General features: G+C 41.8%; 2 protein-coding genes and 1 long non-coding RNA gene across 3 annotated transcripts; 1 reads left to right on the plus strand and 2 right to left on the minus strand.

Moving 5' to 3' along the window:
• Positions 1–34,234: 34,234 nt before the first annotated feature.
• Positions 34,235–113,028, minus strand: LOC124124931. The gene is made up of 6 exons (XM_048387941.1): positions 112,902–113,028; positions 74,062–74,118; positions 52,656–52,791; positions 50,223–50,312; positions 38,395–41,545; positions 34,235–38,190 (listed from the first exon to the last, which is right to left on the minus strand). Exons 3-6 carry the CDS (start codon positions 52,783–52,785, stop codon positions 35,187–35,189), a joined length of 6,375 nt encoding a protein of 2,124 aa, XP_048243898.1. The 5' UTR covers positions 52,786–52,791; positions 74,062–74,118; positions 112,902–113,028; the 3' UTR covers positions 34,235–35,186.
• On the plus strand, positions 105,972–109,718 carry LOC125376146. Its single transcript, XR_007219071.1, has 4 exons — positions 105,972–106,586; positions 107,057–107,115; positions 108,246–108,317; positions 109,073–109,718. It is a non-coding gene; the product is annotated as an uncharacterized LOC125376146 (long non-coding RNA).
• Positions 113,029–122,790: 9,762 nt separating the features above from the next.
• LOC125376144 lies at positions 122,791–128,779 on the minus strand. The gene is made up of 2 exons (XM_048387950.1): positions 128,013–128,779; positions 122,791–127,954 (listed from the first exon to the last, which is right to left on the minus strand). The coding sequence occupies exons 1-2, from the start codon at positions 128,470–128,472 to the stop codon at positions 127,128–127,130; spliced, it is 1,287 nt and encodes a 428-aa protein (XP_048243907.1). The 5' UTR covers positions 128,473–128,779; the 3' UTR covers positions 122,791–127,127.
• Between the last annotated feature and the right edge of the window lie 9,744 nt (positions 128,780–138,523).

A 138,523-nucleotide genomic window follows, 5' to 3' on the forward strand; every position in this document is an offset into this window, starting at 1 on the left:
CGTTGCGCCACCAGTGGTTATTACGAGTTATGTCCCTTTTAAGCTACTCCTATGGATCGATCAGATTCTCGTATCACTTGCATTTGTTTCAAACAAAACGGCTGCGCCCAGTCAAGACGATCTGATCGATAATCAAGATCTATATTGTGATAAAACGGGTCTTACATCGCGAAGTGCATCAAACCAAGTGTGCTCCTTGATTAGAAACATGAAAAGACTTGGAAATTATCTGTTGACAATGTGTTGGCGGTGCACATGCTTTGCAAATCCTGCAATCGACCGATTGTTATTCTGAAGTTGAATGGCATCACAAAACACATGCTATCTTTAATTGACACAATACTTATAAGAGAATGTGGCGTGCAAAGCAACAGGTGAAGCAAGTCATAAGTGGTCATACACTGAAGTGACTAGGGAGAATTCCCCTTCCAGTTGCAGGCTGATTCGTCATCTGAATTTTGAAGCTAATCATGTCAGGTTCAACCTCTCACAGGACTCCTACAGCTTTTCAGTTGCAAGTTCAAGATTCAAACTTTTCAATTCCTCTGATTGCTCTCCTTTTGAAATTGTGGCTATGACCGAGTAAATGTTGCTGATACATTTTGTTAAATGGAAGCCACCTTACTGGCATGGTTCACCCACATTCTTTACAAGATGTCTCCCGCATCTGTAGGCCCAGACTTTAAACAATCGTCCACATAAAAGCTCTTTCTTATCACTACTATTGCCTTCTCTGAAAAGTCATTTTTATAATGATTTGGCCCTTTCGAGCAGCCTGGTGATGATATTGAGCCATACAAATGTGCCACCATTCCATAAGATGTTGGATCTTGATATACATCGACTTCCGGCCACAGGTAGTATCTGAAGAAATCAGTGTCAACTTTCACTACTCCCACCTGGTGGAACATGGCTTCATTATCTGCCATCATGGCTGTATGTTCCTGTCTGAATCACAGAAGGACACCTGTGAGATTATTTGTTAAATCTGGTCTCTGCAGCAGCTGACTGTTTTGGGATATACCTTCATATGCTGCCGAGCAGCCAAACACAACCCGCAATGTATCAAGTTCCGAGGGTGGTACACACCATGGTGTGGCAAGTACCACACAAGGCCGATAGTACCCATCACCTCATCTGCAGGTATGCTCTCAGCATTGCCCTAGTCAACAAGTTTAGACATGGAATCTTCATATTCTTCCAATAACTTAGGATTTCTCTTCAGTTTCACTTTCAGTTATTCTAGTTTCTTTAGGACTTGGGTACGGTTGTCTGGTAGCTTCACCTCTGCTTTCTTGAATGGCAATTTTATGCTGAAATGACCATTCTCTAATGTAATGGAACTGTTTTGCATGAATATGTTACCCTCCCCTGAATTCTCTTTCCTGTCGTCAATAGATCTTTCTGGGAAATGAAGATGGATTGATTGTTTCACAAGTCTTTCCAGCTCGTTCAGTTCATCTACAGCTACTACTTCAGTTCTGTTCAAAAAGGTTCGTCTGCCCAACTCCACTTGACCAGTCTTCAACACTATCCATCCCAGCCTGGTTGGTGTCGCATGTGGTCTTCCACTTGACCAGTCTTCAACACTATCCATCTGAGCCTGGTTGGTGTTGCATGTGGACTTCCACTTGACCAGTCTTCCACACTATCCATCCGAGCCTGGTTGGTGTCGCATGTGGTCTTCCACTTGACCAGTCTTCCACACTATCCATCCAAGCCTGGTTGGTGTTGCATGTGGTCTTCCACTTGACCAGTCTTCCAAAATATCCATCCGAGCCTGGTTGATGTCGCATGTGGTCTTCCACTTGACCAGTCTTCCACACTATCCATCCAAGCCTGGTTGGTGTTGCATGTGGACTTCCACTTGACCAGTCTTCCACACTATCCATCCGAGCCTGGTTGATGTCGCATGTGGTCTTCCACTTGACCAGTCTTCCACACTATCCATCCGAGCCTGGTTGGTGTTGCATGTGGACTTCCACTTGACCAGTCTTCCACACTATCCATCCGAGCCTGGTTGATGTTGCATGTGGTCTTCCACTTGACCAGTCTTCCACACTATCCATCCAAGTCTGGTTCGTGTCGCATGTTGACTTCCACTTGACCAGTCTTCCTAACTATCCATCCGAGCGTGGTTGGTGTCGCATGTGGACTTCCACTTGGCCAGTCCTCAAATCAATCGTCATGCATGCATGTCCCCAATCAACAGGTCAATATCTACGAACGTCATGAAGATGGGGACAATGACCCATGTCTGCATGCATTGGGATATTACACCGCGAGACAGTCATCTTGTCCTTTGTGTAGACTCTGGATGGTTCAATTACATTCTGTGCATCAAATCACACACTTCTTTTCACACTGATTTTAAGGTGAGGTGAGTTGAAATGGGGATTAACGTCGCGTTCAAGATTATTGCACCTACATAGCGATGTGCATGCACGTGTGTGTGCGGCTGCTTGTTCTAGTCCAGACAAATGCCGATTTTATAGTGCTAGCCAACTGAGATACCATGCCACAGTTTAAAATGAATATCCCAATCAGACACAGTATACTGGCTCCAAGCTGACCAGTCCTTTTTGGATCCCTTAATGCCGACCGCCAGACAGAAGAGCAACAAGTACCATCTTTTAGCATCTTTTGGTATGACGAGGCCAGTGACTGAACCCCTGACCTTCAACTCTCCGGGTAGACACTCTACCACTAGACCACTGTCAGAATCTTAAAACTTTTTGTAATATTTGAATTTGTTAAATATACTTCATACAGAAAAACATGCAATTAATTTACACTTCTTATAATAACATAAAAAGTCAAGCAGTATCAGACGAGAAGATCTCTAAAAGCATTCTAAAAGGGCAAGGATCCGTCTACTGCAAAGGTCATAGTTGGGGTCATCAGGCGTCACAGGGTCATGTAAGGGACTATCCAAGAGACAGGGACTTTTAAGTCGTCCGTCAATAGAAAGTAACCCTTCTTTGAAGTACTGTGGGACTTGGACCTTGCCTCAACAGCTGAAGTAATTGGCAAAAACGTTTGTCTGCCATTCGTGGACAATTTGGCCCTGCTAGAACTTTTACTATTCATTTCCTACATCAAAATGTCCATGAAACTTAGCCTGAGGCACCCTATCAACTGCTTCTCCCAAAGTTGCTGGAACCATTTCCTTTTTGAGTTTGCTTTCCATGAACAGTATTCCAGATACAGCATGGCTTAGTGTAGGAGGAAATCCCACAGTGAGGCAGGTCTCAGACATTTACCACTGACGCCAACAAGCACGGGTCCCATGTGCTCCCAAATAAATGCAGATAATTTGACGAAACATGATGGCATGCTAGAGTGCGGTGGAATCTAAGATATGGTTTCCAATTTTGAACCTACTTTTGATTTTTATTGCCCATGAGAGCGTCTTCACTTTCATGACACTATTTTCATGACAATGATGTAACCTATTATGACTATATTGAAAAATATCAGATCAGAATTCTGTGATCAAAATTCAGTTCAGTGGGATCAGTTGGCAAAGTTTCAATTCATAGGTATTGTCGTTTCTGGGATGTAAAAAATACAGTAATACTTGAAAGATTGGAATGTAAAAGTCAAAGGTCATAAGTGGGTCAAAAATATAACTCCAAAAGATGCATACTTGCTGCATATCAAATTTCATAATGATACAAGCAGAAATGATGAAATAACACCAAGGACATTTTTTCAAGATGGCCACCGTGGGGGCCATGTTTCATAAAATCAGATTGAAATCATATGAGCATATTTTAGAGATAACATAGCTAGGATCATTCATACAAGTTTCCCATTTTATTCTTGGACAATTTGTTTGATACATTTCCAAGCCCTCTCCCAAATAACAATTGGTTGGTCCTGTAGCATGTTTGAATCATGCTAAATTATCCTCTCTTAATTCTTATAATAATAGTTCTCTACATCAATTTATCAGCATGTGCATGCCGGGTGGCATCTCACCTTGTGACAGACATCCTCTAGCTCCTCGTTCCCCGACGGAGACGGAGACATTGGTAGCATTGGTCAAGTCCACTTGATTCACTGGACCACCTGCAACAGAGTAAACCTCTGTTCTCATTAACGTCAGATAAATACAAGCAACAAACCCTTCCACAATCAGGAGAAATCTCTTTCATTGAAATTTTTAGAAAGGTAGGGCTGGGACGAGTCCAAATTTACTACCTGGTACCCTACCCGCCATTACGCGACCCTACCCGGGTACCGGCTACAGGTCTCAAAAGATGGGTACACAATGTCCGATTGGAACTAGTTTGACCGTAGCACTGGTAAAATGTATTTAGATACTCGTATAAAACAATCTGGTCATGCATACAATGAAGTTGACTGAAGTTTTATTTTTATTCAAACCTATAAATGTCAGAATGGTGCTTAGTCACATAGTGACTTGTAGTGTAACCATAGTGTTCTAGATATTTTTTGTCATTAAACAATATATCATGTGACTAACCACGGGTCCAGGTAGTCCTGTGGGTACCCGGGTCATACTCAGTACCCACCCGTGTACCCAAAATACCCATCCCTGCCCTATAGAAAGGGCATACTTATGATGTGTTTCTTTTTATGTTTTACATATATCATTCCACATGTCATGCATATGACTTCCTGTAATTTGTGGGATATCAGACAAATTATGTGTTAACAAGATCAAAGTTTATACCTGGTTTGGCTTCAAACAAAAGTACTAAACAGATTCTCCAATTTTAACTTAATTTTGTTTGTTAGATCAACTTCTGATATCGATCTTACTCCTTCTTTTCTAGCTGTATGCATGACTTTACAGGTTTGAAATGCTCACTGTAGTTGTGCTGTATTGCAGTTGTGGCAGTAGGTTGTCTCCTTTGTCTCTTTTGTTCAATCCTCCCCAGTAAATCAGCTGCTTCCTCTGTCATGCGTCCCGCCATCTGATGGCCGCGCGAGTCCGGATTTCTTTCTATTTCTCACTGTTCTGAAAGAAAACCATAGTTACTACCATCGATAATATGACTTGGGACATTAATCAAGCAATACCAAATTCCCTAAAGGTATGAACTTTGCACTTTAAAGCACAGTAAAACGTTATCAATTGTTATCATTTCCATGACGACCTTGGCCTTTGACAGACTTGACAACCAATCCTGACTGTTGACGAACTTTGATAGATATATTGTCAGAACAGGACCCCATTCTAAAGCCACCCTGACACTTGCACGATTTTTGTCCCTGCAATGCCGCGCAATGCGTCGTGGCAAGGCGTGCCATTTCAGTGGTACGCAGCGGAGCGTGAAGCCGCGTTTGCGCCCTTTTCGCGCACTGTACACGCATAAGTTACGCAATGTATACGCAATGCACGGCCAAAAATGGGCCGCATTGGCACGCATTGACACGCAATGACACGACTTGTTTACGTATAGGTTAAGTATTGTTCACGCATTGTTCACGTCTACCGTACTGCAATGTCCCGCAGTGTCACATACGACACGCATAGTTCCCGCTGTTTTCCCGCATCTCCACGCATTGCCCCGACGACTTCGCGCATGCGTGAAGTCGTCGTGGCAAATTTTGGTCACGCTTTGTCCCCCTTGGCGCCACGCTTCAAATCTCGCTATTGGCGTATGTATATAAACTCCAAATAAAATGGACGCTTCATTCCTCGACTCGCTGTGGACGATACAACATGCTGAATACCAGAGACACTGCTATTGCAGAACAGAAAAGGTGTCTATATCTGGAAGCTGCAGAACTATTACTTCTTGAAGAGCAGGAGAAAAGGCAGCAAGAGCAAGAGGAAGAGCATGAGAAAGAAGAAGAGACAATCCTAACTAGAACAAGGAAAGCAAGGACAGTGTGGGTTAGGGAATGGTTGGCGAGACGACATGAGTTCGGACATTATGATCAGCTATTGACGGGACTCCATAATGAACATCCCAGAGGCTACAGGAATTACCTGAGAATGACACCTGACCTGTTCCAAGAGATGGTGGAGAAGTTAACCCCTCACCTTAAGAAAGAGACCACATTCATGAGAGAACCGCTTGAAGTTGGACTCAAGCTGGCTGCCACCCTCCACTTCCTAGTCACTGGAAATTCCTTTCCATGTCCACAGTACAGCTTCAGAGTTGAAGCAAGTACAATCTGCAAGTTCTTACCAGAGGTGTGCAAAGCCATCATTGAAGTCTACAAGGACGAAGTGCTCAGCTGCCCCAAAACTGAAGAAGAGTGGAAGGAGGTTGCTGAAATGTTCAGCTCCAGATGGAACTACCACAATGTCTGGGGGCCCTGGACGACAAGCACGTTGCTATGAAGAAGCCACCCAAAGCAGGCTCCCTCTGTTATAATTACAAGGGCCTCCACAGCATTGTACTCATAGCTGTTGCAGATGCTTGGTATAAGTTCTTGTATGTTGATGATGGGGCAGAGGGTGGTGCCCCATTGAGCCAGTCCTTCTGTCTCTTGTCATACAACTGTGGGTAGTCTTTTACATATTCTGCTAATTTCATGGTACCCTCATATGTAATACTCATGAATTTCTTCCTTGGACACTCTGATTCTCTTCTTCTGTTTTACTGCGGGCTCTTCTTCACTTGACAGTTCTATTTAAGTCTCTGTAAAAACTTCAAGTTGTGTCGGTGGAACAACTTCCACACCTGAGCAGGGGGAAGGAGGAGAAAGATCCCCCTCCCTGTCTGCAATCTCCGTCTCTGTCTCTGGCCTGTCCTCTTCCTGTCTTTTTTGCACTGGTCTTCCCCTTCTTCTCCTTGTAAGGCATGCTGTCCGTTTGGTGGCAAATTGCAGAATGACCAGGACCCGCTTACATACGCACTGACGCGAGCGCCGTCGCCGCTCATTGGTCGGGAACTACGCGCGAACAATGCGTAAACACTTCGTGAGCAGTTCGTGCATTGCGCGAATGGTTCGTGACGTGCGCGACCTATGCGTGAGCTGGGCGTTCCATGATTACGTGAACAACTCGCGACAACACCCTAACGACCGCACGATCACTCCGCGACACACTCGAATGCGTGAACGCGACGCGAACAGGCGCGCCCACAACGTGGACAGTTCGTGACCCATGCGTGGCATGGCGTGTCAGAGCGTGTAGTGGATTCCCATGGCACGCATTGACACGCACCGTCGGCAGTGTTCGCGCCGAGTTCGTACAGTGTTCACGCATGGTTCACTCAAATGGCACGCACATGGCACGAAAATTGATGCGTGCCAAATTTTTGAACATTTTGAAATTCTCTCTACGACATGGCACGCATCCCCGCACCCTTCACACTCTTCTCACGCTCGTTCCCGAAGACTTTAATCATTGGCACGCCGAAGTGCGAGCCATTGCGGGAACAAAAATCGTGCAACTGTCAGGGTGGCAAGAAGATGTATCTAGAATTTTAATGATAACTGCATTTATACTTTTTGAGAAAGTGCAACCACATTTGTTTCAGTGAGATTTCCCATGCTCTTGACCTCTGATTCCCAAGGTCAACGTGGGATAAGTCAATTATAGGCAATCCTCCAATGCTAATACTCTTTACAAGTGAAAGAATAATACAAAGTTAGAACACAGTTGTAATACAGATCCATGATGAGGCTAGAACTTGGTTGTAACACACATCTAGCCTGGTTGAAAATACAGGTTATTGATCTAAATCAGGAAGTGGTTTATCTTTTCTGGCTTTATAGTTTATACTTAAAAATTACGGTAGGCCTAGCATTACGAACGTCCTGCTCCCGTGTTTTCCAACCAGTCTGTTAAACGTGAAATGTCACGGACGTGCCTGTAGCAGCAGTTACAGCATCCCCCTCAGCGGTTTTTGTTTTACATCCGTGTTCGAACTAGTCTCAGACACTTCTAACCAAGTCATGGCACTGTTTTACACCCATCGTGATCTACCCTTGTCATGACACCGTGTTACAAGCACCACTTACATATAAAACGCTCACATTTCGTCAGTTGAACATGCTGAAGGGGCTGTATGAGGCTCGTCTCATTGACTTGCATCAGGAAGTTAGGTGTAGGAAAGAGAGTCAAGAATCAGTCAGTCAGTCAAGAGGCAGTCAGTCTGTCAGTCAAGAGGCAGTCAGTCAGTCAAGAGGCAGTCATGAGGTAGTAACTCAGTCAGTCAGTCAAGTGGCAGTCAGTCAGTCAGTCAGTCAATCAAGAGTCAGTCAGTTAAGAGTCAGTCAGTAAAGAGTCACTCAGTAAGTCAAGATGCAGTCAGCCAAGAGGCAGTCAGTCAGTCAGTCAAGAGGCAGCCAAGAGGCAGTCAGGCAGGCAGGCGGGCAGGCAGGCAATAGGCAGGCAGGCAGGCAGGCAAGAGGCAGTCAGATATACTACTATTATATAGATGTAAACACATTTGATGATACGTCTGAGAGTTTCACGTTGATTTTGACAACACGGGCCAAGTCGGACATAATACAGACCAAACACTTCTCGGTGAGACTATGTTGAGAATATAAAGTTAAAGGGGCTTCAATTTGAGCAACATGGTTTAGTTAAATACTGCGATCCGAGACATAATAAAGAGGCATATAGGTAGACATAATACCAGCCTATCAAACACATTTGATGAAACATCTGTGAGTTTCAAGTTGATTTTGTCAGCCTGGCCAATGTCAGACCCAACACAGACGAAACACTTCTGATAGAGACTATGTTGAGATTGTAGAGTTAAAACGACTTCCTTTTGAGCACCGTGTTTTGTTTAAGTACCGCGATCTGAGACACCATAAAGGGGTATATAGGTAGATATAATACTAGTCTATTGATGTAAACACGTGTGATGATACATCTATGAGTTTCAAGTTAATTTTGACAGCCTGGCCAAAGTCGGACGGAAGACAGCCCAAACACATCTGATAGAGACATGTTGTACTGGGAAAAAGGCTTCACTTTGGGCGCCGTGATTACTTTAACTACTGCGATCTTAGACACTATCAAGGGGTATATAGGTAGATATAATACTTGTCTTAAGATGTACACACATATGATACATCTATGAGGTTAAAGTTGATTTTGACAGCCCGAGCCAAGTCGGACCCAACACTGACAAAACACTTCTGATAAAACTAGGTTGAGAATGTAGAGTTAAAAAGACTTCACTTTGAGCACCGTGATTTCTTTAAAAATCGCGATCTGAGACACTATAACGTGGTATTTAGGTAGACAGAATACTAGTCCATAGATGTAAAGTACTTTTAGTAATTTTAAAGGTGCTTTAACAGTTATTTTACTTTCCACACGTGTCGTGTCAGCTACTCGACATTCGCGAATCTCCACTCCCAGAAGACATCCTGTGTTATTTTATCAAGATTGAGTAATGTTCACTAGGGAAGCCATACACGTTAATTAATGAAAGAAAAGTAGTCGAAACACTGTCATTTCCTGCCCCAGGCATCACACCCTAACATGCTAAGGTCGGTGAGAAACCTTCTCATCAAAGAAAACACTCAGTCAAGACACTGGCTTTTCTACGAGGACTCTCGGTATGTAGTCATAATTATTACTTTATTATATTGTTAAATATACATTTTGATTCAAACGCGATTAATTGAGCAAAATTATACGTTTATGGACATTTGAGATCTGCACGTTTCGTTTTACTATTCTCCAATCCATTTTTAGTATTACCCGTCGGCCCGGCCCGACATTTAGACTATCCCACTTATCGACCCCCGCAGTCATATTTACATTTGGATTGATACACACAGTCGATACTGTCGTGTTTTGCTTATCCATTGCTTAGTTACGACAACAACAAAATAAAATTGATCCGCAGACTCTCAATAGACTGTCTCGGTCTACTTCATGCCAGCCGATGTGTAGCAGAACGTTGTACATGCTGGTGGCAGAGCTCCGAATGTTATATACACACAGATACGTTAATCAGATAAAGGTTATTACGGTCGAAATGCATGACATTGTGTAAATTCTCCCACTCTTCTTAGATCCTAGATACGATAGATATACTAGTATATTGATGTAGTACGATAATTTGCGTACTGTTCATTAAATACGTTTAGTACATACAATGTAGAATACATCTTCTATTTCCCATCAATAAAAAAACGCGTGTCTTCCAACAGTAACATACACAGGCATAACTTGATAAAAGAATACATGTCATTACGATTTAGATACTTTTCATATCATAAATGAACTGTTGTCATAATAAACAACGTAACCATGGTAACATCATACATATATTTCATGCTGTGTCGGCAATGGCTACTCTGCTAAGGCAGTATATGTGTAAGTTTTGATGATGTGAGTGAGTGAGTGAGTATGGTTTTACGCCGCTTTTAGCAATATTCCAGCAATATCACGGCGGGGGACACCAGAAATGGGCTTCACACATTGTACCCATGTCGGGAATCGAACCCGGGTCTTCGGCGTGACGAGCTAACGCTTTAACCACTAGGCTACCCGACCGCCCCTTTTGTTGATGTGTCTGAATATTACCTTTCAGTTCCTGGTCAAACGACGGATGCTTCTCCCGAGTCTGCTGGAGGCTGACGCGGTCCGGGTAACAGTGAGCTTTGCTTCCTGGAACCGGAGAGCTGATTACGCATGTATATTGATTTTCCTACCTGCTCGACGACTACCACATTTAGCCGTTGTTTGTTTGTTCGATTGTTTGTTTTTTGTTTAACGCCGCACTCAGCAGTATTCCAGCTACACATTATAGCTGTTGAAATATGTTTCTCGCGTACATTTGTTTCTACTCGTGAGCTTGTTTTAATAATAATGGGTATCTAAATGTACTAGTGTAACAGCTGGATAAAAACAGCGGGGGAAACATGACTTGCTGTAGTGTGTGAATCTGTTTATTTTTACGTGACGTGGAAGAGTATTATCCCGTCTATAAAACAAAGCTACTCCGTTGTCTCTGTGCGACGACACACAGGGCGTGGTACCTGGAGACCACTCTTGTGTTCAAGCTCCCAAGTTCACCTCTCAAATGCTAAGTTGTACGAAACCAGAAGGTACAATTTCATTGAAGCAGACGATCAAATCAGCCAATCAAAATGCTCGATATTATAACAAAGATACCAACTAACATGAAATGCACGTGCTATGCATATTCATTAACCTGGCCGAGACAAGGAACAGGCAAAGTGAATACCACGAATAATACTGTTGCCCACAAAACTGTTTAACACGAACAAGAAATGTTTTTGTATAACTTTTTGTCTTTTATAATATAACATAATACAACGTCCACATATATTGCTGAATCTTTTTTTGTGGAGGTTCACACTTAATATTAGTAGAAAGTAGTAAACAGGATGACGTCACTCATCACAGCTGTGTTATCTATCAGTGCGTCACTGCGATCAAGTGAATAGACAAAATATGAATCGATTCGATGCTACAACTAGTAACAACAAGGTGAATGGTATCTGCAGCCATTCGTGTAATATAGAGGAAACATGCATCCCCTATCTATACATCAAATAGGAAACTGTGTGGTTTACTCTGTTCACCAAGCAGTGAATGGTACCCCGGTCGGATGACTTGTATCCTTCTAACACCTCACATGGCGTTGGATGGTTGTGTATGTACCCCCCAGGGAGCTGGGAATTCACATTGACTGATCCATTCACCGGGATGAAAATGGTTTCTAACCCCATGAGCATTCGCTTGATAAAAGGAATCTGCCGCATAATAAATGGATTTACTGTTATTTTTAAAGTTTCCTCCTTATTTCATAAAGTACTTTGTTTGGTTACAGAATACACAGTTATATATACAAAATGAAATCGAAGGCCAGCCAGTCCTGTTTGCATGTACTAGCGTACATGTACAACCGGACCACACACACACGCACGCACGCACGCACGCACGCACGCACGCACGCACGCAAACACATACCCAAACAAATACTGTTCATATAATGTACACACGGAAAAAAGTAACTGTGCTTAAAATACAGTAAAAAGGTATATTTATTTGAAACTAAGAAATGCATCTTTCAATACATATTCATGAAGACAGTCATCTTCTCGACTTTAAGGTCGAGCTTCACAATCTGGCGCACAATTTGGATGTTAAAGTGTTTGTTGGGAGCATGATATTTACACACGTGTTTTGTAATATGAACAGCGCACACTGATTATTTAGCTGTACGGTGCTCATAAAACACTTTTGTTCAACCGTAAATAACGCTTACGCAATGTCACAGCATCCTGAATATCAACGTCCACGCGTCACCGTGACACAGCATGGTGTAAACAGCATCGGAGTTTAGGAAACCAGGATTGGAAACATTTCAGTGACGCTTGCGTTACTCAACGTCGTCCGTATTTGAAGCAGCATGTGATTGCTGTATTTCCATAGTCGGCTTTTACTCCAGACCTCTCCTCGATAGAACATGTCTCGGATGAGATAGAACGATGCCAACAACAGGACCAGAAACAGACTGTAACTCAGTTGGTCCAATGTTTGGTTGACATTTGGAACAGCATCCCCCAGCCATTTTATCAATCATCTGGTGTCTTCAATGCGCCACCATTACCTCGCCTGTGGTCGCGTACACGGTGAACATACTTACAAGGTAGAAGTAGAAGAAGGGGAAGAAGAAGAAGAAGAAGAAGAAGAAGAAGATTTTATTATAGGGTCACCTGCTGTATATATAAAATGACAAGGCAAGAATGTAAAATCTCAGCTGCCGGTCAAAATGGCATACGAGACACTAAAAGACTCATAAAAGCAATATTATATATGTATGTATGCACACCACATTTAATAATAGTTATGAAAATAACATTAAAATTATCCCCCGTACAAGCATCCTATATACACACAACCGCATCCATTTCCACATCCAGCCCTCCACTCACAGCAGCTTACTCAAACCCCTCAACACACCCGATCATTCAAACACGTCCAAACGCTCATTGACAACCGCTCAATCACATCGGAACCCTCACCCACACCTTTACACAATACCGTCACCCACACCCTATTCCTCAAACATACCCTCATCTGTACCCATTCCCGCACCCGTACCATTCTCCCTTATGTGCATTATCAACCGCGCCCTTACCCACGCCATCACTCGCAACCACATCCGTTCCCACTTCCACAAAGAGAAGCATCAACCAGGTACAAAGACACAAACAATTGTAACATTCCACTGTCACATATACACACTTCCAACTAAATACACCTTCACAGGAAGCGCGTGTGGTATTGGGAAAAAGAAAAAGAATGTATATAAAAAGAGCTCTTTATTGCTTTGAAGTAAGTATTTGTGTTTTGGGCGGTGGGGTAGCCTAGTGGTTAAAGCATTCGCTCGTCACGCCGAAGACCCGGGTTCGTTTCACGACATGGGTACAATGTGTGAAGCCCATTTCTGGTGTCCCCCGCCGTGATTTTGCTGGAATATTGCTAAAAGCGGCGTAAAACCATACTCACTCACTCACTCACTGGTATTATATTGTCCCAATAGATGGAATAGTTAGGCATACACAATGGGTTTATTTTACCACGTGGGGATTCCATGTAAAAACCTGGTCCCTTACAACGTATGCTGGTCGTGAGAGGCGTCTGAATGGATTGGTTGGTCATGCTCATTGACGGAAATACACGAACATGGATGGTATTAACATAAATACAACTTCAGCCTATAGCTTACACAATAATTCGTTGCAAATGTATCACAGGTGCGTCTGTAGGAACAGCAAAGATATGTAAGACAGTTAATCTATGTGAAGGTAATATATTTTAACAGTAAAAAAAGGACGCAAGGGACGCAACTCTGCACAGCGAATCGCGGCGCCTTAGACGACTGGGCCACCCGTGTCCCCAAGAGAGAGATGAAAAACAGCATATACATTTATATACAGCAGATATAATGTTGGGCACATTAGGTTCATCATCTGGTAATTTGGCATGGCAATCATTCCACCTTAGCAAATGAAGCGAAATTCAGAGCCATTGATTCTTACTCGACTTTCAATATTGATTACAATGACAATGGGGCCACATGAAACTCTTCAGCTAGCGTGACGTTCAATAATCAATATCAATTTACATTGGCCGTATATACAAAGATCATTATTCTACAATACTGAACCTATCCCGTTTCATTGAAATGTATCATTCATGCTTGTACCACCATATGGTTCTGCGTAATGTGCGTGAGACAAGAAATGAACATATCAGACTTGAATTTGCTAAATATTTTTTGTCTGAATTTATTTAAGCGGCACGGTGCCCGAGTCGTCTACCTGCATTTGTTCGCACGAAGGTATGGAATCCTGGAAAGAAACATTGTCGCGTTGTCGCATTGTCGACCTTACAAAAGAACAAGCAAAAAGTGTCAAAATTAACCAAAGCGCGACAAGGTTTTTTAAAACAATTATTTTACCAAAGAGCGAAAATACGACAACACGACAATGTCCCTTTCAGGATTCCGTACGAAAGTGATCTTTTCTGTTTTATGTGTCTACAGGCAGGGAATCGCGGTGCACTTTGAAGTTTCTTGTTGTTATACTTGTGTTGGTGTGATTGACGGACGGTGTGAACAACACCGATTCCCGAACTTCGTTCATCGTAAGATGTGTTTTAAATGCATTACTTTGATATCATGGTTACTTAGTTCTTTTCTATATTGGATGGTGAAGACCCGGGTTCGATTTCCAGGTACAATGTGTAAAGCCCCTTTCTTGTGTTCCCCCACGTTGTATTGCTGAAATATTTCTTAAAGCGAAATAAGCCACTCACTCACTCACTCACTCTTGTCTTCAATTTATTACGTATACATCATGGTAATATGGACATTATATACAGCAAGTCTTGCTTAACAATGGTTTAAAGATCTACACGGAAGCGTCGATGTAACAAAGAAGTTGTTATCCATAACTTGTGTCTACTTTGTCATCCGTTAACGTAGAGATGCCTATCAAACAATGTATGTATCATTTGCTGAAGTTATGTGCATCACATTCGTGATGGGAAACGCACAACTACTAGACTACAAACCTCTTCCCACGTCGCGAAGTGGCAGATATTTGTGTGTTGGTGGTATATAGAACCGTCAAGAGAAAGAAAGGAGAGGTAGTTTTTTGGAGATGCACTTACAAAAATTGCAAAGGAACCGTCAGTATATCTTCATTGTAACGTTGGTTTGTTTGTTGTTTTTCGCCACACTCAGCAATATTCCAGCTATATGACGGCGGTATGTAAATAATCGAGTCTGGACCAGACAATCCAGTGATTTATATCATGAGCATCGATCCATGCAATTGGGATTGATGACATGCTTCAACCAAGTCAGCGAGCCTGACCACCCGATCCCGTTAGTCGCCTCTTACGAAAAGCATAGTCGCCTTTTTCGGCAAGCATGGGTTGCTGAAGACCTATTCTACCCCGGATCTTCACACGTCACACGTACCAGAGGAACTAGATATGGAGAATGATGAAATGGCACAACAGTTTGAACCCGAGTCTGTATTAGATGAACTAGAACTACCATTTGACTGGGAAACACAGGATAAGGCGAGATTGAATAATTAGGGCCATAAAATACTTGAAATATGTAAAATCTTAAATTTGTTCATCTGTATCGGTCGATTATGCAAAGACAAAATGGTTGGCAAAGTAACTTGTAAAAAAAGGGTAGTAGATAATGTTCTTCCATCGCTGAAAGTACAAGTCTTTCAGTGGGCGTGAAGATAAACATGTTTATCACGACCATATTTGGTCGCCCTCAAAACTACACTGAATATCAAAAATAAGTTCATTTTTTATGTAATTAGAAGTGTTAAGAATATGTATTCAATGTTACTTTGTAGCAAGGAAACGAGATCTGAAGTTCGAAATTGTCAACTAAATTGACATTCGAATCATTATGCTCTCACGCCAAATAATATTCGTCACAAAGGTTTGTCCGTGAGTATGTTATTTTACATTATGCCTGTGTCTGCTTGTTTCCTGGAAACACTAGCCTATAAAAAGACAGGCATGCTGTTTGAAGGTCAGTCCGTGTCACACTGTCCACGTGAAATCAGCAAACAGTCTTTGAAACAGGTATAGTAATTGAGGCGACAGTTGGAGTTCTGCAAAAGAGTAGGCATACCTGTATGAGAGATTTGGACTGCAATGTGTGCTGTTCACGGTGTTAAACTGCTTCTAAATAACATCGACTGATTAATGCTGATTACATTAATTTAGAAATCAATTTTACCATTATACTGTATCAATCGATTTAACCTAGTCATTGTGGCTGTAGATGGGTGGAAATCGCTTAGTCAAAGCATGTATAAGCTAGAAAAATACTTTCTGCGACAAAAGTGTAGATGGACATCTTAATAATTTAAAAAAAATAGAAAGTGACAATATACCCAGGTCTAGCACCTTTCCGTTCCTGTTTTCCAAACCCTCCACGCCCTATATAAATATCACCAACCTACTTTTCGAGACTACAAAGGCCGCCTTCTATGAATATCACCAACAGACTTTTGGAGACCATTTTTCAACGATTTAAAAAAAATAATTTAGACAAGCTAGAAAGATACTTTCTGCGACAAAAGTGTAGATGGACATCTTAATAATTCTAAAAAAAATAGAAAGTGACAATATACCCCGGTATAGCACCTTTACGTTCCTGTTTTCCATTGTTAATTCATTCGAATTCATTGTTAAACAGCTTTCAAAAATGGTCTCCCAACGTCTGTTGCATGTGGGCGGCCATGTTGGTCTCGAAAAGTAGGTTGGTGATATTCATATGGGCCGTCGAGGGTTTGAAAAACGGGAAGGTGTTAAACCGTGGTGTATTGTCCTTTGCTGTCCATTTTAGAACTATTAAGATGTCCATCTACACTTTTGTCACCGAAAGTACCCTTCTGTCTCGTCTATTTTCATTGTTAAACAGCTTTAAAAATGATCTCCAAACTATTGCATGGAGGTGGCCATGTTGGTCTCGAAACGTAGGTTGGTGATATTTATATAGGGCGTAGGCGCTTTGGAAAACAGGTGTTAAATCGTGGTATATTGTCACTTTCTATCTTTTTAAGAACTATTAAGATATCCACCTACATTTTTGTCGCCGAAAGTACCCTTCTGTCTCGTCTATATTCATTGTTAAAAAGCTTTGATGTCGTTGTGAGTTATATACAGACTCAAAGGTGAACAGATTTATGACTAATATCTACTATTAATTAATTAAAACTGATTAAACCTGTTGTTCCTTAACAGTCCAGGGAATGCATGATCTTTGACACAAGTCCAAGGCACATAGGATGGCAGCTATAGTAGATCCATGATTGAAAGTATGTTTGGAACTAGAATTCTCATGCAGTCTAGAGTGTCTGAATGCAAGGTTAACGACATTTAAAGCACGGAGCCGTGAGCCTCGTAGCTGGAGGATTGTTGGAGGGTGTGGTCGGCGTGTTATTGCTAATGACCACCACGATCACGAAACCGGTTGTTGGGAATTTGTTTCATCATATTTCCACCATTGGAATATTACTCTATGACATAATTTATTCTTTGATGGTGTATTTATTCAGCCTTATAAGATGGAAAATTGGCTCCTTTCTATAATGTATATATAAATAACAATTTAGTAAAATACATATTTTATGTATTTTATTATAGCAGCATATAGTAACCAATACGTCTATGTCATGGGCGAATGGGGGCACGGGTGGCCAAGTCGGTTAAGGCGCCGCGATTCGCAGTGCAGAGTTGTTAAATAAGAAAGAAATAACAAACACGTCCTAAATATGCAACTTGACATAAAATTGCGAAACAATATACATACTTCTCTCAGCCTCTAAATATAGTGTGTGTGCGTGTGTGTGTGTGTGTGTGTGTGTGTGTGTGTGTGTGTGTGTGTGTGTGTGTGTGTGTGTGTGTGTGTGAATTCCTCACCCAAATAATTGGGAACAATGGAGAATTTCTAGACACTCCCAAATCGAAGACAAAATTCAGGGAACTCGTAGACAAAAGACATATAGTAGGGAAATATTACATATAGATTGATTTATTACATATTGATATTGAATTATCATGTGACAATTGTATTTCAAATGGTAAGTTTTAAATGACAATAAATACTATTGCTACCATCTTGTCCTTCTCTGCTTTGATATGTGTACCTATTTACAAAGGATACTGCTTACGCTTTCAATACAAAAGTACAGTAATCCCCTACTCACCACTTACCGGGTTATTAATTTATTTACAAAGCGGCCTCACCATATCTTATATTTAACAATTTTAAAATTAAAAAACACATGCAAACGAAACACCCAGAAACATACACGAGGCCGGTATGCCGATAAGTAACAAGCATGAAATACTCACATCCCCCGCCAATATGACATGTCGGGTGTGTGCAATGCATTAGCTCCTGTGAACTATGTTCACTGGGCCTTTTTGTAAAGAAATATACTACGGTTTTCAAGATCTAAATCAAAGTCATTGCCATGGAAACTCAAAAAATATTGTTTTTAAAAATCCAAAACTATCAAAAGGCACCATTTCACCAATAGACATATCTATGTGCCAAGTATGACGAAGAAATATGGTATGGTTTTCAAGATCTGCTCCGGATACGAGGACTACTGCCATTTTCAATCTAAATCAAAGTCGTTGCCATGGAAACACGAAAAATATATTTTTTTTACATCCCAAACTATCAAAAGGCACCGGTTCACCACTAGATCTATCTACGTGCCAAGTTTGGTGAAGAAATATGTTACGGTTTTCAAGATCTGCTCCGGAAACGAGGACTAATGCCATTTTCAGTCTAAATCAAAGTCGTTGCCATGGAAACTCAAAAAATAACTTTTTTAAAAATCCCAAACTATCAAAAGGCACCAGTTCATCACTAGATCTATCTATGTGCCAAGTTTGGTGAAGAAATATGTTACGGTTTTCAAGATCTGCTCCGGAAACAAGGACTACTGCCATTTTCAGTCGAAATCAAAGTCGTTGCCATGGAAACTCGAAAAATAACTTTTTTTAAAATCCCAAACTATCAAAAGGCACCAGTTCACCACTAGACCTATCTATGTGCCAAGTATGACGAAGAAATATGGAACGGTTTTCAAGATCTGCTCCGGAAACGAGGACTACTGCCATTTTCAGTCTAACCAAAGTCGTTGCCATGGAAACTCAAAAAATAACTTTTTTAAAAATCCCAAACTATCAAAAGGCACCAGTTCACCACTAGATCTATCTATGTGCCAAGTTTGGTGAAGAAATATGTTACGGTTTTCAAGATCTGCTCCGGAAACGAAATGTGACGGACGGACGGACGGACGGCACCCATTCCTATATCCCCCTTCCACTTCGTGGCGGGGGATAATAATAATAATATTGCTCAGATTACTTATCATCATTCAATTACAATACCTAAACAATGTGTCTTCGAATTCACTCCCGGTTTGTGTTCGAGGTGGCGGTGTCTACGAACTCACCGCATCCATGTATTATAACATTTCTTGTTGGCCAGGCGAAAGAGCGATAACAGCGCACATGTATTAGCCGAACGCACGTATAATAACAGTCAAACTGAGTTGTACGCGCCATACGAAGAGCTATACCACTCGATAAAAGCGGTACGCTTTCGAGGTCTAGAAAAGTGTGTAAAATATCGACGACCTCTCTATACTATCGCTGCCACCAGTCAGAACTCCCCACTGTGATAGGTGGCCCCAATTGCAACCGTGCTTGAACTCGCAACCGAATGACCGTTATGTTTACAAACAAGTGACGACTGTCGTGACGGAAATTCTGCAGCGCCCCCTGGGCCTCTGTTTCTTACCGGTGTTTGCCATACACTTACCGCCGATAAGTTACTTTCTTTGTTTGTCAAATTTGAATTTCTATTTCATTAAAACTATCGTCTTTAATTGAAATAGTAAGAATGTAAGAGAGAAGTTGGTTGATTTTCCGTTAGTCTGCAATCTCGAACCAATCTGATTATCAAAACAATAAAGTAAATTCATCTGGAAAACATGGTCAGTCGTAAACCTTTTCAAAACGAAATATGATGACATTCCCAAAGACATAAACAAAAGTATAAACGTTACTACATTTGGGGTTAGAAGGCAAATTTCAAGATTCTTGCAATGGCCTTTTACTTATTGTGAGTTCATTGGATTATGAACCTTCATAGAGTGAGGGCCAAGTTTTATTAACGACGTCATTAATGCAATGTTTGACCCTCACTCCTTAAATGTTCACACTCCATTTGAATAAGTATTCAGCAACCCATGCTTACCGTAAAGGGCGGTCATGCTTGTCGTAAGAGGCGACTAACGGGATCGGGTGGTCAGGCTCGCTGGCTTGGTTGATGTATGTCATCGTATCCCAATTGCGTGGATCGATGCTCATGATGTCAACCACTGGATTGTCTGGTCCAGACTTGATTATTTACATATCGCCGTCATATGACTGGAGTATTGCTGAGTGCGGCGTTAAACAACAAACAAACAAATATAAGGCCCCTCCGGGCAGGACCCTTAATCCCCATCGCTATCCATAAATGTCAATTTACATCTCCTGACGTTGCCGGATCTAACGTATGTTCATGACGCGGGTCACTGACGTTGCACCACTTAACTAAACACCTCTATCTACAAAACCATGGACATGGTCAATCAGAGAGAGGGCCCAGGTCAGCGATCGAAGCGGACGGATTGAACGTCTAGTCTCTCCAACGATTATGTCGAGGACGCAGAATCGCGGTCCGGCTTCCTGCTGTGTTTTAGTGACAGAACGGGTCTCCGCTCCTGCTGTTTTAGTGACAGAACAGGTCTCCGCTCCTGCTGTGTTTTAGTGACAGAACGGGTCTCCGCTCCTGCTGTTTTAGTGACAGAACAGGTCTCCGCACCGTGAACATATTGACCACACGGTCCCGGTGTGCGTTATGTCACGTGATTGCCATTACTTGTATCTTTTCGACCGATATTCCCAAACCAACAATAAACTTGTCTGCTGTCGTCTGAACTTCATTCCCGAGTTTTTGTTTTCCGTCATCCCCCTGAGCTACCATCCGAGGGCAAAACGTACGTCCTTGGACAAATAACTACTAGAGCAATGAAAACTATGCACGAGTCTTGATAATCTATAATCTTGACCATCTTTAACTATTCTGATTCAGGGTAATCAGAATCTCATTAAAATCAGATCTGAGCTCTTGCTACCGCTAAGATGTGTTTACCGGTAGCCAGAACTGAGATTTGATGACATTGAGGTAATAGTATCTTATAATCCAAGTATGGTTCCCAGGTTTTAATTCTATATTAGATACAATTACGGCAGTCGTATGCAAAGATTGCTTTTGGGAACTATAGCTGCTAAACCGTATCAATCACTGGTTCATTATTTACAGGCACCAATGAAGCGGGACTACTGCCGAGTGCTGTGTTAATTTGGGACTCCGTCTTCTGTTGTCATTTCCAGTCTAGATCTAGACGTCATTAGTCATCAATCAGTGTCTGCATCATCAGTAAAAACTGCTACATTGACACACACAATACATTCTGAACTAGCAGACAACGTGGTGTTTGAAGGTCTTGAATCACATTTGCCGGACCCGATCCAACGCCCCCTATTAACAACGAAAACAATGTCAAATTTACCAAACGGTTCATTTGAAAATCTATTTGGTCCAAAGTAATAGGTATCAGTGAGTTGCGCTGCTTGTTACTATTCCGCATGGGGAAAAAGGTCCGGCGGACTCATGAGATCGTCCTCAGGACGGACAGTAAGACCACGTGAGGTGGGGGTGAGGTGAAATGGGGTTTAACGGCGTCCAAGGTTATTGCACTTACATAGCGACGTGGCAAACCATGGACTGAACACATGAGCAACGATCCTGGCAACCATGGACTCAACACGTGAGCAACGATCCTGGCAAACCATTGAACGAACACATGAGAAACGATCCTGGCAACCTATGGACTGAACACGTGAGCAACGATCCTGGCAAACCACGGACTGAACACATGAGCAAAGATCCTGGCAAACCATTCACTGAATAATGAGCAACGATCCTGGCAAACCATGGACTGAACACATGAGCAACGATCCTGGCAAACCATGGACTTGACACATGAGCAACGATCCTGTTAAACCACTGACTGAATACATGAGCAACGATCCTGGCAAACCATGGACTGAATACATGAGCAACGATCCTGCCAACATATGGCCTGAATGCATGAGCAACGACACTTGCAAGGTATGGACTGAACATATGAGCAACGAACCTGGCAAACCATGGACTGAATACATGAGCAAACGATCCTTTGCAAACCATGGACTGAATACATGAGCAACGATCCTGGCAAACCATCGACTGAACACATGAGCAACGATCCTGGCAAACCATTCACTGAACACGTGAGCAACGATCCTGGCAAACCATTGACTGAACACATGAGCAACGATCCTGACAAACCATGGACTGAACACATGAGCAACGATCCTGGCAACCATGGACTCAACACATGAGAAACGATCCTGGCAACCTATGGACTGAACACGTGAGCAATGATCCTGGCAAACCATCGACTGAACACATGAGCAACGATCCTGGCAAACCATGGGCTGAATACATGAGCAACGATCCTGGCAAACCATGGACTGAACACATGAGCAACGATCCTGGCAACCTATGGACTGAACACGTGAGCAACGATCCTGGCAAACCATCGACTGAACACATGAGCAACAATCCTGGCAACCCATTGACTGAATAATGAGCAACGATCCTGGCAACCTATTGACTGAATACATGAGCAACGATCCTGGCAAATCATGGACTGAACACATGAGCAACGATCCTGGCAAACCATGGACTCAATACTTGAGCAACAGTCCTGGCAACCATGGACTGAACACATGAGCAACGATCCTGGCAAACCATGGACTGAACACATGAGCAACGATCCTGACAAACCATGGACTGAACACATGAGCAACGATCCTGGCAACCATGGACTCAACACATGAGCACTGAACCTGGCAAACCATGGACTGAACACGTGAACAACGATCCTGGCAAACCATTGAATGAACACATGAGAAACGATACTGGCAACCTATGGACTGAACACGTGAGCAATGATCCTGGCAAACCATCGACTGAGCACATAAGCAACGATCCTGGCAAACCGTTGACTGAACACATGAGCAACGATCCTGGCAAACCATGGACTGAACACGTGAGCAACGATCCTGGCAAACCATGGACTGAACACATGAGCAACAATCCTTGCAAACCATGGACTGAACACGTGAGCAACGGTCCTGGCAAACCATGGACTGAATACATGAGCAACGATCCTGGAAAACCATGGACTAAACACATGAGCAATGAACCTGGCAAACCATGGACTGAATACTTGAGCAACGATCCTGGCAACCATGGACTGAACACATAAGGAACGATCCTTTGCAAACCATGAACTGAATACATGAGCAACGATCCTGGCAACCATGGACTGAACACATGAGCAACGAACCTGGCAAACCATGGACTGAACACATGAGCAACGATCCTGGCAAACCATTGAATGAACACATGAGAAACGATACTGGCAACCTATTGACTGAACACGTGAGCAATGATCCTGTCAAACCATTGACTGAGCACATAAGCAACGATCCTGGCAAACCGTTGACTCAACACATGAGCAACGATCCTGGCAAACCATGGACTGAACACGTGAGCAACGATCCTGGCAAACCATGGACTGAACACATGAGCAACCATCCTTGCAAACCGTGGACTGAACACATGAAGAACGGTCCTGGCAACATATGGACTGAACACATGATCAACGATCCTGGCAAACCATGGACTGAACACATGAGCAACGATCCTGGCGAACCATTGACTGAACACATGAGAAACAATCCTGGCAACATATGGACTGAACACATGAGAAACAATCCTGGCAAACCATGGACTGAACACATGAGCAACGATCCTTGCAAACCATGGACTGAACACATGAGCAACGATCCTGGCAAACCATGGACTGAACACATGAGCAATGAACCTGGCAAACCATGGACTGAACACGTGAACAACGATCCTGGCAAACCATTGAATGAACACATGAGAAACGATCCTGGCAACCTATGGACTGAACACGTGAGCAACGATCCTGGCAAACCATCGACTGAACACATGAGCAACAATCCTGGCAAATCATGGACTGAATAATGAGCAACGATCCTGGAAAACGATGGACTGAATACATGAGCAACGATCCTGGCAAACCATGGACTGAATACATGAGCAACGATCCTGGCAAACCATGGACTGAACACATGAGCAACGATCCTGGCAAACCATGGACTGAATACATGAGCAACGATCCTGGCAAACCATGGACTGAACACATGAGCAACGATCCTGGCAAACCATGGACTGAATACATGAGCAACGATCCTGGCAACCTATTGACTGAATACACGAGCAACATTCCTTGCAAGGTATGGACTGAACACATGAGCAACGAACCTGGCAAACCATGGAATGAATACTTGAGCAACAGTCCTGGCAACCATGGACTGAACACATGAGCAACGATCCTTTGCAAACCATTGACTGAACACATGAGCAACGATCCTTTGCAAACCATCGACTGAACACATGAGCAACAAACCTGGCAAACCATGGACTGAATACATGAGCAACGAACCTGGCAAACCATTGAATGAACACATGAGCAACGAACCTGGCAAACCATGGACTGAACACATGAGCAACGAACCTGTCAAACCATGGACTGAACACATGAGCAATGATCCTGGCAAACCATTGAATGAACACATTAGAAACGATACTGGCAACCTATGGACTGAACACATGAGCAATGATCCTGGCAAACCATCGACTGAGCACATAAGCAACGATCCTGGCAAACCGTTGACTGAACACATGAGCAACGATCCTGGCAAACCATGGACTGAACACGTGAGCAACGATCCTGGCAAACCATGGACTGAACACATGAGCAACAATCCTTGCAAACCATGGACTGAACACGTGAGCAACGGTCCTGGCAAACCATCGACAGAACACATGAGCAACGATCCTGGCAAACCATGAACTGAATAATGAGCAACGATCCTGACAAACCATCGACTGAACACATGAGCAACGATCCTGGCAAACCATTGACTGAACACATGAGAAACAATCCTGGCAACATATGGACTGAACACATGAGAAACAATCCTGGCAAACCATGGACTGAACACATGAGCAACGATCCTTGCAAACCATGGACTGAACACATGAGCAACGATCCTGGCAAACCATGGACTGAACACATGAGCAATGAACCTGGCAAACCATGGACTGAACACGTGAACAACGATCCTGGCAAACCATTGAATGAACACATGAGAAACGATCCTGGCAACCTATGGACTGAACACGTGAGCAACGATCCTGGCAAACCATCGACTGAACACATGAGCAACAATCCTGGCAAATCATGGACTGAATAATGAGCAACGATCCTGGAAAACGATGGACTGAATACATGAGCAACGATCCTGGCAAACCATGGACTGAATACATGAGCAACGATCCTGGCAAACCATGGACTGAACACATGAGCAACGATCCTGGCAAACCATGGACTGAATACATGAGCAACGATCCTGGCAAACCATGGACTGAACACATGAGCAACGATCCTGGCAAACCATGGACTGAATACATGAGCAACGATCCTGGCAACCTATTGACTGAATACACGAGCAACATTCCTTGCAAGGTATGGACTGAACACATGAGCAACGAACCTGGCAAACCATGGAATGAATACTTGAGCAACAGTCCTGGCAACCATGGACTGAACACATGAGCAACGATCCTTTGCAAACCATTGACTGAACACATGAGCAACGATCCTTTGCAAACCATCGACTGAACACATGAGCAACAAACCTGGCAAACCATGGACTGAATACATGAGCAACGAACCTGGCAAACCATTGAATGAACACATGAGCAACGAACCTGGCAAACCATGGACTGAACACATGAGCAACGAACCTGTCAAACCATGGACTGAACACATGAGCAATGATCCTGGCAAACCATTGAATGAACACATTAGAAACGATACTGGCAACCTATGGACTGAACACATGAGCAATGATCCTGGCAAACCATCGACTGAGCACATAAGCAACGATCCTGGCAAACCGTTGACTGAACACATGAGCAACGATCCTGGCAAACCATGGACTGAACACGTGAGCAACGATCCTGGCAAACCATGGACTGAACACATGAGCAACAATCCTTGCAAACCATGGACTGAACACGTGAGCAACGGTCCTGGCAAACCATCGACAGAACACATGAGCAACGATCCTGGCAAACCATGAACTGAATAATGAGCAACGATCCTGACAAACCATCGACTGAACACATGAGCAACGATCCTGGCAAACCATGGACTGAACACATGAGCAACGATCCTGGCAAACCATGGACTGAACACATGAGCAACGATCCTGGCAAACCATGGACTGAACACATGAGCAACGATCCTGGCAAACCATGGCCTTGAACACGTGAGCAACGATCCTGGCAAACCATGGACTGAACACATGAGCAACGATCTTGACAAACCATGGACTGAACACATGAGCAACGATCCTGGCAACCATGGACTCAACACATGAGCAATGAACCTGGCAAACCATGGACTGAACACGTGAACAACGATCCTGGCAAACCATTGAATGAACACATGAGAAACGATCCTGGCAACCTAAGGACTGAACACGTGAACAACGATCCTGGCAAACCATCGACTGAACACATGAGCAACGATCCTGGCAAACCATGGACTGAATACATGAGCAACGATCCTGGCAAACCATGGACTGAACACATGAGCAACGATCCTTGCAACCTATGGACTGAACACGTGAGCAACGATCCTGGCAAACCATCGACTAAAACACATGAGCAACGATCCTGGCAAACCATTGACTGAATAATGAGCAACGATCCTGGCAAACGATGGACTGAATACATGAGCAACGATCCTGGCAAATCATGGACTGAACACATGAGCAACGATCCTGGCAAAACATGGACTGAACACATGAGCAACGATCCTGGCAAACCATGGACTGAATACATGAGCAACGATCCTGGCAACCTATTGACTGAACACATGAGCAACAATCCTTGCAAGGTATGGACTGAACACATGGGCAACGAACCTGGCAAACCATGGACTGAATACTTGAGCAACAGTCCTGGCAAACCATGGACTGAACACATGAGCAACGATCCTTTGCAAACCATCGACTGAACACATGAGCAACAAACCTGGCAAACCATGGACTGAACACATGAGCAACGAACCTGGCAAACCATGGACTGAACAAATGAGCAACGAACCTGGCAAACCATGGACTGAACACATGAGCAACGAATCTGGCAAACCATGGACTGAACACATGAGCAACGATCCTGGCAAACCATTGAATGAACACATGAGAAACGATACTGGCAACCTATGGACTGAACACATGAGCAATGATCCTTGCAAACCATCGACTGAGCACATAAGCAACGATCCTGGCAAACCGTTGACTGAACACATGAGCAACGATCCTGGCAAACCATGGACTGAACACATGAGCAACGATCCTGGCAAACCATGGACTGAACACATGAGCAACGATCCTGGCAAACCATGGACTGAACACGTGAGCAACGATCCTGGCAAACCATGGACTGAACACATGAGCAACAATCCTTGCAAACCATGGACTGAACACGTGAGCAACGGTCCTGGCAAACCATCGACAGAACACATGAGCAACGATCCTGGCAAACCATGAACTGAATAATGAGCAACGATCCTGACAAACCATCGACTGAACACATGAGCAACGATCCTGGCAAACCATGGACTGAACACATGAGCAACGATCCTGGCAAACCATGGACTGAACACATGAGCAACGATCCTGGCAAACCATGGACTGAACACATGAGCAACGATCCTGGCAAACCATGGCCTTGAACACGTGAGCAACGATCCTGGCAAACCATGGACTGAACACATGAGCAACGATCTTGACAAACCATGGACTGAACACATGAGCAACGATCCTGGCAACCATGGACTCAACACATGAGCAATGAACCTGGCAAACCATGGACTGAACACGTGAACAACGATCCTGGCAAACCATTGAATGAACACATGAGAAACGATCCTGGCAACCTAAGGACTGAACACGTGAACAACGATCCTGGCAAACCATCGACTGAACACATGAGCAACGATCCTGGCAAACCATGGACTGAATACATGAGCAACGATCCTGGCAAACCATGGACTGAACACATGAGCAACGATCCTTGCAACCTATGGACTGAACACGTGAGCAACGATCCTGGCAAACCATCGACTAAAACACATGAGCAACGATCCTGGCAAACCATTGACTGAATAATGAGCAACGATCCTGGCAAACGATGGACTGAATACATGAGCAACGATCCTGGCAAATCATGGACTGAACACATGAGCAACGATCCTGGCAAAACATGGACTGAACACATGAGCAACGATCCTGGCAAACCATGGACTGAATACATGAGCAACGATCCTGGCAACCTATTGACTGAACACATGAGCAACAATCCTTGCAAGGTATGGACTGAACACATGGGCAACGAACCTGGCAAACCATGGACTGAATACTTGAGCAACAGTCCTGGCAAACCATGGACTGAACACATGAGCAACGATCCTTTGCAAACCATCGACTGAACACATGAGCAACAAACCTGGCAAACCATGGACTGAACACATGAGCAACGAACCTGGCAAACCATGGACTGAACAAATGAGCAACGAACCTGGCAAACCATGGACTGAACACATGAGCAACGAATCTGGCAAACCATGGACTGAACACATGAGCAACGATCCTGGCAAACCATTGAATGAACACATGAGAAACGATACTGGCAACCTATGGACTGAACACATGAGCAATGATCCTTGCAAACCATCGACTGAGCACATAAGCAACGATCCTGGCAAACCGTTGACTGAACACATGAGCAACGATCCTGGCAAACCATGGACTGAACACATGAGCAACGATCCTGGCAAACCATGGACTGAACACATGAGCAACGATCCTGGCAAACCATTAACTGAATAATGAGCAACGATCCTGGCAAACCATGGACTGAACACATGAGCAACGATCCTGGCAAACCATTGACTGAACACATGAGCAACGATCCTGGCAAACCATGGACTGAACACATGAGCAACGATCCTGGCAAAACATGGACTGAATACATGAGCAACGATCCTGGCAACCTATTGATTGAATACATGAGCAACAATCCTTGCAAGGTATGGACTGAACACATGAGCAACGAACCTGGCAAACCATGGACTGAATACTTGAGCAAAGATCCTGGAAACCATGGACTGAATACATGAGCAACTATCCTTTGCAAACCATGGACTGAATACATGAGCAACGATCCTGGAGAACCATGGACTAAACACATGAGCAATGAACCTGGCAAACCATGGACTGAATACATGAGCAACGATCCTAGCAACCATGGACTGAACACATGAGCAACGATCCTGACAAACCATTGACTGAATACATGAGCAACGATCCTGGCAACCATGGACTGAACACATGAGCAACGATCCTTTGCAAACCATGGACTGAACACATGAGCAACGATACTGGCAAACCATGGACTGAATACATGAGCAACGATCCTGGCAAACCATGGACTGAACACATGAGCAACGATCCTGGCAAACCACGGACTGAACACATGAGCAACGATCCTGGCAAACCATGGACTGAACACATGAGCAACTCTATTTGTACACAATCAGAGTCTGAATGCACACAATCAGACAAGTGTTAGATTTATACTGAGGTCATCTTTTCCGGGTCTCCTTGCATGGTGACAATTTTTAAACACTTCACTCAACAATATTTCAGCTTTTTCACGGCATCTGTAAATGATTAAAGTCTGGACCAGACAATCCAGTGCTTCACATGGCAATGATCCACACAGTTGGGTTACGATGACATGCAATCAACCAAGTCACCTAGTCTGACCACTCGAGCCATTTAGTCACCCCTGAGGACAAGCACTGGTTACTGGTGAACTTTAGTCTTACCCGACTTCCTCACTAGTCTTCATATTTGGTAATGGTATAGAAGAACGTCCTATCAAAAGTTGGTCAAATTATTAAAATATCCTTATGTAATCGGCCTCTAGCAAAATCCCTGCCTGTACTGCATGAAGAAACATGTGTTAACTGTGCATAGTGACGAAAGACCTGTTACATGTATACAGATCAGAGAGAGTGCATGGGTGAAACTACAGGTGCCTTGTGTCAATATTCCAATCACATCTTTGCGCTAATAATACGACAATGGGTTTCACATATTGTCCAACAGACATCAAGCAACGTCTGACACTATGTTCTAAACACATTCAGCTTGAAATATTCTTGTATCCTTTAAATATTCAAGAAATACATTATTAATGCAAATAATGAAATGACTCAAAAGGCATTCAGATCAACAATTTATTTTACAGAAAATACTTGAAAATGACGAATAATCAAATCTGTGACACACAAGCCACACAACAATAAGGTGTGTGTGCGGGGGGTTGGGATGTGGGGGGTGCCATCAAACAAGGCACCGCATCTGACCACAAAATAATCCATTTCAAAATCTTAGTATTTAAATTCAGTTGAAGGCACAGGTAGCCAGTCGTCTAAGGCGCCGCAACTTGCTGTGAAGAATTGTGTCACAGATGATAGTGAGTTCCCCCAATTATGTTTCTAGTTTTGTCAGCACCATACCAGTGCTCGTGGGTTTCACCAAAGTGGTTAACGTCTGAGACCTGCATCACTTTCCTCCCACATTTTGCTGACACGCCTTGATATAACTGTTCAAGGCAGCGTTGAATGTAACTCACTCATTCACTCAAATTAAGTGAAATACATTCACTTAAGTGACATCTTTCCAACAAAACGGCATACATATATAATCCTGCTAAGAACTGACAATTATAAATGAGGGAATGCTGTTGAGCGCCGCAGTCATTATCAGTCCAGGCAAAATAAGGTTTCACTTGGAACAAATTGCAACAGAATTTATTTTACCACAATTCATTTCTACAAGGTCCCGAAAACAACATACTGAAAGTCCTAAGCAACCCAAGTCTGGAAAATATGTCTAATTTGCATAATCCAATATGGCCACCAATTATCAATTTATCTTCCATATTTCAGGTTTGGTTTGAATTCAAGAAACGCCAAATAAGGATCTTTGGTTTTAAACAGAAGGTTAAATTGATAAACCTAAATCACTTTAAGTTGTCCTTCCACACTAAGTTGACTGTGATTTAACTAAGGACTGTTCAGGACTCAATCACTCACTCATTGTCTGGTACAGCAACTTGGAGTATTTTTGACTGGCGTTAAAAAACATTCACTCAGACCAACAAAACAAACATTATCATCATCATATATATATATATAATAAAATTATAAAGTCCACGTTAGTCCATCATCTTCTTTATATCAGTTTCATACATAGTACTTTCGCTGTCTCATGACAGCTCTTCAGTGTGGACAGCGAAACTACTATGTAAAGATACTGATATAAAGAAGATGATGGACTAACGTGGACTTTATTATTTTATTATATATTACATGTACACCGAGTGAACATTTACCTCATTTTTGTATATATTTATAACATTTCAACTTTGACACTGTACAATCCTACATGCACCATAACAACATTATACAATGCTACATACGCCACTACATCACTATACAATGCTACACACACCACTACAACTCTATACAATGATAATTACGCCACAAAACACTATACAATGCTATATACGCCACTACAACACCATACAATGCTACACACGCCAATACACCACTATACAACACTATTTACACAACAACACTATACAATGCTATATACACCACTATAACTCTATACAATGCTATATACACCACTACAACACTATCCAATGCTATATACACCACTACAACACTAAGAAATGCTATATACGCCACTACAACACGTTACAATGCTATATACACCACTACAACACCATACAATGCTTTATACGCCACTACAACACTATACGATGCTATATACGCCACTACAACACAACGCTATATACGCCACTACAGCACTATACAATGGTATATACACCACTACAACACTATTCAATGCTATATACACCACTACAACACTACACAATGCTATATAAACCACTACAACACTATACAATGCTATTTACATGGCATTATTCATATCAATGCAATGTCAGGTTTAATGCATAAAATGCCTCACACAAACACACAATATTACATCATTCATATCAAATAAAAATAGACATATGTTTGGTCATCAATACTACTTCACCAATAGTTATACAAGGTAACATATACCATACACCTGAATCCACACTACAAGTATGTCTAAACCATGTGAGGATATATTCACTATCATAGTATATTCATTATCATAGATCATGACAGACAAAGTAGAAAAACTCCAACATGTGGCATGTTGTCTACATTACACGAGAAATACTACATCATATGGTAATCCAGATGCACCACCCTATCTAAATATATACAGCTGATTAATAACAGGTACATCAATCTAGATGGTGCTATGGTATATACAATATATGTCGTTATCACTATTTAACATTACAGCTAAAATGGATAGAATTGTCATTAAACCGCCCTCATGTTATCAGAATTGAGCGGGCCACTGTAACTTTATAATGCCTTCATTTTTCTTGACGACGGGCCATTATCACGCCCGTTGTTAGGTGACGTCATAGGATATGGATAGGTGACGTAACGCTCAATAGTGACATCTTCTGGTTTGTTCTATGACGTTTCCATATTTGTAAAAGTGGGTCAGTGACATTCGTATTGATTGCAGGAAATGTTTCAAAACCGATATTGTTGTTTCTTTTTATTTGATAACAAATCCTATCCAATTTAGCTATAATAACGGTAATGCTATTTTTGAGGGCATTATCATTTGCAGAAGTCCGAGGTCTTCCATTAACTGCCTGACGAAGGAGGGCATTTGAAAAGATCGAGGGCAATTTAATGCCCTGAAAAATAGCGTTACCCTTAATGTAATCCATAAACACATGCTTATGATATAGTTGGAATGCAATATATACCACTACAACACCAAACTGCTGTATACACCATTACAACTCCTTACTGCTGTATACACCACTACAACATCATACTGCTGTATACACCACTACAACATCATACTGCTGTATACACCACTACAACATCATACTGCTGTATACACCACTACAACACCTTACTGCTGTATACACAACTACAACATCATACTGCTGTATACACCACTACAACATCATACTGCTGTATACACCACTACAACACCTTACTGCTGTATACACCACTACAACATCATACTGCTGCATACACCACTACAACATCATACCGCTGTATACACCACTACAACACCTTACTGCTGTATACACCACTTCAGCACCTTACTGCTGTATACACCACTCCATCACCTTACTGCTGTATACACCACTACAACACCTTACTGCTGTATACAACACTACAACACCTTACTTCTGTATACACAACTACAACACTATACTGCTGTATACACCACTACAACACCTTACTGCTGTATACACCACTACAACATCATACAGCTGTATACACCACTACAACACCTTACTGCTGTATACACCACTCCAACATCATACTGCTGTATACACCACTACAACACCTTACTGCTGTATACACAACTACAACACCATACTGCTGTATACACCACTACAACACCTTACTGCTGTATACACCACTACAACACCATACTGCTGTATACACCACTTCAGCACCTTACTGCTGTATACACCACTTCAGCACTTTACTGCTATATACACCACTACAATATTAGTGTACTTATATTATGCTTCAACCAACATGTGAGTGTGTGTTTGTTGTTCTACGCCGCACTCAGCAGGATTCCAGCTATATGACAGCGGTCTGTAAATAATCGAGTCTGGATCATACAATCCAGTGATATACATCATGACCATCAATCCACGCAATTGGGATCGATGACATTCATCAACCAAGTCAGCGAGCCTGACCACCCAACCGGTTAGACGCCTCATACGACAAGCAAAGCCGCCTTTTAAAGCAAGCATGGGTTGCTGAAGATCTTCACAGGTCTCAAACAACATGACCGTCTTTGAAAACTCAAATATGTAAGATTTGGCTTTAAATAATCAAAAGGCAATACACACGTGCAGAATGATCTCCAAAGGGTATAAAAGCCAATTCGATCAGAATTTACACAAAGCAACACTTATGCCAAGATTATCGCCTGAGCAGAGAGAAAGGGCCATTGGTATGATACAGATGGGGGCTACCCAAAGAGATGTAGCAACAACCTTAGCCTGCACACACATCTCAATCACCAGATTGATGGCTCGTTTCAACCAAAGAGACAGTGCCAGGGAAAGACCTAGATGCAGCAGATCACCCTTGATCAGCCCGAACGACAACGCTACCTTGGGGTTTTGCATCCCAGGAAAGATTTTTGGTGGTGACGTCATCAGCTGCAACAATCGTTGATCGTCCAGTCAGCAGGAGGACAGTGACTCTGATTGTGCATGGTATTCAGGCGTTTATATCATTCCATTGAGTAGCCCCAAGACGCCAACCTCGACATCAGAGACTGAGATTTGCACACGTAATTTGTTAGTGGCAGAACAGCAACTGGCAAAGACTGTTCTGTGATAAAAGAGTCGCTGCCAACGATGATAGGATTATCAGAGTACACCACCGATGAGGGAAATGGCAGGCATGTTTGTTGTGATCTGGAGGTCGATCGACATGGTGTGGCAAGGAATCTGTGGTGATGCTAGTGTGAATTCTCAACGCTAAATCAACCAGGAACATCGTCCCGTTGTCCTGCCTTTTCCTCCACTCACATGAAAAGACCTTGCTCAGACACTGGTTGAGGAAGGGTGCCAGATGCAAGAAGCCCTCATCAGTTTGGTGTCGAGTTACATAAATACACGCAACAATGTACTAGTCTGTGTTGTCGTCTTCGGTGTCGTGTCTGCACCCTCAGACACAAGGAGATGATAAACATCATAGTGTCCTCGTTCCAATGCCATCATAACTGGTGTTTGTTTTAAATATCCTCCCCGATTGTTGATGTCGCATGTTTTCATTGACAAGACATGTTTCACTATAGACATGTTTCCTCGCTCACATGCCAACATCAGACAGTCTCTGTTGTTTTTATCAGTAATGGCCAGCTCTGCACCCTCAGATACAAGGAGATGATAAACATCATAGTGTCCGCCATCCAATGCCGTCATAACTGGTGTTTGTTTCAACTCTCCTCCCCGCCTGTTGATGTCGCATGTTTTCATTGACAAGACATGTTTCACTATAGATATGTTTCCTCCCACACATGCCAACATCAGACAGTCTCTGTAGTCGTCATCAGTAATGGTCAGATTTGCACCCTCAGACACAAGGAGATGATAAACATCATAATGTCCTTCTTCCAATGCCATCATAACTGGTGTTTGTTTCAACTCTCCTCCCCGCCTGTTGATGTCCCATGTTTTCATTAACAAGACATCTTTCACTATAGATATGTTTCCTCCCTTACATGCCAACATCAGACAGTCTCTGTCGTATACATCAGTAAGTGTCAGATCTGCACCCTCAGATACAAGGAGATGATAAACATCATAGTGTCCTCCTTCCAATGCCACCATAACTGGTGTTTGTTTAAGAAATCCTGTCCGCCTGTTGATGTCCCATGTTTTCATAGACAAGACATGTTTCACTATAGATATGTTTCCGCCCCCACATGCCAACATCAGACAGTCTCTGTTGTTATCATCAGTAAGGGTCAGATCTGCACCCTCAGACACAAGGAGATGATAAACATCATAGAGTCTTCTTCCCAATGCCATCATAACTGGTGTTTCTTTCAACACTCCTCCCCGCCTGTTGATGTCCCATGTTTTCATTGACAAGACATGTTTCACTATAGATATGTTTCCTCCCTTACATGCCAACATCAGGCAGTTTGTGTTGCTATCATCAGTAAGTGCCAGATCTGCACCCTTAGACACAAGGAGATGATAAACATCATAATGTCCTCCTTCCAATGCCGTCATAACTGGTGTTTGTTTCAACACTCCTCCCCGCCTGTTGATGTCCCATGTTTTCAAAGACAAGACATGTTTCACCATAGATATGTTTCCTCCCTCACATGCCAACATCAGACAGTCTCTGTTGTGAACATCAGTAAGTGTCAGATCTGCACCCTCAGATACAAGGAGATGATAAACATCATAGTGTCCTCCTTCCATTGCCATCATAATTGGTGTTTGTTTCAACTCTCCTCCCCGCCTGTTGATGTCCCATGTTTTCATTGACAAGACATGTTTCACTATAGACATGTTTTTTCCCTTACATGCCAACATCAGACCGTCTCTGTTGTAATCATCAGTAAGTGTCAGATCTGCACCATCAGATACAAGGAGATGATATACATCATAGTGTCCTCCTTCCAATGCCATCATAACTGGTGTTTGTTTCAAATATCTTGTCCGCCTGTTGATGTCACATGTTTTCATTGACAAGACATGTTTCACTATTGGTATGTTTCCTCCCTCACATGCAAACATCAGACAGTCCCTGTTGTAGTCATCAGTAAGTGTCAGCTCTGCACCCTCAGACACAAGGAGATGATAAACATCATAGTGTCCTCTTTCCAATGCCACCATAACTGGTGTTTGTTTCAAATATCTTGTTCGCCTGTTGATGTCGCATGTTTTCCTTGCCAAGACATGTTTCACTATAGACATGTTTCCTCCCTCACATGCCAACATCAGACAGTCTCTGTTGTTTTTATCAGTAATGGCCAGCTCTGCACCCTCAGATACAAGGAGATGATAAACATCATAGTGTCCTCCTTCTATTGCCATCATCACTGGTGTTTGTTTCAACTCTCCTCCCCGCCTGTTGATGTCGCATGTTTTCATTGACAAGACATGTTTCACTATAGATATGTTTCCTCCCTCACATGCCAACATCAGACAGTCTCTGTAGTCGTCATCAATAATGGTCAGATCTGCACCCTCAGACACAAGGAGATGATAAACATCATAGTGTCCTTCTTCCAATGCCGTCATAACTGGTGTTTGTTTCAACTCTCCTCCCCGCCTGTTGATGTCCCATGTTTTCATTAACAAGACATGTTTCACTTTAATTATGTTTCCTCCCTCACATGCCAACATCAGACAGTCTCTGTCGTATACATCAGTAAGTGTCAGATCTGCACCCTCAGACACAAGGAAATGACAAACATCATAGTGTCCTCCTTCCAATGCCACCATAACTGGTGTTTGTTTAAGAAATCTTGTCCGCCTGTTGATGTCCCATGTTTTCATTGACAAGAGATGTTTCACTATAGATATGTTTCCTCCCTCACATGCCAACATCAGACAGTCTCTGTTGTAATCATCAGTAAGTGTCAGATCTGCACCCTCAGACACAAGGAGAAAAAAAAAATCATAGTGTCCTCCTTCCATTGCCATCATAACTGGTGTTTGTTTCAAATATCCTCCCCGATTGTTGATGTCGCATGTTTTCATTGACAAGACATGTTTCACTATAGATATGTTTCCTCCCACACATGCCAACATCAGACAGTCTCTGTTGTTTTTATCAGTAATGGCCAGCTCTGCACCCTCAGATACAAGGAAATGATAAACATCATAATGTCCTTCTTCCATTGCCATCATAACTGGTGTTTGTTTCAACTCTCCTCCCCGCCTGTTGATGTTGCATGTTTTCATTGACAAGACATGTTTCACTATAGATATGTTTCCTCCCACACATGCCAACATCAGACAGTCTCTGTTGTCGTCATCAGTAAGTGTCAGATTTGCACCCTCAGACACAAGGAGATGATAAACATCATAGTGTCCTTCTTCCAATGCCGTCATAACTGGTGTTTGTTTCAACTCTCCTCCCCGCCTGTTGATGTCCCATGTTTTTATTGACAAGAAATGTTTCACTATAGAAATGTTTCCTCCCTCACATGCCAACATCAGACAGTCTCTGTCGTATACATCAGTAAGGGTCAGATCTGCTCCCTCAGACACAAGGAAATGACAAACATCATAGTGTCCTCCTTCCGATGCCACCATAACTGGTGTTTGTTTAAGAAATCTTGTCCGCCTGTTGATGTCCCATGTTTTCATAGACAAGATATGTTTCACTATAGATATGTTTCCGCCCCCACATGCCAACATCAGACAGTCTCTGTTGTAATCATCAGTAAGTGTCAGATCTGCACCCTCAGATACAAGGAGATGATAAACATCATAATGTCCTCGTTCCAATGCCATCATAACTGGTGTTTGTTTAAACACTCCTCCCCGCCTGTTGATGTCCCATGTTTTCATTGACAAGACATGTTTCACTATAGAAATGTTTCCTCCCTTACATGCCAACATCAGACAGTCTGTGTTGCCATCATCAGTAAGGGTCAGATCTGCACCCTCAAACACAAGGAGATGATAAACATCATTATGTCCTCCTTCCAATGCTATCATAACTGGTGTTTGTTTAAACACTCCTCCCCGCCTGTTGATGTCCCATGTTTTCATTGACAAGACATGTTTCACCATAGATATGTTTCCTCCCTTACATGCCAACATCAGACAGTCTGCGTTGCCATCATCAGTAAGTGTCAGATCTGCACCCTCAGACACAAGGAGAAGATAAACATCATAATGTCCTCCTTCCAATGCCATCATAACTGGTGTTTGTTTAAACACTCCTCCTCGCCTGTTGATGTCCCATGTTTTCATTGACAAGACATGTTTCACTATAGATATGTTTCCTCCCTTACATGCCAACATCAGACAGTCTGCGTTGCCATCATCAGTAAGTGTCAGATCTGCACCCTCAGACACAAGCAGATGATAAACATCATAGTGTCCTCTTCCCAATGCCATCATAACTGGTGTTTCTTGAAGACATCCTACCCGCCTGTTGATGTCCCATGTTTTCATTGACAAGAGATGTTTCACTATAGATATGTTACCTCCCTTACATGCCAATATCAGACAGTCTCTGTTGTATTCATCAGCAAGGGTCAGATCTGCACCCTCAGACACAAGCAGATGATAAACATCATAGTGTCCTCCTTCCATTGCCATCATAACTGGTGTTTGTTTCCACCTTCCTCCCCGTCTGTTGATGTCGCATGTTTTTATTGACAAGACATGTTTCACTATAGATATGTTACCTCCCTCACATGCCAACATCAGACAGTCTCTGTCGTATACATCAGTAAGGGTCATATCTGCACCCTCAGATACAAGGAGATGATAAACATCATAGTGTCCTCCTTTTGCTGCCTTCATAGCTGATGTTTGCATTAAATATGTTCCCTTCTTGTTCACATGAAACATTTTCAGCGAAATCAAAAACCTCACAGTTGACAGATTGCCATTTTCACTCGCCAAGTGCAAACAATCTGAAAATTTACAGTCGGTAAGAGTTAAATCGGCTCCTTTTTGTTTCAGGAACTTCAGGATCAAAAGGTGACCTGCTTTGGCACAAAGCATTGCAGGTGTTAAACCCACAAAACTCATGGAATTTAGTAAAACAGGATGCATTTCAACCACCTTTCTGGTCAACGCCATACTTCCTGATTCACAGGCATAATGTAAACAGGTGTTTCCTGTCCAGTCCCTCACTGAAATATCAGCACCCTTCTGGATGAGGAAGTTGAACACCTCTGACTGTTCTGACTTGGCAGCCATGATCAGAAGGGTTTTCCCGTCTATGGAAAATTCAACATCAAATCCTCCATGTAGACTCATGACTGTAACGAGGTGTTCCAAGTGTTTCAGTTTGCCATGAGTAACACAGGCTACCACACAGTCGTATAGATCAGTTGATGTGTCACCCCGTCTTACAACAACTTCTAATGACTTTGAGAATAGAAAGTAGCTCTCAGATAGGGAAGCTAAATACAAAAAGCATTCACCTGAGTCCCTATCCTTTTGTTCGACAATATCAACAATGTTATTAATCTCTGTCCATAGTAGGGAGGCATTCCTCTCATCACGGAGAACTGAATGTTTCACTGTCCAAATGAAGCATCCTTGTCGAATACCTTCCACAATTCTGTCCACTACTGTTTGGTGTAGTTGGGGGGTTATGTAGATCATGTTTGTGACATCATCAATGTCAGATGACTGTATACCTTTACCCAGCCTCACTCTTTCATACATGAATTTAAGGGAGCAGTGTTTTAGCAGCAACACGATATTGAGATGTCCTACAGCACAGGCTGCAGCATCGTATATGGAGGGGTGAGAGAAAGATGCGATGTGATCCTCGACTGTACAGTAGACCCCAGTAAAGTTTGCGATCTCCTCGGCAACGCCGATGCTTGTACAACAAGGAACTGCGTCTTTCACAGCATCAAACTTGACATTTCCAGCTTTCCGTGACTGCAAAGAAACAAGGTTCAGGTTTCCATCACACAGGATCAGGAGAAGGATGGCTGCCGATCTATTGCTTTTTTCCCGGACAATTGCGTCAAGGTCACCTCTCAGGTAGGTCAGAGGATTATTGAAGAATTTCACGTTGTGCATCTGAAAGACTGCACGAGTGAAAAAGAGTCTGCTGATAAGAGGGAATCCAAATATGTTTTGTTTTGAATCTGTGATGCTACAAATATCCTTTTCAGAGATATCACATGTAGGATGTTTGCTCTTGTAGGAACGTAACATACGTTTCTTTTCTTCAACCCTGAGATGGTCTTTAGTCATATCAAGCATAGCCTCTGTTTTAAGTAGATCCACTTTGTACTGATGTAGTCTTGAACACCCCTCCTTCCAGATGTATGTCCTAGATGTAAAAACAAGCTTTAGTCTGTAGATGGGGGTTTCTTCATTGGATTGTTCCTTATCTTTTGATTGTTTATCTTTCTTCTTCTTGGAATCCCGCTCTTTATCAGCGACGGTTTTAGCAAGATCATCAACCAAGGCACTGAACAATTCATGTAGTTTTTCCAAATTTGAACTGAATGTGACAGAACCAAATATATCATCAAAAACAACCAGCATGTGTGATTGTCGTTTAGAAATTGTATCAACGTCAAAACGTTCAATGTTTTCCACAAACAATGTTTTATATCTCTTTTGTTGATATGCCTCACAGATCTTCAGAGCAATGCTGGTCTTCCCATCTCCAGGAGCTCCACAGATGCTGACATGGCCATGCTTCTCAAGGAGCTGTTGGGCTGTCTGGAGGGCATGGATGTCCACAAAATACTCCTTGAGCAGTTCCACCTTCTGACAGTAACGTTCTGTGGGAAAAGGGGAAACATTGATTGTGTGAATGTTAAGTTGGTTTACATATAATCAAATCTGGACCTGCGGTAGAAAGCATCATTCCAGTCTGAATAGACAACACAAAAGCAAGGCAGAGTTTAAATCAAGCCACACATTTTAACCACTTGGATCTGACTGTTCATACAATTATCACAAAAATTTAAAACATTGTGTGAGTCTTTTCTTTGCTTACCAGGTGCGTTCAGTGATCCTAAGCAAACTCATAATCATCCTCAATCCCCCAGCCATGGCATGCCAAACAATGTGAAAAGATGGAACTTGTTACCTGCCTGGTATTCACCATGCAGGAGACAAACAAAGATTGGTCAGTTTGGAGTTAGTATCAGTGGACATCCGTGAACTGTGGCATGGTATCTCAGTGGCACAGCACCATAAAGCCACAATATGTCCGGACTAGTACAAGCAACCATACAGACACATGCATGCCCATCGCTATGCATGTGTAGGAATCTTCAACATGACTTTAAGCCCAATTTCACTCTGTCATTCTGAGACAGTGCTGCTTACCAGGTACAATCAAAGTGGGCTGTATAATAATGGTCCATAAAAAAACCAAATAGTATTTTTTACACTAAGTTTCAGCCATGGCTCTGGTGAGATAATAAAACATACTGGATGTTCAATCTAAAGATGAATCACTATCTTAATCTCATTGCCACTGATTGAGTGTGCATCCCATTTCACATGATACATATCCCACCAAAATGTCAACTCTCCCGGCATTTGCATTTTTGAGATGATCATGCTTAAATATGTTTCTCAATTGAGAAAAATATTTTTGGTCAACAGAAAAAAAATAATATGGCCCTACACATCATCCTACATACATGCATCTGAGAAGAAATATTCAGTCAGTGAAACCACAGGTACAGAAGCTCGCCTTTATTCAGAGATGTAGCACTTAATGGGTGAAGATGTGCCGAACGACTTATTTTGCACAAAAGACATAATTCCAAATAAATGGTTAGTTTTTTTAATGAGTAATTTAAGTTATTAAGTGATGAGTTTTCTTAATGACCCCATCCTCTATGTATAAGCTGGCAAAAGAATAATGACTACAAATTCATATTTCTCTGACAGTATCTGTGAAAGTCATTAAATATCAATTCTTCTCTCTTTCTATCATAACCTATATTCTCTGGGTGATGACACATCTGCAGGATTACAGCTGCTGTTTACATATCTCAATTCGGTTGAAGTCAGTTGCTGCATGAATCACCGAGAGATGATTTGCTTGAAACGTGTGGAAGCGGGTTTTCTCATTGGAGATATCTGATCACTGATCACTCCATGCTATCTGTCCAATAATATACAAATGATATACTCTTAAAAAAAAGAAACGCAAAGCCAGATTTGTGTGAGGTAGGGAAATATATATATGCGAGGAACCGTACAAAGTTTTGAGCCAAAATGTTGTGGAGAGAACACTTGGTGATTGTAGTCATCTCAGTTATCGGTACATAGGAAAAGTCCAAGGCGAAGGTCAGCTACCATCAATAACGCGTATGTCCCCCGTTGGAATCAATAGTGGCATGACATCTCTGGCCCATGGAAAAGACGAGTAGGCAAATCACATCCTGGGGAATTGTCCAACTGCTGCAACGTCTGGGGTTATGGTTGACATCAGCGTAGCTGTCTATCCAATCCAATTCATCCCAAAGGTGCTCCAACTATAACGCTACCCTCACCAAATCTGTCCACTTCCTGTACGCAGTTTCCGGCGTAACGTTCTCCCCGATGTCTGTAGGCCCGTGCTCTTCCATTCCCTCGACGGAGGAGAAATTTTGATTCATCTCTGAACCAGACATCTATCCATCGCAGTTGAGGCCACACCCTGTGTCGAGGACACCATTGCAGTCATTGTTGATGGTGTTGTCGACTCAGTATGACCCGTCGAACAGGACATTTTGCCCATAGACCTGCTGCTCTTAAACGGTTTCATACGGTCTGGTCAGAGATTCTGCCCAGTCCGGGTTTTTGGGATGAGGTTGATGTGGCTGTGGTCGTCTTTTCACATAGGTGGCGTAGTTGGATGTTGCAATCTTGGGCGGGGGTGGTTACTCTTGGTCATGCCGGCCTTGGCTGATCTATGTGTTGACCCATGATGTTGAAACCGATCCCATCGCCTTGTGATGGTGCTGGGCGGTACATTGAAAACCCTGGCTACAGCTGATCGGGATTCCTCTGCCTGCAAGCGGCCTATGACGTGGTTTCTTTGCACTTCTGTTAATCTTGGCATGTTGTTAACTGTCACTGTTCGATTGCCGCAGATGCCAGGCAATCAAAAACCCTTCACTTTAATACCGTTCACCGTTCATAGTGTTGTTAATGCACTGGGTGCTTTTTCAGAATAATAAGTGTTTCCCATATAATTGTTTGCATGTCCTTGTTGTGATCATTTTGATTCGTGAAATTTGTCACTGACACTATAACACTCTAAACCTCTTCACTCTGCACATCTTAGTTTTGCTTTTGTGGCCAAAAATATCCGTTTTGCTTTTCTTTTTTTGAAGAGCATATTTAGAGCTCTATCTCTTAAGAGTCATGGTGCTAGTGCGAGCAGTGAGCATCGCTGCGGTTGGTTCCATTCACATCTTTCCGAACAGTTTACTGACTTTAAAAGTCCAGTTCACCCTTGCCGACCTTGGCTTTCAGTTGCAAGTTCATCTTTGTAAACTTTTTAATTCCTTTGATTGCTCTCCTTTTGAAATTGTGGCCATGACTGAGTAAATGTTGCTGATCCACTTTGTTAAATGGAAGCCACCTTACTGGCATGGTTCACCCACATTCTTTACAAGATGTCTCCCGCATCTGTAGGCCCAGATTTTAAACAATCGTCCACATAAAAGCTCTTTCTTATCACTACTATTGACTTCTCTGAAAAGTCATTTTTATAATGATTTGCCGCTTTCGAGCAGCTTGGTGATGATATTGAGCCATACAAATGTGCCACCATTCCATAAGATGTTGGGTATAGATGTACATCGCCTTCCGGCCACAGGTAGTATCTGAAGAAATCACTTTCACTTTCACTACTCCCACCTGGTGGAACATGGCTTCATTATCTGCCATTATGGCTGTATGTTCCTGTCTGAATCACAGGAGGACGCCTGTGAGATCAATTGGTTTCTGCAGCAGCTGACTGTTTTGTGATATACCTTCATATGCTGCCGATCAGTCAAACACAACCCGCAATGTATCAAGTTCCCGAGGATGGTACACACCATGGTGTGGCAAGTACCACACAGGACCGATAGTACCCATCACCTCATCTGTAGGTATGCTCTCAGCATTGCCCTAGTCCACAAGTTTGGACATGGAATCTTCATATTCTTCCCATAACTTAAGATCTCTTTTCAGTTTCACTTTTAGTTATTCTAGTCTCTTAAGGACTTGGGTATGGTTGTCTGGTAGCTTCACCCCTGCTTTCTTGAATGGCAATTTTATGCTGAAATGACCATTCTCCAATGGAATGGAACTGTTCACATTTTGAATGAATATCTTACCCTCTTCTGAATTCTCTTACCTGTCGTCAATATATCTTTCTGGGAAATGAAGCTGGATTGACCGTTTCACAAGTCTTTCCAGCTCGTTCAGTTCATTTACGGCTACTACTTCGGTTCTGTTCAAAAAGGTTCGTCTGCCTAACTCCACTTGACCAGCCTTCCACACTATCCACCCGAGCCTGGTTCGTGTCGCATGTGGACTTCCACTTGCCCAGTCTTCCACACTATCCATCTGAGTCTGGTTGGTCTCGCATGTGGTCTTCCACATGACCAGTCTTCCACTCTATCCATCCAACCTGGTTGGTACGGCATGTGGACTTCCACTTGACCAGTCTTAGTCTTCCACGCTATCCATCCGAGCCTGGTTGGTGTTACATGTGGACTTCCACTTGACCAGTCTTCCACACTATCCATCCGAGCCTGGTTGGTGTCGTATTTAGACTTCCACTTGGCCAGTCTTCCAAACTATCCATCCGAGCCTGGTTGGTGTCGCATCTGGACTTCCACTTTACCAGTCTTCCACACTATCCATCCAAGCCTGATTGGTGTTGCAAGTGGACTTCCACTTGACCAGTCTTCCAAACTATCCATCCGAGCCTGGTTGGTGTGGCATGTTGACTTCCCCTTGGTCAAGTCTTCCACACTATCTATCCGAGCCTGTTTGATGTCGTATGTAGACTTCCACTTGACCACTCTTAGTCTTCCACACTATCCATCCTAGCCTGGTTGGTGTTGCATGTGGACTTCCACTTGACCAGGCTTAGTCTTCCAAACTATCCATCCGATCCTGGTTGGTGTTGGACGTGGACTTCCACTTGACCAGTCTTAGTCTTCCACACTATCCCTTCGAGCCTGGTTGGTGTTGCATGTTGACCAGTCTTAGTCTTCCACACTATCCATCCGAGCCTAGTTGGTGTCGCATGTGGACTTCCACTTGACCAGTCTTCCACACTATCTATCCGAGCCTGGTTGGTGTCGTATGTAGACTTCCACTTGGTCCTGTCTTTCACACTATCCATCCGAGCCTGGTTGGTGTCGTATGTAGACGTCCACTTGACTAGTCTTTGTCTTCCACACTATCCATCCAAGCTTCGTTGGTGTCGCATGTGGTCTTCCACTTGGCCAGTCCTCCACACAATCCATCCGAGCCTTGTTGGTGTCGCATGTGGACTTCCACTTGACCAGTCTTCCACACTATCCATCCGAGCCTGGTTGGTGTCGCATGTGGACTTCCACTTGACCAGTCTTAGTCTTCCACACTATCCATCCGAGCCAGGTTGGTGTCGTTTGTAGACTTCCACTTGACCAGTCTTCCAAACTATCTATCCGAGCCTGGTTGGTGTCGCATGTAGACTTCCACTTGGCCCAGTCTTCAACACTATCCATCCGAGCCTGGTTGGTGTCGCATGTGGTCTTCCACTTGACCACTGTTCCACACTATCATTCCGAGCCAGGTTGGTGTCGTATGTAGACTTCCACTTGACAAGTCTTCCAAACTATCCATCCGAGCCTGGTTGGTGTGGCACGTGGACTTTCACTTGGTCCAGTCTTCCACACTATCCATACGAGCCTGGTTGGTGTCGCATGTGAACTTCCACTTGACCAGTCTTCCAGACTACCCATCCGAGCCTGGTTGGTGTCGCATGTGGACTTCCACTTTACCAGTCTTCCACAATATCCATCCGAGCCTGGTTGATGTTGCAAGTGGACTTCCACTTGACAAGTCTTCCAAACTATCCATCCGAGCCTGGTTGGTGTGGCACGTGGACTTTCACTTGGTCCAGTCTTCCACACTATCCATACGAGCCTGGTTGGTGTCGCATGTGAACTTCCACTTGACCAGTCTTCCAGACTACCCATCCGAGCCTGGTTGGTGTCGCATGTGGACTTCCACTTGACCAGTCTTAGTCTTCCACACTATCCATCCGAGCCTGGTTTGTGTCGTATGTGGTCTTCCACTTGACCAGTCTTCCACACTATCCATCCGAGCCTGGTTGGTGTGGCATGTGGACTTTCACTTGGTCCAGTCTTCCACACTATCCATCCGAGCCTGGTTGGTGTCGCATGTGAACTTCCAATTGACCAGTCTTCCAGACTATCCATCCGAGCCTGGTTGGTGTCGCATGTGGACTTCCACTTGACCAGTCTTAGTCTTCCACACTATCCATCCGAGCCTGGTTTGTGTCGTATGTGGTCTTCCACTTGACCAGTCTTCCACACTATCCATCCCAGCCTGGTTGTTGTTGCATGTGGACTTCCACTTGACCAGTCTTAGTCTTCCACACTATCCCTTCGAGCCTGGTTGGTGTTGCATGTTGACCAGTCTTAGTCTTCCGCACTATCCATCCCATCCTGGTTGGTGTCGCATGTGGACTTCCACTTGACCAGTCTTCCACACTATCTATCCGAGCCTGGTTGGTATCGTATATAGACTTCCACTTGACCAGTCTTCCACACTATCCATCCGAGTCTGATTGGTGTTGCATGTGGACTTCCACTTGGTCCAGTCTTCCACGCTATCCATCCGAACCTGGTTGTTGTTGCATGCGGACTTCCACTTGACCAGTCATAGTCTTCCACACTATCCATCCGAGCCTGATTGATGTTGCATGTGGACTTACACTTGGTCCAGTCCTCCACACTATCAATCCGAGCCTGGTTGGTGTCGCATGTGGACTTCCACTTGACCAGTCTTCCACACTATCTATCCGAGCCTGGTTGTTGTTGCATGCGGACTTCCACTTGACTAGTCTTTGTCTTCCACACTATCCATCGGAGCTTCGTTGGTGTCGCATGTGGTCTTCCACTTGACCAGTCTTCCACACTATCCATCCGAGCCTGGTTGGTGTCGCATGTGGTCTTCCACTTGACCAGTCTTCCACACTATCCATCCGAGCCTGGTTGGTGTCGCATGTGGACTTCCACTTGACCAGTCTTCAACACTATCTATCCGAGCCTGGTTGGTGTCGCATGTAGACTTCCACTTGACCAGTCTTCCACACTATCCATCCGAGGCTGGTTGGTATCGCATGTGATCTTCCACTTGACCAGTCTTCCACACTATCCATCCGAGCCTGGTTGGTGTCGCATGTGGACTTCCACTTGACCAGTCTTCCACACTATCTATCCGAGCCTGGTTGGTGTCGCATGTAGACTTCCACTTAGTCAAGTCTTCCACACTATCCATCCGAGGCTGGTTGGTGTCGTATGTAGACTTCCACTTGACCAGTCTTAGTCTTCCAAACTATCCATCCGAGCCTGGTTGGTGTCGCATTTGGACTTCCACTTGGTCCAGTCCTCAAATCAATCGAACTGCATGCATGTCCCAATCAACAGGTCAATATCTGCTGAAGCCTGTGGCATGCGAACGTCATGAAGATGCAGCCAATGACAAATGTCTGCATGCATTGGGATATTACACCGCGAGACAGTCATCTTGTCCTTTGTGTAGACCCTGGATGGTTCAATTACATTGTGCGCATCAATATCAAACACTTCTTTTCACACTGATTTTAAGGTGAGGTGAGTTGAAATGGAGATTAACGTAGCGTTCAAGATTATTGCACTTACATAGCGATGTGCATGCACGTGTGTTTATGGCCGCTTGTTCTAGTCCAGACAAATGCCGATTTTATAGTACTTGCCCACTGAAATACCATGCCGCAGTTTAAAAGGAATACCCCACTCAGACACAGTATACTGGCCCCAAGCTGACCAGTCCTTGATTTATCCCCTTAATGCCGAGCACCAGACAGAAGAGCAACAAGTACCATCTTTTAGCATCTTTTGGTATGACGAGGCCAGGGATTGAAGCCCCGACCTTCCACTCTCCAGGCAGACACATTTCCACTAGACTACTGTCAGGATCTTTAAACTTTTTGTAAAATTTGAATTGTTAAATATACTTCATACAAAAAACATGCAATCAATTTACACTGTTATTAATAACATAAAGAGTCAATCAGTATCACACGAGAAGATCTCTAAAAGCATTCTAAGAGGGCAAGGATCTGTCTACTGCAAAGGTCATAGTTGGGGTCATCAGGCGTCACAGGGTCATGTACCCTTTTAAGTCCTCCGTCAATAGAAAGTAACCCATCTTTGAAGTACTGTGGGACTTAGCCCTTGCCTCAACAGCAAAAGTAATTGGCAAAAACGTTTGTCATTCGTGCACAATTTGGTCCTGCTTGAACTTTTACTATTCATTTCCTAAATCGAAATGTGCATGAAACCTAGCCTGAGCCACCCTATCAACTGCTTCTCACAAAGTTGCTAGAACCATTTCCTTTTTGAGTTTGCTTTCCATGAACAGTATTCCAGATGTAGCATGGCTTGGAAATCCCACAGTGAGGCAGGTTTCAGACATTTTTGCCACTGAAACCAACAAGCCCTGGTCCCATGTGCTCCAAAATGAATGCAGATAACTTGATGAAACATGATGGCATGCTAGAGTGCGGTTGAATCTAAGATACGGTTTCCAATTTTGAACCTACTTTTGATTTTTATTGCCCATGAGAGCGTCTTCACTTTCATGACATTATTTTCATGATAATGATGTAACCTATTATGACTACGATTGACAGTCATATTGAAAAATATCAGATCAGACTTCTGTGATCAAAATTCAGTTCAGTGGGATCAGTTGGCAAAGTTTCAGTTCATAGGTATTGTCGTTCCTTGGATGTAAAAAATACAGTTATACGTGAAAGATGGGTATGTAAAAGTCAAAGGTCATAAGTGGGTCAAAAACATAAATTTGACAAAAAATGTATGTAACTCCAAAAGACGCATACTTGCTGCATATCAAATTTCATAATGATACAAGCAGAAATGCTGAAATAATACAAAGCATTTTCAAGATGGCCACAGTGGGGGCCATGTTTTATAAAATCAGACTGAAATCATATGAGCATATTTTAGAGATAACATAGCTAGGATCATGCATACAAGTTTCCCATTTTATTTATGGACAATCTGTTTAATACATTTCCAAACCCTCTCCCAAATAACAAGTGGTTTCTTCTTCAGCATGTTTATTCGATATGAACTATGCTAAATTATTCTTATAATAATAGTTGTCCTCTACATCAATTTATCAGCATTTGCATGCCTTGTGGCATCTCACCTTGTGACAGACAGCCTCTAGCTCCTAGTTCCCCGACGAAGACGGAGACATTGGTAGCATTGGTCAAGTCCACTTGAGTCACTGGACCACCTGCAAAAGAGTAAACCTCTGGTCTTATTATCGTCAGATAAATAAAAGCAACAAAACTCTTCCACAATCAGGAGAAATCTCTCCTGAAAACACATAAATATACTTTGACATTTGAAATTTGGCACAAAATTAATCTGTCGCTACTATTCACCTGAACAGATTCCGTCCGGCCTGAATCACCAAAAATCGTGAGGACACCAGGTGTTGGTAAAAAGGGTAAGCATGTCCCGCCCTATCGGCAACACCCTCCACTCACAATTTGCTTTAAAAGTAAGTGTTTTTATGGTGCCTGATGATGCACAGCAGTTCCCATTCAATCTCACCCCTGCTGACACGAAGGGCACACTCTTGAATGTGCACAACAAAATCAGCATGGATGTAATGTTCACTTTTATCAGTTCCACAGTCAACAAACAAAGATACCACGATGACACCCTGCTGGCACATGAAAGAAAATACTTTTATGATTTTCTTGTTCCATCCATTACAAAAAGGTGGAATAAGTTACCAATTTGTCAAAGAAACCTAGATAAAAAATCAAGCTACATACAAAAACTACAAAGGCTTCTTCACAAAAAATAGCATTAATCACAGAAAATAAAAAACAAAAATGGAGAGTCATGTGAAAATGTATTTCATTTTATAATTGTATCTAAATATTATGGCATCTATTGATTCAACCTCCCTCAAGAAATGGAACTGTATTGTTAATGTGCCTGTTTTCATTTATGTTTGATGTTACAATGCAATGCACTGTTAACAATAAAACATGTCTTTAATGTTGGGCATAAACATAATTATCCCATTATGTCATGTTAAGTGTTCTTTATCACATGATCATCAAATAATTGGAAAATCCAGAATTCTGTGAGCATTATTTTGAGACATTATACACATTTTCAGCTCCACATTCCTTGTTATTTCAACTATGTGAAAAATGCAGTAACAGAAGGTCAAAGGTCATAACTTTATAACAAGAGGCCCATAGGGCCTGTATCGCTCACCTGGATATTTACGCAATCATGACGAAATATGCATTGCATTGTACATGTATATAATGCTGCAAATATTTCGTAATTTTGACTCAGCATTTAAAAGGGGTGGATGGCAAATCTGACAGCATGAACGTGTACTTCTCTTGATACTAATGTAGCATAAAGATCTGCAACATTTCCATGTTATGTTTCAGGATCTAAGTTTCCAGAGGCAAGGCTGGACCCCAGGGCGAATCCTACTGGCATAAATGTATTATTTTCATCATAACAAACAAATGCATGCAGTGTATCTGTTTTTTATAGGGTGGGGATAATTTTGGTTTCCATGCTATGGTCAAGGTTCTAACTCCTTTGGGAGTGCCGGACAGATGAACAGAAGGGCCAGTCCTGGTAGCATATGTGTATTTGTCTTGTTATAATAAGCAGTTACATGTATACATGTATATATAGGGTGGGGATCTCAACTGTTTCCAAGTTTTCAACCAAGAACTTAATCCCTAGGGGTGTAGCAAGACTCCAGGCTCAATTCTAATAGCATGATTGTGTGTGTCTCTTTATGCCCAGCAATTGTGTATATGGTTATGGGGTGGGGGTCTAAACTGTTTTAAAGTTATGAACCAGGGATTAATTAAGTCTCCAGGGGTGGAGCAGGAACCCTCGGGCCATCCTGGTAGCATATGTGCATTCCTCTCATTATACTCAGCAATTGTACATATATTATTGTGGGGATCTGGGGCGGTATTCATAAACATTCTTAGAATTTTCTTAACAATACTCTTAACTCGCTAAGAAAATTCTTAGTTTTAAGAGTAACTTTTAGTATTTCTAAGAATTTTCTCAGACTTAAGACCTCTTTAGCACTCTAAGAATGTTTATGAATACGGCCCCTGAACTGTGTCAAAGGTATAAACTCTATTTGGCTCCGCCCTCGACCCTGGGAGGGGGGGGTGGGAGGGGGGCAACCCTTCCATTTGTACAATTTTGAATTCTCAACACCGAAGAATGCTTCCAACCAAATATGGTTGATATCTATCTCTTAGTTCCAGAGAAGAAGTTGCTCAAAGCAATATAGCCAAATTACCCTATTTAGACCTCGCCCCTCCGTCCACTGGGGAGTCAGAGCTTCTATTTGTACAATTTTAAATCCCCACCACCTAGGGATGCTTCCACCCATATATGGTTGATATCTATCTCATAGTTATACCTGGTTTGACCTCAAACAAATATACCAAATCTTTAATTTTATCCAAAACAATTATTTTTTGTTGTTGTTAGATCAGCTTCTGATATCGATCTTACTCCTTCTTTTCTAGCTGTATGCATGACTGTACAGGTTTGAAATACTCACTGTAGTTGTGCTGTATTGAAGATGTGGCAGTAGGTTGTCTCCCTTGTTCAGTCCTCCTCAGTAAATCAGCTGCTTCCTCTGTGAGGCGTCCGGTCGTCTGATGGTCACGTGAGTCCGGATTTCCTTCCATTTCTCACTGTTCTGAAAGAAGACTACCTGTTTTATATGAACGAGGACTTTGATAAGCACTTTAAACGTTGGAAACTAAAGTATTACTAACGTTCACAATAAAATGTCATCAATTGACCTTGACCTTTCTTTTTAGGAGCAAACAATTACCAAGTCTCAGTGTCGCAGGTTAAGTTTTACTAATATGTTAATTATGTCACCAACTTGTTTCCATATCTAATATTGGCTTGAACAGGCCACCTTAACTGTGGTCTGTCAGGTACATCCTGGGCCCTGGCACATGCAGTCCCTGCAAATGATGTAGAGGCAGGTCACATGACTGTCCTCTATATAGACTGCATGTGTTAGGAACCCAGCACACACCATGCCGGACCACCAAGCCATATAGCATGTCGCTTTGTTATAATTGCAGGTATGTTGAATGGGTTGTGTGAATGCTCTTTTAATCTTTTTTTATTGAAATAGGTTCATTCTTGTGTGAATTATATTAGTCCAGATAACTGTTTTATTATTGAGATGAATAGCAATAATATACTAGATGACTGTTTAATTATTGAGATGAATATCAATAATATAGTAGATGACTGTTTAATTATTGAGATGAATATCAATAATACAGTAGATGACTGTTTAATTATTGAGATGAATATCAATAATATAGTAGTTAAAAACAACTACATGGTCAGCATGTGTTAGGAACCCAGGACACACCATGCCGGACCACCAAGCCATATAGCATGTCGCTTTGTTATAATTGCAGGACTCATCATAAATAAAACATCAGCCCAGAACGAGAACTTTGTTGTTCCTGTGACATTATGGCGCCCAACGTGGGGCTGATGTAGGAATGAAGACCTGTGGCTTGTGTGGCCGTGACGTCATCGTATCCCTGTGGTTGTAATCACAGCAGCTGCAGTCTCCGCATGGATGGAGCAATTCTTTTCTCGTGCTGAGATATTCAGTTGGAAGTGGTAGGGCCCGTACCCCAGGGGGAAATTATGATTGACATCGCCGGCATCATGTGTACACTCGCGTTATCGCGTTCGCGTTCCTAAGTTGGTTGTTGTTGTTTTGGTTGTTTTTTTCTTTTTGTGCCAAGACAATAACTTTCTGTACACGGACTTCGCTGAGGTGCAAGTGACTTTATACTTTTCATTGTGTTTACTTGACATTGTGATGTCAGCATGTGACTTTGCATTACCTTTGCTAGATAATTTTGTCAGCATGTGACATTGTTCTAGTCGGCAAAGTGAAGATTGTGTTTGTGTATGTTCATTCTTGATTATGAAACTAGCATGGCCATTTGAAATGTTTGTTGTTCGATTTTGTTATTTTTTGACTATGAATTCCGTTTTTGGAATACCTTTGTGTGATTATTTGGTTAGCGTACTATAATCTGGGTGTTTAAAACAAATTCAGGTAGAAGTTTACTGTGAGTAAAAATGGAAAGAATGAATCTTTGACTGTATGGAAGGTTTATCTGCACTTCATTTTCACTCAATATCCCTTAACAAGTATGGCAATAATACTCACTGACACATTTTACATTGACTGATTCAAATTGATGTCATTAATAATGACTTGTTTGTTTTCAGACAGCAGCTTGGTCCAGCATTTATAATTGTGAACTTCATGGATATATTTTCACTTCTAATGCTTGAGAAAGTCTTTGTTGTATTACTCTATTTGTTGATTACCCGTGCAGCCATGGCTACTGGTGGGAAAGAGGACTGGGAAGGCTTGAAGGAGGAAGAGGGGCACATTGGCCGTGAGGATCTCCAGAAAATGATCAGGTTTAAGGAAACATCTGGCTACCGTGTGCTTCCACCAAGTTCAACACCTCACCGGGTGGCAAGTCATTCCTTTTCTTCTTCACCTAGTACACATTATGTGCAGCCACCTCGTATTTCAACATTTTCTGGCAGTGATGCTAAGGGGGAATCATCCTTCGAGAGTTGGGTTTTTGAGGTCAAATGCTTGCTTAGAGATAGAGATTATCCCACTTCCATCCTAACTCAGGCTGTTCGGAAATCTCTTAAAGGGGAGGCTGGAAAAGTTGTTCTCTTACTTGGAGAATCTGCCTCAGTTGAGGAAATCTTGGCTAAGCTGGATAGCATATATGGTGTCGTTAGTTCAGCTGATACACTTCTTCAGGATTTTTTCACTGATTGTCAGAAGGAAAGTGAGTCCGTGGCAACGTGGGCTTGTAGGCTTGAGGACACATTGATGAAAGTTAAGATGAAGGGCGACTTCATAAATGAAGGATCCGGGGATTGCATTCTAAAGACAAAGTTTTGGAGTGGTTTAAAAAATGACAGGCTTAAGGATGCCACGCGTCACAAATTTGATGATTGTACAGATTTTGATTCTCTGCTTCGTGTTGTTTGAGAAACAGAACAAGAGCTCACTGGGTCTAATAGGGTTAAGGACTCTAAACAGAAGAAGCCTCAAGTTCATTCTCAGGTTGTTGATGCAGATATATCTCAATACTTGAAGGATATTATCAAGAGATTAGAGAACTTAGAGAAAAACCAGATAAGTTCAAATCAACATAAATCATCAAAATTGGAGAAGGATGTTGGGGAGATTGTAACTAGATTAACAAAACTTGAGTCCAAAGTTGGACAAGTTACTCAATCTGGTAGTAACTCTGGAAATTCTAGTTCACGTTGTAGTGGCCAGGGTCGTGGCAGAGGTATGGTCAGTAACCGGGCTTTAAACCAGTCTTGACTTCTGTTGAGGAGCAAACAGACGTCACTGATATTTCCAGCTCCAATGACTTGTATTCTAGGATGGTTGGTCCACGTGTAGAGGCTAATGTCTTTGTTAATGGCAGGGAATGTTTGGTCTTGCTTGATACAGGTTCACAGGTAACAACCGTTGCAGAAACGTTTTATCATGAGCACATGAATGATCTTGAGTTGCGCAGTCTGGATGAGTTTCAATTGGAAGTGAGTGGTGCAACTGGTAACAAGCTGCCATATTTAGGTTATATTGAGTGTCCTATTGGCGTTGCATTTGATAATGGAACATATGACATTCCAGTCTTGGTAGTTGGGGATACAGAGTTTAATGCTAGAATTCCTGTAATTCTCGGTACCAATACTCTCAAACTATTTCGCCATTGTCCACTGGATGTTGTCTCTGAACCTTGGCAGGCAATCTTGGCATATTTGAATGCCAGTGTAGGTATTGTCAGGTCTACCAGTAAGCATTCCTTTTCACTTAAGCCCATGGCAGTTGCTACATTGAGAGGCATAGTCCATACCCAGTCAGGCAGAATGACCACTGTTACCGAACAGTTAGATGATGGCAGTTCACCTCAAGGGTTAGGTATCTGTCCAAGGGTAGTAGAAATAGGAGCTCAAGGCAAAAGGACTGTAGTTCATGTCAAAGTTTGTAATTTATCCGCAAGGGTTATTACACTCCCAGGTAGAGCTAAGCTGTGTAATTTGCAGGAGGTTCAGGTGATGGATTGTTCACCGTTGAACTTAGACAAGTTTTCTTCTGGTACTGTTAAAGAAAATCCTCCCGTTACCATTGATTTAGAGGGCAGTCCACTGTCATGTGAACAGAAACACAAGGTCGAGGGTATGCTTAGTCATTGGTCAGACATTATGTCTTAACATTCATTAGATTTAGGGCATACTACAACAGTCCAACATGAAATAAACCTCACAGATGATAAACCATTTAAGAAGCCATACCGTAGGATACCCCCAGCCTTATTTGAAGAAGTAAGGCAACATCTTAAAAACATGCTCGAGTGTGGAGCCATTCGTGAAAGTAGTAGCCCTTATTCTTCAAACATTGTCTTAGTACGCAAAAGGGACAACGGTCTGAGAGTATGCATTGACATGAGAAAACTTAATGCTAGGACTATTAGAGATTCATATTCTTTACCCAGGATAGATGAAACTCTTGATTGTCTTGTTGGTTCTCGGTGGTTCTCCAAGCTTGATTTGAGCTCTGGCTACTGGCAAGTAGAGTTAAAAGAACCGGATAAGGAAAAAACAGCATTTTCTGTAGGTCCTCTCGGCTTCTATGAGTGTAATAGAATGCCATTTGGGTTGACAAATGCACCAGCAACTTTTCAGAGATTAATGGAAAGATGTATGGGGGATTTACACCTTAAGGAATGCTTGATCTATATTGATGACATCATTATTTTCTCACAAACGTTTGAACAACATTTGGAGAGAGTAGAGGCTGTTTTTCAGAGGTTGCGAGAACATGGTCTAAAGTTGAAACCTTCAAAGTGTGAGCTTTTCAGAAATAAGGTTAAATACCTAGGGCATATTGTGTCATCCCAGGGTGTAGAAACAGATCCAGAGAAAGTGGAAACACTGATAAATTGGCCAATTCCTAAGAATATTAAAGAGCTACAGAAGTTTCTGGGTTTCACCGGTTATTACCGTAGATTTGTCGAGAACTATGCCAGGATAGCGAAACCTTTGACTGATTTACTTCTTGGGAATCTGCAGAAAGGAAAGCCAAAACAGAAGGGAAAATGGACTTGGAATAGCGAACAGCAGAAAGCTTTTGATACACTGATACAGTGTCTTACATCACCTCCAGTGCTAGCCTATGCAGACTACACTTTAGCTTTTATCATTAACATAGATGCAAGTATGGAAGGTCTAGGGGCAATACTTTATCAAGTTCAGGATGGTAGGGAACGTGTGATAGCATACGCCAGTAGAGCACTTAGGAAACCTGAGAGAAATTACCCAGCTCATAAGTTGGAATTCTTGGCGCTAAAGTGGGCTGTGTGTGACAAATTTCATGAGTATCTGTATGGAAGTCGTTTTGAAGTAAGAACGGACAATAATCCCCTTACATATGTTTTGTCAACAGCAAAGCTGGATGCAACTGGTCATAGGTGGCTAGCTGCTTTATCCACTTATGATTTCAAGATTGTCTATCGTGCAGGGAAAATCAACAAGGATGCTGATGCATTATCTCGTCACCCTCAGTTTTCTCAGCATATTCAGGCTGATGTAGTAAAAGCAGTTTGTTGCTGTCAGACCGTGAATGCTGTTAGGTGTTTGACTGTTAGTCCAGCTGTTGAGGAAAGCAAAGTCCCTTTCAATCATGTTGATTGGGCATTTGAACAATCTAAGGATCCGGATATAGCTAGGGTTGCAGGTTTTGTTTTGAACGAGAGAAAACCTACGTCACGTCAATTGAGTAAGGAGACTGACACAGTTCGTAGACTCTTAGGACAATGGTCCAAGTTTGTTTTGAAGGATGGTGTCCTCTTCAGGAAGAGGTGGCATCAAAACAGTTTAGGACATCAGCTTGTCTTACCAAAGCAATGGCAAAAACTTGTTCTTGATGCACTGCATGATGATATGGGTCACCAAGGACGCGATAGAACATTGGATTTAGCACAATCACGATTCTATTGGCCTGGTTTAACCAGTGATGTGGATAGAAAGGTACGTTGTTGTGGGAGATGCATCAGACGAAAAAATTCTCCAAACCAAGTTGCTGCTCCATTAGTTAATGTGACTACTAGTCAACCCATGGAGTTGGTTTGTATAGATTATCTCTCACTAGAGGAAGCTAGGGGCTGTGGTAATATCCTAGTTATCACTGATCATTTTACTAGGTTTGCACAGGCTATTCCTACCAGAAATCAGACTGCTAACACAACAGCCAAGGCATTGTTTGATTTTTTCCTTCATTATGGATTTCCAGCTCGGCTGCATAGTGACAAAGGACGCAACTTTGAATCTAAGGTCATTAAAGCTTTGTGCAGGCTTGCAGGTACAGTTAAGACTAGCACCTCACCATATCATCCTATGGGAAATGGTATGGTAGAACGGTTTAATCAGACTCTCCTCAAAATGCTAGGTACTTTGGAGGACAATCAGAAGGAAAATTGGACAAAGTATGTTCCAGCTCTCGTACATGCATACAATGCTACCAGACATGATAGTACAGGCTATTCACCTTTTTTTCTTATGTTCGGGCGCCATCCACGTTTAGCTTTGGATGCTTTTCTTGGTATTGGTTCTGAAGATTTGCAAGAAAGTTCTGGGACAGATTATGTTTCACAATTGAAGGAAAGGTTGAATTTTGCTTACAAGGTTGCTTCCGCAGAATCGGGAAAGGCTGCCAGTCGGCACAAGAAGAGATATGACCGTAGAGTGAGGGAAGCTGTTCTATCTGAAGGTGACAGGGTTCTTGTGAGAAATGTAGGTTTTAAGAGAAAACATAAGTTAGCAGATTTTTGGTCTCGTGAGTCTTATGTTGTTCTCCACAAGCCCAACCGAGACATCCCGGTATACATCGTCAAAAGAGAAGATGGAAAAGGCCCCACAAAAACTTTGCACAGAAATATGTTGCTTCCTTACATGTCTCTTCCAGTTCGACATGAGCAGGAACCTAGGCAAAGTCAACCAAGTCAATGTGAGATACCTGAATCCGATCATTCCTCGACGGAGGACAGTGATTGCGAAGACATGGTAGTTTTCTCTGTTGGGGGTGGTCATGGAAACCATGATATTTCCATCACTTCATCTTCCACTGAGACGGATAATACTGCATCACAGATTTCCAATGAGGTCAATGTTGGAAATACAACTCGGGAACAGAATATGACTCTTGACCCAAATGTAAGCCCATTTGTTCCACGGCGATCCAGTCGTGAAAGAAGACCACCTGTCTGGTTCAATGATGGCAACTGGGTCATGCAGCATCAGGCTGATACTGAAATCTTTATCTGATTTTCTCAAGTTGTTCAGACATTTTTTGTATCTATGTGCTAATTTGTTGGTTTTTATTTTCAGATGCTGTTCGTATTTGAAATGTCGGGGACGACATTTTACAGAAGGGGGGGGAAGGTGTCGCAGGTTAAGTTTTACTAATATGTTAATTATGTCACCAACTTGTTTCCATATCTAATATTGGCTTGAACAGGCCACCTTAACTGTGGTCTGTCAGGTACATCCTGGGCCCTGGCACATGCAGTCCCTGCAAATGATGTAGAGGCAGGTCACATGACTGTCCTCTATATAGACTGCATGTGTTAGGAACCCAGCACACACCATGCCGGACCACCAAGCCATATAGCATGTCGCTTTGTTATAATTGCAGGTATGTTGAATGGGTTGTGTGAATGCTCTTTTAATCTTTTTTTATTGAAATAGGTTCATTCTTGTGTGAATTATATTAGTCCAGATAACTGTTTTATTATTGAGATGAATATCAATAATATAGTAGATAACTGTTTAATTATTGAGATGAATATCAATAATATAGTAGATGACTGTTTAATTATTGAGATGAATATCAATAATATAGAAGATGACTGTTTAATTATTGAGATGAATATCAATAATATAGAAGATGACTGTTTAATTATTGAGATGAATATCAATAATATAGTAGATGACTGTTTAATTATTGAGATGAATATCAATAATACAGTAGATGACTGTTTAATTATTGAGATGAACATCAATAATATAGTAGTTAAAAACAACTACATGGTCAGCATGTGTTAGGAACCCAGGACACACCATGCCGGACCACCAAGCCATATAGCATGTCGCTTTGTCATAATTGCAGGACTCATCATAAATAAAACATCAGCCCAGAACGAGAACTTTGTTGTTCCTGTGACATCAGGATTGTACAAACAAAAGTGCAACATTTACTGACAATGAATGACAAAACAATTACCAAGTCTCAGGATTGTACAAACAAAAGTGCAACAGTAACTGACAATGAATGACAAAACAATTACCAAGTCTCAGGATTGTGCAAACACAAGTGCAACAGTAACTGACAATGAATGATACAACAATTACCAAGTCTCAGCATTGTACAAACAAAAGTGCAACAGTAACTGATAATGAATGATACAACAATGTTTCACTATAACCTCAAGGTTGACCTTGGCCTTCGACAGACATGCCAACCGATGATGACATTGAATTTTGATATACTTTGATACACAAATATGCTACAGCCGGACCCCACCCTAAAGAAGATATATTCGTATATAGAAGTTAAATGATACATGCATTTATACGTTTTGAGAAAGTGTAAGCACAATTGTTTTCATTGAAATTTTCTATCTCATGACCTTGACCTCTGACTCTCTGATAGCATGTGTCAAAAGAATGTCCAAGGTCCACATGGGATAAGTCAATTGTTGGATAACCTCCAATACTAATACCCTTTGCACCATATTCAGAGGGAGAGAATAATACAGAGTTTTACATTTCCAACATGGGTGAGGGAGTCTTGGTCAGTAGTGTGTTATGACATGGACGGTGGGGGATGGTGTTATAAAGCTGAATGCGCTGTGTGGTGTATTTAGGGCAGTTGTTAAATATGTGATGAAGGTCCTCGGGTGTGTTGCAGTGGGTACAATTACCGTCTGCATGCCTGTTTTGTCTGAAAAGGTTGTGGGTGCCGCTTATGATCCTGGTTAATATTTTGTCCATTTGAGGCTGGGTGCCGTAATTGCGACTTTTAGTCTTAGGCTTAAAGTAGAGTGTTTTTATCCATTGGGATTTGGAGAGTTGGAGTAATTGACTATGATGAAGGGAACGGATAGATTTTTTGAATAGGGTTTTGATTTCTGCTTTAGATGTGTGAAAATGGATTTGAAGGGACGGGTTAGTGGTGGCAGTGTTTGCTAGTGTTTGTGCAAGTTGGTTACCTGGGATGTTTGAGTGGCCCGGGGACCATAATTGATGTATATGTTTATTTTGTGTAGAGAGGTGGTGGGTGAGATGAATAATGTTGTTAATGAGATTGGGCCGGGTTTTGGAGTGTTTGTTTTTGATTTGGGTGAGTGCGCTTAAGGAGTCAGAGATGATTAAGGAGTTATTTTTGTTGATTGTTTTAGTGGAGTGGATTGCAGTGAGAATAGCTAGCAGTTCAGCAGTGTTGTTGTTGGAATGGTTTAAGTAATGGAAGTTAGTGGAGATGGGCGGGTTTTGGTCGACATGTATGCCTATGCCGGATTTGTGGTTATTGTTTTGGGAAGCGTCTGTGTATATGTGGGTGCATGTTGGCCAGGCCGTGTGTATGTGTGTGAGTGCTAGTTTTGATTTGGCAGTTTTAGTGATGTTGGGTTGTGTTTGGAATAGTGTGTGTAGGGAGGTGTCTACTTGGGGGACTGGGAGGTCAATTATATAGTTGGCAGGTGGTGGAGTGTGTGTTATTTGGGAGAGTTTGTGGGTTTGAATTAGGTGATGGAGGTGGAACATGTATGGTGCTAGATTGGGATGCTGTTTGAATTTATGGGCTGTGTATTTGTTTATGTCGGCGTATTTGAGTTTGATTGTATTGAAAATGGGGTTGTGTTGGGCCCCAGCCCAGTAGTTAAGTATTGTTTGGTGTATTCTGTGGGTGATGGAGAGAGTGTTGGTCATAAGTAGGAGTGTAATGTGGGGGGTACCAGTCCTGGTGCCAGTGGCTATTTTTAGGGCTTTTTATTGGATAGATTTAAGCTTATTGAAATTGGGGGTTGAGATGCCGCTAAGGACCGGAGCGGCGTAATCTAGTTTTGGTTGGATTAGTGTTTTGTATATGTTGAGGAGGGTTTGCTTGTCTGATCCCCAGCCGTAACCTTTAATTGATCTCATGAGATTTAAGTCTTTTTCACAAGAGGCGACCAAATTTGTTTTTTAAGTCTGTTATTGATGATAAATTCCATTATTTTGCAGATATGTGATGTGAGCGGGATTAGCCTAAAGGAGTCAGGGTCGTTTTGGGGTTTTCCTGGCTTAAGGACTGGGATGATTTTTGCGAGTTTCCATGTTTTGGGTGTTGTGCCTGTTGACCATATGTTGTTGATGAGTTGAAGTAGGCTGTTTTGCATGTTAGGTGGTAGTTTGTTTAGGATAATGTAGCTTAAGTTGTCGGGTCCTGTGGCTGAGGCTGTGTTTTTGTTTTGAAGTGCATGTTTTAGTTCGTGTATATTAATAGTTTTGTTTATGGGAAGGTGGGCTAGGTCGGGTTGTTTTACGAAGGGGGGATGTTGCTTAATAGTGGTTTGGAAGTGTGTGTGTGTGTGCGGGGGGGGGGGGGGGGGGGGGGGGGGGGAGTTGTGGGGGCTGCTGATTTTTGCGAAATGGGAAGCCATATGTTTTGCTTTATCTTTATTGGTATTAAGGTTTTGAAAGTTTGGACTGAAGGTTTTTTTTCTAACCCCTTTTATGGCTTTAAGTTTGTTCCAGATAGTACGCGAGTGAGTTGTTTTTAGAAATTTTAAGAGATGAACAAAAAATTTCCCAATGTTGTTTCCTAGCGGTTTTGATGGCTTGTTGGGTTTGATGGCGTAGGTCTAAAAATTCTTGAATTTTGGATTTATCCCTTTTACTTTTATTGAGGGCTCTTTTTCTTTTGGATCTAAGCTTTTGTATATCAGCAGTCCACCAGGGGGTGGGTGGGTGGGCATGTGTGTATTTGCTGGTTGGGATGCTTTTGGTAGCGATGTTGTAGAGTGCGTTGGTGAAGTTGTCGTTAAAAGTGTCGATGTTGTTGTTATTTAATAAGTTGATATCTGTTTGTTTGCAAAGTTTGGTAAATAGCTGCCAGTCTGCTTTGTGGTAATTGAAGCTAATGTGTAAGGGGTTGTTGGGTCGGATTGGGGGGCAATAGGTGGTGTGTTATATGTTGTGGTTAGGTAGTGTGTGCAGTGGATGAGTGCGTGTTCTGGGGTTTCTGGTTGTTTGCAGTGTGGGCAGTTACCTGTAGTGTGTGTTTTTTAAAAATTTTAGGTGGTTATTTAGGTTGGTGTGTCCTATTTGGAGTTTAGTGATTACTCTGTCGATTTTTTTTTTGATAGATGGAGAATTTTTGGTTTGGTTAGTGGTTTGCTGAGCACTTTTTTGATTTGGCTATTTGAGTTTAGATATAGGTTATGCCTTTTTTGTGATTTTTTGCTTGTTTACGCTTTTAATTTCTCATTTTGAGATGGGTAAGTTTAAGCTTATTTCTGGGATTTTGAGGGATAGTTTAGCTGCTTTATCGGCGTTTTCATTACCGTATATTCCTACGTGGGCGGGTATCCACAAGAAGGTTATTTGTTTGCCTGCCTTAGTTAGGTCGTTGGAGCTTTTAAGTATTTGATTTATTAATTTAGGTCGGTTTTTGGTATTTTTGTTTTGGAGGGCTTGCAGTCCACTTAGGGAGTCGGTAAGTATTAGGATTTTTTTTGTGGGTTTTGGATTCTTGATTATGGAGGGATGAGGCCATGCCCATTAGTTCTGCCGTGAATATTGATTGGTTGTTTGGGAGTCGGAAGGATTGTGTGGTTTTAGTTGGTTGTGTGGTATGGACTCCGAAACCTGTGTGTTTGGAGGTCGGACCTGAGGAGCCGTCCGTGTAAATGTGACACCAATTTGGCCAATTTTCGTGTATGTATGCTAGTGTGGTAGTTTTAGCTATGTTTGGGTCGGTTTGTTTATTTATTCGGCTAGCTAGTGTTGTGCATATTTTGGGTATTTTAAGTTTAGGGGTGAAGATATTTGATTGTTTGCAGTTTTGTTTAAGATTTTTAATTTGGTGTTCATTTAGGTAGTTTGTTATTCTTTGGGATATTGGGGTAAGTAAGGGGTGTTTACGAGCTAGAGCTTGGTTTTTGGGGCTGATGTTTTGGTTTATTAAGTTTTGGATGAGAGGGTTTGATTGGGACGTAGGAGGTGCCATGTTGGGTGCGTGTAATTAGTTTGAGAGCCTGATATTGTTTTGAGTCAAGTTTTTTAGATAGAGAGTTGTTTACGGTGTTGTATATGGCGCAGCCGTAGTCTAGTTTTGATCTAATTAGTAGAGAGCGAGGAGGGTATCTTTGGAGGCTCCCCAGTTAGAGCCAGTTAGGCATCTTAGGGTGTTTAGGTCTTTACTGCATTTAGTTGTTAGGTTTTGGATGTGAGCATCCCAGGTGAGATGTTCATCGAAAATAAGTCCTAAGAATTTGGTTTGTTTTTTAAATTTGATTGTTTGATTGTTTAGCTGGAGGATTGGGGAGGCGGGTTTCATGTTTTTATGTTTGAATACTATTCCTGTTGTTTTTTTTCTGAGTTAAGGGAGAAGCCCCATTTGTCAGCCCATTGTTGTATTTTATTTAGAGCTTTTTGAAGTAAATTTTGGACCATTTTCATGCTTTTAGTGCGGATCCAGATGGCTCCATCATCCGCGAATTATGATTTGTTTACTTTAGGGGATAGGCCCTCGAATAAATCGTTTATCATTATATTGTGTCGATGTTGTTGTTATTTAATAAGTTGATATCTGTTTGTTTGCAAAGTTTGGTAAATAGCTGCCAGTCTGCTTTGTGGTAATTGAAGCTAATGTGTAAGGGGTTGTTTGGGTCGGATTGGGGGGCAATAGGTGGTGTGTTATATGTGTGGTTGAAAGAGATTTTGATAGGGGCATGGTCACTGCCCCATGTGTCTTGATGTACTTCCCAGTTCACGAGGCTATAGATTACCTTGAACTATTTTATTTAAGTAAATCTGTCACCACCTATATTAGAATAACATTCAGCAATTACTTCAATTTAGACTTATTAAGGATTAGCCCCCATACAAGCTCGTCTATAGGGCATTAAGGATTAACCCCCATACAAGCTCGTCAATAGGGCATTAAGGATTAGCCCCCATACAAGCTCGTTTATAGTGCATTAAGGATTACTCCCAACACAAGCTCATCTATAGTGACACCATAATCTCTTTCAAAGCATCCAGTAAATATGTCAACAAGATTAGTGCCAGTCCAACAGGATTAACAGGATTAAGTATTCCCCTCTGTCTAGCCATTCATTTAGCATAGGGCACAACCCATCGTGTATCAACCAATCGTATTCCATTTTATTGTTCTAATTTTTGTTAAATACATACAGAAACCTATTGTTAGGGCAGAGAAAGGGTTGACTCTCTTACCAAGCAGACCTCTCTCCCACAGCCCAGAGGGTTTTACCGACTCTCTGTGGCACCCTCAGCTATTTTCTAAGATTTTGTAAATTGCTCATCGTTAATTGTTCTTGTAAAAAAATTGTAATTAGTCTCCTGTGACTCCGGCTCTGTGCTGACTAATTCCCCAAGAAAACCAGCACGCCAGGTATTCTTCACCCAGAACAGTCAATGATAATTTGGCGGAGAATCATCGTTTTCGGAACCACGGAGCCCAGGAACTAACTACAACCAGCTACAAGAACCCATTGGAGGACATGTCCAACCGTGATCATTTGATGAAATAACAAGCAAGCTGCATCAACCTCTGACATCAACACTGGATTAAAGACAACCAACTCTTCCAAAGACACCAACAAAGGAAGAAAAAGTCTTCAAATATTGTAAGTAGAGCATTACATTGTTGATTACTTGTCTTTATTTAATTTAGTATGGTACATACTAATAGGTGTCATGGCAAATATGGAGTCTGGTATGGAAAGTAACTTTGAAAGTGAAATTCCAACAGTGCCTTTAGTTACGCCCCTTGCCAAAAGTGTAATTCAGGCAAAATTTTGTACAAAAACAACATTGTTTAGTGGATACAGGGGCATCAATTTGTTGTATTTCATCTGCTTTTCTGAGCACAGCTTTTGAAAACCTTACTCTTGGAAACTCACCCTTTCCACAGGTAAAAGGTGTTGGTGGCGAATTGCATAAAGTGTTAGGTTCAGTTGTGTTAGATTTTGTCATTGTGGATCAGGAATTTTCTCAAAGATTCTATGTTCTGCCTACACTACCAGAAGCAGTGATACTAGGTGAGAACTTCCTTGATGACAATGATGCAGTCTTAGATTATAGCTGTCATTCCTTGATACTAAACAACAGCACCTCAGATAGGCAATATATCAATTTCATAGCCAATTCAGTACAAGAGATTAGTGGATTAGCAAAAACAATAGATCAGATTTACATCCCCCCTCAGAGTGAAATTCATTTCAAGGTTAGACTATCAGAGGTCAAAGAGGATTCCCTCATCCTCATTGAACACATTGCTTCCCTCACTGCTCATTCTGAAGTAGCAGGCGGTAGAACTCTTTCTAAAGCAAAAAGCAAAACTGCTACATTTAGGCTTATGAATCCCTCCCAAGAAGAAAAGGTTCTTGACAAGGGTACAGTTGTAGGCAAATTTAGTTACATTGACAAAGACTCTGTTTTTGAAATTGACTCTGACCAACCATCAATAAATACCGTTAACACTGACAATGAGAAGAAAGACCATGACACCAGGGACTATGTTAAAATTGCACAAGAATTAGGATTTGATTTGACAAATACACAACTGACTCCAGACCAACGACACAGACTACTTAGACTTTTGGGACAAAATAGAAACATGTTTTCAACGAGTCTTGCAGATTTAGGTAAGACTGACATGCACCAACATATCATTGACACTGGCAACCACCCACCCGTTAAGAGTAGACCATATCGCCAATCTCCTCATCTCCAAAAAGTCACCGAAAAACTTATAGATGATTTTCTGAAGTATGATTTGATCGAGGAGTCTACTTCTATGTATTCAGCTCCCATTTTTCTAGTCAAGAAACGTGATGGCTCATTTAAATTTGTTTGTGACTACAGAAAGTTGAATTCTGTCACTTTACCAATGTCATGGCCTCTTCCTGTTTTTGATGATGTTGTTGATCACATCGCCAATGCCCAAGCTAAGATCTTCTCTACTTTAGACCTTGCTAATGGCTTCTTACAAGTGCCATTACATGAAGATTCGAAGCATAAAACTGCTTTTGTCACCCATCAAGGCCTTTATCAGCTCAAACGTTTACCACAAGGTTTGACAAATTCACCACTTTGTTTTCAACAGCTCATGAGCAAAGTGCTAAGAAAATTGCTTTTTAAGGTTGCGCTGATTTACATTGATGCTTTGATAATTTACAGCAAAAACTTTGAAGAGCATCTCCAACATTTGGGCAAGTATTTTACTATAAACAGGCAAAATTAACACTAAAGCCATCCAAATGCAATTTTGAAACAGTCAAAGTTTCTTTTCTGGGTCATGTTTTTTCATGTGGAGGTGTTCAAGTTGATGACAAAAAGATTGAAGCAATTAGAACCTTTCCAGTGCCCAAATCACAAAAGCAGATTCGCTCCTTCTTAGGCCTCACAAACCTCTACAGGAAGTATGTGAAAAATTATGCTCACATAGCGCTTCCACTGAATGCTTTGCTAAAGAAGCATTCAGAGTCAGAAGTAGGAAAGAAACCAAGGTTCGAATGGTCACTTGAGTGTGATCAGCGATTCAACACATTTGACACATTGATGAAGGCATCCTATACAGATTCGTTCCACAAAGACAGAAAGGCCATGCGGACAAGTTCATTAAACAGCTGGCAGTCCCAAGAACCCTCAGGAATCAAGTCCTGCAATCCTGGGAAAGAAAGGATGCACAACACCATGAGACCTAAGTACTACTGGCCCAAAATGTACAGCGATATTGCTACTTATGTCCAGACATGTGAGGTATGTCAACAGACCAAGAGGCACTACCATGGCAAGAAGGCACCACTTCGTCCACTTCCTGTAGAAGAGGTCTTCACCCGATGACACATTGACATTCTCGGTCCTCTGCCAACAGCACCAGACAAGTACAAGTACATTTTGGTCATCACAGATGCATCATCCAGATGGTGTGAAGCCTTTCCACTTCGGACCCAAGAAGCCAAAGAAGTAGCAGATGTTCTCGTCAGAGAAATATTTTGTCGGTATGGCGCTCCAAGGACCTTAATTTCAGACAGAGAACTTCATGTCCAAACTGATCAAAGCAATTTGTGAACTTTTGGCAATTAAATTTACCCATACCAGCCCATACCATCCTCAAACAAACAGCTGTGTATATAAATAAACAAATAGCTTATATCAATCAATCACTAAGAGCCTATTGTAACAAGTCTCAAAATGATTGGCCCCGATTTATTCCTGGCATCATGATGGCCTATCGGATGGCCCCAAATTCATCAACACAAAAATCCCCATATGTTATGCTTTTTGGCCGAGAAATGAGAGCTCCACAAGATGTAGCATTAATTCGAAACGAAAATTTAGGCCACATTAACAAAAGTTATCTTTCAAATTTACTTGAGGAGCTAGAAATCACTAGAACAATTGCAGCTGGAAACACTGCGCGGGCTAAGGAGGTGTATTCAGAACAATATAATTGAAAGGCTAATGAACCAGAATTCGCCCCAGGTCAAAGAGTTTGGCTTTACTGTCAATAAGTTGATAAAGGCCTTTCCAACAAATTAACCAAAAAGTGGTATGGTAGCTATTATATCATCCATACAGGTCCAAATTATACCTACAAACTACGCCGAAGTTCTGACGACAAAATACACAAACCACTGGTCCATGCCAACCGTCTGAAGCCATATTTTGATCCTGTTGATCGTCCACAGTATCCTCCAGAACCATACCTCAATGACACCAGTAACATAGATTCAGGAGTCATGGATGACAATGAGGAACCAGTCAATGATTCACAGCCAGACAGCAACAATTCCCAGTCGACAATCTCAACTTGTCAAGAAACTAATCAATCACCTCATCCACAGAAAGGTAACAAGGACAATTCAAAAACTAAGGCAGGCACTTCCGGCAACAAGAATTCGAAAGCGAAAGAGAAGAAAAACCCTGCTCCAAGTACAACAGAAAAACCTGCCAGTCCCAGTACAACAATGACGAAGGAAAATCATGGTCCAATCAAGGTAACTGAAAAAGTAAACAGAGGGAAAAGAGGAGTGAATAGTAAGTATCACCAGCCAAAATCCAGAAAACAACATGACGACAGTCAGGTACAACCTCAAAGTCAGAGTCCAACATCAGGTAATCAAACCAAGGATATCCCTCCTATTTTCAATCCAGAGGACATCCACTCAATTGTAAGTTCTAAGAGAGCAAATGGTAAAAGCTACTACAGAGTGAAATGGAAGGATCCAGAAAGAGTTAACACATGGGAGTATGGCAGCAGCATTCCAGACTCCATTTGGAGAGAATTTCACCTCAAAAGAAGTATGTCAGGAAAACAAAGAAACGTCCACAGAAGAATCATAAGTTTTTCGATCAAAAGGAATCAGCACAAGACAATAAATCAGTCAATGTTCTGTCAGGGAATAAAAAGTCGAGCAAGACAACACCAAACCATGCATAGAATTAGATGTCAAACCATATCCGTTTTTTCCAGAACACCCACGAACAGTAAATCATTTAATAAAGAGCGTTATGGGCATTGAAATTATTCAAGGAAACTGCTATGTTAAGGTCTCATATACCAATAACAAAGATGATCATAATCACCTCACATGCTATTTTGAAAGTGTTCCTCTCCACCTCATACAGCGCTACCTTGATGATAGCTGGAAGGATCTCTGTAAGTGGTCCTGTGGATAAGATAATCCCCATATGATCCAGATGATCCAACTACCAATTTATACATCCACAAGGGTTATATTTCCACATAAAGACTTTGGAAACATCAACACCTTTTTCTACCGTATTTCAGCCACAGACTGTAGTCCCCATCTACCATACCTTGATCAACTCCCCATATATACCTGTAGATGCCTAATGAAAATATTCTTGTACAAAATACAAAATCTCCTAAACAAGTGGTGCAAATCTCTAAACAGCTGTTAGCTGTATCTTGTTATGTTTTCTGATAACTTTTGTTATTGTGTCCAATATGGGTCACCAATTTCGCCAGTTGAGAACAAAAAGCATCGGCCTGATCATCTGAGTTATTTGTATCACAGCAAATTTTGAGCATTGACCTGATCAACCAGTCTCAAAAGTGAAGTGAAACGAGCCACCCAAAGTAAACCATAACAAACTGAAACCGTACCAAAGCGAAGCAAACCATACTGCGAATCGAACCGAAACCGTACCAAAGCGAAGCAAACCATACTGCGAATCGAACCGAAACCGTACCAAAGCGAAGCAAACCCTACTGCGAATCGAACCGAAACCGTACCGAAGCGAAGCAAACCGTACTGAAGCAAAATAAACCAAACCCTATCACATTGAACCGAACGAAAATCAAAGCGAAACAAATTAATGCAAACCATACCCTATCGCATTGAACAGAACGAAAATAAAAGCGAAACGAATCAATGCACTTGTTATATGCACATACACATATATGTAATGCCTCTAATGATTGTAGGGCGGTCGGGTGGTTAAAGTGTTCGCACGTCACGCCAAAGACGTTCGATTCCCGATATGTATGAAACCCATTTCTAGTGTCCCCCGCTGTGATATTGCCGGAAAATTGCTGAAGCGGCGTAAAACCAAACTCACTCACTCTAATGATTGTATCCAAAAAAAGAAGGATATTTTTAATCCATGATATACTTTGTGTAATTTGACGCCAATACATTCTTCCTGGTCATGACACCATTTAGTAATAATTATGTACTGATCTTTTACATCATATTTGTTTTATTTTCTATATATGACATATTATTTGAACATGCTAACTCTCTTTTCTTTGTTTTCCATGTAAAACCTCTATAACGGATAATGGACACAGCCAACTATCTTAAAACCTCAAACCAGGTTGTGGAACTCAAGGCCTGTGTAAGATGTTTCTAAGAGTCTTGTCGGTGGTGAATGTCACATTCATGTTGGCTATTTTTGTGAGACGGTAGCGCCTTGGAATGGGATGCTGATGAGGAAGTGTGATGGTGCTGGTAGGACTTGGAAATAGGATCTTTTTGCTGGGTTTCCATGTGGGATTATCGAATGGTTTTCTCTACAAGATGTTTGGTGTATCCATTGAGGGTGTAAAACGTGTGTTTAAGTGGCTGGATTTCTTTGCTGAGACTGTCAGAATAGCAGATGACTGTGGCCCGTCGGGTAAGAGTGACGCCTTCGATTCTTTTCTCTTTAATGTACTTAGCGTATACCCTCTATCAGACGCCGAGTCTCTAATACACTCCCGTCTGAAATTGACACGCGTCATACCTTCTGTCCATAAAATAGAAGCCAGGTCTCTAACAGAGGCCGGGTCAACGGCTTACGCGTAATTATAAGACGCGTCTATTGGAGGAAATACGGTACGCCTTGCATCCTAGCTCGAGTCTCAGGACAAGTTATTGTCTGGCACAGTGAATTGCGATGGGTAGTTTTGAGACTGGGTGCTTGTGGGTATTCAAAGGTACCCAAGTATATAAGGTGTGCCGACAACCACCCCATCTGCCTAAATAGACTGATGCATCATGTAGGCAATCATCACCTGCCACATGCCGTTATATCACTTAAAGATCCAATGCAAAAAAGTGGGACACCCAAGTAGGTATAAACAAACTTCATGCAATAAAACAAAGACAAGCTTAAACCAACTTGGGTTGCCATTCGAGATACGACGAAGTTGTTTGTTGACGATGTCGTATTAGCCACAATCAGCCACAATCGATATACCCATGAGTATCTAATGAAAGGCATGTTTGCTTGACTGTGTTGATTTTTCTCTCAACTATTGTCATTTTCTCTCAACTATTGTCATTCAACATCTTTAAAGTATCTTTTCTATAATATAAAGGCTCATTACATTTTCACGGTTTTTTAAAAGTAATAGTATTATTTGATACTGTTTTAGAATAGTGTGATATTATTGTCAACTGTGATTAATGAAGGCCGTGCCACTCAGGGGGTTAAAGAAGGGTAAATATATTGTCCCAAGGACAGTGGCATGTGAGTCCATTTATATCAAAGTGTTTAATATCAGTTAGTGTTTTAATTTATTGATTGTGGTTTGATTTTTTAATATTGATTAGCATTGCATACAACCACTCGAGACCAAAGTGATGGCACAAATCATTGTAAGTCCCCATGATCCCCAATTAGGTGGTCTAGCTTTCATTGCTTGTGGTCTATAGCCTGGTTTTAATTCATACTAACTAATCTACTGAAAAATTCTTTGTTTCAATATTGCTCAGGTTTGTTTTATATCTAAACTGTATAATTTACCTCACTGTTTTACTATCCTTCGTCGTCAGGTCTTTAATAATACATCATGGAATTTGCTCACGTGAGGCACTGTCTTCACCAGCTGATGAATGTCAACAAATACAACTTCAATCCATAAATGTACATGTACATAAGGTGCATACAGAGAGCCGGCTGTGTCCGGGGTTTTCATAACTTTGACACGTCCGCTCTCCTACCCATGCGTTCCATGCGGTCGGCCGCCAGCGTAGTTCCTCTGCCACAGGCCAGCTCCACGTGACGATTAGTCACACACTCCATTCAAGATATTGCATATGCTTTTCATCCGTTTCATTTTTGACAAGTTTTCACATTTTGAGACACAAATGTCTACGAATGGTTATGGTTCTTTAAGAAAGTATCCTAAAACGTGAAAATCTCCTTGTTTTTGCGAAGTTATCCTTTGTTAACATTGGTTATACGGCTCCACGTGCTGTCATCGTAGCCCAACGGAGAGCTAGCTATACGGTCACTTCGATGTATGAATATATATTGCCATGCAACTCACTGTCGCAGTTGTAGTAGCATATCTATACAATTATGCAAAACAATATGTAAAGCGCCCCCAAATACTTGCATTAGTCCGTTCCATACTGATTTATGAAAAAGCGCGTTTGTTTACACACAAGATAAAAGTCCGGTCACGTGATATGAAAATTAACCTGTTGCACTGGTTTTATGCCGAGTCACCACTGCGCCGGAGTGAGTGACACGTCATCATATATTAACCAATCATAGCCTTGGTTTGGTTACAAGGCTTGTTCGGCTTCGTAATGCACTGTCATCGATCGATAATGTGAGTAGGTCGGCGATCGGACCACGTTTCTTCCGAGAAACTAGATTATAACAACAGTTTGTTTCCTTATATAGAATCTACATGCATAACATCCAGTCGTAAAATAATACACTGTACTTTGATCATTTACACTAAAAAGTATTTATATTTTTTTACGCATGCATTTTGAATTATCGTCCACGATCAGTGTTACATAGATCTACATGTTCCATGCCAGTGTAAAATAATTGCGCCACTGTTCTATTCACAACCACCATTACGTAATGTGAACATCAGAACTGAATATCTGTACAGCGCTCTTTCCTAGAACGCGGGGTCGGTATCTTGGACCCCGATGGCAGTGGTATATCGAGGACTCACTGTAATAGTTAACTTGTTCTCATCGCGATATGGCTGGAATACTGCGGATGCGATGTAAAATATTAACTCACTCACTGAAGCACTTACTCAGTATATAACCAAACATATACCAAACAAACATATATATGAATAAAACTCTCACATTTCGTCAGTTGAACATGCTGAAGAGGGTGTGTGAGGTTCGTCTCACCACTGTCACCTGGAAAAGACGCAGGAAAATCACCGACCAAAATAACCTGGACTGAACATCGCTACTGATAACCTCTGCCTCGCTACCGCAGAATGCTTAAATATCCGACTCTGCGGGTGACATTCGTTATTAACGTCCATGGAAAAATCAACTTTCTCTTACACCTTGACAAGGGATGTAAGTAATGCAACGAATTTTTTTTTTAAAACATATTTTATTGCCGGGAATGGAATGGATTAGCACAAGTGACACACTTGACCTTCGAGACCTTCTCTTATATGCATTTCATTACAATGTGATATGAGTCATAACTGCAGAAAGTTTGTACAGTGCAGATAAATTATATACAGGTAACACACACAAACATACACACACACCACACACACGCACACACCACACACACATACATACATACACACACACATATATACACATACACACACCACACAAACACAGACACACACACATATGCACATACATACAAATACAAACATATAAACATGATACATATTTATTTTTATGTAATGTTATAGTTATCATTATACCATTACATGCATGGTACAATTCCTAACGATAAATATATACGAATACCAAAGTTCAAAGATATATAGAAGAAATATAATTAAGATATTTTTGGACTATAACCAACTTGTATTGAATATACAAGTAACATGAAAAACACGATACAATAGAGAAATAGATGGTGATGAATAACTCTAAATTGTTACATACAACATAATTTTAAATATTCTTTTTCCACTATAAATTGATGGACATATTTAAAAAAAAAGAAAATAATTTGTTCTTCAGATAGATTTTTGACACATATAATTTTTGCTAACTTAGCATCATAATGCTGATAGACAAATATTTCTTATTAAAGTATATTTCTTACATTCAAGAAAATCGTGAAAAGCATTTTCGCATGGTGAACATGGTTCAACATTTTCATTTTGTGAATTCCATTGCATTAATGATTCTATAATAAATGTCTTTTGAAACGTTCTTGGCAAAAGGAACGATTATTTGTTACATATTTATACTTTGAAGCAGCTGGTCTATTCTGAGGTTACAAATCATTTAGGCATAAGGGATTCGTTCATTAATATTTTGTCTACTGTCGTAAGCTTTTTCATTCATCGTCTCTCTTTCAGTTTCAGTGGTTGCCAGTCCGTTTCAAAATACAAATTTTCTTTTGAGGCAAATTTGGTCAAACCTGTAATAATTCTAGCAGCATCAAGCTGTATTAATTCAAGTATATTTATATTGTAGCAGCAACGTTGTCACACGCCTCAGATGCATATTCAACAATAGGTCTTACAAATGTCAGATAGATTATTGATATATGTACAGTTCATTTCGTATCTTGAGATAAAATGACACCAAGTGAGTTTCTACATGTCCAATGGCACTAATAGCATAACATAAAGGTTGATAATCCCATATCTGTTTGTGACTAAAAGGAATATATTTTGTCCAAGTGGGATTAGAATTTACCAGCCATGTGATTGCCCACTGATTAAGGGGAAAGATGGTCTTGATTTAGTCTTTCTTCAATTAAAACCGTATCAGTAGATGAAGTTTCAATACTTGTATCGTCGGCGAATAATCTGGTAATATTTTGAAACTGGTCAGTTATATCATTTATGTAAAGTAGAAATGGGAACTGGCCCAATACTGAACCTTGGGTGACCCCTAGCTTGGTGAATTTATTACTTAATAAACTTCCATTAATATGTACTCCTCAACTACGACACCACGCTATTAATTTACAAGTAATACAATATTGTGGAAGCTTGTGCAATATACCTTTCTGACATGCACAGAATATCATAAAAAAATATTTATGATCATCAGGCGAATTACTAATATGATGACAAATTCGATCAGTTGAAATTAAGTACTATTATTTGGCATGAATCCCGATTGATATTTTGAAAGTAGTTCAAAGTCCAGAAAGTAATTATACATTCTTATAAAAATAAGGCGCTGAAATAATAGTGAATTAGGTCTATACGTGTAGTTAGAAGGGTGTGATTTACAAAGAAACTTGACACCTATGAGAATGACAATATTCGGAGCAAAAGTCAAAACCATGCTGAGGTATAGCAAATAAGAGAAACATCCTGAGCAAACATCACATAATCGTATCGCCAAAATACACCTCAACACCGACGACTTCGATTTGGGTAAAAGCCATGAAAAAAGGCGATAAACGATGCAATTTGTATAACTGAAGAGGTGCACGTGATAAATGGCACGTGCTGATTAGATGATGGTGTCTACAACATACTACATACTACCCCCTCCCCCCCATTCATCGCATAGTCTACTTAGGACATTGAACTTCGTGTTGCAAATGAGAGTAGCCCTTTGGAGTTTGGAGGGCATAGTGATTAGAAATGTCGTCTCCACGTAGGTTCTAGCAGTCCCATGTTGTGAATCTTCGGTGCTGCGCATTTGCTGGCTCGCATGATCTCAGTCAACATTATATGACTATATTGATAAGAAGGGTTATCTGACGGATAAACCAGGCGTGATAAAATCAAATCTATGTCAATGTCATTTTGATATCAGACTTCGCTTCCGTGTATGGGTGCAGGGTCCATAAAACTATGACACCTTTATATTCTCTTCAATTCCCAATAAACCCATCATTTGTTTGTTAAACATGGAAAGTAATTAATGATTGGTACAGGCCATATCAAAAGAATTTTACGACCAGCATACGTTTCTGGGGATCAGTTCTAACCAAGCATTTCTGCAAAACGTCGGCGTTGAAATACAAAATAAGTCCTTCATATCTCAGTCACTATTCTCTAACTAAATATAGTAATGCACACATGGTGCATTAAGCGTTGATAATCTGTAGTCCTCGCGATCTAACTATACCGATTCAATGTGTCTTATAAGCCAAGTATTGTTACTAGAATGTTAATTCTACGCAAAGGTGTAGTTACGGCAGTCGTAGCCAAATATTCCTAAGAGGACGATAACTGCGAAGTCGTAAACATATACGACTTCGCAGTAATACACATATATTTCAGTGTTGCTTTCTTCGAAGTCATCACGGCATACATTTTATATATCGCCCTCAACACAATTTATGCCTACGACCGCCGTCAACATCTTAACGTAGAATTAACATTCCAGTAAAGAGTAGATACACAGTTGTAACACAGTGCCATGACAAGGTTGTAACACAGTTGTAACACAGTGCCATGACAAGGTTGTAACACAGTTGTAACACAGTGCCATGACAAGGTTGTAACACAGTTGTAACACAGTGCCATGACAAGGTTGTAACACAGTTGTAACACAGTTGTAACACAGTGCCATGACAAGGTTGTAACACAGTTGTAACACAGTGCCATGACAAGGTTGTAACACAGTTGTAACACAGTGCCATGACAAGGTTGTAACACAGTCCCATGACAAGGTTGTAACACAGTTGTATCACAGTGCCATGACAAGGTTGTAACACAGTTGTAACACAGTGCCATGACAAGGTTGTCACACAGTTGTAACAGTGCCATGACAAGGTTGTAACACAGTTGTAACACAGTGCCATGACAAGGTTGTAACACAGTTGTAACACAGTGCCATGACAAGGTTGTAACACAGTTGTAACACAGTGCCATGACAAGGTTGTAACACAGTTGTAACACAGTGCTTTGACAAGGTTGTAACACAGTTGTAACACAGCGACATGACAAGGTTGTCACACAGTTGTAACACAGTGCCATGACAAGGTTGTAACACAGTTGTAACACAGTTGTAACACAGTGCCATGACAAGGTTGTAACACAGTGCCATGACAAGGTTGTAACACAGTGCCATGACAAGGTCGTAACACAGTTGTAACACAGTGCCATGACAAGGTTGTAACACAGTTGTAACACAGTTGTAACACAGTGCCATGACAAGGTTGTAACACAGTTGTATCAGAGTGCCATGATAAGATTATAACACAGTTGTATCGCAGTGCCATGACAATGTTGTAACACAGTGCCATGACAAGGTTGTAACAAAGTTGTAACAGTGTCATAACAACCTTGTAGCACAGTTGTAACACGGTGCCATGACAAGGTTGTAACACAGTTGTATCAGAGTGCCATGATAAGATTATAACAGTTGTATCGCAGTGCCATGATCAGATTATAACACAGTTGTATCGCAGTGCCATGACAAGTATGTAACACAGTTGTATCGCAACGCCATGACAAGGTTGTAACACAGTTGTATCACAGTGCCATGACAAGGTTGTAACACAGTTGTATCACAGTGCCATGACAAGGTTGTAACAAAGTTGTAACAAAGTTGTAACAGTGTCATAACAACCTTGTAGCACAGTTGTAACACGGTGCCATGACAAGGTTGTAACACAGTTGTAAAAGTACCATGACAAGGTTTTCACACAATTGTAACACGCAGTCATGACAAGGTTAGAACATGGCTGTAATAGAGCGCCATGACAAGGTTGTTACACAGTTGTATCACAGTGCCATGACAAGGTTGTAACACAGTGCCATGACAAGGTTGTAAGACAGTTGTATCGCAGTGCCATGAAAAGGTTGTAACACAGTGTCGTGATAAGGTTGTAACACAGTGTCGTGACAAGATTGTAACACAGTTGTATCACAGTGTCGTGACAAGGTTGTAACAAAGTTGTAACACAGTGTCATAAGGTGAGATGAAATTGGGTTTAACGTCGCGTCCAAGATTATTGCACTTATATAGCAACGTACATGTACGTGTGTGTGTTTGTGTGGCTGCTTGTACTAGTCCGGACTGATGCCGATTTATAGTGCTAGCTCACTGAGATATCATGCCGCAGTTTAACATGAATACCCCACTCAGACACAGTATACTGACTCCCAGCCGACCAGTCCTTGTTTTAGCCCCTTAATGCCGAGCGCCAGACAGGGTAACAACAAGTACCATCTTTTAATGTCTTTTGGTATGACGCGGCCGGGGATCGCACCCCGGACCTTCCGCTCTCCGGGCGGACGCTCTACCACAAGACCACGGAGGCGGTCCAGTGTCATAACAACCTTGTAGCACAGTTGTAACACGGTGTCATGACAAAGTTGTAACAGTGCCATGACAAGGTTGTAACACAGTTTTAAAAGTACCATGACGAGGTTTTCACACAATTGTAACACGGTGTCATGACAAGGTTGTAACACAGTTGTAAACTGTGCCATGCCAAGGTTAGCACATGGCTGTAATAGAGTGCCATGACAAGGTTAGAACGTGGTTGTAACACGGTGCCATGACAAGGTTGTAACACAGTGCCATGACAAGGTTATAACACAGTCGTGAAACAGTGTTGTGTCGTGGTTAGAACACACCAGTAAAACAGTACCATGACAAGGTTATAACACAGTCGTGAAACAGTGTTGTGTCATGGTTAGAACACACCAGTAAAACAGTACCATGATAAGGTCATTACACAGTCGTGAAACAGTCTTGTGTCGTGGTTAGAACACACCAGTAAAACAGTACTATGACAAGGTTAGGACACTTTGTGCAACGGTAGCCGCAACGGATTTCGGAAAACAAGATGGTGGTCCCATCGAAAACACCACCGGTTTTTGTTTCGATTTGTAGTCCTTATTCAAAGTTCAATGGAATTCACACAATTGTAACACGGTGTCATGACAAGGTTGTAACACAGTTGTAAACTGTGCGATGACAAGTTTAGCACATGGCTGTAATAGAGTGCCATGACAAGGTTAGAACGTGGTTGTAACACGGTGCCATGACAAGGTTGTTACACAGTGCCATGACAAGATTAGAACGTGGTTGTAACACAGTGCCATGACAAGGTTGTAACACAGTTGTAACACAGTGTCATAACAACCTTGTAGCACAGTTGTAACACGGTGCCATGACAAGGTTGTAACACAGTGCCGTGACCAGCTTGTAACACAGTTGTAACACGGTGCCATGACAAGGTTGTAACACAGTGCCGTGACAAGGTTGTAACACAGTTGTAACACAGTGTCATAACAACCTTGTAGCACAGTTGTAACACGGTGCTATGACAAGGTTGTAACACAGTGCCGAGACAAGCTTGTAACACAGTTGTAACACGGTGCCATGACAAAGTTGTAACACAGTGCCGTGACAAGCTTGTAACTCAGTTGTAACACAGTGCCATCACAAGGATGTAACACAGTGCCATGACAAGGTTAGAACGTGGTTCTAACACAGTGCCATGACATGGTTAGAACGTAGTTGTCACACAGTGCCATGACAAGGTTAGAACATAGTTGTAACACAGTGCCATGACAAGGTAAGAACACAATGCCATGACAAGGTTAGAACGTGGTTCTAACACAGTGCCATAAAAAGGTTAGAACGTGGTTGTAACACATTGCCATGACAAGGTTAGAACGTGGTTGTAACACAGTGCCATGACATGGTTAGAACATAGTTGTAACACAGTGCCATGACAAGGTTAGAACACAATGTCATGACAAGGTTAGAACATGGTTGTAACACAGTGCCATGACAAGGTTAGAACATGGTTGTAACACATTGCCATGGCAAGGTTAGAACATGGTTGTAACACAGTATCATGACAAGGTTAGAACGTGGTTGTAACACAGTGCCATGACAAGGTTAGAACATGGTTGTAACACAGTATCATGACAAGGTTAGAACGTGGTTGTAACACAGTGCCTTGACAAGGTTAGAACAGGGTTGTAACACAGTGCCATGACAAGGTTAGAACGTGGTTCTAACACAGTGCCATAAAAAGGTTAGAACGTGGTTGTAACACATTGCCATGACAAGGTTAGAACGTGGTTGTAACACAGTGCCATGACATGGTTAGAACGTAGTTGTCACACAGTGCCATGACAAGGTTAGAACATAGTTGTAACACAGTGCCATGACAAGGTTAGAACACAATGCCATGACAAGGTTAGAACGTGGTTCTAACACAGTGCCATAAAAAGGTTAGAACGTGGTTGTAACACATTGCCATGACAAGGTTAGAACGTGGTTGTAACACAGTGCCATGACATGGTTAGAACATAGTTGTAACACAGTGCCATGACAAGGTTAGAACTCAATGTCATGACAAGGTTAGAACATGGTTGTAACACAGTGCCATGACAAGGTTAGAACATGGTTGTAACACATTGCCATGGCAAGGTTAGAACATGGTTGTAACACAGTATCATGACAAGGTTAGAACGTGGTTGTAACACAGTGCCATGACAAGGTTAGAACATGGTTGTAACACAGTATCATGACAAGGTTAGAACGTGGTTGTAACACAGTGCCTTGACAAGGTTAGAACAGGGTTGTAACACAGTGCCATGCCAAGGTTAGAATGTGGTTGTAACACAGTGGCATAAAAAAGTTCAGAACTTGGTTGTAACACATTGCCATGACAAGGTTAGAACATGGTTGTAACACAGTGCCATGACAAGGTTAGAACATGGTTCTAACACAGTGCCATAACAAGGTTAGAACATAGTTGTAACACAGTGCCATGACAAGGTTAGAACACAATGCCATCACAAGGTTAGAACGTGGTTGTAGCACAGTGCCACAAAAAGGTTAGAACGTGGTTGTAACACATTGCCATGACAAGGTTAGAACATGGTTGTAACACATTGCCATGACAAGGTTAGAACATGGTTGTAACACAGTGCCATGACAAGGTTAGAACGTGGTTGTAACACAGTGCCATGACAAGGTTAGAACATAGTTCTATAGTTTTAACACAGTGCCATGACAAGGTTAGAACATGGTTGTAACACAGTATCATGATAACGTTAGAACATGGTTGTAACGAAGTGCCATGACAAGGTTAGAACGTGGTTGTAACACAGTGCCATGACAAGGTTAGAAAAGGGTTGTAACACAGTATTGTGACAAGGTTAGAACATAGTTGTAACACAGTGCCACAAAAAGGTTAGAACGTGGTTGTAACACTTTGCCATGACAAGGTTAGAACATGGTTGTAACACACTGCCATGACAAGGTTAGAACGTGGTTGTAACACAGTGCCATAACAAGGTTAGAACATGGTTGTAACACAGTGCCATGACAAGGTAAGAACATGGTTGTAACACAGTATCATGACAAGGTTAGAACACAGTGCCATGACAAGGTTAGAACGTGATTGTAACACCATGAAATGACAAGGTTAGAACGTGGTTGTAACACAGTGCCATGACAAGGTTAGAACGTGGTTGTAACACAGTGCCATGGCAAGGTTAGAACATGGTTGTAACACAGTGCCATGACAAGGTTAGAACGTGGTTCTAACACAGTATCATGATAACGTTAGAACATGGTTGTAACGAAGTGCCGTGACAAGGTTAGAACGTGGTTGTAACACAGTGCCATGACAAGTTTAGAAAAGGGTTGTAACACAGTACTATGACAAGGTTAGAACAGGGTTGTAACACAGTGCCATGACAAGGTTAGGACAGGGTTGTAACACAGTGCCATGACAAGGTTTGAACATGGTTGTAACACAGTATCGTGACAAGGTTAGAACATGGTTGTAACACAGTGCCATGACAAGGTTAGAACACAGTGCCATTACAAGGTTAGAGCAGTGTCATGACAATATTAGTACATCATTGTACAAAAGTGTCACGACAAGGTTAGAACATGGTTGTAACACAGTGTCATGACAAGGTTAGAACACAGTGCAATTACAAGGTTAGAACAGTGTCGTGACAAGATTAGAACATGATAATACAAAAGTTTCATGACAAGATAACAATATGGTTGTAACACAGTACCATGACGAGTTCAGAACACATTGCCATGACAAGGTTAGAAAACAGTGCCAGGACAAGGTTAGAACACAGTGTCAGGACAAGGTTAGAACATGGTTGTAACACAGAATCAGGACAAGGTTAGAACACAGTGCCATGAAGAGGTTAGAACACAGTGTCAGAACAAGGTTAGAACACATTGCCATGACAAGGTTAGAACATGGTTGTTATACAGAATCAGGACAAGGTTAGAACACAGTGTCAGGACAAGGTTAGAACACAGTGCCATGACAAGGTTAGAACATGGTTGTTATACAGAATCAGGACAAGGTTAGAACACAGTGTCAGGACAAGGTTAGAACATGGTTGTAACACAGTATCAGGACAAGGTTGTAACACAGTGCCATGACAAGGTTAGAACATGGCTGTAACACAGTATCACGACAAGGTTAGAACATGGTTGTAACACAGTGCCATGACAAGGTTAGAACACAGTGCCTTTACAAGGTTAGAGCAGTATCATGACAATATTAGAACATCATTGTCACGACAAGGTTAGAACACGGTTGTAACACAGTGCCATGACAAGGTTAGAACACAGTGCCTTTACAAGGTTAGAGCAGTATCATGACAATATTAGAACATCATTGAACAAAAGTGTCACGACAAGGTTAGAACACGGTTGTAACACAGTGTCATGACAAGGTTAGAACAGTGCCATTACAAGGTTAGAACAGTGTCGTGACAAGATTAGAACATGATTGTACAAAAGTGTCATGACAAGATAACAATATGGTTGTAACACAGTACCATGACAAGGTGAAAACACATTGCCATGACAAGGTTAGAAAACAGTGCCAGGACAATGTTAGAACACAGTGTCAGGACAAGGTTAGAACATGGTTGTAACACAGAATCAGGACAAGGTTAGAACACAATGCCATGACAAGGTTAAAACATGGTTCTAACACAGTGCCATAAAAAGGTTAGAACGTGGTTGTAACACATTGCCATGACATGGTTAGAACGTAGTTGTAACACAGTGCCATCACAAGGTTAGAACACAATGTCATGACAAGGTTAGAACGTGGTTGTAACACAGTGCCATGACAAGGTTAGAACATGCTTGTAACACATTGCCATGGCAAGGTTAGAACGTGGTTGTAACAGTATCATGACAAGGTTAGAACGTGGTTGTAACACAGTGCCATGACAAGGTTAGAACATGGTTGTAACACAGTATCATGACAAGGTTAGAACGTGGTTGTAACACAGTGCCTTGACAAGGTTAGAACAGGGTTGTAACACAGTGCCATGCCAAGGTTAGAACGTGGTTGTAACACAGTGCCATAAAAAGTTTAGAACGTGGTTGTAACACATTGCCATGACAAGGTTAGAACATGGTTGTAACACAGTGCCATGACAAGGTTAGAACGTGGTTCTAACACAGTGCCATAAAAAGTTTAGAACGTGGTTGTAACACATTGCCATGACAAGGTTAGAACATGGTTGTAACACAGTGCCATGACAAGGTTAGAACGTGGTTCTAACACAGTGCCACAAAAAGGTTAGAACGTGGTTGTAACACATTGCCATGACAAGGTTAGAACATGGTTGTAACACACTGCCATGACAAGGTTAGAACGTGGTTGTAACACAGTGCCATAACAAGGTTAGAACATGGTTGTAACACAGTGCCCTGACAAGGTTAGAACATGGTTGTAACACATTGCCATGGCAAGGTTAGAACATGGTTGTAACACAGTATCATGACAAGGTTAGAACGTGGTTGTAACACAGTGCCTTGACAAGGTTAGAACAGGGTTGTAACACAGTGCCATGCCAAGGTTAGAACGTGGTTGTAACACAGTGCCATAAAAAGTTTAGAACGTAGTTGTAACACATTGCCATGACAAGGTTAGAACGTGGTTGTAACACTTTGCCATGACAAGGTTAGAACATGGTTGTAACACACTGCCATGACAAGGTTAGAACGTGGTTGTAACACAGTGCCATAACAAGGTTAGAACATGGTTGTAACACAGTGCCATGACAAGGTAAGAACATGGTTGTAACACAGTATCATGACAAGGTTAGAACACAGTGCCATGACAAGGTTAGAACGTGATTGTAACACCATGAAATGACAAGGTTAGAACGTGGTTGTAACACAGTGCCATGACAAGGTTAGAACGTGGTTGTAACACAGTGCCATGGCAAGGTTAGAACATGGTTGTAACACAGTGCCATGACATGGTTAGAACATAGTTGTAACACAGTGCCATGACAAGGTTAGAACACAATGTCATGACAAGGTTAGAACATGGTTGTAACACAGTGCCATGACAAGGTTAGAACATGGTTGTAACACATTGCCATGGCAAGGTTAGAACATGGTTGTAACACAGTATCATGACAAGGTTAGAACGTGGTTGTAACACAGTGCCATGACAAGGTTAGAACATGGTTGTAACACACTGCCATGACAAGGTTAGAACGTGGTTGTAACACAGTGCCATAAAAAGGTTAGAACATGGTTGTAACACAGTGCCATGACAAGGTTAGAACGTGGTTGTAACACAGTGCCATAACAAGGTTCGAACATGGTTGTAACACAGTGCCATGACAAGGTTAGAACGTGGTTGTAACACATTGCCATGGCAAGGTTAGAACATGGTTGTAACACAGTATCATGACAAGGTTAGAACGTGGTTGTAACACAGTGCCTTGACAAGGTTAGAACAGGGTTGTAACACACTGCCATGCCAAGGTTAGAACGTGGTTGTAACACAGTGCCATAAAAAGTTTAGAACGTGGTTGTAACACATTGCCATGACAAGGTTAGAACATGGTTGTAACACAGTGCCATGACAAGGTTAGAACGTGGTTCTAACACAGTGCCATAAAAAGTTAAGAACGTGGTTGTCACACATTGCCATGACAAGGTTAGAACGTGGTTGTAACACAGTGCCATGACAACGTTAGAACGTGGTTCTAACACAGTGCCACAAAAAGGTTAGAACGTGGTTGTAACACATTGCCATGACAAGGTTAGAACATGGTTGTAACACACTGCCATGACAAGGTTAGAACGTGGTTGTAACACAGTGCCATAACAAGGTTAGAACATGGTTGTAACACAGTGCCATGACAAGGTTAGAACGTGGTTGTAACACAGTGCCATGACAAGGTTAGAACGTGGTTGTAACACAGTGCCATCACAAGGTTAGAATGTGGTTGTAACACAGTATCGTGACAAGGTTAGAATGTGGTTGTAACACAGTGCCATGACAAGGTTAGAACATAGTTGTAACACAGTGCCATGACAAGGTTAGAACACAATGCCATGACAAGGTTAGAACGTGGTTCTAACACAGTGCCATAAAAAGGTTAGAACGTGGTTGTAACACATTGCCATGACAAGGTTAGAACGTGGTTGTAACACAGTGCCATGACATGGTTAGAACATAGTTGTAACACAGTGCCATGACAAGGTTAGAACACAATGTCATGACAAGGTTAGAACATGGTTGTAACACAGTGCCATGACAAGGTTAGAACATGGTTGTAACAAATTGCCATGGCAAGGTTAGAACATGGTTGTAACACAGTATCATGACAAGGTTAGAACGTGGTTGTAACACAGTGCCATGACAAGGTTAGAACATGGTTGTAACACAGTATCATGACAAGGTTAGAACGTGGTTGTAACACAGTGCCTTGACAAGGTTAGAACAGGGTTGTAACACAGTGCCATGCCAAGGTTAGAACGTGGTTGTAACACAGTGCCATAAAAAAGTTCAGAACTTGGTTGTAACACATTGCCATGACAAGGTTAGAACATGGTTGTAACACAGTGCCATGACAAGGTTAGAACATGGTTCTAACACAGTGCCATAACAAGGTTAGAACATAGTTGTAACACAGTGCCATGACAAGGTTAGAACACAATGCCATCACAAGGTTAGAACGTGGTTGTAGCACAGTGCCACAAAAAGGTTAGAACGTGGTTGTAACACATTGCCATGACAAGGTTAGAACATGGTTGTAACACATTGCCATGACAAGGTTAGAACATGGTTGTAACACAGTGCCATGACAAGGTTAGAACGTGGTTGTAACACAGTGCCATGACAAGGTTAGAACATAGTTCTATAGTTTTAACACAGTGCCATGACAAGGTTAGAACATGGTTGTAACACAGTATCATGATAACGTTAGAACATGGTTGTAACGAAGTGCCATGACAAGGTTAGAACGTGTTTGTAACACAGTGCCATGACAAGGTTAGAAAAGGGTTGTAACACAGTATTGTGACAAGGTTAGAACATAGTTGTAACACAGTGCCACAAAAAGGTTAGAACGTGGTTGTAACACTTTGCCATGACAAGGTTAGAACATGGTTGTAACACACTGCCATGACAAGGTTAGAACGTGGTTGTAACACAGTGCCATAACAACGTTAGAACATGGTTGTAACACAGTGCCATGACAAGGTAAGAACATGGTTGTAACACAGTATCATGACAAGGTTAGAACACAGTGCCATGACAAGGTTAGAACGTGATTGTAACACCATGAAATGACAAGGTTAGAACGTGGTTGTAACACAGTGCCATGACAAGGTTAGAACGTGGTTGTAACACAGTGCCATGGCAAGGTTAGAACATGGTTGTAACACAGTGCCATGACATGGTTAGAACATAGTTGTAACACAGTGCCATGACAAGGTTAGAACACAATGTCATGACAAGGTTAGAACATGGTTGTAACACAGTGCCATGACAAGGTTAGAACATGGTTGTAACACATTGCCATGGCAAGGTTAGAACATGGTTGTAACACAGTATCATGACAAGGTTAGAACGTGGTTGTAACACAGTGCCATGACAAGGTTAGAACATGGTTGTAACACAGTATCATGACAAGGTTAGAACGTGGTTGTAACACAGTGCCTTGACAAGGTTAGAACAGGGTTGTAACACAGTGCCATGCCAAGGTTAGAACGTGGTTGTAACACAGTGCCATGACAAGGTTAGAACGTGGTTCTAACACAGTGCCACAAAAAGGTTAGAACGTGGTTGTAACACATTGCCATGACAAGGTTAGAACATGGTTGTAACACACTGCCATGACAAGGTTAGAACGTGGTTGTAACACAGTGCCATAACAAGGTTAGAACATGGTTGTAACACAGTGCCATGACAAGGTTAGAACGTGGTTGTAACACAGTGCCATAACAAGGTTCGAACATGGTTGTAACACAGTGCCATGACAAGGTTAGAACGTGGTTGTAACACATTGCCATGGCAAGGTTAGAACATGGTTGTAACACAGTATCATGACAAGGTTAGAACGTGGTTGTAACACAGTGCCTTGACAAGGTTAGAACAGGGTTGTAACACACTGCCATGCCAAGGTTAGAACGTGGTTGTAACACAGTGCCATAAAAAGTTTAGAACGTGGTTGTAACACATTGCCATGACAAGGTTAGAACATGGTTGTAACACAGTGCCATGACAAGGTTAGAACGTGGTTCTAACACAGTGCCATAAAAAGTTAAGAACGTGGTTGTCACACATTGCCATGACAAGGTTAGAACGTGGTTGTAACACAGTGCCATGACAAGGTTAGAACGTGGTTCAAACACAGTGCCACAAAAAGGTTAGAACGTGGTTGTAACACATTGCCATGACAAGGTTAGAACATGGTTGTAACACACTGCCATGACAAGGTTAGAACGTGGTTGTAACACAGTGCCATAACAAGGTTAGAACATGGTTGTAACACAGTGCCATGACAAGGTTAGAACGTGGTTGTAACACAGTGCCATAACAAGGTTAGAACATAGTTGTATAGTTTTAACACAGTGCCATGACAAGGTTAGAACGTGGTTGTAACACAGTATCATGATAACGTTAGAACATGGTTGTAACGAAGTGCCATGACAAGGTTAGAACATGGTTGTAACACAGTGCCATGACAAGTTTAGAAAAGGGTTGTAACACAGTATTGTGACAAGGTTAGAACATAGTTGTAACACAGTGCCATGACAAGGTTAGAACGTGGTTGTAACACATTGCCATGACAAGGTTAGAACATGGTTGTAACACACTGCCATGACAAGGTTAGAACGTGGTTTAAACACAGTGCCATAACAAGGTTTGAACATGGTTGTAACACAGTGCCATGACAAGGTTAGAACGTGGTTGTAACACAGTGCCATAACAAGGTTAGAACATAGTTGTATAGTTTTAACACAGTGCCATGCCAAGGTTAGAACATGGTTGTAACACAGTATCATGATAACGTTAGAACATGGTTGTAACGAAGTGCCATGACAAGGTTAGAAGGTGGTTGTAACACAGTGCCATGACAAGTTTAGAAAAGGGTTGTAACACAGTATTGTGACAAGGTTAGAACATAGTTGTAACCCAGTGCCATGACAAGGTTAGGACAGGGTTGTAACACAGTGCCATGACAAGGTTTGAACATGGTTGTAACACAGTATCGTGACAAGGTTAGAAAATGGTTGTAACACAGTGCCATGACAAGGTTCGAACGTGGTTGTAACACAGTGCCATGACAAGGTTAGAATGTGGTTGTAACACAGTATCGTGACAAGGTTAGAATGTGGTTGTAACACAGTGCCATGACAAGGTTAGAACAGGGTTGTAACACAGTGCCATGACAAGGTTAGAACGTAGTTGTAACACAGTGCCATAAAAAGTTTAGAACGTGGTTGTAACACATTGCCATGACAAGGTTAGAACATGGTTGTAACACAGTGCCATGACAAGGTTAGAACGTGGTTGTAACACAGTATCATGACAAGGTTAGAACGTGGTTGTAACACAGTGCCATGACAAGGTTAGAACACAGTGCCATGACAAGGTTAGAACGTGATTGTAACACCATGAAATGACAAGGTTAGAACGTGGTTGTAACACAGTGCCATGACAAGGTTAGAACATGGTTGTAACACAGTATCATGACAAGGTTAGAACGTGGTTGTAACACAGTGCCATGACAAGGTTAGAACAGGGTTGTAACACAGTGCCATGGCAAGGTTAGAACATGGTTGTAACACAGTGCCATGACAAGGTTAGAACGTGGTTCTAACACAGTATCATGATAAGGTTAGAACATGGTTGTAACGAAGTGCCGTGACAAGGTTAGAACGTGGTTGTAACACAGTGCCATGACAAGTTTAGAAAAGGGTTGTAACACAGTACTATGACAAGGTTAGAACAGGGTTGTAACACAGTGCCATGACAAGGTTAGGACAGGGTTGTAACACAGTGCCATGACAAGGTTTGAACATGGTTGTAACACAGTATCGTGACAAGGTTAGAACATGGTTGTAACGAAGTGCCGCGACAAGGTTAGAACGTGGTTGTAACACAGTGCCATGACAAGTTTAGAAAAGGGTTGTAACACAGTACTATGACAAGGTTAGAACAGGGTTGTAACACAGGGCCATGACAAGGTTAGAACGTGGTTGTAACACAGTGCCATAACAAGGTTAGAACGTGGTTGTAACACAGTGCCATGACAAGGTTAGAACGTGGTTGTAACACAGTGCCATAACAAGGTTAGAACATGGTTATAACACAGTGCCATGACAAGGTTAGAACGTGGTTGTAACACATTGCCATGGCAAGGTTAGAACATGGTTGTAACACAGTATCATGACAAGGTTAGAACATGGTTGTAACACAGTGCCTTGACAAGGTTAGAACAGGGTTGTAACACACTGCCATGCCAAGGTTAGAACGTGGTTGTAACACAGTGCCATAAAAAGTTTAGAACGTGGTTGTAACACATTGCCATGACAAGGTTAGAACATGGTTGTAACACAGTGCCATAACAAGGCTAGAACATGGTTGTAACACAGTCCCATGACAAGGTTAGAACGTGGTTGTAACACAGTGCCATAACAAGGTTAGAACATAGTTGTATAGTTTTAACACAGTGCCATGACAAGGTTAGAACGTGGTTCTAACACAGTGCCATAAAAAGTTAAGAACGTGGTTGTAACACATTGCCATGACAAGGTTAGAACGTGGTTGTAACACAGTGCCATGACAAGGTTAGAACGTGGTTCTAACACAGTGCCACAAAAAGGTTAGAACGTGGTTGTAACACATTGCCATGACAAGGTTAGAACATGGTTGTAACACACTGCCATGACAAGGTTAGAACGTGGTTGTAACACAGTGCCATAACAAGGTTAGAACATGGTTGTAACACAGTCCCATGACAAGGTTAGAACGTGGTTGTAACACAGTGCCATAACAAGGTTAGAACATAGTTGTATAGTTTTAACACAGTGCCATGACAAGGTTAGAACGTGGTTGTAACACAGAATCATAACGTTAGAACATCGTTGTAACGAAGTGCCATGACGAGGTTAGAACACAGTGCCATTACAAGGTTAGAGCAGTGTCATGACAATATTAGAACATCATTGTACAAAAGTGTCACGACAAGGTTAGAACATGGTTGTAACACAGTGTCATGACAAGGTTAGAACACAGTGCCATTGCATGGTTAGAACAGTGTCGTGACAAGATTAGAACATGATTGTACAAAAGTGTCATGACAAGATAACAATATGGTTGTAACACAGTACCATGACAAGGTTAGAACACAATGCCATGACAAGGTTAGAACACAGTGCCATGACAAGGTTGTAACACAGAATCAGGACAAGGTTAGAACACATTGTCAGGACAAGGTTAGAACATGGCTGTAACACAGAATCAGGACAAGGTTGGAACACAGTGTCATGACGAGGTTAGAACACAGTGTCAGGACAAGGTTAGAACAAGGTTGTAACACAGTATCAGGACAAGGTTAGAACACAGTGTCAGGACAAGGTAAGAACACAGTGCCATGACGAGGTTCGAACACATTGCCATGACAAGGTTAGAAAACAGTGCCAGGACAAGGTTAGAACACAGTGTCAGGACAAGGTTAGAACATGGTTGTAACACAGAATCAGGACAAGGTTAGAACACAGTGCCATGAAGAGGTTAGAACACAGTGTCAGAACAAGGTTCGAACACATTGCCATGACAAGGTTAGAAAACAGTGTCAGGACAAGGTAAGAACACAGAGTAAGAACAAGGTTAGAACAAGGTTGTAACACAGTGTCAGGACAAGGTTAGAACACAGTATCAGGACGAGGTAAGAACACAGTGTCAGGACAAGGTTAGAACACAGTGCCATGCTAAGGTTAGAACACAGTGTCATGACAAGGTTAGAACACAGTGCCATGACAAGGCTAGAACACAGTGCCATGACAAAGTTAGAACACATTGCCATGACAAGGTTAGAACACAGTATCAGGACAAGGTTAGAACACAGTGCCAAATCAAGGTTAGAAGACAGTGCCATGACAAGGTTAGATCATGGTTGTAACACAGAATCAGGACAAGGTTGGAACACAGTGCCATGACGAGGTTAGAACACAGTGTCAGGACAAGGTTAGAACACAGTGTCAGGACAAGGTTAGAACAAGGTTGTAACACAGTGTCAGGACAAGGTTAGAACACAGTATCAGGACGAGGTAAGAACACAGTGTCAGGACAAGGTTAGAACACAGTGCCATGCCAAGGTTAGAACACAGTGCCATGACAAGGTTAGAACACAGTGCCATGACAAGGCTAGAACACAGTGCCATGACAAAGTTAGAACACATTGCCATGACAAGGTTAGAACACAGTATCAGGACAAGGTTAGAACACAGTGCCAGAACAAGGTTAGAATACAGTGCCATGACAAGGTTAGATCATGGTTGTAACACAGAATCAGGACAAGGTTGGAACACAGTGCCATGACGAGGTTAGAACACAGTGTCAGGACAAGGTTAGAACACAGAGTCAGGACAAGGTTAGAACAAGGTTGTAACACAGTATCAGGACATGGTTAGAACACAGTGTCAGGACAAGGTAAGAACACAGTGCCATGACGAGGTTCGAACACATTGCCATGACAAGGTTAGAAAACAGTGCCAGGACAAGGTTAGAACACAGTGTCAGGACAAGGTTAGAACAAGGTTGTAACACAGTATCAGGACAAGGTTAGAACACAGTGTCAGGACAAGGTAAGAACACAGTGCCATGACGAGGTAAGAACACAGTGTCAGGACAAGGTTAGAACACAGTGCTATGCCAAGGTTAGAACACAGTGCCATGACAAGGTTAGAAGACAGTGCCATGACAAGGTTAGATCATGGTTGTAACACAGAATCAGGACAAGGTTGGAACACAGTGCCATGACGAGGTTAGAACACAGTGTCAGGACAAGGTTAGAACACAGTGTCAGGACAAGGTTAGAACAAGGTTGGAACACAGTGCCATGACGAGGTTAGAACAAGGTTAGAACACAGTGTCAGGACAAGGTTAGAACAAGGTTAGAACACAGTGTCAGGACAAGGTAAGAACACAGTGTCAGGACAAGGTAAGAACACATTGCCATGACGAGGTTAGAACACAGTGTCAGGACAAGGTTAGAACACAGTGTCAGGACAAGGTTAGAACACAGTGTCAGGACAAGGTAAGAACACAGTGTCAGGACAAGGTTAGAACAAGGTTGGAACACAGTGCCATGACGAGGTTAGAACACAGTGTCAGGACAAGGTTAGAACAAGGTTAGAACACAGTGTCAGGACAAGGTAAGAACACAGTGTCAGGACAAGGTAAGAACACATTGCCATGACGAGGTTAGAACACAGTGTCAGGACAAGGTTAGAACACAGTGTCAGGACAAGGTTAGAACACAGTGTCACGACAAGGTAAGAACACAGAGTCAGAACAAGGTTAGAACACAGAGTCAGGACAAGGTTAGAACAAGGTTGTAACACAGTATCAGGACATGGTTAGAACACAGTGTCAGGACAAGGTAAGAACACAGTGCCATGACGAGGTTCGAACACATTGCCATGACAAGGTTAGATAACAGTGCCAGGACAAGGTTAGAACACAGTGTCAGGACAAGGTTAGAACAAGGTTGTAACACAGTATCAGGACAAGGTTAGAACACAGTGCCATGCCAAGGTTAGAACACAGTGTCATGACAAGGTTAGAACACAGTGCCATGACAAGGCTAGAACACAGTGCCATGACAAAGTTAGAACACATTGCCATGACAAGTTTAGAACACAGTATCAGGACAAGGTTAGAACACAGTGCCAGAACAAGGTTAGAAGACAGTGCCATGACAAGGTTAGATCATGGTTGTAACACAGAATCAGGACAAGGTTGGAACAAAGTGCCATGACGAGGTTAGAACACAGTGTCAGGACTAGGTTAGAACACAGAGTCAGGACAAGGTTAGAACAAGGTTGTAACACAGTATCAGGACATGGTTAGAACACAGTGTCAGGACAAGGTAAGAACACAGTGCCATGACGAGGTTCGAACACATTGCCATGACAAGGTTAGAAAACAGTGCCAGGACAAGGTTAGAACACAGTGTCAGGACAAGGTTAGAACAAGGTTGTAACACAGTATCAGGACAAGGTTAGAACACAGTGTCAGGACAAGGTAAGAACACAGTGCCATGACGAGGTAAGAACACAGTGTCAGGACAAGGTTAGAACACAGTGCTATGCCAAGGTTAGAACACATTGCCATGAGAAGGTTAGAACACAGTATCAGGACAAGGTTAGAACACAGTGCCAGAACAAGGTTGGAAGACAGTGCCATGACAAGGTTAGATCATGGTTGTAACACAGAATCAGGACAAGGTTGGAACACAGTGCCATGACGAGGTTAGAACACAGTGTCAGGACAAGGTTAGAACACAGAGTCAGGACAAGGTTAGAACAAGGTTGTAACACAGTATCAGGACATGGTTAGAACACAGTGTCAGGACAAGGTAAGAACACAGTGCCATGACGAGGTTCGAACACATTGCCATGACAAGGTTAGAAAACAGTGCCAGGACAAGGTTAGAACACAGTGTCAGGACAAGGTTAGAACAAGGTTGTAACACAGTATCAGGACAAGGTTAGAACACAGTGTCAGGACAAGGTAAGAACACAGTGCCATGACGAGGTAAGAACACAGTGTCAGGACAAGGTTAGAACACAGTGCTATGCCAAGGTTAGAACACAGTGCCATGACAAGGTTAGAAGACAGTGCCATGACAAGGTTAGATCATGGTTGTAACACAGAATCAGGACAAGGTTGGAACACAGTGCCATGACGAGGTTAGAACACAGTGTCAGGACAAGGTTAGAACACAGTGTCAGGACAAGGTTAGAACAAGGTTGGAACACAGTGCCATGACGAGGTTAGAACAAGGTTAGAACACAGTGTCAGGACAAGGTTAGAACAAGGTTAGAACACAGTGTCAGGACAAGGTAAGAACACAGTGTCAGGACAAGGTAAGAACACATTGCCATGACGAGGTTAGAACACAGTGTCAGGACAAGGTTAGAACACAGTGTCAGGACAAGGTTAGAAAACAGTGCCAGGACAAGGTTAGAACACAGTGTCAGGACAAGGTTAGAACAAGGTTGTAACACAGTATCAGGACAAGGTTAGAACACAGTGTCAGGACAAGGTTGGAACAAAGTGCCATGACGAGGTTAGAACACAGTGTCAGGACTAGGTTAGAACACAGAGTCAGGACAAGGTTAGAACAAGGTTGTAACACAGTATCAGGACATGGTTAGAACACAGTGTCAGGACAAGGTAAGAACACAGTGCCATGACGAGGTTCGAACACATTGCCATGACAAGGTTAGAAAACAGTGCCAGGACAAGGTTAGAACACAGTGTCAGGACAAGGTTAGAACAAGGTTGTAACACAGTATCAGGACAAGGTTAGAACACAGTGTCAGGACAAGGTAAGAACACATTGCCATGACGAGGTTAGAACACAGTGTCAGGACAAGGTTAGAACACAGTGTCAGGACAAGGTTAGAACACAGTGTCAGGACAAGGTAAGAACACAGTGTCAGGACAAGGTTAGAACAAGGTTGGAACACAGTGCCATGACGAGGTTAGAACACAGTGTCAGGACAAGGTTAGAACAAGGTTAGAACACAGTGTCAGGACAAGGTAAGAACACAGTGTCAGGACAAGGTAAGAACACATTGCCATGACGAGGTTAGAACACAGTGTCAGGACAAGGTTAGAACACAGTGTCAGGACAAGGTTAGAACACAGTGTCACGACAAGGTAAGAACACAGAGTCAGAACAAGGTTAGAACACAGAGTCAGGACAAGGTTAGAACAAGGTTGTAACACAGTATCAGGACATGGTTAGAACACAGTGTCAGGACAAGGTAAGAACACAGTGCCATGACGAGGTTCGAACACATTGCCATGACAAGGTTAGATAACAGTGCCAGGACAAGGTTAGAACACAGTGTCAGGACAAGGTTAGAACAAGGTTGTAACACAGTATCAGGACAAGGTTAGAACACAGTGCCATGCCAAGGTTAGAACACAGTGTCATGACAAGGTTAGAACACAGTGCCATGACAAGGCTAGAACACAGTGCCATGACAAAGTTAGAACACATTGCCATGACAAGTTTAGAACACAGTATCAGGACAAGGTTAGAACACAGTGCCAGAACAAGGTTAGAAGACAGTGCCATGACAAGGTTAGATCATGGTTGTAACACAGAATCAGGACAAGGTTGGAACAAAGTGCCATGACGAGGTTAGAACACAGTGTCAGGACTAGGTTAGAACACAGAGTCAGGACAAGGTTAGAACAAGGTTGTAACACAGTATCAGGACATGGTTAGAACACAGTGTCAGGACAAGGTAAGAACACAGTGCCATGACGAGGTTCGAACACATTGCCATGACAAGGTTAGAAAACAGTGCCAGGACAAGGTTAGAACACAGTGTCAGGACAAGGTTAGAACAAGGTTGTAACACAGTATCAGGACAAGGTTAGAACACAGTGTCAGGACAAGGTAAGAACACAGTGCCATGACGAGGTAAGAACACAGTGTCAGGACAAGGTTAGAACACAGTGCTATGCCAAGGTTAGAACACATTGCCATGAGAAGGTTAGAACACAGTATCAGGACAAGGTTAGAACACAGTGCCAGAACAAGGTTGGAAGACAGTGCCATGACAAGGTTAGATCATGGTTGTAACACAGAATCAGGACAAGGTTGGAACACAGTGCCATGACGAGGTTAGAACACAGTGTCAGGACAAGGTTAGAACACAGAGTCAGGACAAGGTTAGAACAAGGTTGTAACACAGTATCAGGACATGGTTAGAACACAGTGTCAGGACAAGGTAAGAACACAGTGCCATGACGAGGTTCGAACACATTGCCATGACAAGGTTAGAAAACAGTGCCAGGACAAGGTTAGAACACAGTGTCAGGACAAGGTTAGAACAAGGTTGTAACACAGTATCAGGACAAGGTTAGAACACAGTGTCAGGACAAGGTAAGAACACAGTGCCATGACGAGGTAAGAACACAGTGTCAGGACAAGGTTAGAACACAGTGCTATGCCAAGGTTAGAACACAGTGCCATGACAAGGTTAGAAGACAGTGCCATGACAAGGTTAGATCATGGTTGTAACACAGAATCAGGACAAGGTTGGAACACAGTGCCATGACGAGGTTAGAACACAGTGTCAGGACAAGGTTAGAACACAGTGTCAGGACAAGGTTAGAACAAGGTTGGAACACAGTGCCATGACGAGGTTAGAACAAGGTTAGAACACAGTGTCAGGACAAGGTTAGAACAAGGTTAGAACACAGTGTCAGGACAAGGTAAGAACACAGTGTCAGGACAAGGTAAGAACACATTGCCATGACGAGGTTAGAACACAGTGTCAGGACAAGGTTAGAACACAGTGTCAGGACAAGGTTAGAACACAGTGTCAGGACAAGGTAAGAACACAGAGTCAGAACAAGGTTAGAACACAGAGTCAGGACAAGGTTAGAACAAGGTTGTAACACAGTATCAGGACATGGTTAGAACACAGTGTCAGGACAAGGTAAGAACACAGTGCCATGACGAGGTTCGAACACATTGCCATGACAAGGTTAGATAACAGTGCCAGGACAAGGTTAGAACACAGTGTCAGGACAAGGTTAGAACAAGGTTGGAACACAGTGCCATGACGAGGTTAGAACAAGGTTAGAACACAGTGTCAGGACAAGGTTAGAACAAGGTTAGAACACAGTGTCAGGACAAGGTAAGAACACAGTGTCAGGACAAGGTAAGAACACATTGCCATGACGAGGTTAGAACACAGTGTCAGGACAAGGTTAGAACACAGTGTCAGGACAAGGTTAGAACACAGTGTCAGGACAAGGTAAGAACACAGAGTCAGAACAAGGTTAGAACACAGAGTCAGGACAAGGTTAGAACAAGGTTGTAACACAGTATCAGGACATGGTTAGAACACAGTGTCAGGACAAGGTAAGAACACAGTGCCATGACGAGGTTCGAACACATTGCCATGACAAGGTTAGAACACAGTGTCAGGACAAGGTTAGAACAAGGTTGTAACACAGTATCAGGACAAGGTTAGAACACAGTGCCATGACAGGGTTAGAACACAGTGCCATGCCAAGGTTAGAACACCGGGAGTCTTCCGGAAACCTTCCGGAAACCTTCCGGATACCTACCCATTTTGGATCCTGCCCGGATACCTTCCGGAAACCTTCCAAAAAAATGTCAAAATTTGGGGGGTGCATTTTGTTCACTTAAGTGTGAAACACATAAAAAAATTAACTTGAAAATACCAAGCAATTTGAAGGTTGTTGAAGGCATCTGGAAGGTTTCCGGAAGGTTTCCGGAAGGTATCCGGATGCAAATTTTCTTCATGACTTGCTTCTGGATAATAATGTTAGCCTGTGCATTACAGGTACCTGTTGTAATATTCTGTGTTATTTTAGTTGTAAATATCCTCCTCAAACTGAGATATGTGGGCATGCATTGTTCACAAGTTGTTTTGCGACATGGGTCCAATGTGTGAAGCTTATTGCTGGTGTCCCCCACCATGATATTGTTGCAATATTGCTAAAAGTGGCAAAACAGCATTCTCAATCAGAAAAAAATGGAAAGTCATTGGCTATGTGCTTTGGCATTTGGCCCTGGTGAGATAAACAGATTAGTTTGGAACAGTATCAGTACTTATATCGGGACAGTGTAGTTTCATGGGAATATAAAACAGAATACAATTGTCCCAAATTGGTGCATAAGATTAATGGCATCCATAGAAAACACCTAAATAAAGTACAGAAAAAATAGCAATGTCATTTGTCTACTAAGGTGGAACTACAACTGTTGTTAAGTGAGCTGTATTTATAGTAGGAAAACATTCAGGGCATTAGTACATTTTATATTTGTTCAGCACCTATGTTATGGCTGATCAGTATTATATTTCTTTATGCTAATGAAGCAAAACAAATCATGTTTTTGGAAAAAAAATCTTATTTATTGATTATTTGGCATTTCATTGGTACATATCACAAATTGAAATTTGATCAAGCAAGAAGAGGAACTAGCATAAAGTAACCAGTGGTGTTTGCAAGGCCTTACAGAACAGACGCTTCAAAGCCATTTTCTAAATAAACAAATTAGTCAAATCTCAGAAGAATTTTATTGAAGAAGAATATCTAAATTCAATTATGTTTCTACAGTAAACCACAAAAGTCATTCAGATTTGTATAGTCAGCATCGGTGTACACAAACTGGACATAGTCACAGTGCTTTGGCATAAATTCATTCAGACTTCATTAGTGTCATAATAAAACCACCTACAGTAACACTGGTGTGGCATCATTCATTCAGAATCATCACTTTCTGGGGTGAATCTGTTGGTTGTTATCAGGAGTACTGTTCATCATCCGGCGAGTCCCCTGTCTGAATTGTGTGAGCAAGATCTTCTTAAATGTAGCTGGTGTAAGATTGTGAAATCCAGGTACCTGAAACATTTCATAACATCTTTAGAAACTTGTTAGTCAAAAGTTATGAAACACACACATATTTACAAATGTTTAAAGTTGTTTTCTCGAACAGTGAGGTATTGACAATTTATCTTGCAACTGATATTTAACCAATCTTTGAACATGTAAATAAGCCATTGCAAACAGAAAAGTGTTCAGAAAATACAAAAATGTATCTGGTCTTCTAAAACAATACCACAAGGTTCACCTGAATTTTGCTTGAATGTTTGCATTACATCAAAATGTAAGGAAGGGTAAACAAGACTATGCAAAACTAAGTTACATAGGTTCTTATACATAAATACATAAATGCAACTATTCATAATTATGAAAACACATGTCATGTAAGTGATCTCAAAATACAACATAATGAGCGAGTGAGTTGGTATAGTTTCATGCAGCTTGTTAGCAATATTCCAGCTATGGGCTTCACACATTGTACCCATGTGGTGAATTGAACCCGGGTTTCAGAGACTGTTTCACCCAGTAGGCTACCCTTGCACACCAAATACAAAAGAAAGTATATTAGGAATTCAGACAATAGATATTCTCACCAAATTCATTAATTCATTAACATGATTAATGTAAGCTATATTGAAATTCAAATTTTGACAAATAAGGATGACACTGTAGAAGCATTTATCTAAGTTATTATGGATATTTAATATCTACCGTTAATGGGTAGTCCATCATAGACAGTGATAAGAAATTCAACTGAAAAGTACAACCTGAACCATGAACTAAAAACTATGTATATTACATTAAAGGGGTCGGTCATGTATTACTGGTATGCTCTCGTTCATTTTTTGACACAACCCTCCCTGAAAGAAAATGCAAAGCACTTTATATTTTATTGTCCATTTTGTCAAAAGCCTCCCCTAGAGACTCTCACATTTTGGGGTGACCCTCCCTGTTTGTTCTGAATTCAAATATTCATGACTCATTATCATATTTTATAATTTATCCTATCTTTTTTTTAAATTAACTAAATGAAGATTAACAATAACATGCAAATCTGCCAAAATATTGGCCTGGCAAAGTTGAAATTAATCATAATTACTGTTATAAAGTTTTGGATCCATCATCTGTTTCTAAATACAGTGAAACCCAACTTTGACTTGTGTGACATTGTTGTATCATCTAGCCAATGTTCTTTATGCATTGATATGCATCTGCACAGAGTGGTCAAAGTCTGTGTCTGACACATAGTGTGCTACAAGGGAGACATCAGTTTGTGTCTAGCCAAACTGTCTGATAATCTCAAGGGCTGCCTTGGTAGCATCAAGGGATGTAGCTAATCCTAAATAAACATAAAACAAGTGACATCATCTCTTCTACAGAACGCATGATCAAAGCCTGCCCCACCTTTGATGTTTATTACCTTGCTACTAAAAAAACAGCTAATTAGCAAAATGAACTCAATGTCAACTCATTGTGGACTAGGGATTAACAGGGCAATTAGTGTCGGGTGGGTATTAGTACTTGCAATTGTCTGTTAATTACTTAATTGAGTAGTGACGGCTTAGTCAGTTGTGCCTTTACAACCACGCTGACTGCTATTCAACTTATCGAGTCAGTTTACTATGTAACATGCTTCTTGGGACCAAGGAAATAAAAACGGAACTAATAAAATGCATCTAAAAACACAATAACCTACCAAATCAAAATCACAAAAACAAACAAACATCCACCATACCCAGCTCCCTTAGTTCTCCTCCCCAGCCCCATCGGCATCTATTCCAAATCTCAAAATTCCCAAATTCTATATAAGCAACCCCTAAAACCCCCCTCTTGGGTTGCACAGACCACCTTCGCCCCTTTCGGAAACACATTAAATGGCCTGGCCGGGCCGTGTGCGAAATACGCATCAGTTGGAAAGCGCACGTTAAATCTCCAAAGTAAGTAAGTAAGTAAGTACCAAGGAAATGTATCTTGCTGGATAACAGTTTTTTCTAATTTATCAGAGATCAGAAATAATAATAATGACGTTTTTGACGTGCATTTCTTTGTTGTGTTTACTAGGATGATTAGTAGTGATGGTGTTTGAATTATTAGACACTATTTATTCCAAAAGAGGAATAGGGTTGGTGAAAAGGCAAAGCTTATTTGAACAACATATACATTGAATAAACAGAAACCGTACAAAAAACAAATTAACTGTATCTACAGTTGAAACTTTCATGATGCAAATTTTCACTGAATCAAAGTCATATCTTTTCAAGACTCAGATCAGGTTGTAGTGATTGAAGGTCACATAAAACTTGCTTATTTCAAATCACTCATCCCGCACTTATGATTTGGTTTGTTGTTTTATGCCGCACTCAAGCAATATTCCGGCTATATGTAAATAATCGAGTCTGGACCAGACAGTCCAGTGATTGACATCATGAGCATCGACCCACACAATTGGGATCAATGACATGCATCAACCAAGTCACCGAGCCTGATCGCCACCTGATGGCGTTAGTCAACTCTTTAGACAAGCATTGTCGCCCGTTAAGGAAAGTATTGGGTTACTTTATATTTGTGTGTCCCAATTACGCCATTATTAGAAATAAAAATGTATTATACACATGAATATGATATAAAAATGGCAAATATGGTTGACAATATGAGCATTAATCTAAGCATTTGGAGCAGAATTGTGAATATTCACCTAATGAAGGAGTAAGTACATACTCCGAAATGTTGTGATCATCATAATAAAGAAGTTGACATCAATACATTCTCCACCTTTAAGTCCTTATGTGTATAACTTGTAAATAACTTTCATGGACTTCAGGAGTTTATCTGTGATATATGTATGCACTTAAATAAATCACTGCATCCTTACCTGAGGCAGGAATAGATAATAGGCAGGAACAGAAAAAAATAGTCAAAGTTATAGCCAAATACAGGTATTTGAAGATTTTCAGTTGTGGCGACACTTTTAGTGAAACCCATACAGTATTTGATTTATAGTAGTTAACGGTTCTGGTATTTTCTGTCTGTAACTGTAAAGAAGTTCCGAAATTGTAGCGAGCAACTGCCCAGACATAAGGAGGAACAAGATGACATGGATATTAACCCATTTGTAAACTGTACAGCCTGAAGTATGTTTGTTGCCACATATCAATAAAATAGTTCCATATTGGCGGATTTATTTGTTGTAATGTAAGGGCAGAAATAGCATCAGTTATTACTGACAAATATCCCTTGTAAAACCTTTCAACATGTTCAAATGACACATCGAAAGGCCATTGTGAAAAATAGTAATCTGACAGCACCATGTTAGGATTCTTAAATACAGTTTCAGCTTGACATTGAGTACTTTAAACTTTAAAGTGAAAAATACATTCACAACAAGTGAGCTGTGTCTGCTAATCAGAGTCGGTGAGTAAATTGGAGTAGGGGACTAATTTCGAAGGTAAACTTGTTTCAACGTTTAACAACTACATGTTTTTGTGTTTGTATAAGACGATGTGTGTTTAATTCCATATATTTAACTTCAAAGCATGTTATCACAATAAATTGAGTCGGGTATAGGATAAGTTGGAGTAGAGGCTAATTTCTAATGTAAACTTGTTTTAACATTTCACAATTATTGGTCTTTGCAAGTTATCAATCCAAGTTTAATTTCATTTATTTTACCAAGGTAAAAAAAAAATAAGGTATCATTTTCGTCAAGTAATAATCGCCGTTTTCGCTGTCGGCGAGTATTTCGCCAGTCAGTGTCGTTTTGCTAAGGTGTCGTTTCAGCTATAACCCGCTTATTGCACATTATAAGTTTCAATTTATATTTAAAATCATTTTAACCACTGAATAAGTAAAAAATGAAATAAAAGCATATAGAAAATAAACAAGCACTTGTTATAAAATGTGCATCCGCAGGCAATATTTATAAGATAATCCTGCATGTAGCTGTGGCCATCACACTGAAGATGCACTTCACTTCTTTCTCATATGCCCAAATTACAATGATTTAAGACAGAATATGTACTATTATGTTAAGGGATATGATCTAAATTCAATTCTATTAGGTAATCCTGAAAGGACGTCAAAAGTAAACTTAGAAATTCTTAAATCAGTACAAGACTACATTCAGCTATCCAATAGGTTTTGTGATTTTACATAGCATCTTAAATTTATAATACTATTCCTTGCCGTATATTGCAGTACACTATTACTACTAAAAATGCGACCTGACAGCGCCGACAACGTAGTTTCTATAATAAGAACATGTATATAATTGTATTCCTTGACTGTACTTTTGTCATATCATATTGTATTCTAATTCTGGAGCGGTATTCAAATAAGTTTTTGCTTGTTTACCCATCCAGTTCACAAGTTGTGAAATAAATATGTTTAAAACAATATTTAATAAACAAATAATTAAAACTTATGCAACAACATAGCGTGTGGAGACGATAGACCACTGAAAAGAGCATATATATGCACATCCAATGACCCCTGACATCACAAGGCATTGTTTTGCCAGTGTGTCAGGCAACAGAATACTACGAATTACACCACAGGGTACTGTGACCTGTTTCAAAAGTTAGGTACTGTATTCTAAAGGTAGGCCCAAAATTCTAGACAATCCAGTGATTGATATTGTGAACATCAATCCACACTGTTAGATGGTTACTGTCAGATGCCATGAACCAGGTCACCGAGCCTGATCACCTGATCTATTAGGTTATCTCTTATGGGTGATGCTAAAACGGCACCTCGGCAAAATGTCACTGATTTCTCGGATGAAAACAGCACCTTGTTTTGGCAAAAAGGGCTACTAATTGTTGTCTGTTATCTGGAGAGACATGTTGATTCCTGGCCGAAAGATATATAAATGAAATTTCTATAAAATTACTATTTATTTCCTACTTACTAAAATAAATATGACATATATAGTATACCTGTTGTCCAGTTTCTTGACATTTTCGCCAGACTCAGTTTCAGCTTGACATTGAGCTAATCTGAGTAAAGCTACTTAAGACTTCAAAGCATGTGATCTTTCAATGATAAGTTTAGTTGCACCTCCCAATCAGAATCATGAGTAAATTTGAGCAGAGGCTAATTTCTAATGTAAACTATTTTTAGGTGATTAACATCTAACAATTATTTGTGTTTGCAAGTTTAATTGCATTTATTTTACTTCAAAGAAATCAAAGCATATTATATTTTCACAATAAGTTTAGTTGCATCTCCAAATCAGAGTCGGCGAGTAGATGCTAGTTTTTAATGTAAACCTTTTTGAACATTAGCAAGGATTAACATAAGTTAGGTAGATTGCTTATCCTACAAAAATTAAATCACACATTTACTAACATATATAAAACAGAATAAGTGGCTTACAGAAGATAAATAACTTTAATACGTGATCAATATTATTAACATATTCCTTACCTAAATCAGAGACCATATAACAGTCTATGTATTATGGTCTCTGTCTGAATTTCTCAGTTATTTGTGTTTACAAGTGACCATGCAAGTTTAATTTCATGTATTCGGGCATATTCAGACCCAAGGTAAAAAAAATAACAAGGTGCTGTTTTCACCAGGCAATAGTAGGCAAGGTGCTATTTCCCTTTATAGTATAACCCTCTCTTACAACTAGCATAGGTTGATGGGGACCAATTCCAACCCGGAATCCCCACATGAGTGGGTATGGTTTTACGCTGTTTTTAGCAATACCACAGCAAGGGACACCTGACATAGACTTCACACATTGTACCCATGACAAGAATCGAACCTTTGTCTTCAGCACTTCAACCACTAGGCTACCCCACCGCCAAAATTCCCAACATGATAAAGTTGTCATCACGGTATTCTTCAACAAGTTCAAGTGAAAATATCCATACCTTTCAAATGTCTTATCTTCCACTTCACAATGTTCACTGTTGCAAAACTCCTGTCATTTAATTTGTTCTTGATTCTTCACACCTGCAAAAGTAAGTTTAGTCGGTACGGTATGAACTAAAAAAATGAGACACTTTAGAGTATCTAGATAAAGGAATATAAGTAAGCAAACATATTTCTACATCATATACATTAGCAAGGATTAACATAAGTTAGGTAGATTGCTTATCCTACAAAAATTAAATCACACATTAACTAACATATATTAAACAGAAAAAGTGGCTTACAGAAGATAAATAACTTTAATACGTGATCAATATTATTAACATATTCCTTACCTGAATCAGAGACCATATAACAGTCTATGTATTATGGTCTCTGTCTGAATATGTCACGTCTTCAGCTCCCTGCAATCGAGGTTGTGAAACATTTCTGCTGTAGGAATATTACATCCGCTGGGATATCCCTTGTCACACTGCCTGGCATGGTAGGCAAACGCATATTTCATACACCACATTGATATACTTCCTAATACACACTGTCGAAATCCCCGCGGCTCCCAATATGGCCTGCATGAACTGTAATCGGCCAACCTCGTCTCTTTCCGTAACTGCTGCAGAAATGACCGCTCGTCATTCGTGACCAACTCGTGTTATTCCGGGACAAACAAGTCTACCCATAATTCCCTGTATGACCGAGGGCGCCATTTTGGAACACAAATGTAAACAAACACTTAAACCTCGTGTAATCGATGTACACAGTGATGCTTGATTGCGATATGCTTACCTCGTGTATCGATACATTGTTCTCAATCACCTCTAACACGGAAATCCCGGTCGAAATCCACCTGAGCCATCCACAACGAGGACGTCAAGTATTTCGAAAACTCGATTGGCAGCCGAAGGAAGGAAGAGCAGCTTGCAGATGCCAGGTACGTAGCAGGGCTTCGAGACATAATGTTCCATGATTTCTATACAGAGATCTTATGGAATGGATTGATTTAGATATTTTCCTGATCTCCATGTTACTACTGTAAACGTCAAGGGCCTTTTAGTTTTGTTGTTTTCGGAAACCCTTTGTTATTATTATGATCAAGTGTTTGTTGTGACATGGTATTTCTATTTGGGCTTGCATAAGAGCTACAGGTGCAGGACTTTTAAGGGTCGTGTCCTTATTCTCATAACGCTGGGATTTGATGATGAGGGTTAGTTACCAAGGGTATAAATCTGGCAAAGTGCTTGTCAAACAAAATGTGGCATTCAGTTCCAATCATGTGTTGCCACCTGAACCGCCTGAAAGTGAGATATGGATCACAATGAATAATGACAGCTTATCAATCTTTAACAAATTCACACTGAAACATTGAAAGGATAAAGACAAGTTAGTTGTTTTCTGTTTCAGCATGTTCAGGGTTTGTGGGGAGGTTCACAGACATCCTCAGGGAGGATACCAAGTATTGAGTGAGTATTTTTGTTTGTGATAAATACAAACTACATGTATTCATCATGGTATATTTCAATGCAATGTGAAACATCACACTCACAATAGTCCAGCTCTGTGATGGCAGCCTGTAAATAATTGAACATGGACCAGGCAATCTAGTGATTGTTATTATCAGCAAAGATCCATGCCCTCAGAGTATGATGACAACCTAGTCTGACCACCCAATTCATTAGTTGATTAGTGTTTGCAGCGGTAGGAACTTACACTTTCAGTCCACTAGTCCTAAAATGATAGCATATAGCAAAACCTTTAAAATGTCAAAATGACTAGTGCCAATTTCTAACCCTCGTGTTTGGATGTTGTGTTTGTGTGTGTATGTATGAGTGTATTTAGGTTGGTTTGTTGTTTAACGCCGCACTCAGCAATATTCCAGCTATATGACGGCGGTCTGTAAATAATCGAGTCTGGACCAGACAACCCAGTGATTGATATCATGAGCATCGAGCCACGGAATTGGGATCAATGGCATGCATCAACCAAGTCAGCGAGCCTGACCACCCGATCCCGTTAGTCGCCTTTTACGACAAGCATGGGTTGCTGAAGACCTATTCTACCCCGGAATCTTCACGGGTCAAGTGTATTTAACTTAAATCATGAATCTTATGCTTGTTTCTCCGTGCTTTTACAATGTAACCCAAATTTTCTCGGGAATTATAAAGTATTCTCTTATTTATATCATTTCTGAACAAAGTGTCATATCAACATGATCAAGGTTAGATCTCTGTCAAAACAGTGCCATGGAAAAGCCAAACAAATAGCCTAGAAATAAAAGTAAATACTGCATTGCATTAATCTGCATTTCAAGAAAATTTGGCAATAATTCACAGAATGATATTCACCTCGAACAAGTTATTTCCTATGTAATGTATGTGTTGAATGACCCTGACTTTGCTGTCAAAATATTGTTTTGACATTTGTTAAATATGGGGATAAATGTCATCTCTGAATGTTTGATATGAATTACATGTATTATGATTAGGGTAGTTCTAAGTCGGAATCACAACCGGGGTCTTTTCATTTGAATCAAATGTACAACATGTACAGTTTGGACATTTTTCTGTGATGTGAATGCTACTTATGTTTGTAGAATGTCCGGATGAATAAAAGAGACAGTCATCTGTGCAGCATCAATGCAAAGAAAGACCATAGAAGAGCAACAGTGAGTAGTAAATATTTTGAAATTATTCTGTTTGGTTGATATGGTTATTTTGCAAATATGTCTTCAGTTTGTTCCTTATCGCTGTGGGCACGGATGTCCTATTATCTAAGGCACTACAATTTTCTGTGCAGAGTTGCATCTCTTGGGCTTAGCAGAAACCTATAGTCATGGGTTCAAATCCTGGTTCTCCCCGATTATGTTGCTAGGTTTGTCAGCATTATACACATGCTCGTGGGATTCATCAAAGACCTGCATCACTTAGGGCTTTCTTCCCACATCAAGCTAACATGCGGTGATATATCTGGAATACTGTTCAAAGCAGTGTTAAAGCCAACTCATTTATTTAACACTGCATCCAGCAATAGTTTGGCTATATGACAAGGATTGTAAATATATATTTTTCCATGTTGATGAGTTGAAACAATCACTAAATGACATCTCTTTAAAAGATTCCCAGCATTCCAAGCCTAATTAATAGATAAGGTAGTGATTGAGTAGGCTCATTGATCGCATGTAATCATACCACAGTGATGTGGGATATTGTCCATAATAGTTATCATCTGTTTGTCTGGACCGAGTTCATAACATTAGTCACTGGTTTGTCTGGTTGAGATTTGAGATGTGATTATCTTAAATGTTTAGCATATAACAAGACTCACATATGACAACTTAAGTTATTTTGCTGCCTTCTATCTGTAAGTACATGTGGCAACAATTCTTTTTGATTGCTAAAATCTTTTTACATAATGCTGCAGAAACTGAAGTCCTGCTTGAGATCCCTGGATGAGTATTCCAGGTTGACAGTCTGGAAGGACGAGACAAGGGAGTCCTAAACAGAGGCTGCACCCCTTCAGATATCAGAGGTGATTTGCAGACAGCGATGACGAGGGTCCTGTTATTTCAATGGAGGCCGACCGAGAAGTTGTATGCCAAATGGTACTGGGACACACAAAGGCTGGTCTGGCTAATGTGAGAAGACCAACCAATGCCAAGCTGGAGTGGAATTCTTCCAGGACATTCAGGAAATTCTTGTCTTATGGTAAACACTTGAAAGGAATGATAAATGGGACTTATTGTCTTTAAATATGGACCCAAACACCAAATGGAAAGTTCACAATTCTACTAACACAATGCAGCAGAGATAGAGTCTAACTGGTATCCCCTCATCCTGGTTCCTGTTCATCCATGGCAATATAGAAAGAAAAGGAGGATTGAGGGAAAGTAAGTTCTCTGAACTGGTGAACATAATCCGTAGGTACTGTCAAGCGAACAGTTATCACACTCTGTTATGAGTATTGAAGAATAGGATGAAATTGCATACTGCATCAGGAACCATCATGTGAACACTGTTCAATGTGCGATATACTATAGGCATATGAATAAAAGAAACTGATAATTTGATTGTTGCTTATGTTTCATTTGCCAGCTGTGTAAATGGGGATGTTTCATGATTTTGCCTCAGTTTAATAGCCACACTTATCTTATGAAACCATGCATTGCTTGGGCATCTCAAGATAAATAACACATGTTTCCTTTGCTCTGAAAACGTCTGATGACACATTGATCTGTTATGTCAAAGGTCAAAGTCATAACCAGACAAAAAGTTTGTTTGTGGTCTAACTCTTCCTTTGGACAGGGGTCGAAGTTGGAAAAAGGTCGTGTGTGATCTATATATACTACATTTTCCCCTAAATTGCCTTTTCTGCAGAAGTCTTAGTAACTCTTATACATATACTGGTTACATTACTTCCATATTTTGGTCAATGATATGTTGAATTCTACCAAAGGACTGCATATTTGGTTTATGTGCTGGATAGCTCTTTGAAATGTTTTTGAAATATTTATCACTGATATTGAAGGTCAAATTCACAGTCAAAAGTGATAACTCTTGAAGGGTTGAAGTGTAAGATCAAGGCAATAGTGAAGGGGTCATTCATAAAGTATTTCTGCAATTATAACTAAAATGCCTATTTCTGGAGATATTTGTGAAGTATTAAGCACATAGTTGTTATATTATTTGAATACACATATATGTGCAGTGGTTACAACTCCAGTGTCAAATTAACTCTCAATCCCTTTTAATAAAAGAATTCACAGTAACTGAGGAAGAGCTTACTGTAGTACCATAAAACTAGGGTTAGGCAAATTTCAATGAAGTTAGTATTTTGGATATAACAAGTACATGTACCGTTACAAATGGTCTTATTATCATCTCACTAGGACTAAAGGCCCAAGTGAGCACATTGTCAATGACTTTTTCTTTTTCTCAGTACAAACTGGAAGTCTGGACATGAAATATAAGGATATCACTATACGAGAACTGATGTTTGTTCATTAAATACCATTAACATCTGAAAAGGACAATATATGAAATTGAACAATTGTCTTCTCCAAAAATGTTTTAGGAGAATATTTACCATTAAAGTAACCCAGAATATTACAACAGCTACCTGTAATGCACAGGCTAACATTTTTTACCAGAAGCAAGTCATGAAGAAAATTTGCATCCGGAAACCTTCCGGAAACCTTCCAGATGCCTTCAGCAACCTTCAAATTGCTTGGTATTTTCAAGTTAATTTTTTATGTGTTTCACACTTAAGTGAACAAAATGCACCCCCCAAATTTTGACATTTTTTTTTGGAAGGTTTCCGGAAGGTATCCGGGCCAGATCCAAAATGGGTAGGTATCCGGAAGGTTTCCAGAAGACGGAAACCTACACTTTTTTTGCTGTGCATGGTTAGAACACAGTGCCAGGACAAGGTTAGAACACAGTGCCATGCCATGGTTAGAACACAGTGCCATGCCAAGGTTAGAACACAGTATCAGGACAAGGTTAGAACACAGTGCCATGCCATGGTTAGAACACAGTGTCAGGACAAGGTTAGAACACAGTGCCATGCCATGGTTAGAACACAGTGCCATGCCAAGGTTAGAACACAGTATCAGGACAAGGTTAGAACACAGTGCGATGACAAGGTTAGAACACAGTGCCATGACAAAGTTAGAACACAGTGCCTTGACAAGGTTAGAACACCGTGCAATGACAAGGTTAGAACACATTGCCATGACAAGGTTAGAACACAGTATCAAGACAAGGTTAGAACACAGAATCAGGACAAGGTTAGAATACAGTGCCATGACAAGGTTAGAACACAGTGCCATGACAAGTTTAGAACACAGTGTCAGGACAAGGTTAGAACACGTTGCCATGCCATGGTTTGAACACAGTGCCATGCCAAGGTTAGAACACAGTATCAGGACAAGGTTAGAACACAGTGCCACGACAAGGTTAGAACACAGAGCCATGCCAAGGTTAGAACACAGAGCCACGACAAGGTTAGAACACAGTGCCATGACAAGCTTAAAAACACAGTGTCAGGACAAGGTTAGAACACAGTGCCATGCCATGGTTATAACACAGTGCCATGCCAAGGTTAGAACACAGTGCCATGCCAAGGTTACAACATAGAGCCATGACAAGGTTAGAACACAGTGCCATGCCAAGGTTACAACACAGTATCAGGACAAGGTTAGAACACAGTATCAGGACAAAGTTAGAACACAGTGTCATGACAAGGTTAGAGCACAGTGCCATGACAAGGTTAGAACACAGTGCCATGACAAGGTTAGAACACAGTATCAGGACAAGGTTAGAACACAGTGCCATGACAAGGTTAGAACATGGTTGTTACACAGAATCAGGACAAGGTTAGAACACAGTGTCAGGACAAGGTTAGAACACAGTGCAATGACAAAGTTAGAACACAGTGCCATAAAAAGGTTAGAACATGTTTGTAACAGTATCAGGACAAGGTTAAAACACAGTATGAGTGGGTTGAAAAGCAGTTGTAAAACAGTACCACGACAAAGTTATAACACAGTCGTGAAACAGTGTTGTGTCATGGTTAGAACACACCAGTAAAACAGTACCATGACAAGGTCATAACACAGTCGTGAAACAGTGTTGTGTCGTGGTTAGAACACACCAGTAAAACAGTACAATGACAAGGTTATAACACAGTCGTGAAACAGTGTTGTGTCGTGGTTAGAACACCAGTAAAACAATACCATGACAAGGTTAGGACACGGTTGTGCAACGGTAGCCGCTACGGATTTCGGAAAACAAGATGGTGGTCCCATCGAAAACACCACCGGTTTTTGTTTCGATTTGTAGTCCTTTTTCAAAGTTCGATGGAATAAAGTTATGAATAAGAGAGATATTGGTATAAAGATATTAAACATATTTTATTATTTGCAGTCAATCAGATATGTTGAAGCGCGTTGTAAATCCTACAACGCACATTAGCAAACTTTTCTAACGAGACGATCTACATCCCTGATCCGATCCTGATATTAAACGAGGAACAGATGAGGGGAAACAGTAACACCAGTTACACGCAGGTCCATAACATGTCACTTTAGACTGGTTAAAACTACAGGGGCGTTGCTCGAATCAGGCAGCGCTTTATCTTTTCAGGGCTTTTACTTTTACGAATGTATTAAATACACTGATATACCATACACCCCCATCGCCTGCCACATGTCAATATATAAATAAACATATATAAATAAATAATTGCTCACCTATTCGTCAGTTGAACATGCTCATGAGGGCGTGCGAGGTTCGCACCACTGCCACCGGGAAGTAAGACGTAGGAAAACTCACCTTTGGGCTTTTGGGCAAGGGAGGTAAGTAGTGTAACGAAACTCTTGGCCTGGGGTGCTTTTCGCAACATGCATACAAGAATACGTTGATAAGAGGCATCAGCACGGTGGCAACAAATTATCATGCCGTTGTTAAATGGCACACAAATTAAACTTACAATGATATATTTTCCCCAATTTTTTAATCAACGTATCCATGTTTTAAAACAGTATGAACACAGTATTGGTTTCAAGTCATTCCCCGTTTTACGTCTTACACCATGTTTTTGACTACTATGCGAATAGCTCCCCTGCGTACTAAATTTGATAAACACGCTAGCTGTTGCGATAAGCGGGCACGTCGGCACTGTCTCCCTCTCGTTGTTGCGGCTCACTTTCTACAAATGTCATGCATTGCAGAGTTTAAAACTAACACTGAACAATTAATACAATATCATGTAACAGCGTCATGGCATAATTTGCTTACAAATATTTCATGCAGATTTCCTTTGTATCTGGTAGATTTATAACTTCCGAATAGCAATAAATATCCTTTTGCGGTGTAACCCTTATCGTTATCAAATTATACCGATGTTTTTGTTTGCTTTTCTGTAAGGCCAGGTTCACACAGTGCCGATTGTGGCTCCCGTTTGAGATCAGGCTGAATCGGGACGCTTCGAATTCCTGAACAATATCTGATTTTTTGTGAATTTCCCGCCACGAATCACAGGATGTTGATCAGACTTTGACAAATTTTAATCGGGAATAAACCTATCAAGGACGGCAGTAAAAATCCTGAATGTGTGACTGAGCCCTAAGGGAACGGCATCAGACCCTGAAGATGTGAAATCAACATTTGCAGTGGCTACCTGATTCAACCAATATCATGGAACGAAAGTCATAAAGTTGAGTCATATCTATCTACCTCTTCATGTTATGATTGTGAGATGAGGCAAAATCGCTCAACATTCAATAGGGTTGTGTTTCACAGAAACATATTCCTGGTTAAATTTCAAAGGATTATCTCAACAAATCTATGTTTGTACGTTCATTTTTGCGTAAGGGAGTTGACATGCGTTTTCTCTCAAACTATTTTCCCCTTTTTACTGTTATATCTACACATGCTTTCTGATCATTTCACAACAAAACTTCATTAGTGCCTACAGAAATGAATGGATTAAAAAAAACTAGTGTAAGTGGCAAAACTTCCAGGTAGCTTAATTGTGCATACTTATTCAGCCATGTATACGCTTAAACAGAGGAACGTGCCTGGACTACTGGAGTGACCGAAGAGTCGTTGTCGTGAGAAAATGAGTGAGTGGGTAACTTTCATGACAGAGACAATGTACATGCAGATGTTTGATTTCTTATCACGTCATATCAGATGGGAAACGGGGGTATGTTCAATAAGAAGTGAGTGTAAATATTATCGGAGGACCAGGCTGTTGGACAAATAATCTTGCTATCATTCCAGATGACGACAGGACCGATGAGCATGGGGGAAACTATAAATGGTTCAGAAGACATCTGCAGGAATCGAAAACAAAACGTACTCAGTCGGAAGAGCTCGTAAAACCTCAACAAAATACGACAAACGTTTCAAAAATATATATACAAGTTTTATTTTTACAGTGAGTTAGTTGGGATTAATGCCACTTTTAACATTATTCCAGTTATATGAAGGCGTGTCAGCGTAATGTGGGAGGAAAGCCCGAAGTGATGCATGTCTCAGACGTTTACCACTTCGATGAAACATACGATGGTATGGTGCTGACAAACCTAGAAACATAATCGGGGCAAGCCAGGATTCGAACCCACAATCATAGGTTTCTGGCGTGCCCAAGGGACGCAACTCTGCATAGCGAATCGCGTCGCTTTTGACGACTGGGCCAGTCTTTATTTTTACAGGTACATGTAGATATTTTTAGTACACATGAACAACTATGTGCGAGGTCAGCCTCGAAGCACCAAGCCCAAACCTACGGGTGATACCTCTATGGAGCACCTAGCCCAACCCATTGGTGGTGTTGGTGCCCCGGAGCACCTGGCCCAACCCTAGCTAGGCTAAGGGTGATATTACTTTGGTGTTGGTGCCCCGGAACACCTGGCCCAACCCCAGCTAGGCTAAGGGTGATATTAGTTTGGTGTTGGTGCACCGGAACACCTGGCCCAACCCCAGCTAGGCTAAGGGTGATATTAGTTTGGTGTTGGTGCCCCGGAGCACCTGGCCCAACCCCAGCTAGGCTAAGGGTGATATTAGTTTGGTGTTGGTGCCCCGGAACACCTGGCCTAACCCTAGCAAGGCTAAGGGTAATATTAGTTTGGTGTTGGTGCACCGGAACACCTGGCCTAACCCTAGCAAGGCTAAGGTAATATTAGTTTGGTGTTGGTGCACCGGAGCACCTGGCCCAACCCTAGGTAGGCTAAGGTAATATTAGTTTGGTGTTGGTGCCCCGGAACACCTGGCCTAACCCTAGCTAGGCTAAGGGTGATATTAGTTTGGTGTTGGTGCACCGAAACACCTGGCCTAACCCTAGCTAGGCTAAGGGTGATATTAGTTTGGTGTTAGTGCCACGGAGCACCTGGCCCAACCCCAGCTAGGCTCAGGGTGATATTAGTTTGGTGTTGGTGACCCGGAGCACCTGGCCTAACCCTAGCTAGGCTACGCGTGTCAGACTGACCCAGAGACCTTATAGTTTAACCCTAGATAGGGTAAAGATGGTACCTCTTTCTCTTTGTTTCTGAACTAAGGCTTATATACTCTATATAGTTGAACACTGTAGGATTGCCATGGTCTATTGACCCGGGTCTGGTCCCCTTATATCACGGTAATGAACTTTCTTGAAAGCTACCAACTTTTTGTTTGTTGCTTAGCGCTGCACTCACAAATATTCCAACTACACTCTTCAAAATAAGAAACGCACAGGTATGCTTATAGTTAATTTATTGTACCTAATAAAGTCGATATATTTAATTTAATATCATAGATACAAATAGGACATTTTGGAGCTCGATAGTCACATGTTGCAGTTGTACAAGGGCTTTGAAAACTGTTCATTGTCATGTCACAAAAGGCCACAAGGTTGAGCTAAACTCGTGTGACCGCCCCGGGCAGCAATCAGGGCTCTGCATCTGCTCGGCACTGACTGGATTCTGTCCTGCGGATTTCGGCGCCATTCTGCTTGTAACGCGTTGGTCAGTTGTGGGAGTGTCTGTGCCGTACACGTCGATCGAGTTCATCCCAGAGGTGTTCGATTGGGTTGAGATCTGGAGATCTCGACGGTCAGGGCAAGGCGTTGATGTTGGCATTATGAATGTAGTCTACCGTGACACGAGCTGTGTGCGGTGGAGCGTTGTCCTGTTGAAACAGCTACCTCTGGCTGTCAATGATTGGAAGAAGATGAGGTTGAAGAATTTGATTCATGTAGCGATTTGCTGTCAACTTTCCCTGAACCATAACCAAGTCAGATCTCGTGGTGTTGCGATGACGTAGGTGGAACAGTCGAATGTAGCGATCCTGTGCAGGGGTAGTAACTCTTGGTCGGATGATTCTCGGACGGTCTGCAGTGGAATTGAAGTGTGTGGATCGGTTACAAAGGCGGCAAATGGTGCTGTGGTGGACGTTGAAGTGGCGTGCAACAGAAAACTGTGGCGATGTTCCGATCGGCAGCGCTGAGGCTCGACATTTTCGAACTTGAAAAATGTTGACAATTGAATGAAAAATTATTGGCTTATGCGTGCCTTTTCATAGCCACTACCACTAGTTACGAATGCCATAGCTTGCACGTGCATTTTGCTTTACTGTTTTCATCTATGACATTTCTTTAACAAGTGTGAAAACAATGCCGTTTAAGACATTGCAATTTGACAATTGCTGCGTTTCGACGCATCGTTTATCGAATATCAGGCCACCAACATTTTCCAATAACATATATCCAGTTTATATACCGGATTTTTTATGTAGTCAGGTTCAATGAACTACATTCTACTTGCGTGTTTCTGTATATGACTGTGGTCTATAAATAATCGAGTCTTGGCCAGGCAATCATGAGCATCGATCTACGCAATTGGGGTACGATGACATGTATCAACCAAATCACCGAGCCCGAGCACCCGATCCATTTTAAAACGTTGGCTGTTACCACCAGTATAGTTTGCTGATGGCCCATATTCTCACTCAAAATACCCACGGGAATACGATCTTGTACCGATCTGTCAGCACTGTGTACGTCACTGGGCTTTCTTCCCACGTTGTCACATGCAATAACTGAATATTAACCGAATATGAAGTGAATGATATATTGTATGTGATCCTTACCAAGAAATAAGATAAAAATGATCGCGTTAGTTCACAAGTTCGGGGAGAACCATTTGATTTTAGGGGGGCCCGGGTAAGAGTATTTTTTAAACCACAGTTCATAATTTTGTATAAAATAAAACCTCAGTCTTCACCTGCTTGAAATACAATTTATATCTTAATGTCAACTCAATATGGCCATCCTCATAAAAAAAAGAGTATTTCGTGAGCAAAGCCATCAGCTTTGACATAGAGACATGAGAATGAGAGACAATATGCCTGTGACCCTTATGTGTTAATAATCATTTCAAATCTTCCATTTCAAGAGGTCATATCATGCAAGTCACTGTTGTATACTTGGACGGGTTATTAACTCGAATTGCCCCGCTGATATGACTGAAATATTTGTTGACTATGACGTGAAATTTAGAAATGATTAATGATGTTTCTGGCTGTTAAAACAAAAGAAATTGACTGCCAGAATAATTATGTTGTTGCAAGGTGTTTTTCTTTTCAAAAAACAGGTTCATTGTTTTAAAAAGAAATCTGGTTTTGCAGCTGTATCTGAAAAAAAATATGTAAACTTGATACAACATCCCAGGCCCTTTACCCTTGGTTGATGCATGATAACAGTTTACTGTTCACAGATGAGTCGCTTCATCTGGACAGCTCTGACGTATCTCAAGACCTCGTGCAAGGAATTAAAAGCGTCTTGGTGAACGATTTGGCGACGTTTGTGCTATACACGTTACAGCAGGATAATGCCCACCCACTAGTTGCACGTGTTGGAACAGACTTCTTGAGGCAGCATTACATTGATATACTGCCATGGCCGGTTGTTTCTCAAGACATCCCCCCCCCCCCCCCCCCCCCCCCCCCCCCTCCCCCCCTCCAAAAAGGAGCATGTCTGGGATGACTTGGTAGGACGCCTACGTTCGGACCAGAACTAGCGGATAACGCCCGCTCAGTTGGTCCAATCTTTGGTTGAAATTGGGGACATCTCCAAGCCTGTTTTGAACCATCTGGTGTCTTCAAAGCGCCGCCGGTGCCTCGCCTGTATCAGCGCAAATGGTGATCACACTACCCCTCTTTTAGAGTACCACCCCCTATTTCGAGATATGGGTTTTGTCAATGACTGTGTTATGATAAAACATTGATCAGACGTATGACTAAACATAATGTTGACGTCTTGAACGCAACAACGTGAGGTTCGTTCTCCTCGTTGGCAGCAGGCTCATCCATGGGCGGATCTATTGGACACTGTCCAGCGACTGACAGGACGGCCAATGCCAGTCGCCGCTGATGCCGTCACCGGGAGAAACCGATTCTATTCGTGACCAACTCGTGTTATTCCGGGACAAGCCGAATAGCGAGTTACGGAAAGGGGCGAGTGGTGACGAATGAAACCGATTAATGATATTGAGGATACGTAAGTAGCGGTCACCCATGGGGTGGTGACAGGAGCCCTGCCACCCACTCTGCCTGTCTGTCCTCCGCCCAGTCTGCCTCTAACGGGCCATGAGCCTGGTGACTGTCATACGGCTACAGCCAAAAGCCAAAAATCCTTGCGACGTATCATACCAACAGCTTGTTCTCTCTGTCCAGGGGGCACGGGTGGCCCAGTCGTCTGAGGCGACGCGATGCGCTGTGCAGAGTTGCGTCCCTTTGGCACGCCAGAAATCTATGATTGTGGGTTCGAATCCCGGTTCGCCCTGATTGTGTTTCCACCGAAGTGGTTAACGTCTGAGACCTGCATCACTTCGGGCTTTCCTCCCACATTAAGCTGACACGCCGTGATATAACTGGAATACTGTTAAAAGCGGCGTTAAACCCAACTCACTCACTCTCTCTGTCCAGCGTTTGTCACTGCCTAACGGTGAATGAACGGTACCTCATTCCTTTTCTGCCCGTAAGTTTCTTGGTTAGCTTGCTGCATCTGCAGCATCTTTTTCATTTCAAACTCAATTTCTACTGATCTGGGTACAGTAGCATGTTTACTCCGCAAATTGTTTTTGGTGTATTTGGGCGATTGATTCTCAAACCTTTTGTAACAATATTCGGGATTGAAACCGACGCGTCCATATTTCAATGTTATAACGAGTCTCTTGTTCGTCAGTTTACATTAAAAGTTACGTTATTTATGTTCATCATCCCCAATCTTAATAATTGAAAAGTACATTCCTCTCGCAGTTGTGAGTAAAGTTTAACATTGTTTCTATTGGTTGAATTTGACATGTGACATAAATAAAATATGTTATCCCAGAAAATGAAGAAATAAACAAAATGACTCTAGCAAACCAACTAACCCCAACCCCGCCTCCCTGATATCAAATGATACGCCCCTTAAGATATGCCGTGGGCGAACTGGTTGAATGGGGTTGTCTCCCTTCATTCACAAAGTTCAACAACTTGCACCTTGTTTAAGCGCCATGGCAGACCGGGTATTGAACGGAACTGATATATTGTGTTTTAGCTTTGAATGAAACAATTACATCTTAATAGTGTATTTTTTCTAATAAATAAACATTCAATGCAATGCAACAGTACATACTAATGCAGCCCACAAATAGAATGGATTCTTAATTTATTTATTACCGACCTTGCTGACGAGTCATAATACGACTCATAATGTTGATCGATACTATGAGTGAGTGAGTATGGTTTTAGGCCGCTTTTAGCAATATTCCAGCAATATCACAGCGGAGGACACCAGAAATTAGCTTCACACATTGTACCCATGTGGGGAATGGAATCCGGGTCTTCGAACGAGCGAATGCATGCGAATCCGTGGCATTTAATTGGTGAACCAAGCAAATATTTTCCACGCCCACTAATGAGTACTGTTTACTGATCGGCTGAAAATAGGAAGGGCGGAGATTGTTGCATGATTGTGCTGAACGATGTCACTGACTTCGTCATGTTGTCTTTAGTGTTTTGTGTGTTTATGAAAAAAATGCAATCCGTGAAGTTATTGCTGTGGTTTCTTTTAATAAGAATTGACTTCTGTATGTTATAAACGTAAACACCGGCGTGCACACTTTGCGTAAATCATCTACGATTACAAAGTCTATACACTGAAGTACATTAGTCGCGTTCAAGGTTATTTCATTTACATAACGAATTGCATGCAAGTGTGTGTGTGGCTGCTGGTCTTACTCCGGTTTTATGGTGCTAGCCAACGGATATTCAACGCTGCAATTTAACATAGGTACGCTATTTAGACACAGTATACGGACTCCGAGCCGACCAGTTTTGTTTTATCCCATTAATGTCGAGCGCCTGGCAGGGTAACAACAAACACCATGTTTTAACATCGTCTGGCATGACTCACCCAGAATTCCGTGTCTCAGTAATCTGCGCACAAGATCAGCATCAGCTCTGTGCTATGGCAGTTGCTGTATGGTTTGTCGTCCGTGGCGGTAGAGGGCGGTAGTCACATTGGAGACCCGTGAAGATCCGGGTTAGAATTTTGTCTTTAGCAACCCATATTTGCCATAAAAAGGCGACAATGCTTGTCGTAAAAGGCGACTAACGGGATCGGGTGGTCAGGCTCGCTGACTTTGTTGACGCATGTGATCGTATCCCAATTGCGTGGATCGATGCTCATAATGTCAATCATTGGATTGTCTGGTCTAGACTCGATTATTTACATACCGCCGTCATATAACTGGAATATTGCTGAGTGTGGCGTTAAACAACAAACAAACAAACAAATATAAGCCCCCTCCGGCAGAACCCTTAATCCCCATCGCTATCTATAAATGTCAATTTACATCTCCTGACGTCGCCGGATCTAAGAATGTTCATGACGCGGGTCACTGACGTTGCACCACTTTACGTAACACCTCTATCTACAAAACCATGGACATGGTCAATCAGAGAGAGGGCCCAGGTCAGCGATGGAAGCGGACGGATTGAACGTCTAGTCTCTCCAACGATTATGTCGAGGACGTAGAATCGCGGTCCGACTTCCTGCTGTGTTTTAGTGACAGAACGGGTCTCCGCTCCTGCTGTGTTTTAGTGACAGAACGGGTCTCCGCTTCTGATGTGTTTTAGTGACAGAACGGGTCTCCGCTCCTGCTGTGTTTTAGTGACAGAACGGGTCTCCCCTCCTGCTGTGCTTAGTGACAGAACGAGTCTCCGCTCCTGCTGTGTTTTAGTGACAGAACGGGTCTCCGCTCCTGCTGTGTTTTAGTGACAGAACGGGTCTCCGCTCCTGCTGTGTTTTAGTGACAGAACGGGTCTCCGCTCCTGCTGTGTTTTAGTGACAGAACGGGTCTCCGCTCTTGCTGTGTTTTAGTGACAGAACGGGTCTCCGCTCCTGCTGTGTTTTAGTGACAGAACGGGTCTCCGCTCCTGCTGTGTTTTAGTGACAGAACGGGTCTCCGCTCTTGCTGTGTTTTAGTGACAGAACGGGTCTCAGCACCTGCTGTGTTTTAGTGACAGAACGGGTCTCCGCTCCTGCTGTGTTTTAGTGACAGAACGGGTCTCCGCTCCTGCTGTGTTTTAGTGACAGAACGGGTCTCCGCTCCTGCTGTGTTTTAGTGACAGAACGAGTCTCCGCGCCTGCTGTGTTTTAGTGACAGAACGGGTCTCCGCTCCTGCTGTGTTTTAGTGACAGAACGGGTCTCCGCTCCTGCTGTGTTTTAGTGACAGAACGGGTCTCCGCTCCTGCTGTGTTTTAGTGACAGAACGTGTCTCCGCACCTGCTGTGTTTTAGTGACAGAACGGGTCTCCACACCTGCTGTGTTTTAGTGACAGAACGGGTCTCTGCTCCTGCTGTGTTTTAGTGACAGAACGTGTCTCCGCACCTGCTGTGTTTTAGTGACAGAACGGGTCTCCACACCTGCTGTGTTTTAGTGACAGAACGGGTCTCCGCTCCTGCTGTGTTTTAGTGACAGAACGGGTCTCTGCTCCTGCTGTGTTTTGGTGACAGAACGGGCCTCCGCACCGTGGACATATTGGCCACTCGGTCCCGGTGTGCGTTCTGTCACGTGATTGCCATTACTTGTATCTTTTCGACCGATATTCCACATCAACTCTAAATATGGCGGATGTCGTCCAAATCTCACCCATGAGTTTTGTTTTCGTTTTCCGTCATCCCCCTGAGCTACCATCCGAGTGCAAAACGTACACTCTTGGACAATAACTACGAGAGCAATGAAAACCATGCACGAGTGTTGATAATCTTTAATCTTGACCATCTTTAACTCTACTGATTCAGGGTAACAACAATCTCATTAAAATCAGATCTGAGTTCTTGCTACCGCTAAGATGTGTTTACCGGTAGCCAGAACTGAGATCTGATTTTGATGACATTGAGTAATAGTATCTTATAATCCAAGTATGGTTCCCAGTTTTTTAATTCTATATTAAGATACAGTTACGACAGTCGTATGCAAAGATTGCTCTAGGGAACGACAGCTGCTAAATCGCATCAACCACTGGTTTTTGTCTCCATTATTTTAGGATAATGCTTTTGCAGAAGTAGATGCTGCACCATTGCAAGAAAACAAAACAAAACACAAAGACTTGAGTTGGATGTAAGGCCACAGGTTTATATACAGAAAAGTACAAGGACTGGAGAACACTCCGGGCTGGGAAACGCTAAACACGGCTGACTGTCAACCCGAAGGTGCCCGGACAGAACAGCAAACGCGGCTCCGAGGGTAATCCATACAGAGCCAAATGATGGGACCCCCCAGGGAAAAGCGCATAGGGGGTCTGCTGTAGGCTCTACAACCACCATTATACAATAGAGCCTAGAGGGTACGCCTCAAAGACCCCAAAAACACCAAAATCACAACTCCCAGCCCAAAAGTGTTCCGCTACGCATACAAACCAATTGTCGTGCGATGTAATGTGTAGAATGTGCCAGTCCAGGATCATCCCACCTGTTGTGCATATACAAACCTGTGACTTGTTCGACACGTTTGTACCAGGACAGCTCTTGCCTCGCATATATTAACTTGTCAACAACTACAATATAAAGGAAAACAAGCAGCAGAACATGTTCCTGATACATGAAGCATACAAATACATGAAATAAGATTAACTATCAACTGAGGAATTGTTATACAGATATATGTTTGAAATGAGAAATAATGGGTGGGATGGGAGGGAAAAAGCGTGTTACCGGTGTGGTTGTGTGAATGAAAAGAGGATGTAGCAACTAAATTCAGCTGAAACATGGATTACTTCCCTTTGTTTAGTGCATGTGAAGAGCAAAGACTGAATAATACACTAATAATGTGCCTTGCACTATTAAACCAGGAAGAGTAGCTTCCCTTTGACCCTGGACCACAAAAACAGGGGGAGAAGGCCCCTTGAATTGGAATAATGTAAGATTACCAAAATAATGCATTTTATTAGTTAGTAATAAACTTAATTATTTTAGGATAATGCTTTTGCAGAAGTAGATGCTGCACCATTGCAAGAAAACAAAACAAAACACAAAGACTTGAGTTGGATGTAAGGCCACAGGTTTATATACAGAAAAGTACAAGGACTGGAGAACACTCCGGGCTGGGAAACGCTAAACACGGCTGACTGTCAACCCGAAGGTGCCCGGACAGAACAGCAAACGCGGCTCCGAGGGTAATCCATACAGAGCCAAATGATGGGACCCCCCAGGGAAAAGCGCATAGGGGGTCTGCTGTAGGCTCTACAACCACCATTATACAATAGAGCCTAGAGGGTACGCCTCAAAGACCCCAAAAACACCAAAATCACAACTCCCAGCCCAAAAGTGTTCCGCCACGAGATGTGTCTATACACAACTCCTCCAATACTTGTACTGTGATTACTGTTATGGTGCAAGAGATTAATTAGCCAAAAATACCTTACTTTGTACTTCAGTATCTGCCATGAAGTGCTGAAAAGCCTCTTGTAAAGTGTTTACAAACAATGCATTTCCGACTTCAGAAAGATGTACGCCATCATGGCGGAAAAGTCCTGTTTCAGACATGGTAAGCTTGTGATAAATACAGCGCCCCCCCCAATGCAACACTGCTTTGACCCCAGCTCGGTTCAGTCGACGTCGAGCCCTTTCTATCGCCTTTGGGTTGACAGCTCCATGCCAGTATAACCTTGGTAGCACTTCTGACCAAACAAGAACTGTACTTGGAAGCAGTTGAGCCAGGTAGTAGATGTCATCAGTAACATGGCAAACGAGGGAACCAATATTCTGGTCAACAAGGTCATTTGATCCCAAATGCAAGAGTATAAGACTTGGGGGGGGTAGACGGCCTAATTGTGTCTGGACGACTTGCACAAGTTCTGACCACTTCATCCCCCGCTTTCCAAACCAGTAAAAACGTAACCCTAGGTAAGCCAGTCCCAGGTTGTTTCCCAGTTTCAACCTCAACGACTGACGATGGGCCCAATAAATGAATGATGAGCCTATTATCCATACATCTGGAATAATAATAATTATTTATAAATAGCAAATTACCTGAAGTCATTGATTGTGAATTCAAAGTTTAGAGTCTAATGTAAGTTGAGTACGCCTTAGACTTCCATCGACCCCACATCTGTATTGTCTCCGATGACACGCCCATGTCTGCGGCAGTAGTGGCTGCTCCAATGCGGAACGAGTGTGATTTGAACTTACATGGGTCGAGTCCCATATATCTGATGCATTTGGAAACCATAGCTGCAAACTGGTATCTTGTTAAAGGTTGACAGTTCCTATGGCAAAACAGAAAAACTGAACCCACTGGACGAAGTGCAAGGTATTGCTTCATTGCTTTTAGTGGGCACATTTCACTTGCATTACCTTGGATGTGGAGTGTGCAACCCCTTGCTAACTGATCTGTCTTCGACGATCTCACGGTTACTTCTAAAAATGTCCTCTGGACTGTGACATCTGAAATCCTAAGAGGCCGTTCCAAATGAAGATGGTCAGTGTAAACCAACTCGCCAACTCTCATGAAACCGAAAAAGGCCAGAAAAAATGCACTTGTAAACAAAATAGCTTCATAGGGAGAAATGCAAAGAGCATTAAGAGCTTGAGGCATCTTAATCAATATGGAATACATGATTGGAGCCCTGCCGTCCCTATGACCCTTGAGTCGTTTGGAGCCTTCCAGCATCTTTCGGATGATAAAATTGCTTGTGGTATCATGCAATCCTGGGAGCTTATGTTGGTAGCTTATTGCTGAAAGGTGCTGACACTGTGTAGAGTGGGCCAAACCTTTCAGGGACAAAAATGCAATATATGTTGTAAGTTGTCCTGATGGAACCGGCCAAAGATAAGGAAAGTTGAACTGTTGTCGAAAGCGTGAAAAGCTGGTCAGTGCTCCCTGGTAAGCCTTCCTCATATTGTGTGAAATAGCCACCACTAGTAATCGGTTTACTTCTCTTCCACAATCTTCCAAACTGTGTCTGGTATAAGAGTAGCCGCCAAATCTGCATCTGGAGCCAGCTGCCTGAATTTCTCTAACTGAAAACGTGAAAGTGCATCAGCAAGAACATTCTTTTTCCCCTCAATGTACTCACCTCTAATTGTGATATTCGACTCCAAACAACACAAGACAAGGTGCCTAACCAAACACATAACTGGATCTGATCTTGAGGTCATCTTGTTAATGATCTCGACTACGGCCTGGTTGTCAGAATGGAATGTGACCTTTTTCCCGAGTAACTCAGGACCCCATATCGCAACTGCAACTACAATGGGAAAATACTCAAGGAAGGTAATATTCGTCATCAAACCCTGCTGTACCCAATGATTCGGCCAAGGTCCACAGGTCCATCGTCCGGCAAAATAAATACCAAAACCTTTGCCTTGTCCACCAGCACTGTCAGTATAAAAATCCAGATCAGCATTTGAAGCCCAAAACCTTGATCTCATTATGGAAACTCCATTGAACTCCTTCAAAAATCTCTGCCAAACTCTTAGGTCACTCTTCATGTCCTTTGTCAATCTTATGTGGTGGTGAGGCTTCCTACCACATGTTGCATTAATCATTCGTCGGAGGAAACATCTGCCTGATGGAACTGCGTTGCACAGGAAATTAAGTAAACCAAGTAAAGACTGCATTTCCTTTAATCTAACCTTTGAACGTGCCAAAAATTGGTCTATAGCATCTAACGAATAAGAGAGCTTCTCCTCCGGCACACGCACACACATGTTGACTGAATCTAGTTCCAAGCCTAAAAATGTTAGCTTTGTTGTTGGCCCCACTGTCTTCTCTGTAGCTATTGGTACACCAAGATCAGCACATACCGAAATGAATGAATCCAGAACGACTTGGCAGTGGTTTGTAGCTTTTTCACCCCCAAAAAGGAAGTCGTCAAGGTAATGCATGCTTTTTCCATTGCTGAATCTTCGTGCTGAAGCCCATTCAATAAAGGTTGAAAATCTTTCAAACAAAGAGCAACTTGCTGAACAACCCATTGGTAAACATTTGTCAAAGTAAAATTTGTTTTCCAAAGTAAAACCTAATAACCTAAAGTCTCCTGGCCAGATAGGCATTAAGCGAAAAGCACTCTTTACATCGGCTTTAGCCAGTAAAGCTCCCTGCCCTAGCTGCTGAACCATTTGAACTGCCTGGTCAAATGTAGTGTACTGAACTGAAGACAAACTTTCATCAATAAAATCATTTACGCTCTGACCTTCTGGAAAAGATAGGTGGTGTATTAACCTATAATCTCCTTGAGTGCTCTTAGGGACCAATCCGAGCGGTGAAACCTTAAAATTTGGTAGAGGAGGGAAGTCAAATGGGCCTGCTATTCTACCCAAGTCCAACTCTTTTTGGATTTTTAAGTGTGACATAAACTGATTATTTTCCACAGATTTGAGATTTCTTGCCATAGCACCTACCACTGGACCATCACATCCTAGCTTGAAGCCATATTTGAAACCATTAACGAGAAACTGAGCTTGAGCCTGATCCGGAAAATGCTTTGCCATACGTTCCAGCACTTGTGTCTTGACTGGTGTTCGACCGAGCTTGTATAACTCTGGAAGGAGTGCTGGCTGATGTACATCTGCAGGCTGGATGGGCATCACTTCCACATGCAGAACAGCTGTGTCGGTACTTGCACTTTTGTCTAAAGCACTTGCTCTGATTGAAGTTGTTACATGTGTTGTTTGCCGGTCGTTGTAATTTTCCCTGAAATGTGCTGACGTGTCGTTTTTGAAATCCAGAAAACCCAGAACTGACCTGTTGATGGTAAGGTGTCTGTACAAACAACATCCACAATTCCACATTCAATTTTCCCCATGGTAGAGACTGGTCACGAGCCTGGCGAAGACGATATTGTTCATCATAGGTTCTCCATCCCAAACCAGTATGACGAGACGCTGCTAAACGGACAGTATTCATGTGTTTCAGTAAACCTTGAACCATGTCCATCCTGCGCTGGACATAAATACTCATGTAAGTTGTGAAAGCCGTTGTCCAATCAAAAATGTTCTCAATTCTCTTGCCTTGAGACTTGGGCCTCAACTCCAGCTGTCCATCTGTACTGATGAATACTGCCGAAGTTGTCATATAATCCATCAAATCTCTGTCTGGTTTAAGCAATAGTGCGAAATTGATGTACTCACCATTCCATATTTTGTTTTTAATGTTGACAGGGACATTACAACCCAGGTTATCATCCACACTTTGTGTTGTTGTAGGTGGTGGCATATTTAACATGTCAACATTTTGAAACATGGGAATGCCTTGCGAATTAGGAGGAGCAAATATGGTTACTAACCATGCTAGGAGCATTGTTATGACACTGGGATTGAGGGACATGATTTGGGTTACTAACCATGCTAGGAGCATTGTTATGACACTGGGATTGAGGGACATGATTTGGGTTACTAACCACGCTAGGTGCATTGTTATGACACTGGGATTGAGGGACATGATTTGAAATTCCGGGAGAATACATTTGTGAGTTAACTGATGGGGTATATGTATTGTTCGGATAAAAACCAATTTGCACCGACTCACCTCCTGAAGGAGTAGTGGTAACAGGCGTTATCTCGTCGATAGCCTCTGGGACCACGTCGATAGCCTCTGGGACCACGTGGACCTCTGCTTCGGCCATGCTGCTGTCGCCATTTTCCCCGTCTCTAAGAACAGCACTATCAGACGTCGCATTGTGTGGAGCAACTTTCTGCGACCCTCGACGCCTCTGAGCAGACCCCCTTGCTTGCGACAACTGCCTGCTTGTTGTACTACCCTTCCGCTTGCTTCTCCGGCGACCCGACATCTCTCTTCCCAGCAAAATTGACAAAACTTTCGTGTGGAAATAAAAAGCGTGTTACCGGTGTGGTTGTGTGAATGAAAAGAGGATGTAGCAACTAAATTCAGCTGAAACATGGATTACTTCCCTTTGTTTAGTGCATGTGAAGAGCAAAGACTGAATAATACACTAATAATGTGCCTTGCACTATTAAACCAGGAAGAGTAGCTTCCCTTTGACCCTGGACCACAAAAACAGGGGGAGAAGGCCCCTTGAATTGGAATAATGTAAGATTACCAAAATAATGCATTTTATTAGTTAGTAATAAACTTAATTATTTACAGGCACCAATGAAGCGGGACTACTGCCGAGTGCTGTGTTAATTCGGGACTATGCTCCGTCTTCTGTTGTCATTTCCAGTCTAGATCTAGACGTCATTAGACATCAGTGTCTGCATCATCAGAAAAATCATTAACTGCTACATTGACACACACAATACATCCTGAACTAGCAGACAACGTGGTGTTTGAAGGTCTTGAATCACATTTGCCGGACCCGATCCAACAACCCCCTTTTAACAACAAAAATAAACTTCAAGTTTACCAAACGGTTCATTTGAAAAACTATTTGGTCCAAAGTAATAGGTATCAGTGAGTTGAGCTGCTTCTTACTATTCCGCATGGGGAAAAAGGTCCGGCGGACTCATGAGCTCGCCCCCAGGACGTTCAGTAGGACCACGTGAGGTGGGAGTGAGGTGAAATGGGGTTTAACGGCGTCCAAGGTTATTGCACTTATATAGCGACGTGCATGCACTGGTGTGTAGCTGCTTGTACTAGTCCGGACTGATGCCGATTTATAGTGCTGGCCCACTGAGATACCATGCCGCAGTTTAACATGATTACCCCACTCAGACACAGTATACTGACTCCGAGCCGACCAGTCCTTGTTTTAGCCCCTTATGCCAGACAGGGTAACAAAAAGTGCCATCTTTTAACGTCTTTTGGTATGACGCGGCCGGGGATCGAACCCGAGAGCCGAAGAGGCCGCTCTACCACAAGAGAATGGAGGCGGTAGTAAGACCACATGCATCCGTATACCTAACGATTCTGTTAAGAATGTCTAGACTATGATTCTGTGAGGAACGTCGAAACAGTGATTCTTTAATCTGGGCTTTGTTTATCCAGGATACTACACCGTCCGGATAAACGGGTCTCACTGATTATTCATCTACAAGCAGTGGCAAAGAAAACACTGCATCTGAAGGAAAGGTTTAAGAGTCGAAGCAGCATTTCACAAAGGATCTCCCATATTCTACCGACATAAATAAGGGAACTAGTGATTTCAATGTACTTATCTTTGAGGTGCACAGTTACAATACCGTGGCGCTGCATCTGAACGCAACATCTAATCACGTGTAGTGTGGCGCGTGGCGCGTGGCGCGCAGCATTCGTGAACGGCACGTGATGCACGTGCACAGACAAGCTGAAGGTTAGCACTTATAGGGGAACTCACAATCACTGATGCATTTGGGCTAAACACACGCTTAAAATGCATCCGAGACAGTATGTCAATGAACAGGGAAAATGGTAAATTGTGGGTTAGAAAGAGAGTAGAAATATAGAATACTAAACGAGCTCCCGTGTAATACCAATTTAATGAAATGAGTGAATAGTTGTGGTATCTGATGAGCGAAAACGAGTCAGATATCACAACTGTTCACGAGTTTCATAAAATTGGTTTTACACGGGAGCGTGTTTACTATTCTATTTATTACTTGCCATTTATAACGTTTTTAGAATTATACTGTTGAGCATGAATAGGATGACACCTAGACGATTCACGGCATAGTCCAATTGAGTTTAACATAATAATACTTCAAACGCGTCAAAAGTTGAAACGTATGAATTTAATATCATACAACGGTCCACCTTTAGAATTCAGGCGTCCGTTCCACAAAATTATCGTAGCGTTAATGTTATCGCAACTCACACACTTTAACTTAGAATAACGACTGTCGTTGCGCTACAAAATAGTCCGGTAATTAAAGGTTTATTTTTCATGAAGGTTCAACAAAATTGACGGAAAAGTTTTTTTAAGACATTTCACTGCCTTGATAGGTCTACTTTAAAACAAAAAATAGTTTACCAAAATTTGACTTGGGGAAACACCCAAAATAGGTCAAATCCAAGATGGCCGCCATCAATACAAACGAAAATCGAAAAAGTAAAAAAAATAAGAATCAATCAAAATCTAAACATGGATGATGACTCTATCTATAACCAACTTCATAGGATCAAGACAGTGGAATATATATTTAACAATTTTGAAGTGAAATCTTACACAGAAATAAATTACAGCTGCCCGAAATGTGAAAAAAATGCAATTGTTCCATATCGGACTACAAAATACTTAACACGGGCTTATAAAGAGGGAATAACACTGCAATACTACAGTTTACAAGTCAAACTTACTATCAATTTAAATGTCTAAAGTTCAAGACAGTCTTTATATTCACACTCATATACTGGACATGTAGAGACGATTATTCAGTAATTTCAGAGGGGCGGTCGGGTAGCCTAGTGGTTAAAGCGTTCGCTCGTCACGCCGAAGACCCGGGTTCGATTCCCGACATGTGTACAATGTGTCAAGCCCATTTCTGGTGTCCCCTGCCGTGATATTGCCTGAATATTGCTAAAAGCGGCGTAAAACCAAACTCACTCACTCACTCACTCAGTGATGTCAGAAAAGTCATGACTTGGTCCATTTGAACATGTCATCCCTTTGCATTTTCCACATGCTGAGGTAATTTGTAGACCAAAAATTTCTGCATGAGCATGTGTTTTCATCCACACTTTCCAGTGCAATTGTATCTGATTATTTTCAGAAATTTAGGAGTGACAGCTTGGTGCCTTGTGATTGGTTTCAATGTAGTGCCCTTGTTGCTCTTGTGAAACGTCCAGCCCCATTCTGTCGCATCCATATTGTTGCCTAGCCAGGTCTGCACTTGGAGTCAGACTCGTTGGCTGGGCAATCTGGCAGCATCTGATGTCGGTGGAAGGTGTCGAAGGGGTAGGTAATTTGAGCTTGATACATACCTTCTCAGTGAATTTTGTCACACGTTCAGAATTCAAATCCAAGCCAGGCATACAGCCGTAGAGGATTGCAAGTGCCTGATTACCAGCCTGCTCGATTTCTGCATGGTTTACACCTGTCACCATGAAAACCGTTGAATATTCCTGAGACCATCCCTATGCCATATGGCCTCGATGTTGTGTCGGTCCCTGACAATGCATGTACAAAAAGCAAAGAATGGCTGAGATTAGGATCAAGGATCATCTGTAGGATGAAGATGTCAATGATCTTTGTAACTTATCTGAAGAAAGATGGCCTCATGGTATCGGGTCTGAAGTGATATTGCAACAGGATGAGAATGTCGGTGTCATTCCCTACCACTACCACAGGCTGTGTTTGAGCCAATGTACAGGCAGACATTGAAATGTCATAGTCAGCATATCCAGATGAGTGTTTAATCTGAAAACCCACTTTTTTTTTATTTTTGACTGCATCAGAGTGATGAATTTCTGTTTGTTTCTTTCATTTGCCAAAAGGGCTTTTTCTTCATTTTCAGAATCATGTCTGGTGTGAAATCCATATCCACTCCAATCTCACTTCCAGTTCTTCTCTGATGGGTCTCATCCTTGGTCGAAAAACACAACAATAACCATCAAACACGATAAGAGCATTGCAGAAGTGGTTCCTCAAGAAATGAGCCCGCACAGCTTGTGACACTGATTTGCCGGACAACATCTGATCTGTACTACCCTCTGAATATACTTGAGTGATGAACTCATTTAACCCAAATCCAGCCATCAGATTCCCAACGGTACCCACAAAACTCATCTCAGTATGGAATCCCCCCAAGACCAGGGCTATTTGATGCAAGGGGCTCTCAGCTGGCCGTGATTCGATGATCATGTATGCAATTCACCAAAGTTGCTGGTCGATTGTAATAACCGGTGTGATTCCATGTCGTCTGGCATGTTTGGAAATATACTCCAGCGTTGATCTGACACAGGATTCGTCACTTGGTGTCATGTTGATAATCGACAAGAATATCTCAGAGCACTTCCTGGGGTATGGAATGTCAGAATTGAGCAACTGCATGCAACCGGAACACGGTGGTCGACACACACAGAAGTGGCGCACTCCACAAAATATTTAGTTTGCTATTCTTTTCATCAAGTCACCAATTGGTGGATAGATAATGTTCGCCAGCACTGCCTTTGGATTTCTTTGTGAGAATAGTTTGACACTGTTGATTTTTTTAACATCATCCAAGTCCACCTTAACTCTTGGTACCCTCCGTTTCACCATCTCGCCCATGGCATGGATTGAGCCAGTCCCATCAAACCTTTTGCTGGCATGATCTATATAACCAGCCTGGTATTGCACGAATGTATCTGCAATGTCTCTGATTAGGTGAACACCATGAGTTCTAAATTTACGGGAGCTGAAACCGAGTTGGCTTATCATATCCACTAAATTACGATGACCATATTTGTGTTACTTTGTCAAACTTGTCGAGGAGGCAGAAATGATTGGGACATGTCGAATGCATTATTGCCTGACCCAATGACGCAGTATGGAGTTTACTGTTTCAGCTCTTGATGATAGCTTGAAGGAGGATGCGTAATGCATGTGGGAGGTAATCAAGATTTGTGTCAATCAATGCCATCTGCTCATTGTCGAGATACACATCAACATGTTTTGACATGCTCTCTACCTGCGTATGAATGTATCCTCTCCCAACTTTAATCAAACTGTCCATGTCGGATTTGTCCACCTTTGCAACATTTTCATATGCCTTAGGGGATGCAATGTTAGGTTGTTGCCTGATTGTAGTTATGAATACCTTGTTCCCATAGTGATTCATGAATTCCCTTTTCGGCTGAGATGTAGTGTATAGTAGATCATCACTCAGTGCACTCATTGACTTCATAATGTGATGCAAATTGTCCAAAGGAATCGTTTCATCATCATTCTCTTCCAAGTATAAATGGCAATCTCAAATGCTGTCATCCAGGACATACACTTCAGTCGACCAAGTGTCCGTTTCTTTGGTAGAGCCTCCTCATGTTCAATATAAGCTGCAAGTATACTTGTTCCTCTCCGAAAATTCTTATCACAAGCATGGTGATGGATAGCTTCTTCAGCTGGTAGATCGTATATGGGCACGATACTTGACTGTACCATCTTGGCCCAATCATCTTGCCTGTTGACACAGTATGTTGCAGACATACGAGGGGTGATCATTAAAGATTTCCCCTAAACCACTTAGGGTTATCATATTTGGTTGAAATTTCACATGTGTAATGATACATGTATCTATGGGTTATGTCTGAATTTGCAGCACCGAACTATTAATCTTACCACTTTTACAGGTGTTATGATCGAGTAGGGTGTGACAATGGAGCCAGTAGAATACCGAGCAGTGATTAGGTTTTTATATTTGAAAGGTCGCACACCAAAAGAAACTTTCGATGAAATGAAAGCAACTTATGGGGAAGATGCCCCATCATATGACGTTGTTAAACACTGGCATCGCCAGTTCAAGTGTGGTCTGACATCTGTGGAAACAGCTGCCGTTCCTGGTCGCCCCCATTGAGCCATTGATGAGGACACTATCCATCAAGTGGAGACCGCCATTTTGGCAGACCGACGTATAACTGTTCGTCAGTTAGCACAAGATGTCAAGATCAGTGTAGGGTCTGTGGAAAAAATCATCCATGACAGTTTGAACATGCATAAGGTGTCTGCACGATGGATTCCCAGGTTGCTCACACCTTTCCAAAAGCAGGAACCAGTCAATTGCTCAAAGGATCTTTTGACCATGTGCCACAAAAACCAGGCAAACCTTTTTGACAGACTTATCACACAGGATGAAACATGGGTCCATCACTTTGATCCTGAGACTAAAGTTCAGTCGATGTAATGGAGCATGTGGAGTCACATGTGATGTCTGGTGCATCTAATTTGTGCAGTCTGTTTGCGTTATTAATGCTACAGCAGCATTTTGCTGTCAACTTCACATAATCCGGGGGTTTGTCCTGGTTAACTGGTTTCATGCATAGCAAACAAGTCGCCATCTGTGATCTACATAGGACACCTTCAGTTGAGAATAGTCACCTGCGAATAGTAACAGTTGATAGAAATATGGCTGACATGTGTACAGATACAAATGTTGCTTTTCCGATTATAGCAAATGATTTTTGTGCTAAATGTCTTGATTATATCTTCTGAATTAACTTTTAATAAAGTTTCTGAGAAGCTAATACCATTTGAGAAAAATAACTGCTTCCTGGAGTTTGGATTATCTCCCTTGATTTTCCTTGAAACAAATGTTGATGTTAATTTTAAGGCTCTGTTTCAAATTTTATATTTATATTTGTTCATATTTTCATCAGTTATTCCTCTCTAGAGCGAATCAACAATATATTATACAAGTTTTCATTTTAGCTATAAAAGAAAAATAGCTTATACATACCTTTATGTTCTTGAGGTCTATCTTTAAAACATTGTATGCTCGGCCACCATTTTGAAGAAGGGAATACTTTGGGGTTTTTTCAATTATATTTGTTTCTAACTTGATTATTTATGTGAAGACAATAAACTGTATGATTTTATATGTAAAACGTCAACATTATAATAAATCGGTTCATGTTCTGCAAGAATTACTGATATTAACAAATTTATGTACTTTTTCGTCATTTTGAAGCATTATTTTATATTTCTATGTGAATTTTCCTTTCAAAATTGTTAAATATATATTCCTTTGCATTTATCCTGGCAAGCTAATATAGATAGACTCATCATAAATGTTTTTATTGTTATTGGTTCCACGTTTATGACTATTATTACTTTTGTTGGCGGCCATCTTGGATTTGACCTATTTTCGGATGGTTCCCCATGTCCGATTTTGGTAAACTATTTTTTATTTTAATGTATAGGTGCCAAGGCACCAAAATCCAGCAATAAACCTTTTCGTCAATTTTGTTGAACCTGGACCTTTTAATTACTGGACTAAAAACGATCGCCGTGTGGAATGGGCCTTGCACCTCAAAGTTTACAATCACGTCACAATACCCGATGACGTAATCTGTGGAATTTTGTTGCAAGATCCATCGGCAAAAAATTGCCATGTGACGTCAGCCTAGCAACAAGGTTGCTGGGGTCATCGAGTGTGCATAAGCTCCTCTCAGTGATCTATCAACTCCACACGCAATGTCGTTGAATAAGCCAAGGGATGTTGAGAGCTTTCAATATTTGTTCGTGAAAACGTGAAACGTGTTTCCGAGAGTACATAAGCACGCGTTTTGGTATTACACAATGTGTAATACAGCTGTATGTTTATTAAACGGGAGATATCTTCACGGGCAAGTAATAAACGTCAATATCCCACGTTGCCCGAATGCTGGCTAAGCAAACGGTGCAATCTTTCCACTGTGGGACAAGTACCTTCATATGGGTGGGGCTGCAAATAGATCTGGGCGTGACTGGCCTAAAAGACACCTAGACAAGATCGTCTCATTACGTTATTGCACTAAGCAATAGATTCAAATGTGTCCTGTTATCAATTGAGAAATCCGTTCAATAACAGGAAGGCGAATTTCAACCACTGAAGACCGGCTCTATGCAGCCCGCCTGAAAGCAAGGCGCCCTGGGAAGAGTGCGACCCGAATAGCTAACCAAAGGCAGCAAAGATTCGGTAGGCCAGGCAACCGTGACGCGGGACGTGTCGTGGACCACTGGCGTTACACCATGTTGACAGACGAATCAAGGTTTTGCCTCCGATCTCAGATGGCAGAAAACGTCACTGGTTTGTCAAGGCAACAATTCTTGACTATCATTGGTATGTGGGCGGAAGTGTCATGACAGGCGAAATGATTTGGTTATTCTGAATGTACACTGACTGAACGTACGATATGTTGACGAAATTTGCGTCTTGCTTTGTTCCATTCGCAAGGATTTTCGACAGAGATTATGAACTGAAAAGAGACAATGCCAGACATGGTTCCCAGGTCGTCTCCGATTATCTCCGACGAGAAGGCATACGGACATTGGACAGGTCCGCTGAGTTTCCTGACATGTCCCCAATAAAGTACATGTGGGATTTCTGGGTCTGAGAGTGTACACTGTAAGGGTACAGGTGGTCTGTAAGTAATCGAGTATGGAGTAAGAACCAGGCAAACCATAGACTGAACACGTGAGCAACGATCCTGGCAAACCATGGACTGAACACATGAGCAACGATCCTGGCAAACCATGGACTGAACACATGAGCAACGATCCTGGCAAACCATGAACTGAATACATGAGCAACACTCCTGGCAAACAATGGACTCAACACATGAGCAACGGTCCTGGCAAACCATGGACTGAATACATGAGCAACACTCCTGGCAAACCATGGACTGATTACATGAGCAACGATCCTGGCAAACCATGGACGGAACACATGAGCAAAGATCCCGGCAAACCATGGACTGAACACATGAGAAACAATCCTGGCAACATATGGACGGAACACACGAGCAACGTTCCTGGCAAACATGGACTGAACACATGAGAAACAATCCTGGCAAACCATGGACTGAACACATGAGCAACGATCCTGGCAAACCATGGACTGAACAAATGAGCAACGATCCTGGCAAACTATGGACAGAACACGTGAGCAACGATCCTGGCAAACCATGGACTGAACACATGAGCAACGATCCTGGCAAACCATGGACTGATTACATGAGCAACGATCCTTGCAAGGTATGGACTGAACACATGAGCAACGAACCTAGCAAACCATTGACTGAATACATGAGCAACAATCCTGGCAAACCATGGAATGAATACATGAGCAACGATCCTGGCAGCCTATGGACTGAATACATGAGCAACGATCCTGGCAAACCATGGACTGAACACATGAGCAACGATCCTGACAAACCATGGACTGAACACATGAGCAACGATACTGGCAAACCATGGACTGAACACATGAGCAACGATCCTGGCAAACCATGGACTGATTACATGAGCAACGATCCTGGCAAACCATGGACTGAACACATGAGCAACGATCCTGGCAAATCATGGACTGAACACATGAGCAACGATCCTGGCAAACCATGGACTGATTACATGAGCAACGATCCTTGCAAGGTATGGACTGAACACATGAGCAACGAACCTAGCAAACCATTGACTGAATACATGAGCAACAATCCTGGCAAACCATGGAATGAATACATGAGCAACGATCCTGGCAGCCTATGGACTGAATACATGAGCAACGATCCTGGCAAACCATGGACTGAACACATGAGCAACGATCCTGACAAACCATGGACTGAACACATGAGCAACGATACTGGCAAACCATGGACTGAACAAATGAGCAACGATCCTGGCAAACCATGGACTGATTACATGAGCAACGATCCTGGCAAACCATGGACTGAACACATGAGCAACGATCCTGGCAAATCATGGACTGAACACATGAGCAACGATCCTGGCAACATATGGACGGAACACATGAGCAACTCTATTTGTACACAATCAGACAAGTGTTAGATTTATACTGAGGTCATCTTCTCCGGGTCTCCTTGCATGGTGACAAGCGTTCAACACTTCACTCAGCAATATTTCAGCTTTTTCACGGCATCTGTAAATGATTAAAGTCTGGACCAGACAATCCAGTGCTTGACATGACAATGATCCACACAGTTGGGTTACGATGACATGCAATCAACCAAGTCACCTAGTCTGACCACTCGAGCCATTTAGTCACTCCTGAGGACAAGCATAGGCTGCTGGTGAACTTTAGTCTTCCCCGACTTCCCCACTAGTCTTCACATTTGGTAAGGGTATAGAAGAACGTCCTATCAAAAGTTGGTCAAATTATTAAAATATCTCATGTAATCGGCCTCTAGCAAAATCCCTGCCTGTACTGCATGAAGAAACATGTGTTTACTGTGCATACTGAGGAAAGACCTGTTACATGTATACAGATCAGAGA

This window comes from Haliotis rufescens, unplaced genomic scaffold, assembly GCF_023055435.1.
Source record: "Haliotis rufescens isolate VD_foot unplaced genomic scaffold, xgHalRufe1.0.p SCAF_7, whole genome shotgun sequence".
In the NCBI taxonomy this organism is placed as follows: Eukaryota; Metazoa; Mollusca; class Gastropoda; order Lepetellida; family Haliotidae; genus Haliotis; species Haliotis rufescens.

Bases quoted from the DNA above. Each gene is read 5' to 3' on its own strand.
- LOC124124931 (XM_048387941.1), bottom strand. From the start codon at position 52,785: ATGGAAGGAAATCCGGACTCACGTGACCATCAGACGACCGGACGCCTC. The intron at 41,546-50,222 runs GTGAGATGCCAC...CTTTTCCCACAG, and splicing joins TAGAGGCTGTCTGTCACAAG to AACGTTACTGTCAGAAGGTG. The intron at 38,191-38,394 runs GCGGACAAGATT...GGACATCAACAG, and splicing joins AAAACATGGGACATCAACAG to GCGGGGAGGAGAGTTGAAAC.
- LOC125376144 (XM_048387950.1), bottom strand. From the start codon at position 128,472: ATGTCGGGTCGCCGGAGAAGCAAGCGGAAGGGTAGTACAACAAGCAGG. The intron at 127,955-128,012 runs ATCATGTCCCTC...TAGTAACCATAT, and splicing joins TAGCATGGTTAGTAACCCAA to TTGCTCCTCCTAATTCGCAA.